We start from the raw sequence: 144,179 nt of genomic DNA on the forward strand, positions 1-144,179 counted from the left end.
ACATATTCTAAAATTTAAATATTATAATATTGAAAATTACAAAAAATTCTTGTTGTATTTACAAAAATGATTTAAAATTTCCTCTATAACTTATAAAAATCTATATTATATGAATATACTAACTATAGACATTAGCTCTTATATTTTCGGGAATTCCATTTCCTGTTTTTCCGAGCGCTGTCATAGTTTTTAATTTTTCAGGTCCTACTAATTCCAACATTAATTGACGAGTTAATTCCCTTGGCTTATGTCTATATCGCTTCATTAAAAACAGTTTATTTTCATTTATAAGGATATCCGATCCTTCAAACAATGGCGTCATATTAGATGTCTTTAAGGAATTTTCCATTATCTGTTATAACCAAATAAGTTAATTATAACGAAAACATATTTTAAAATATAGAATACAAATTTTAAATGCAGTACTCACAGAAGATATTACTTCACCATTTTGATTTAAGGACATTTTAGTAAATTTTAATAGTATCTCACAAAAATTGATAACTTCTGGTGTAACTAAAAAAAATTCCGAAAAATTATTATTATGCGCTAAATTTAAATCTTTAAATAATTTAAAATAATTCATTTTTTCTTACTTTTTGCTTTCAGTTCATCGAAGAGCAAATTAATTGATTTCTCATGTTGTGTGGTATTATTTTGAGAATCTTCGTTTGTATTACCTAATATATTAAATTTTTTTGTCATTATTTTAAATTAATTAATTTTTCAAATATTTCACTAATAAAATAATTTCAATAATAAAAATATTTTAAATAATGTGATTAGATAAATTAAAGAAATAAATGATTTAATAGTATAGATTATAAATAAAGATAAATAGCTTAAATCACTCTTTAACAAATTTAAAACTGAGTATAATTCTATAAAAGAATAATTCTTTGGTTTTCCAAACACTATAAAATATGTAATTTTTTAATGTAAATTACCGGAATTTGATAGCTGTTCGGAAGTTGTAGATGATTCGGAAGAAAATTTTGACTTTGTAGACTTTTTGGAGTTTGATGCTAAATTTAAAGTTGCATGTAATTTGGAAGTTGAGGACAATTTTGACGTTAAAGGTGGTGTAGAAGTTAAAACTAATTTTGTTTTTTGGGGCAATTTGAAGCTTAATGACGATTTTGAATTTGAAGTCGATTTGAAAGTTGAATTTAATGCGGAAATTGAGGTCAATTTCGATGTTAAATTAAATTCAGTAGTTGAAGGCGATTCAGTAGTTGAAGGCGATTCAGTGGTTGAAGGCGATTCAATAGTTGAAGGCGATTCAGTAGTTGAAGACGATTCAATAATTGAAGGCGATTCAATAGTAAAAGGTGATTCAGTTGATGAAGGCGATTCAGAAGTTGAAGGTGATTTGGAAGTTGAACGTAACACAGAAGTTGTAGGCAATATCGATGTTGAAGGAGATTCTACAATTGAGAACATTTTGGAGATTTGTTTTTCATCAGTCTTATTCATCTTAACATTCTTTTTTCTCTTCAGTGCTAAATGAGCTTCGTCCCTTTTCATTTGATTTTCTAATTCTAATTTTTCTTTATTCTTCACACTCACACTTTTATTAGCGGTTTTCTTATCTGCATCCTCTGTAAAATTTTGAAAGATTTAATATAATTCTTCCACAAAGATTTTATATATCTATAAATTGGATAAAAGTTAAAAGAAAATAATATATTTAACAACCGCAAATTAATGAAAAATTAGAAATTTCTTTTTGTATAATTTTATTCGTTTGGGCTCTCATTCTCTTTTTCAGTGCTAAATGAACCTTGTCACTTTCACATTGACTTTTTAATTTTTTATCATTAATTTTTGTTATTTCTTCAGCTTTTGTTTGTTTACTATATTTTATATTATTGACACCATCACTTTGAACATCATTTATACAATCAAAATTAGTAGTTTCATCATGTTTATTATCTATACAAAATATATGGAAATAGTAGTAAAGATATAATATAAAAATTCTGAAAAATGTCATTTACAATTTACAATTTACTTTTAAAAAATTAAATATTCTCTAAAATTTTAATTACTTTTATTTTCGTGGAAATGTAAAAAAATTAAAATTTTAAATTTACATTAAAATTAAAAAATGTAAGTGTACATATTTAGAAAAAGTATTAAATTTAATTAACATTTAACTATTAAGTGAATATTGTTACTTCTATTTGTTTTCATTAATTTGCAAATTCTTATTTGCAAATGCATCGTTAAATTTATATTCCAATTTATTTAAAAATCCTTTTAGAAACACATAGAGTTAAAACATATTTATGTATTATTTAATTTACCACAAATTGGGTGCAGTGATGAAATTTTTTTTTCTAAAACTGATTTTGTTTGCTCTCTCATCTTCGTTTTTAATTTTAATTGAGCCTTCTCCTTCGTGGATTGAGTTTTTACTTTTCTGACATTTCTATTTTTCTTCTGTTCAGTCGTGGTCCCGTCTCTATTTACATTTCTGCTCATTTTTTCTAAAAAGTCTTTTGACTCTAAAATAGGTACATGAAAATTATAAATATTTTATTTACAAAATTAAAAACTCTATTTAAAATTATGTATTATTTTTTTCTACAGACTGTAGAAATAAGTAAGAGTGTTGCTATTATTTTTATAAGAATAATAATAATATTAATAATAATAATAATAAATTAAGAAAAATGTATATATATATGCTCCCGCAATGGGTAAAAAAGCCAAAAGAAGTAACGATAATGGAGAAAACTAAGATCGCAAAATAAATAAATGAGGGAGAAATATTTAAAAAATTAATAAAAAAAAGTTAAACTAAAAAGTAAATTGCAAATTATAAATGAAATTTTGCAGAAGTGAATAAAAAAAAAATAATAATAATAATAATAATAATAATAATAATAATAATAATAATAAAATAATAATAATATTAATAGAAATATTAACAATAATAATAATGAAATAATCATAATATTAATAAAAATATTAACAATAATAATAATAACAACAATGATAATAATACATTATTTGTAAATAATATAAAAATATATTATAAAATAACAGTAATAAGTTTTTTATAAAAAATAATATTATTTTAGTGACAATTGTAAATAAACATTATTATTGTTTACCACTCCTTTGAAGAAGAGTTGCTTTAAAAACTCCTTTTTTCGGATAGTCAATATCAAATATTTCTCCCTCATTTATTTCTTTTGCGCTTTCAGTTTCCTCCATTACTGTCACTTCATTTGGCTTTTTTACCCATTGCACGAGCATATACATTTTTGTTTCCATTATGTCAAAGTGAAGCTGCCTATATTTCAATGCTGTCAAATCTCGTTCACGAAACTTCGTTGTCAAGGGCAACGTAACATATAGACTTACATATGTTTTTTAAAAATCAAACTGCCTTTGTTTCGCCGCTAATTTCATCAAGTCAATGTCAAATTAAATCGAATCGAATTTTTTTGAAATTTCAATTTGCATTAATAAAGTCAATTTGTAATCTTTTGCTTTAAAATGCCACGAGTTCGAGATTTTGAATTATTTAGCAGAAAAACGCAATTGCGAATTGCCAACGATTTAACCGAAGATTCAGATTTTTCAGATTTTTCTAATTCAGTAAGTGTATGTAAAATTTTGAGAGCCAAATCCATGTTTTCCTGTTTTTAGAAATTAAGCGGTGATTTTTTATATTTAGACTGATGGTATTGGAGATAATGAAGCCTCAATAAGCGATAATTCTAATGTGAATATTCATAGTGACGAAAGCGAGATAACTGACGAAGGTATAAGATATATAGAAAACATTTTGATTATTCTATTAATTTTTATGAAACCAACGTTTGTTCGACGAAAAATATAATACGTAACAATTTCAATTTCCCCGCCTCAGATCCAATTTTTTTTTTCACTTTTACAAAAAATACTAATGTCCGGAATTATTAGAAATTATTTTCAAGTGGAACCAGGTCGGGGAGGGCAACGATTTTTACATTCTTTTCATCACGGATTTTTCGAAAATTCAGAAATTTCAAAACAATTTCTATTTCGCCACCTCAGATCCAATTTTTTTTCCACATTTATTAAAAATACTAATGTCAGGAATCATAAGAAATTATTTTCAAGTGGAACCAGGTCGGGGAGGGCAATGATTTTGATTTTTTGTCACGGATTTTTCGAAAATTTAGAAATTTTGAAACAATTTCTATTTCCCCACCTCAGAACCAATTTTTTTTCCACATTTATTATAGATACTAATATTACAAGTCATTAGAAATTATTTTCAAGTGGAACAAGGTCGGGGAGGGCAACGATTTTGACATTTTTGTTGTCACTGATTTTTCGAAAATTCAGAAATTTCGAAACAATTTCTATTTCCCCGCCTCAGATCCAATTTTTTTTTTCACTTTTACAAAAAATACTAATGTCCGGAATTATTAGAAATTATTTTCAAGTGGAACCAGGTCGGGGAGGGCAACGATTTTTACATTCTTTTCATCACGGATTTTTCGAAAATTCAGAAATTTCAAAACAATTTCTATTTCGCCACCTCAGATCCAATTTTTTTTCCACATTTATTAAAAATACTAATGTCAGGAATCATAAGAAATTATTTTCAAGTGGAACCAGGTCGGGGAGGGCAATGATTTTGATTTTTTGTCACGGATTTTTCGAAAATTTAGAAATTTTGAAACAATTTCTATTTCCCCGCCTCAGAACCAATTTTTTTTCCACATTTATTATAGATACTAATATTACAAGTCATTAGAAATTATTTTCAAGTGGAACAAGGTCGGGGAGGGCAACGATTTTGACATTTTTGTTGTCACTGATTTTTCGAAAATTCAGAAATTTCGAAACAATTTCTATTTCCCCGCCTCAGATCCAATTTTTTTTCTACATTTATTAAAAATACTAATGTCAGGAATCATAAGAAATTATTTTCAACTGGAACCAGGTCGGGGAGGGCAATGATTTTGATTTTTTGTCGCGGATTTTTCGAAAAATCCGTGCCAAAAATCAAAATCGTTGTCCTCCCCGACCTGGTTCCACTTGAAAATAATTTCTAATGACTTCTAATATTAGTATCTATAATAAATGTGGAAAAAAAATTGGATCTGAGGCGGGGAAATTTTTACGTATTATATTTTTCGTCGAACAAACGTTGGTAACTTCAGTTTCATTAATTTTTTCACAAATCTCAACAAACATTTTTATCAATTTTTAAAATTAAAGATTAGCACACTTTAACGATTTAAATTGTGATTGGTTTAAAACTTTACAGGTAATTTTTCTAAATTTATAAGTACATACTCTTAATTTATATTATCATTTGAAGTACATACCGTAACGAAACTTTATCCGCTACGATAACATTTAAAATATTAAATGTTACTTCAATGTAACCAAAAAATATTTCTGGATTTTTGTTAAAGTACACATTTAATTTATTAAATTAACATGTAAAATATATATGAAAAAATAAAAAATTATTCAACGTTAGCCGCACAGCACAAGATCTAGTGGAATCTGCACAATCTTCCTTTGTAAGTTTTAAAGAAGCTTCCTAGAAGCTCAAAATATGAGTCTAGAAAAAGCTACCTCTACACTTTCAAAGAAGGATTGGAAAGCTTCCCGGTATCCTCCAGGAAGATCTTGTGCTGTGTGAGTACCAATCACAATTTATTTTTGTTCTAATACAATTGACTAATTCAGTTCTCAATAAAAATACTCATTTTCTGAAAAATTTCTTTTATTAGGTTGGGATTATGAAGAAGTCGATTTAGATACTGAAATTGATTCGTCACAAGCAAGTAGTACTGATTATGATTCGAATAATGATGCTAATGAAACTGATGTAGATCTTGATAGTAACTCCGAGGCTAGCACTGATGGTGAAAATCCAAATGAATTTGAAGATAATAATGATATCGAAGATGATGATGATTTGCCACTATACGAGGGATCTCCAATTACTATAGGAGAAAGCATTTTAAGCATTCTTGCTCTAGTTTTAAAATTTTCCTTATCAGGCGTAGTTCTTGCGGGTATTCTACAACTAATTGCTTTGCATTGTCCCGAACCCAATTTTTGTAGAACTAGCTTGTACACATTTAAACAATATTTTGAGAATTTGCACACACCCGTTACGAGACATTATTATTGTCCAATTTGTTTAATTTTCCTTGATCAACAGGTTAGGCAATGTCCTCAATGTTTGGAAACAATAGATTCTAATTATTTCTTATCAATTTCTGTTAAAGATCAAATTCAAGCTCTTTATTTAAGAAGAGGTTTTCGAGATAAATTGAATTACCGATTTAATCGTGAAAAATTAGATCCGAATAATATTGAGGATATTTATGATGGGAGTGTATATAGGGATTTAAGTAAGCCTGGTGGATTTTTGGCAAACAGAAATAACATATCCTTGTCCTGGTACACTGACGGAGTGAAGGGTTTTAAAACATCGAAGTTTTCATTTTGGCCCTTTTATTTAATTATTAACGAACTGCCATATGAAGAAAGATTCAAAAAGGAAAATTTAATTTTAGCTGGTATGTGGTTTGGCGATGAAAAACCGTTTCCAAACTTATTTTTATCTCCTTTATATGACGAAATGCGCCAATTACATAACGGCATTGATGTGCGATTGTCAAATGATGAAGTGATACGTGTGAAGGGAATGATTATTTGTGGCTCCTGCGATCTTCCGGCAAAGGCGTTATTTCTAAACATGAAACAATATAATGGAAAATTTGGGTGTCACAGATGTTTGCAAGAAGGACAGAGATTGGGAAACCGGCAAGTGTATCCGTATAAAAAGAATGTTCTTCTGCGGAACGAAGATGAAACGTTAGAGCATGCTGAAAGTTTAAGTTTTGGAGTAAAAGGTCGAACCATATTGTCTAATTTAGTATATAAGTGGATAACAACTACATCACTCGACGCAATGCACATGGTTTTTATTGGTGTATTTAAATCATTGATGACTTTTTGGTTTGATCCTAATTTTGCTGGAAAACGTTATTCTATTCTCGAAACTGTGACTGTCGTGGATCAAAGAATTAAATCTCTCCTTCCACCAAACTTCATTCAAAGACGTTTACTATCAATAAAAAATAACATTAAACTTTGGAAAGCATCTATGTACAAAACGTTTTTCTTCTATTACTCTCTTCCAATTTTAGAAGATTTATTATCTGCCGATTACTTTGAACATTTACAATTACTAGTAGGTGCAATATACTTACTTTGTCAACCAAGCATTTCTCAAGAAATGTTAGACAATGCTACTCGAATGCTCAATGAATTTGTTTCTAGGTTTGCATACCTCTATGATTTGGAAAATATGACATGCAATGTTCATTCTCTTCTGCATTTACCTATGGTTGTTAAACTGTTGGGTCCACTGTTTGTTTATAATTGTTTTACTTTCGAAAATATTAACGGTATTCTGAAAAATTTAATTCATGGAAGCAAGTGCGCTCAGCTTCAAATGTATTTTGGTGCCTCCTTATTTATTAATACATTTACTTTACATAAGGAAATGCTAAATGTGGAAAGTAAATCTTATGCATTTTGTAAAAAGTTTTTATCTCCTACCAAGCAAATGAAACTGAGGCCTATAGGTGATTCTTTGTTTATAGTTGGTGGGCTCTCTAAAGTGCGCATCGACAATGAACTTTTAATGGGACTTATTGATCAAGGAATCGTAGCTACAAAGCATGTTATTTTTAAGAAATTATTAAAAAACAAGATATTATTTACTTCCGAAATATATACCAGGGCCAAATGTACAAATTCAAGTTTTGTAAAATATATTGATAATAATATATTCAAATTCGGAAGAATACACTTTTTTTTGAAAGTTGCGTATTGTGAATGTAGAAATGATTGTCAATGTCCAGCAAATTACTTCGTAGTTATAAAAAAAATTATAACAAATCTCGCTTACCCCTTGACTGTCTTACCAGAAATTGGCTTGAATTTTATACACCGAATCGAAAGTATTTCGAATGAAACTGATGTTTTAGATTTAAATTGTTTAAAAACTGTATGCTTTGAAAGTGAAATTATGCGAGAAAATGGACATATTGTACGGTATATTGCAGAACCTGTTAATACAATCGAAAACGAATAAGCTATTTAGATAATTATGAATTATTTTTGAAGAAGATAACAAAAAATATGATTATAGTTCAGTTTCAAAAAAGTGTCTTTCTTTTCTTATTTATGTTACATTAAAATTGGTCTTTAATAAAATTTGCTACTACTATACTACTAAAGTTTTCTCAAATTTTGTGTAATTTTAAACCCTTAGAAAAAAAATAACTTACTTTTCTAATTTTTTCACTTCATTTCAAAATTAAGAATTAATTAATGCATTCATTAATTAATTGTAAAAAATTTTAAGAATTTTTCTACTACTTATTATACTACAAATAAAATTTGAAATTTATAATTCCTTCTGAATACTAAATTTAAAATTTCATTATAAAAACGATTACAAAATTTTATACTATTTTATAGAAACTACAAGAAATTTATTTCTTCAAAATTATGTTTTCAGTAATCACCGAAAAAATTGGAAACGTTCAGTAAAATCCGACCCTATGATTAAATCTACTCTATAAATTTGAATATGTGAAAATTCACAAATTTGTAAGTTATAAGTCGCTCTCTCGTTCAATAAGTGCATATACATTTATAATAAGTGGAATTTCACTGTAAAAAATTCATTTATTCATAGGTGTACATGCACTTATTGATGGAAAAGACGACTTATAACGTATATTAAGTGTAATTTCACATATTCAGATTTAGAGAGTATTATTTTAAAAAGTCCCATACTTTGCCCATAGTTTGGCACAAGTAGCGGCGAAATTCCATCGACTGTTTCATTCTTGACTCATAGTATGGCACAACTTGCGGCGAAATTTCATCGAATGTTGGACTTATAGACAGCCAAACTTTAACTATGGGATTTGGACAAAACCCATAGTTGAGCCACTGCACATTAATCTTGGGTGAAATCTTAAAAAAACTTCATCCATAGTTATCCCATACTTTCTATTTCCACGCGGGAAAATTAGAAAAGGATACATCAGATCGCCAATGCATCAAATATTATTTTGCTGACTTGCAAATCTGCCGCAATATGTATCTTTTTATACATAATTTGGGACTGAAAAGATTCAAAAATGTGATGCAAAGCTATGACGAAGACGGTATCAGTATAAGAGATCACAAGCTTACAAATAAAGCCTCTACAAATAAAAACGTCATCACAGAAGCCGATAAACAAAATATTGTTGCCTTTTTGAAATCTTACGCATCGCGCGTGGCAATTCCTTTGCCGGGTCGACTACCCCAGTTTAGGAATTACGAGAAAGTCGTAAAATTGCCATCGTGTGATACCAAGGCAGCAATGTATCGGAAGTTTTTAGAAGCAGCTAAAGATGATGAGAACATTCGAGAAGTTGCGCATTCGACATTTTTTGATATTTGGCAAACTTATTGTCCCTACATCATGACGATGAAACCAGCAACAGATCTTTGCGATGTTTGTCGCAAAAATCATTTGCAGTTGACAAATATGCAGAAATTAAGTGTTGAAGAGCAGGGACAGATTATAAAAATGTCAACCGATCATTTGGAAGAAGCGAAAGGGCAAAGAGATTTCTATAATTTTTACCGTCAAAAAGCCAAATCGGAATCCGAATCTAAACTCCTTGTCCTGTCATTCGATTATGCGCAAAATGTGAGTTATCCTAGCAGCCCACAGCAAGTTGGTGTATCTTATTTTAAATCAAATCGAAAATGCAGTTTGTTCGGGATAAATAATGAAGGAAATAGTGTGCAAACGAATATCACCATCGACGAAGAAGATCAGACGGGAAAGGGTGCCAACGCAGTTATCAGTATGTTGCATTACCTTTTAAGTATTAAACAAACTGAGAATCTCGTTTTCTTTGCTGATAACTGCGTTGGACAAAACAAAAACAATGCTATTTTGCAATATCTCCTTTGGAGGATTGTAAAAAAGCTGAATAAAAGCATTTCACTGAACTTTCTTTTAACGGGTCACACCAAATTTTCGCCGGATCGCAATTTTGGAATTATTAAATCCAAGTATTCAAAATCTGTTGTCGATTGTTACGAAGACTTATTAGAAGTCGTACAGTCTTCTTCACCAAATAATTTTAATGTTGCGATTCCTAGTAAACATCCATCTACAAACATCCGTCATGTCGAGTGGACTGAATGGGATTCTTATTTGGCGCAATTTTTTTAAAAAGTTCCAGGTTTAACAAGCTATCATCATTTTATTTTTTGCGAAGACGGGAGCATTAAAGCGAAAAAATTTGCCAACTCTGATGAAGTCGAAGTACATAAGCAAATAGTATTTAATGAAAAGAATGCTTCGCCTTTGAAAATGATTGAACCACAAGGATTGTCAACGCAAAGAGCTTGGTACTTGTTCGAGGAAGTTCGTCCCCTTTGTACTGAAGAAGAATCTAAAGATCTCTTAGCTCCAAAACCAAATGTGCCGAAACCAAAGAAAACTAAAAAATAACCAAAGTGAAAGTAAGAATTTATTTCAGAGATTTAGCGCAAAAGGCAAAGCTTTATTAATTATCAAAAATGTATGATAATAAGTTGAACTCATTACAATTAGTTCGAAATAAGACGACAATTTCGAATATCTCGTATCAAAATTATAGGGCGAATTATTGTTTTTTCTAGTCTTGAAAAACAGTGTTAATTTTCTCTTTTATTTTATATTAAATTGTTTAATTAAATATTAATTTTTAATAGTAATTTTAAAAAATGTATGATAATAAGTTGAACTTATTACAATTAATACGAAATGAGACTATCATTTTAAATATCTCGAATGAAAAATGAAATTGAAAAGCGAATTATTCTTTTTTCTAGTCTTGAAAAAAGTGTTAATTTCCTCTTTTATTTTATGTTAAATTGTTTAACTAAATTTTAATTTTTAATAGTAATTATAAAAAATGTATGATAATAAGATGAACTTATTACAATTAATACGAAATGAGACGACAATTTTGAATATCTCGTATCAAAATTGAAAAGCGAATTATTGTTTTTCTAGTATTAAGAAACCGTGTTAATTTTCTCTTTCATTTTATTTAAAATTGTTTAATTTAGTTTCAATTTTTATAATAATTATAAAAAATGGATGATAATGAGTTGATATTATTACAATTAGTTCAAAATGAGACGATCATTTTAAATTATATCTCGAATCGAAATTGTAGAGCGAATTATTGTTTTTTCTAGTCTTAAAAAACAGTGTTAATTTTCTCTTTTATTTTATTTTAAATTGTTTAATTAAATTTTAATTTTTAATAGTAATTATAAAAAAGTATGATAATAAGTTGAATTTATTACAATTAATTCGAAATGAGAAAACAATTTTAAATATCTCGTATCAAAATTGAAAAGCGAATTATTGTTTTTCTAGTCTTGAGAAACCGTGTTAATTTTCTCTTTCTTTTTGTTTAAAATTGTTAAATTAAATTATAATTTTTATAATAATTACAAAAGAAATGTGTGATAATAAGTTAAACTTGTTGTTATTAGCTCCAAAATGAGACGACAATTTTGAATATCTCGTATGAAAATTAAAAAGCGAATTATTGTTTTTCTAGTATGAAGTATTTTTATTTTTATAATTATTATAAAAAATGGATGATAATGAGTTGATATTATTGCAATTAATTCGAAATGAGACGATCATTTTAAATATTTCGACTGAAAATTGTAGAGCGAATTATTGTTTTTTCTAGTCTTAAAAAACAGTGTTAATTTTCTCTTTTATTTTATTTTAAATTGTTTAATTAAATATTAATTTTTAATAGTAATTTTAAAAAATGTATGATAATAAGTTGAACTTATTACAATTAATACGAAATGAGACTATCATTTTAAATATCTCGAATGAAAAATGAAATTGAAAAGCGAATTATTGTTTTTTCTAGTCTTGAAAAAAGTGTTAATTTCCTCTTTTATTTTATTTTAAATTGTTTAACTAAATTTTAATTTTTAATAGTAATTATAAAAAATGTATGATAATAAGTTGAACTTATTACAATTAATACGAAATGAGACGACAATTTTGAATATCTCGTATCAAAATTGAAAAGCGAATTATTGTTTTTCTAGTATTAAGAAACCGTGTTAATTTTCTCTTTTATTTTATTTAAAATTGTTTAATTTAGTTTTAATTTTTATAATAATTATAAAAAATGGATGATAATGAGTTGATATTATTACAATTAGTTCGAAATAAGACGACAATTTTGAATATATCGTGTCTAAATTGTAGGGCGAATTATTGTTTTTCTTTTCTTGAGAAACCGTGTTAATTTTCTTTTTCAATTTATTTAGAATTGTTAAATTTAATTTTTATAGTAATTATAAAAAATTGATCATAATGATTTGATATTATTGCAATTAATTCGAAATGAGACGATCATTTTAAATATTTCGACTGAAAATTGTAAAGCGAATTATTGTTTTTTCTAGTCTTGAAAAACATTGTTAAATTTTCTCTTTAATTGTCATAATTTTTTTTCAAGCCATTTTTCGAGCATAATAATAATTTAATTGTTACTATTTAAATGCATAATTGAGAATCCTTACAGTTTTTGTTTCTGTAAACTTATGCGATTTGGAAGAGCAAAAAGTAATTTGCTTTCTTCTTAAAAATTTTCCAATAATATATTATTTAAAAAATGTTTCATACTGTAAATAAAAACATACTATATACAAAATATTGCATTAATCTACCATCAAAAATGCGTCATTTTATTTAAATAACAAATTATTAAAAATAAAAAATGTTACAATTACAAATATTTGACACTTACGGGATTAAAAATTAGTTTTAAAAGACTGTTTACCTTTCATTAATATTTTTAAATTTATAACATAATAAAAATAATAATAAATTTATAATTCTCTGTTTTATTAGGGTTTACTATTTTCCTTTGTTATGTCAATAAACTCGAAAAGAAAAAAGAAGTATTGAATAGTTTGCTTATGATGGATTTTTAGGTTAGATTTCAGACAGTGAAAAAAGAGACAAGGAAAGGTATAGCAGAAGGCACATCAGCGCACGATCCAACGAAGTACGAAGGTACACGAAGCGAGCGCAACTCACGTATACGACAAGTATTAGTGGTAGTGAGGTGGTGGGGATGGTTTTCATGAGCAGAAAAATCTGACGCGAAAAACAATAAATTTGCTCATGTTTAAAGCTTTATAACACAAAAAGTATATGTCATAGAATTTTTTTAATTTTTGCATGTGAAAGAGCAACTCACAATCTATAAATTGGCATTAAAAACTCAAAATCCATATTTTGTCACGTTAGGTCCCTTTCACCGTGAAGCGTCACATATTAATTTTTAAACAAATTTTGTTGTATGCTATATATGAAGACAATCAAATTGACAGATTAACAGTACACATTTAATACTTTAATTATTAAATAAACAACTGCATATTGTCCGGATTCTGATAAATTGCAGGTAGTTTCTCTTCCTCTGTACATTTTCAAGTTTTTATAATCACAATTATTCACAGTCAAAGAAAAATAGTAAGGCGCCATCTCGTTGTGTAGTTGAAAGTAAAATATTCTGTTGTCGATAATTCTACTGTAAGACACTAACACACTTACACTTCTTTATTGATTATTGTTTCGTTTATGACACCACTCACATTTTTTCATTATTATTACAAAAAAGTGCTTATTGGTAATTTTATTGCATAAACAGCAACTATATATTATTATTGTATAAGTGTATAACTCTTTAACAAGTAAGCACATTAATTTTACACTTTTTTAAAATAAGTTTTCAAACGATATTTAATCAAATCTTGACTGACAACTTTTTATTTAATTATTTTTACATTAAAAACAAACTAATCTATTAATTTTAATGTATACAAATGTTCCTATGAACCTCTTTTTCAATGTTTTGTGTTTAAATGTAAAATATTTATTGTTTTCTATAGTTTTATTAACAAAACCGTGAAAGTCCGCAAAAATTCCGTGAGTTCAGAGAATTCTCACGGGAACCAGTCCGCTAGGGAGGATGATTGAAAATTACAATACATTTCATATAGTATGGAAAATTTGTTTTGAGTAAAATTTAAATTTCCATAAGGATAGTACTGTGAGTTTAAGAAAAGTTTAACATTGAGAAGATTACAGGCATCTAATAAATTTGCATACCTTCCTTAATCTTCTTTTCGATTTGTTTGAAAACCAAGAATAACATATCGAGGTTTTTCAACTTGTGTTGAAGTTTTTACAGTCCACACATGCTTTTGAGTGACAGAAATCATAGGATACTCATACAAATCCCATGATCTAAAACTCATTGTTATAAGTAAGTCTTTTTCAATGAATTTCAATAATTCAATTTTTTATCGATCATTTACCATTAAATATGGAATTACCAATTCAATTTTATTAATTATAATTCTAAATTCTTCACGCTCAGCTGCTCCAATGTTTACTACAGAATTTAGATCAGTACGAGATCTTGTTAAAATAAGTTCATGTTTTGCATTTATAACAATCTTTCGATAGTCTTCAGCAAAACCAATAATAATACTTAGTGGAATATTTACATTAAAATATCCAGCATAATTTGTTACTCTACTATCATCATCATAAGGTAGATAACTAGCATTTTAGAGTAAATCATTTGATTAGGTGTTTGAGAAATTATATTTTTCATTGTGGTTGTAATACCAACATTTTTAAAGCGATCAATTTCAACACCATTTAATTCAGAACGAATCTCATTAAACAGGTAGGAAATACCATTGCTAATTAACTTTGTATTAGTTACAAGCGTATTGTTTGGCTTAACAATTCTGCCAGTGACGTGTAGAGTACTTTTAGAGGAAAGAATGTACAAGTCTTGATGTTGAACTGCAATTCGAATCTCGTCACTGTTATTGAATGCTGATGACACGTATGGTTGATGTGTATGAATCTCATAGTGTGCCACAGAATTATCAAATTTAACTGGACTTAGAATGTTTAAAATTTCTTCCATTTTTGTTACAACAACAAATAAAAAGTATGTGAAAAATCAATTTTTTCCCTTGTTTTCTTGAAAAACTCTTAGTCCGAGCTGCTTCAGAAATAGTATGTTCTGAGATGTAAGTCTCTTGCGAACTGATTGAGGAATAAATGACTTCTGACATGACAACTCTTTTATATAGCTTCCACCAGTTTTTCTATGAAATACAATTCCCATTACGTTGATTTAACGTGTAATCGAATTGTTATAGTTTCACCTCTAAAATTTATTAAATCCCTGTCTTGATCAACGATTCTTATTTAAATATTATGTATTGTCTTCACGGCGATTGGAAGATAAATGACGTGAGTTGGAACTTCCACAATCTTATATCCAGCTGGTACAATTAGAAAAAAATTCGTGAATTGTGTGTACCTTTTTATTATTTATGTATGCACTAGTAGTAATGTTACATTCTATTCTTATAGCATTTACCTTAAGAATGGCTACTGGTACATCTGACGTATAAGGCTTATTAGCTGTCAATATTCGTGGAGTAAATTCTAATAATTCACCAATTGAATCGTTTTGTTTAAAACTCACTTCAAGGCTGCTTGTTATTTCACTACGTAAAGTATTATTGTTAGGTTTGATTCTTACAATTTCAGACCCATTTTCAATAGAGTTTTGAATATATTTTTCAATATCTTCAATTTCATAACTGCCAGGGGGTATAGTAATCACTTTATTACCAATATAAAATTTATTTTTACCTTGATCAATATTAGGAATTGAATTGAAGGTTAGTAATTCAACTAAATCAAGTACATAATTTTTATTAGATAATAATTCTATCTGAGGAAAATATTCTGCCTCCAGGGTAGATGAATTGCCTGAGATAGTCAGAGTAAAGGATTCTTCCATGTTGATGACTTTTTATTAACCGATTAGGTAGAATGACTTACAATCACTTATAATTATAGAATATATTTTTTAGTAATTTCAAGCTGTCCACATAAGAATTTTAGACATAAATGAGCACAATTAAAGCTATTATAATCTTGATAATTTTGATGATTATACTGTATTAAAGGTTACAACCTAAATAATTGACAAGTTCATAGGGTGGCTGAAGATTACCAAAACTATCAAAGTATACTGTTTTATTATTAACTTTTTTATATGCAACCCAATGAGTTCCAGAACCATCTTTATCATCTAAATTAATAATGGCTGATTCATTTTTTCGAGGACCTCTTAAAGGTAGTTCATTTCGCATAAAAACTCCTCGAAAATGAGAAATTTTCATTTCTTTAGCATATTTAAGTAAATCTATATTAGTAAGTGTTCGTTAAAGTATCTTTAAAATTTTTTTTCTGCAACATTTTCTAATACCTTGTTCTTTAACATATGGTTTTAAATGAAGTCCCAACCCTTGTCGCTATGGTTTTAAATGTAAACCTTTACCAAATGAAACTGCTTCTATGGTTCTATTATGACGCTAAGATGCCTTCAACTGCTCTTTTGCTGCACTTGCATCATTAACAGCTTTTGCTACACCAGCAGCTCCCCCAGTAAGTGCTCCAAGTGCACTTAGCCCAGAAAAATTTGGAATTAATGGTAACAGACCACCAACTTTTGATGGCACAGGTAGAATACGAGGTGTTAAAACTTTTTCTCTACCACCTGCATTCCTTACAGCTTTTCGAGGTGTTTCAATAGCTGACTTTATTGTTGATCGAGCATCATTACCAGGAATTATTGATTTTCTTGCAGCATCCACAATTTTCCTAAGATTTACTCGTTTTTTTGATTTTGTCTTCTTCTTTACTCCCATTCCAAATTTTGATTTTGCTTTCATAGCGTATGTTATCGCGTAAGCTGCAGCTCTTTCACTATATCGTGCGTTTGGTGCAAATACACGTTGCCACGCTTTGTCAGCCAATACTCTATCAGCAGCGTTTCTTTCTTCAACGTTTTTTCGATTTTTCGAGTAAGCAATATCGTGCTCTTTACAAGCGGTGTCTAATGGATTAACACCTGGATCACCTCGGTCTAGACGTTTTGCTAACTTTGTGCCTGGTCCACAATATTGATAACCTGGCAAATGTAATTCAAATGACAACTTGTTTATAAGTTTAGTAATTAAACCTTTTTCTCGATAGTGATGGTATATAATCATACCTTACTCTGTGAAAGTTAAAATTAGAATGACTTGTAAGCTATATAAGCGCTGTATTTATACCTTTAGCAGCAGTCCAAATCAGGATGCGGTTTAAGGAACAACTTCACAAGCTGACAGTCGTCAATCTAGACTCGACTGTTGAACAACAAGACAAGAAAGTAAAGCGTCATGGTAGTTTGTTTTCCGGTAGTATTCGAGCTATTTTTTGTAGATCATCAAATTGTGGAAAGACAAATGTACTGCTTTCTTTAATTTTACATCCTAATGGTCTTAGATTTGATAATATTTACTTGTACTCAAAGTCTCTACACCAGTCAAGTATAAATTCGTAGAAAAAGTTGTAAGTAATGTTGAAGGAGTAGAGTATTTACCATTTAGTGAGCATGAAGAAGTCATTTCTCCTAAAGATGCAAAACGGAATTCAATATTTATATTTGATGATATTGCTTGCGAGAAGCAAGATAATGTAAGGGCATTTTTTGCATGGGTAAACATGTTGATGTTGATTCTTTTTATTCTTGTCAAACATATGCCCGCATTCCTAAACATTTGGTACGTGATAATGTTAATTTACTAGTTCTTTTTCGTCAAGATGAGAAAAATTTAAGGCATGTTTATGATGACCACGTTAATACTGACAGGACATTTAATAAATTTCGAGAACTATGTTCAACATGTTGGAATTCAGACAAGTATGGATTTGTAGTAATTGATAAGGATTCTGATTTAAATGATGGAAGATATAGAAAAGGATTTGATACCTTTGTAACACTATAAATATAAGATCATTCCTAAAATATTGTTAGTTCAATATGAAACCTTGTAATAATAACATGTTTCATAAAGAAAAAGATTATCTTCATCAAATTGCTAAAGCTAGTGAGGCAATTAGGCGAAAACATCGTATGTTAAAATTAGGAAAAGAAGAAGCTGAAAATGTGTTGAATGAAACTTTCAAACCGATAATTCAACCCTTACAAAAAATTATTAACTTGACAAACAGTGAACATAAAAATGTCAAGATTAAAAATGTTAAGATTGAAAAGAAAGAGCAGAAGGAGGATGATAGCATAAACTATGAAAGTGAAACTGAAAAATCTCCAGATGATGATAAAATAAGTAATAAATTTCTATACTTATTAAATCATAATAGAAAGCAATGTTTAGATTCAACATACGGCATACGTAAGCTAAGTGATGGATCACTTATGATTGGTGATTCACCAATAACTCTTGAAGATCAGTTTGTTAGAATTGGTGAAAAACGATATCTTCAAACACCTGAATTACTTGAACTTTTATTCAAAAGTAAACCTACCAGATCGTTTATAAGTGAAGCTGATGAAGTGAACCATAAAGAGATTCTTATTGCTACTAATGCACACAAAAAGAAGTACAGTTCCTCTGAATCTATACGTACAGATAAGAGTTACAAGTATTTGAATTTTATATCTTAATTCTTCCCTCGAAAACCTACCAAACAGCCATCTGTAAGCGGTAGTTCATTATCTAAATTTATGACTACAAACATAAATTTTCAACGAGAATATATCTATTGGGATGATTCGAATGAGTTGGTTGACCGTCTTAGACTATTAATAGCTTCTCAAGCTGCTGGAAATCCTAGTCACAATAATGAAATCATGTATATCATTGAGGAACTACGTGAAGCTAAAATTATATATTAAGATGTGTTTTAGCAAATATCATTCATTTCAACAATGAGCATTGATGTGTTCGGACATCCTCTCAATCAAAGAGGAACAGCAAGACGAGGGCCTCCTGGAGTTGGTTTAAACTCAATTCTCAAGGTAACTTTGACGTTGAAGGAAGAAAACTCTGTAATCTTGCTAACGGTGAAGAAGAAAACGACGCTGTCAATTTAAAACTTGTACGACATGTGATAAAAAACGAAGTGCGTTTATTCTATGAAGCTAGTGCCTCACTTAGATCAGAGGTGGAAAATAACTTAATAACTGAAGCGTTTCTTTATGTTTTCGGGGTCGCTCTACAAGATTCCATGCTCAGATTTTAAATTTATCGCATAGAAAATTAAATATGGCGAATTTTGTGCACCAAATTGCGAAAAAAATGAAATTTTTTTTTAAAAATAATTATTTCTTACTGAAAACATTTTTTTCAAATGAATACAAGTGTCACAAATTGGCACAAACTTATTAAACTTTCAAAATATGCAATAGCGGAAACAAAAAAAAACAAAATGGCGGCTTCAAAATGGCGCTAATTTGAGAAAAAATTAATTAATTTTTTTTATAGTGCACCGATTCAGGCAATAGCTATGAAATATAATAGAACTTAGTGTTTATATGTTTTTGAGGTCTCTCATCACGAATATGTACTCGGATTTTCAAAATTCAAAATGGCGGATCCAATATGGCCGACGAACATTGTAAAAATTCACTCTATTCGCTTGAACTTTGTTACTCAGGGGTTTTTGGGGTCGCTGATTATGAATCTGCTATTGGATTTTCATAATACAAAATGGCGGATCCAATATGGCCGACAAAAATTATTTAAATTTACTAGATTCGCTTGAAACTTGTTACTCAGGGGTTTTTGGGGTCGCTGATTATGAATCTGCTATTGGATTTTTAAAATACAAAATGGCGGATCCAATATAGCCGATAAAAATTGTTTAAATCAATTCTAGTCGCTTGGAATTTGTAAAATGATGACCATCTATTTGCCGTCAGAATAAGGCAAAATACAAATCAAATCCCTCAGAAGTACACAACGAAAAAATTGTAGGTCTAAATCTAATTGGCTTAGATAAATTGTTTCAACACTATCTTAGCATAAGACTTAATATTGCAAAACTTATAACCTGACATTGTTAATGAAACAATTTGAGATGACAGCTAAGGAGTAGTTGACCAATATTATCGAATTTTAGCTTTAATATCATTAGAATAATTTAGAGAGTTGGTAAACGTCTTATTCTGACGGCAAATAGATGGTCATCATTTTACAAATTCCAAGCGACTAGAATTGATTTAAACAATTTTTATCGGCTATATTGGATCCGCCATTTTGTATTTTAAAAATCCAATAGCAGATTCATAATCAGCGACCCCAAAAACCCCTGAGTAACAAGTTTCAAGCGAATCTAGTAAATTTAAATAATTTTTGTCGGCCATATTGGATCCGCCATTTTGTATTATAAAAATCCAATAGCAGATTCTAACACAGGTCAACAAAAAAAGACTTACTTTTTTTTATGAGATAGCGGAATGGTTTCCTATGTATTTTTGGACGCTGAACACGATCCCGACTTTCAAATTTGCCCATCACGTCAGGATTTTGAGAAAAGTGTGGGTAAAGACCCCAAAAACGCTTTTTTGAGGATTTTCAACATTTCTTTTCTCTTTAACCTGACGTGCTAGAGACTTCCACAAGGTCTTAAATTAAAGCTTGTAATGTGCACTACAAGACCTATATCCATAAAATAAAAAAAATTAACATTTTTTTCAAAAAATGGGGTTGAAGACACCAAAAATTTGTGTTTTTGGATTGCTTTAATAGACTTCTTGCAATCGCTTGGATTCGCTTGAAAATGGGTACTTAGGGTTTTTGGGGTCGCTGATTACGAATCCAATATTTGTTTGCAAAAATTTAAAACGGCGAAACCAAGATGCAGATGTAAGAATTAAGAATTGCTTGGATTCGCTTGAAAATTGTTATTTCAGGGTTTTTGAGGTCGCTGATTACGAATCCGCCATTTTTAATTTTTGCAAACTAATATCAGATTCGTAATCAGCGACCCCAAAAACCTCAAGTAACCATTTTCATGCGAATCCAAGCAATTGCAAAAAGTCTATTAAAGCAATCCAAAAACACAAATTTTTGGTGTCTTCAGTCCCATTTTTTGAAAAAAATTTTTATTTTTTTTTATTTTATGGATATTGGTCTTTTAGTGCACATTACAAGCTTTAATTTAAGACCTTGTGGAAGTCTCTAGCACGTCAGGTTAAAGAGAAAATAAATGTTGAAATTCCTCAAAAAAGCGTTTTTGGGGTCTTTACCCCCACTTTTCTCAAAATCCTGACGTGATGGGCAATTTTGGAAGTCGGGATCGTGTTCAGCGTCCAAAAATACATAGGAAAACATTCCGCTATCTCATAAAAAAAAGTAAGTCTTTTTTTGTTGACCTGTGTAATCAGCGACCCCAAAAACCCTTGAGTAACAAAGTTCAAGCGAATAGAGTGAATATTTACAATGTTCGTCAGCCATATTGGATCCGCCATTTTGAATATTGAAAATCCGATTGCAGATTCACAATCAGCGACCTCAAAAACCCCTGAGTAACAAAATTCAAGCGAATCGAGTAAATTTTTAAAATTTTCGTCGGCCATATTGGATCCGCCATTTTGAATTTTGAAAATCCGAGTACATATTCGTGATGAGAGACCTCAAAAACATATAAACACTAAGTTCTATTACATTTCATAGCTATTGCCTGAATCGGTGCACTATAAAAAAAATTAATTAATTTTTTCTCATATTAGCGCCATTTTAAAGCCGCCATTTTGTTTTTTTTTGTTTCCGCTATTGCATATTTTGAAAGTTTAATAAGTTTGTGCCAATTTGTGACACTTGTATTCATTTGAAAAAAATGTTTTCAGTAAGAAATAATTATTTTTAAAAAAAAATTTCATTTTTTTCGCAATTTGGTGCACAAAATTCGCCATATTTAATTTTCTATGCGATAAATTTAAAATCTGAGCATGGAATCTTGTAGAGCAACCCCGAAAACATAAAGAAACGCTTCAGTTATTTTTAGGGAGCATGTTTAATATATAAAATTATATCTTAAATTAAACACATAATTTCAAAGGTTTCAGGCGTTAATGGGTTAAGTGCTCTCGAGAATGAACAACAAAAAATTAATAGTAGTGAATGAACTTCATACTCAGGCTAGAATAAATTATCCTCGACGCGACGGCGAGTTGAAATGCGTGATATTGATGAGACATGGTAAGCAGATTTAGTAGAAATGATACCTTATTCAAGAATAAATAAAGGTTTCAAGTATTTATTAACAGTTATAGACATATTTTCGAAATATGATTGGGCTGTTCCAGTAAAGAGTAAAAATAGAAAAGATGTTTCTCATGCACTGCAATCTATTGTAACGTTGATTTTTAAATAATCACGTTATAAAGACCCAGATTGAGTTTTCGCCGAAACTTATCCAAGTAATTCACAGTTTATTAGTATAAATTAAACGTGGCAGCCAGAATCGAACTCAACATTTTTCTTTATTATTATTTTTGAATTGTATAGAATCAAAATGATACTGAAAGGTTGAGTTGTACAAAGATCAGATTAATTATTTGAATAGAATTCCACACGTTCTGGTTGACTATAAAACACGAATTTATTTATTATCATTTAATTATCAACCAACCGAAAATAGGCCAATAATTTATGTTAATCGGCACGAATCTAATGTCAACCGGCAATCACCTGTCACAGAGGTTGGGACCGTTATCATGCTGCAGGGGCGAACCCATATTGCGCATGACCTATATGCGGGCCAGAAGCAGGAAGCCAAGTAACCTAATTTCGACAGTTCGTGCCTGGCCGCCGATAGACTTTAACGGTGACACTACGGTTCAACCGAAAGTTCAGTAAAAATTAGAATATGGATTACCAGGCTTTGTTGGCCAGAATCAAAGGTTAGTGTCCAGTTTCCATCTTCCTCGTTGTTCTGGAGATAATACCGGTGTACGGTGTGACCGAGGAATAACGTTGAGACGAGCGACCGCATGGCAAGCCGATAGAACGCCGCCATTTTCGGTCGACCGACGAGTATCACCGGCGTGTGGAAGTTCTCATTCTCTCGCAAGTTTTATCTTGTTGAAAATAAAAGTGATTGATTTAATTGTTAATTGAATTTCTCGAGTCAAATTTATTTTATTTAAGTGTCAATTCATTGTGTCTGTCTCTCTCTTCTGTGTGCGGTACTCACGCCTGAGTTTTGTAAAATCTAAAGTCAACTTCGTAAAGATGAAATAGTGAGCTCGGTTTGAGCTAGTCCGGGAAAGTTCCTATTTTGTTTCTGCTATCGTGATCCGGGTAGTTCACCTACCTGGCGCCGGGGAAGTTCCCTAAAACGGATCATCGATGGTGTATTATAAATTCGGAGTGTGGAATTTATAATTCGGTAACCGGAAAACCGGTGATCGCCATTTTTGTAACGATTGATGGGTAAAACCCGTAAGTAAAGGTAAATATCGTTACAACAGTGGCGCCCAACTCAAGGGCCGTGACAGACGAGAGAGACGAGAGAAGGATTTTCAGTATAGTTGTGTAGGGAGAAAAACAGATGAGAACCTTCACTGCTGGTGAGTAATTGAATTTTCTTTTCATTATAAAATTATTTTCTTTTTCGATCTGACAGGTGCTAATTATTTTTACTTCTGGGGAAAATTTGAAAATTTATTTTTATAATAATTTTGTAAATTGATGCTTTGAAAATTGTTTTTGTTGTATATTTTTTTCAGCATGAAAGAAGATTTTTTTTTAGTACCTGCAGTATCCCCTACCACCTTCGAGAAAAATAGAAAAAAAATTTTTTTTTAAATAAGAGTATTTTAATAAGAGTATTTTGAAAAATTACCAAAAATTATTTTTGAAACTAATTAAATATTTTATTGGGTTTTTCGAAGACTGAGGTAAAGAAATAATTTTGTAAATAGTTAAATAATGTGGAAAAGAATTTTTCTTTTTTTTTACAAAAGGAGATAAATAAACAGGCGCGAACTCAAGAAAAAGCCCCTTGAAATTTTTTTTTCGTTAATCGGAAAAATTACCCGGTAAGATTGGGAATTTAAGTAATTTTAGAAATAATCCCCAATCAATTAAAAATTTAGTGAATTGAAGAGAAAATATTTCTCAACGTACAGTAACTAAATTTAGAAAAAGAAAATTACCGGAAATTTTCGGAAATTTATGGAAATTTTGGAAATTTTCGAAGATTTATAGAAAGCGAGGACATTATTTTTTTTTTGGAAATTTAAGGAAACGTAGAAAAATTTTCAAAAATAGTTAGGGAAAATAGAAATAGGTAATTTTACTTTATTCGGAAAATTACCCGGTAAGATTGGAAATTTAAGAAATTTTGAAACAATTCCCAATCAAAATTTAAAAAAAAATTTTTTTTTAGTGAATTGAGAAAGAAAATATTTCTTTACCGAAAGTAACTAAATTTAAAGTCAGGAAAGTTACCTAAATTCGGAGGAAGTTTACCGGTAATTTATGAAGTTTTGTAGTACTTCAGGTGAATTGGAAAAATATAGTTTTTGTGAAAGTAGGAAAGTTTCTTTGCCGACCTTAACTATATTTTCAAGCGGGAAATTTACTTGAAATTTTAGGAAAGTTATGAAATTTAAGAAACTTACCAATAATTCACCCTCAAAAATAACACAATTTACGGAAATTACGGAAAATTTTCGGAAACCGAGTAGGGATTAGCGGTAATTTCCGAAGAAATTTTAGAAATTTTTCGGTAATTTGTGAAATTTAAGAAAGAAACCGATAACTTTTCCCCACAAACAGATAAATTGGTAAAAACACCAGTAAACAACCAGAGACCGAATAGGAAACAACGGTAATTTTTGGAAATTTAAAGAAATTTCCAGGAATTTATAGAAATTTGGGAAATTTTTGAAAATTATAGAATTTCTTGTTGAATTTTATAGTAAATCAATAGAAAGAGTAATAATTTTCCTAAAATAACGGATTATTACGGGTATTACCGAGAATAAATAAGAAAAAAATTTTTCTTTTTCTTGATTTAATTTTTCTTAAAATTTTTTTTTTGTGTGTTGTTCCTTCCGTTCAACCCTAATTAAAGAAAGAGCAGGAAAGATTAGTGGGGACATCAGAAAAATAACCAAAGACCGAATAGGTAATTAACGGTAATTTTCGGAAATTTATAGAAATTTTTGGAAATTTATGGAAATATTGGAAATTTCGGAAAATTATAGTAAATAAATATAATAAAAATTAAAATACCGATAAATTACGAAAAATTTAGCTTTGGGAGTAATAATTTTCCCAGAACAGCGGAGTATTACAAATATTACCGAAGATAAATAAGAAAAAAATTTTTTTTTACTTATTTAATCTTTCTTAAATTTGACTAGTCTTAATTAAGGGAAAATTATTCATAAATAAAAATAAAGATATTTTGTTTGCCAACCGTTTCTTTTTTTTCTTGTCCTTTATTGACCAAAAGAAAAAAAAAAAAAAAATGGCAGACTCAGAAAGAACAGACCCAACCCAACCCGAACTAGGAGCAGGGGGGGGGGAAATAAATCAGAGGCCACAAAACACACAAGAGATACAGACCCAAAGGGAGGAAAATTCGGAAGAGACGAATAGATTCGGACTAATAGATGAACTTGCCGAACAGGTCCAAGCGTTTCAGGAGATGAAAAATCAACTCCATAAGAACGGGTGTAATACGTCAGGTACGTTCGAAGAGGTACAATCGCGACTCCAACGGTTAATTGCACGCATGCAGGGCAATATCGAAGTTCCGTGGTACGATAGCGACGAGGCGTTCACAATACCGACGACTGTAGTACCGACCTCCACCCCCATTACACTGGGTTCAGCAAAATTCATGGGTCTACCGACAACACCGGTGACCTCGGATTCCTCAAACACGTTTACAGATAGCACTAACGGAATCGAAAGACGGTTTAGACCACAACATTTCCAGAGTAACTTTCCCCCACCGAATTCAAATTTCGCTAATGTCAACACGCGTCGCGGACACGCGGAAAATAGGGAAAACCGAACAGATAAGGGAGTCAATGCTGAAATCCAAGAATTGCGTGAATCGATACTCGCAATGCAACAACAAATGACAACGTTAATGTCGATAGTACAAAGACAGACAAAACAACCAGTCACAATAACAAGTACATGTCCCACATGTTACACAACGACAGCGGTAACAACACAATCCGAACCAGTATACCAGCCGGCTAATTACCAACACACACAGAATTATAGGTACACCCACACAGACAATAGAATCAACTCAACAGCGCCACCTATAATTCCAACCACGACGGTTTGTAATCCGGATCCGCGTTTCACAGGATTGAGTTGGAGCCAACACTTAGAGTGTATACCACCTCCACCGACCACAAATTACTATACAGGATATAGACCATCCCCTCCACAACCATACGGACAAACGATAACGGAATCCGACAGACCGAGACAAGTTCCATACTATCCAACAAATAGTATGTTTCCCCAAACGAACCCAACCTTCGCGACAGCGGAAAGACATACCGTAGGCGGATATGACCAACAACAAAACACTCTCGACCCACATTACGTAAATAGACCGTCCAATCCTTTTTCGGAACAAAACAGACCGTGGGAACAGGAAAACACGTACTGGCAAAGACAGAGTAGCATGTATAAAAAACCGAGAGATGTCGCGAGAACTGTCGAGAGTTGGAAGATAAAGTTCAATGGGCAAAGAGGGTCAAGCGTAGACAATTTTTTGTGGCGGGTAGAAGAGGGAAGGGCCGCGTCATTCATGACCGATCAGGAATTACTAGTAGCAATGCCCTTCCTCCTTACCGAGATGGCAGCACATTGGTATCGCCAAAATAGGCAAAGATGGAATACGTGGGAGGAGTGTAAAAGGCAATTCCAAATTCGGTTTGGAGACTCCCGATACCAAGACCGTTTAGAAGAGCAGATTCTCTCTAGAAGACAGGGACCCGGAGAATCGGCAATAGATTACTTGACATGTATGTACGGACTATACGAACTGTCGACGAGACCAATTGACATGACGACACAGATGGACCGGATACATGCAAACCTTAGGGCTGAGTACCGTAGAGCAATCCGTAGACACGAGTTTTACGATTTTAACGGTCTGGCGGATTTAGCTACCGAATACGAACGAGTAACCGCAATTACGGATGACGACACACCCCCACCCCCACCTGAGAAATCGCTCATTCCGGAATACGCGTTTCGAGGGCAGGTTGGGGCAAGTCAGAAACCGTCAAACATTGCGGCGCTCAAATCGGAAACGGAGCAAATACCGAGACCAGTAAATACGGAAGACCCGCAAACGAATGCGGAAAAACTATGCGAGTTTTGGCCAAAGACAATGGATGCATTGGTGGCAGCTCTGGTGGGCAGTAAAAGGTTTTCCTCACCAGACAACCAACAATCTTCCAAACAGTCGGGAAATTCCAAATGGAATAAGGAAAAGAATTCCCAATCGAACAAAAACGCGAGTAATTCGACGTCAATAGACAACGCCGCGAAAAATTCGAACTCCCAATCAGACAAAGAAGCGGAAAAAGAACCTAAAGAAGTCGAATGCTGGAACTGTCACGAAACCGGCCACTTCCAATCAGGTTGCGCAAAAAAACGTCGTAATAATTATTGCAGACGGTGCGGTAAGGACGGCGTGACCACTAAAACCTGCGAAGGGTGTCCGGGAAACGCGAAAAAGGAGGAGAAGTAAAGGTCAACTCCTCCTCCTCCGAAAACGTAGAGACCTCAACAAAAGTAATCGAAACAACCGTGGAACAATCCAAACCCGCAGTAATAGAAAATGATCAGAAATCCACGGAGGGCGTTAACAAAAAGTCGAAAAAACGGAAAGCCACCCGACAGTATGAGGCCGACCAAACTGTTTTGTTAAACGACCGCGTTGAGAGTCACAATGGTACAGATCCATGGAAAAGTAACCAGGCAATCATGGCACTGTTAAAAGCGGATATAGAACCCAGAGTAGAATCCGAACAAAAACCGTTGCGCTTAGAAATTAGGGAACCGCCAGCGGAAGACAAAGGCTTCAGTTTACGGGTATTCACGAACATAAGAATAGGCAATACCCCTAACGTGCAGGCTTTAATAGACAATGGTGCATCGCGCACAGTGTTAGGCGATATCGGAATAGCAATCGCCGAAAGATATAAAGCAGATTTACAACCAGCAACCGAGAAAGCGGTCATGACGGCCGACGGTACGGTACGTCCGGTAAAAGCTGTTTGTTACCTCCCAATAGAAGTAGATCGGGTATCTCGCATGATGAAAGTGTTAATAGTTCCAGGAATGGGTGAACAAGTTTTCCTGGGAGTAGACTTTATTCACACTTTCGGCGTGATACACGATGGCAGCCAACGAAAATGGTATATGGCTGACTATCCAGATTCTATACACTGGTATACCGAAGAGGGGGTAGAAGCAATCACGGTACAGGACGAGAACGTCGTGCCCGATTCAGAAAAAGTATGCGGGTTAGTAATAATTACCGACGAAGAACGCGAAGACTTAAAACATTTCGTTTCAGGCCTTCTTAGAATTATTCCAGACGATCTACCAGCGACAGATCGAACCGAACACGTGATCGATGTCGGGGATCATTCGGCAATAAAACAGCGCTATTATAGGGTTTCCCCGAAAGTTTTAGAAGCCATGCACGCAGAGATATTGAGAATGTTAGCGGAAGGTATCATAGAACCCTCAAAAAGCGGTTGGTCCAGCCCTATAGTAATGGTCAAAAAGGCAGACGGTACCTACCGCCTATGCATAGATTTTCGGAAATTAAACCGTGTAGCGAAAACCGACGCGTATCCATTGCCGAAAATGGATATGATTTTGGAGAAACTTCGAGCTGCGAAATACATCACGACACTAGATCTAAAATGGGGGTATCACCAAATTCCCCTATCACAGAAAAGTAGAGAACTCACAGCATTTACCGTCCCCGGTATGGGTCTATTTCAGTTCAAACGTATGCCGTTTGGACTCTCAGGAGCTCCAGCGACATTCCAGAGACTAATAGACTCCCTCATAGGGCCGGAAATGGAACCGTTTGTCTACGCGTATTTAGACGACATCGTGATTGTCACCGAAACACTCGAAGACCATAAGAAGTGGTTAAAAATCGTGATTAACCGACTACAAGAAGCGAACCTTACGATTAATCCGGAAAAGAGTAAATTCGGAGTAACATCCGCCCGATATTTAGGATTTATCGTAAATCACGAAGGCTTACAAGTTGACCCGGAAAAAGTAGAACCGATCACAAAGTACCCCGAGCCAAAAACGATCAAACAACTTCGACGCTTTCTCGGAATGGCATCGTGGTACCGACACTTTATCCCCCAGCTTTCAACCTTAGCCGAACCACTAAACAAACTGTTACGCACCAACATCCCGTGGGAATGGGGCGAAGCCCAACAAAACGCGTTCGAAGAACTCAAAGAACTGATCGCGACCGCGCCAACCCTAACATATCCTGATTTTACGTTACCGTTCGAGCTGCACACCGACGCGAGTGATTTCGGTATAGGTGCAGTTCTTACTCAGCGTCAAAATGGAGAAAACCGGGCCATCGCGTACGCGAGCCGAACGCTCACGGGAGCAGAACGGAAATACTCCGTCACCGAGAGAGAATGCCTTGCGGTAATTTGGGCAGTAAAGAAATTCCGCCATTACCTCGAAGGGTTTTATTTTACTGTCATCACTGACCACAGTTCACTACGTTGGCTGCACAATTTGCATAATCCAACGGGTCGGCTGGCTCGGTGGGCGCTTGATCTCCTTGAATACGATTTTGAGGTAGTGCATCGGAAAGGATCTGAACACCTTGTCCCGATGCGCTCTCAAGAATGTATGAAGAGGAGATGGCGCTGCCAATAGCTGCCTTGACACCGTTTGAAGATCCATGGTATTGCCGGCGTGTGAGGGAAGTTAATGAAACCCCGAGAAAGTTTCATGGCTGGAAAGTAACAGACGGTAAACTCTACCGATACCGCCCAAATCCGTTAATCGACTCGGTAATGGACGATATAGATGCTTGGAAATTAGTGATACCCGCTGAGCAAAGACAAGAAGTCTTTAACGAGATTCATCACGAACCCCAAGCAGCTCACCTCGGAATTGAAAAAACGTACCGTCGAGCAACATCACTCTACTATTGTCCAGGAATGTACCGCGACATTAAAACCTGGGTCAGCACGTGCGATACTTGTCAAAAGATCAAACCCGACCAACGACCCGCGGCAGGTTTAATGGGTAGAAGAATTATCCAGAAGCCATGGTCAGTCGTAGCCACTGATGTGATGGGCCCCTGGCCCAAAAGCACATTAGGCTACCAATATCTTGTAATCTTCGAAGATTTGTACACGCGATGGATAGAATTAGCTCCAATGCGCAAAGCTAACGCCGAAACAATAATCAAAGCGTTCGAAGACCTAATTTTAAACCGATGGGGGGCACCCCAAGTTTTGGTATCGGACAACGGAACCGAGTATGTTAATCAGGCATTTGAAGGGTTAACGGAAGCGTATGGGATAAAACATTCATTTACCCCGGTATACCACCCACAGGCGGACCCTGTGGAACGAGTGAACCGAGTGGTGAAAACAATGATATCGGCATACGTTTCTAAAGACCACAGAAAATGGGACGTCTATCTTAAAGACCTAAGATTCGCATACAACACGGCAGTGCATGGAAGTACAGGCGTCAGTCCGGCATACCTGAACCTGGGTAGAGAACCCAAACCGTACAACAACCTTCGCGACCGAACGGAAGAGACCGAAGTTGACCTTACACCCGAGAACGAAAACGAATGGTTAGAGCGGATAGAAAAGTTAAAAGAATTACAGGATTTAGTCTCCTTACAAATGGACAACGCGTTCAACAGACAGAAAGTACAATATGACAAAAGACGCAGACACGCTACATTTGTCATAGGAGATAAAGTCATGTGTAAAAAGCTAATAACCTCATCCGCTAGCAAAAAAATAACACGAGCGTTCGGTGGGAAAAATCAGGGACCTTTCACAATAGTACAAATTTTAGGACCTTCGGTTTATGAAATAGCAACAGAAGAGGGTAGGTCTTTGGGAAAGTACCCAGTTAAACTTTTGATCCCCTATAGGAATTCTAAGTAGAGGGGGGTAGAAGGTAAAATCGGAAACTATACCTTCTTGAGATAAGTTTTTTTTTTTTTTTTTTTTTGTTTGTTTTATGATGTAATTATTCATTATGATTATGTAAATAGTAGCTTAAAGTGATTAGTAAAACAATATCGACACGGAATTGGTGATGGTATTAGAAAAATAATAGATTAGTCAGAAGAACCAAACGAAAAATTGTTTTACCCTACTTACAGAAGAAGAAGAGAAATTGCGGCGAGAAGCAGACCGGAAGCGAGAAATAGCCATCGAAATTGAAAGACTCCTCAAACAAGCGGAAACGACGACATTAGAAGCCACACCGAGAAGAGAGCCACGAGCGATAGCCAATGTACGACCGCTACGGTTGACAGACGTCTATTTACCCGAAGGATGGCTTCCAGCTGGGGTAACAGGACCGAGTGCAACCACCAGACAAGACCATCTATCTCAGATTGCAAACCACATTGAACGGATCCACGAATCGGGGAGGGAAGTACGGCCAAACTCGCAACCGCTAAACAGAATCGGTACGGTTCAAACCGAAGAGAATGAGAGAAGAATCGCTATAGCAAGAGGAGCTATCCCACGCACTACGCCACCGGTGAACAGAATCGGCACGGTTCAAACCGAAGGAAACGGGAGAGGAACCCATACACCCGGAGGAACTACACGACACAGTTCTCAACCGAGAGGCAACGACGCCACCGCTCAAACCGAGGAGTCCGCTTCGGAAGAAGTAATTTTCCACCGCAGGATGGGCGAATCCTGGAAGGAATTCCGATTACGCTCAGGGGTACACCGCCCCCCTAAATATATTCGGGAACAAGAGAGCAAATCGAGGCGAGAGACCCCAGCGGAGAGAGGAAAGAGGGAAGCAAGACAGGATAAAGCAAAAGCCCAACAAGATGCAATCCAGAAAGAGATCGACAAAAAGAGACAAATGGAGGTTGACATAGCATGGGCAGCCAGACAAAAATGGCTAACCCAGGCTAAACAAGAGAGGATGAGACAAGAGCAAGAGGATAGAACTCGTCTACGACAAGAAGCAACTGACATGGCCACCCAAATCTACGATGAGGTGATCTATGCCGTATGGAAAGAACATGAGAAGAAACTCTGCGAACTTCTCAACGGTATTCCACTCCTCACCGAAACTGCCAGTCGTAGGATGAGATGTGAGAAGTGCCAACAACGGGGTCATAACAAGGGCGACTGCCCTACCCAGACCGAAAATACGGAAGATTAGGGGACCAATGTTGACAATATCATTTAGCTTTTCGTTCTTTTCACACCACCAATATTGAAGATAATATTTAGTTTTTTTCGTTATATTTTTTTTCTCTCTTGAATCCACCAATTTGGTTGTTATTGTTACGCCCTTAGCTTAGAGCAATTGTTTTCGATAACCTTCGATTGATAGCACATAGATCATTTGTTTTTTTTTGTTATTCGGAAATTTTTAGTTTCACGTTAGTAACCTGTATTAATCACATTAATCGAATTCAATTGAGCCAAAGGAATAAAATTTGATTAAAGTACTTATTAAATTTCAAACTTAAAGTCAATCACTTCATTTTGTTCGCCAACCCACTAACTATCCTTTTACCGGAACTTGGAGAAACCTAATAAAACTAGATGTAACTAAATGGGACCGGAGGACATCGAATCCTAACTACAGGTAGGCAGAAAGGACACTGCAGGTAATAAGGTGATAAGTTTCTTTTTTATGTTTGGTTTCAAAGCATCAATTACCTAATCGTAGATTTGGGTGGCCATGTCAGTTGCTTCTTGTCGTAGACGAGTTCTATCCTCTTGCTCTTGTCTCATCCTCTCTTGTTTAGCCTGGGTTAGCCATTTTTGTCTGGCTGCCCATGCTATGTCAACCTCCATTTGTCTCTTTTTGTCGATCTCTTTCTGGATTGCATCTTGTTGGGCTTTTGCTTTATCCTGTCTTGCTTCCCTCTTTCCTCTCTCCGCTGGGGTCTCTCGCCTCGATTTGCTCTCTTGTTCCCGAATATATTTAGGGGGGCGGTGTACCCCTGAGCGTAATCGGAATTCCTTCCAGGATTCGCCCATCCTGCGGTGGAAAATTACTTCTTCCGAAGCGGACTCCTCGGTTTGAGCGGTGGCGTCGTTGCCTCTCGGTTGAGAACTGTGTCGTGTAGTTCCTCAATCGACCACAAATTACTATACGGGATATAGACCATCCCCTCCACAACCATACGGACAAACGATAACAGAATCCGACAGACCGAGACAAGTTCCATACTATGCAACAAATAGTATGTTTCCCCAAACGAACCCAACCTTCGCGACAGCGGAAAGACATACCGTAGGCGGATATGACCAACAACAAAACACGACAGAAAATAGACAAAATACTCTCGACTCACATTACGTAAATAGACCGTCCAATCCTTTTTCGGAACAAAACAGACCGTGGGAACAGGAAAACATGTATTGGCAAAGACAGAGTAGCATGTATAAAAAACCGAGAGATGTCGCGAGAACTGTCGAGAGTTGGAAGGTAAAGTTCAATGGGCAAAGAGGGTCAAGCGTAGACAATTTTTTGTGGCGGGTAGAAGAGGGAAGGGCCGCGTCATTCATGACCGATCAGGAATTACTAGTAGCAATGCCCTTCCTCCTTACCGAGATGGCAGCACATTGGTATCGCCAAAATAGGCAAAGATGGAATACGTGGGAGGAGTGTAAAAGGCAATTCCAAATCCGGTTTGGAGACTCCCGATACCAAGACCGTTTAGAAGAGCAGATTCTCTCTAGAAGACAGGGACCCGGAGAATCGGCAATAGATTACCTGACATGTATGTACGGACTATACGAACTGTCGACTAGACCAATTGACATGACAACACAGATGGACCGGATACATGCAAACCTTAGGGCCGAATACCGTAGAGCAATCCGTAGACACGAGTTTTACGATTTTAACGGTCTGGCGGATTTAGCTACCGAATACGAACGAGTAACCGCAATTACGGATGACGACACACCCCCACCCCCACCTGAGAAATCGCTTATTCCGGAATACGCGTTTCGAGGGCAGGTTGGGGCAAGTCAGAAACCGTCAAACATTGCGGCGCTAAAATCGGAAACGGAGCAAATACCGAGACCAATAAATACGGAAGACCCGCAAACGAATGCGGAAAAACTATGCGAGTTTTGGCCAAAGACAATGGATGCATTTGTGGCAGCTCTGGTGGGCAGTAAAAGGTTTTCCTCACCAGACAACCAACAATCTTCCAAACAGTCGGGAAATTCCAGATGGAATAAGGAAAAGAATTCCCAATCGAACAAAAACGCGAGTAATTCGACGTCAAAAGACAACGCCGCGAAAAATTCCAACTCTCAATCGGACAACGAAACGAAAAAAGACCCGAAAGATATTGTTTGTTGGAATTGTAAAGGAACCGATCACTTTCAAACAGGTTGCGCTTCGTCACGTCGTAGTGACTATTGTAGACGGTGTGGTAAAGACGGTGTTACCACCAAAACCTGCGAAGGGTGTCCGGGAAACGCGAAAAAGGAGGAGAAGTAAAGGTCAACTCCTCCTCCTCCGAAAACGTAGAGACCTCAACAAAAGTAATCGAAACAACCGTGGAACAATCCAAACCCGCAGTAATAGAAAATGATCAGAAATCCACGGAGGGCGTTAACAAAAAGTCGAAAAAACGGAAAGCCACCCGACAGTATGAGGCCGACCAAACTGTTTTGTTAAACGACCGCGTTGAGAGTCACAATGGTACAGATCCATGGAAAAGTAATCAGGCAATCATGGCACTGTTAAAAGCGGATATAGAACCTAGGGTAGAATCCGAACAAAAACCGTTGCGCTTAGAAATTAGGGAACCGCCAGCGGAAGACAAAGGCTTCAGTTTACGGGTATTCACGAATATAAGAATAGGCAATACCCCCAATGTACAAGCCTTAATAGACAATGGTGCATCACGCACAGTGTTAGGCGATATCGGAATAGCAATCGCCGAAAGATATAAAGCAGATTTACAACCAGCAACCGAGAAAGCGGTCATGACGGCCGACGGTACGGTGCGTCCGGTAAAAGCTGTTTGTTACCTCCCAATAGAAGTAGATCGGGTATCTCGCATGATGAAAGTGTTAATAGTTCCAGGAATGGGTGAACAAGTTTTCCTGGGAGTAGACTTTATTCACACTTTCGGCGTGATACACGATGGCAGCCAACGAAAATGGTATATGGCTGACTATCCAGATTCTATACACTGGTATACCGAAGAGGGGGTAGAAGCAATCACGGTACAGGACGAGAACGTCGTGCCCGATTCAGAAAAAGTATGCGGGTTAGTAATAATTACCGACGAAGAACGCGAAGACTTAAAACATTTCGTTTCAGGCCTTCTTAGAATTATTCCAGACGATCTACCAGCGACAGATCGAACCGAACACGTGATCGATGTCGGGGATCATTCGGCAATAAAACAGCGCTATTATAGGGTTTCCCCGAAAGTTTTAGAAGCTATGCACGCAGAGATATTGAGAATGTTAGCGGAAGGTATCATAGAACCCTCAAAAAGCGGTTGGTCCAGCCCTATAGTAATGGTCAAAAAGGCAGACGGTACCTACCGCCTATGCATAGATTTTCGGAAATTAAACCGTGTAGCGAAAACCGACGCGTATCCATTGCCGAAAATGGATATGATTTTGGAGAAACTTCGAGCTGCGAAATACATCACGACACTAGATCTAAAATGGGGGTATCACCAAATTCCCCTATCACAGAAAAGTAGAGAACTCACAGCATTTACTGTCCCCGGTATGGGTCTATTTCAGTTTAAACGTATGCCGTTTGGACTCTCAGGAGCTCCAGCGACATTCCAGAGACTAATAGACTCCCTCATAGGGCCGGAAATGGAACCGTTTGTCTACGCGTATTTAGACGACATCGTGATTGTCACCGAAACACTCGAAGACCATAAGAAGTGGTTAAAAATCGTGATTAACCGACTACAAGAAGCGAACCTTACGATTAATCCGGAAAAGAGTAAATTCGGAGTAACATCCGCCCGATATTTAGGATTTATCGTAAATCACGAAGGCTTACAAGTTGACCCGGAAAAAGTAGAACCGATCACAAAGTACCCCGAGCCAAAAACGATCAAACAACTTCGACGCTTTCTCGGAATGGCATCGTGGTACCGACACTTTATCCCCCAGCTTTCAACCTTAGCCGAACCACTAAACAAACTGTTACGCACCAACATCCCGTGGGAATGGGGCGAAGCCCAACAAAACGCGTTCGAAGAACTCAAAGAACTGATCGCGACCGCGCCAACCCTAACATATCCTGATTTTACGTTACCGTTCGAGCTGCACACCGACGCGAGTGATTTCGGTATAGGTGCAGTTCTTACTCAGCGTCAAAATGGAGAAAACCGGGCCATCGCGTACGCGAGCCGAACGCTCACGGGAGCAGAACGGAAATACTCCGTCACCGAGAGAGAATGCCTTGCGGTAATTTGGGCAGTAAAGAAATTTCGCCATTACCTCGAAGGGTTTCATTTTACTGTCATCACTGACCACAGTTCACTACGTTGGCTGCACAATTTGCATAATCCAACGGGTCGGCTGGCTCGGTGGGCGCTTGATCTCCTTGAATACGATTTTGAGGTGGTGCATCGGAAAGGATCTGAACACCTTGTCCCGGATGCGCTCTCAAGAATGTACGAAGAGGAGATGGCGCTGCCAATAGCTGCCTTGACACCGTTTGAAGATCCATGGTATTGCCGGCGTGTGAGGGAAGTTAATGAAACCCCGAGAAAGTTTCATAGCTGGAAAGTAACAGACGGTAAACTCTACCGATACCGCCCAAATCCGTTAATCGACTCGGTAATGGACGATATAGATGCTTGGAAATTAGTGATACCCGCTGAGTAAAGACAAGAAGTCTTTAACGAGATTCATCACGAACCCCAAGCAGCTCACCTCGGAATTGAAAAAACGTACCGTCGAGCAACATCACTCTACTATTGGCCAGGAATGTACCGCGACATTAAAACCTGGGTCAGCACGTGCGATACTTGTCAAAAGATCAAACCCGACCAACGACCCGCAGCAGGTTTAATGGGTAGAAGAATTATCCAGAAGCCATGGTCAGTCGTAGCCACTGATGTGATGGGCCCCTGGCCCAAAAGCACATTAGGCTACCAATACCTCGTAATCTTCGAAGATTTGTACACGCGATGGATAGAATTAGCTCCAATGCGCAAAGCTAACGCCGAAACAATAATCAAAGCGTTCGAAGACCTAATTTTAAACCGATGGGGGGCACCCCAAGTTTTGGTATCGGACAACGGAACCGAGTATGTTAATCAGGCATTTGAAGGGTTAACGGAAGCGTATGGGATAAAACATTCATTTACCCCGGTATACCACCCACAGGCGGACCCTGTGGAACGAGTGAACCGAGTGGTGAAAACAATGATATCGGCATACGTTTCTAAAGACCACAGAAAATGGGACGTCTATCTTAAAGACCTAAGATTTGCATACAACACGGCAGTACACGGAAGTACAGGCGTTAGTCCGGCATACCTTAACCTGGGTAGAGAACCCAAACCGTACAACAACCTTCGCGACCGAACGGAAGAGACCGAAGTAGACCTTACACCCGAGAACGAAAACGAATGGTTAGAGCGGATAGAAAAGTTAAAAGAATTACAGGATTTAGTCTCCTTACAAATGGACAACGCGTTTAACAGACAAAAAGTACAATATGACAAAAGACGCAGACACGCTACATTTGTCATAGGAGATAAAGTCATGTGTAAAAAGCTAATAACCTCATCCGCTAGCAAAAAAATAACACGAGCGTTCGGTGGTAAAAATCAGGGACCTTTCACAATAGTACAAATTTTAGGACCTTCGGTTTATGAAATAGCAACAGAAGAGGGTAGGTCTTTGGGAAAGTACCCAGTTAAACTCCTGATCCCTTATAGGAATTCTAAGTAGAGGGGGGGGGGGTAGAAGGTAAATTCGAGAAATATTATACCTTCTTGATTTTTTTTTACTGTATTATGAGCATGTAAATAATGGTTTAGAGTAATTAGTTAAACAATATCGACATCAAATCGGTGGTGGAATCTTAAAAAGTAGGAAAAACAAAGTTTAGTTAGGAAACACATTCTGGTTACAGAGGAAGAAGAGGCACATCGGAGAGAAGCCGACCGAAAGAGAGACATCGTCACACAAATCGAACGACTCATCGGGGAGCTAAGTCTACCGAATACCGTAGCCGCCAATAACACTAATCCCCAAGAGAAATTATTTATTTTAGTTTGAATTTGTTATTGTTCATTTTTCAGAGAATTTTATTTAGTTTAGCGTTAAGGGTCAATCATTAGCCACCCTTTATAATAACAATAACACACACGATAATATTTCTGTTGATGTTGTTTAATGGTTAAGAATGCTGCAAATAATTAATTTAGTTTGTTTTTTTTTGCCCGTCTTTCTTCAGAGATATATATATTTTTTTTTATTATTAATAAGTCAAATTGTTTAATGGGCTAAAATTTTCTTAGTTAACGTCCCAACCTAAATATTTGTAATATGATACGGACTTGGAATAAAGAATCTTACTTTTCAATTTAGATAAGTTAATGATTATTATTTTTCATTGTTTGTTGGTCAACCTATCAACTCACCTCGGTCATCGGGAAACCTGCTAATATATTCGCTCAAAAGACGAATCCGGAGACAATGGTTCAAAGAAAGAGAAAAGGTAGGTAGACAGGACACTGTAGGTAATAAGGCAATGATTATGGGACAGTACTAATTTTCAAAGCATTACATATCCTGTCAGATCGATAAAGAGTTAAGGGTTACTTAAGGTTTCTTTATCAACAATAACAACTCCAGATAACGAGTAGGGTACATTCTGGTCATCAACCTAATATATTTGGAGATATGTTTCGGCTAGCCCAGGGGGAGTTGTAACGTTGATTTAGAATAATCACGTTATAAGAAACCAAATTGGATCCGCCGAAACTTATCTAATTAATTCTCGATATTATTATAGAGTAAATACGGTAGCCAGAATCGAACTCAACATTTTATTCCATTATTGTATCTTTGAATTGTATAGAATTGATATAATATTCAAATGTAAAATTTATCAAAGAAATAATATTCAAATGTTGAGTTGTAAAAGAATCAAATTGTTTATTTGATAGAGAATTCCACACGTTCTGGTTGATTATAAAATACTAATTTATGTATTGTTATTTAATCATCAACCGACCGAAAAGGCATCAACAATCTATAATAATCGGCATGAATCTACTGTCAACCGGCAATCACCTGTCACAGACGTTGGGACTATTGTCATGCTGCAGGGGCGAACCCATATTGCGCATGACCTATATACGGGACCGATGCAGGAAGCCGAGTAACCTATTTTCGACAGTTCGTGCCTGGCCGCCGATAGACTTTAACGGTGACACTACGGTTCAACCGAAAGTTCAGTAAAAATTAGAATATGGATTACCAGGCTTTGTTGGCCAGAATCAAAGGTTAGTGTCCAGTTTCCATCTTCCTCGTTGTTCTGGAGATAATACCGGTGTACGGTGTGACCGAGGAATAACGTTGAGACGAGCGACCGCATGGCAAGCCGATAGAACGCCGCCATTTTCGGTCGACCGACGAGTATCACCGGCGTGTGGAAGTTCTCATTCTCTCGCAAGTTTTATCTTGTTGAAAATAAAAGTGATTGATTTAATTGTTAATTGAATTTCTCGAGTCAAATTTATTTTATTTAAGTGTCAATTCATTGTGTCTGTCTCTCTCTTCTGTGTGCGGTACTCACGCCTGAGTTTTGTAAAATATAAAGTCAACTTCGTAAAGATGAAATAGTGAGCTCGGTTTGAGCTAGTCCGGGAAAGTTCCTATTTTGTTTCTGCTATCGTGATCCGGGTAGTTCACCTACCTGGCGCCGGGGAAGTTCCCTAAAACGGATCATCGATGGTGTATTATAAATTCGGAGTGTGGAATTTATAATTCGGTAACCGGAAAACCGGTGATCGCCATTTTTGTAACGATTGATGGGTAAAACCCGTAAGTAAAGGTAAATATCGTTACAACAGTGGCGCCCAACGTGGGGCGATAAGTTTCTTTTTTATGTTTGGTTTCAAAGCATCAATTACCTAATCGGATCGACAAAGGTTTAAGTTTTCTTTTGTTTTTTTTAAAGGGTTTCTCAATTAGTAATAACAATTCTCGATGGCAGGTAAGAGGTATTCTGGCTGCAAACCCAATGAAATTGAGGGATATGTTTCGGCTAAGCCCAGGGGAGTTGTAACGTTGATTTTTAAATAATCACGTTATAAAGACCCAGATTGAGTTTTCGCCGAAACTTATCCAAGTAATTCACAGTTTATTAGTATAAATTAAACGTGGCAGCCAGAATCGAACTCAACATTTTTCTTTATTATTATTTTTGAATTGTATAGAATCAAAATGATACTGAAAGGTTGAGTTGTACAAAGATCAGATTAATTATTTGAATAGAATTCCACACGTTCTGGTTGACTATAAAACACGAATTTATTTATTATCATTTAATTATCAACCAACCGAAAATAGGCCAATAATTTATGTTAATCGGCACGAATCTAATGTCAACCGGCAATCACCTGTCACAGAGGTTGGGACCGTTATCATGCTGCAGGGGCGAACCCATATTGCGCATGACCTATATGCGGGCCAGAAGCAGGAAGCCAAGTAACCTAATTTCGACAGTTCGTGCCTGGCCGCCGATAGACTTTAACGGTGACACTACGGTTCAACCGAAAGTTCAGTAAAAATTAGAATATGGATTACCAGGCTTTGTTGGCCAGAATCAAAGGTTAGTGTCCAGTTTCCATCTTCCTCGTTGTTCTGGAGATAATACCGGTGTACGGTGTGACCGAGGAATAACGTTGAGACGAGCGACCGCATGGCAAGCCGATAGAACGCCGCCATTTTCGGTCGACCGACGAGTATCACCGGCGTGTGGAAGTTCTCATTCTCTCGCAAGTTTTATCTTGTTGAAAATAAAAGTGATTGATTTAATTGTTAATTGAATTTCTCGAGTCAAATTTATTTTATTTAAGTGTCAATTCATTGTGTCTGTCTCTCTCTTCTGTGTGCGGTACTCACGCCTGAGTTTTGTAAAATCTAAAGTCAACTTCGTAAAGATGAAATAGTGAGCTCGGTTTGAGCTAGTCCGGGAAAGTTCCTATTTTGTTTCTGCTATCGTGATCCGGGTAGTTCACCTACCTGGCGCCGGGGAAGTTCCCTAAAACGGATCATCGATGGTGTATTATAAATTCGGAGTGTGGAATTTATAATTCGGTAACCGGAAAACCGGTGATCGCCATTTTTGTAACGATTGATGGGTAAAACCCGTAAGTAAAGGTAAATATCGTTACACTATATTTGCTAAAAAACGCATCCAAAATAACTTGCATAGTGCATAATTAATTGTTATTAATCATAAAATTCAGAAAAAGTTTATAAATAAAGTTGGTACTGCAGTGGGAAGGGAGAGAAGTTACACAATGATCATACTGCTGTCGTCTCGAGAATTTTGCCTCCCGCTCAGAGCTAAAAACAGGATAAAATCCCGCAAACCACGGCAGAGTGTCGGTACTTCCCGGTAACAAATACCGTTTGTCGTCTTGCGGACTTAAAGCTACTTTTACCTGTTTTACAGTCTCAAGGTTGTGTAGTCGTGATCTTATATTATACTGTGTTCGAGTTTGAATGTCGAAATCTCGCAGACATTTTACATAATCATCAAAGTGAATCGATTTTTTCACAACGCCGGATTTAATGCTTTTGGCTTTTTTAATAAAGTCTTTATTTTCAACCCGTACGCTGTACATCTTACTCCGCAAGCCAACAAATTCGGTAACGATCTTGCCGTTACATTCGTCTTTCATTAGACCGATAATCTTTTTGTTGGCTTGCGGAATGCCGTACACGTTGTTTGCGGAATAGTCTGACGTATCAAACTTTTGGATGTTATTTTTCATATCTTCGTATATATTTTTACATTTGATTTCGTAGATTAGACTGTCTGTATCGGTATACATCAGTTTACAATTGTCGCCGTATTTTTTTAACATATACCCGTAGTGAAAATCGTAGATTAACGTCTTGGATACGTCAAGCACACTTAACCCCACGTAGATCGGTTGGTTGAATAGTACCTCGGTTTTACGCAGTTCATGGCAACCAGATTTTCGTCGAATATCGCTCGACTATGGAAGTTGGGTCGAGAAATAAGGGCTTCAGCTCCATAGCGGCCAAACCATTAGGTGACAAGCTTAATGTCGACATCTTTACGGAAATTTTCCATTGTTTTGCCGTACACAGCGTTGTTCATGAGCTTGAACAAATTTTTCTCGAACTCATTCTTGGCGTTGGTTCGCATCATCGTATTATAGTCGATGTATGGTTTAAACCATGTTGATTGCTTAAACTGTAAGACACGGTGGATTTTTACAAGTTTAATGCCATTAGCAACAACTTGTTTCAACGTTCGGTAGTGGATAACATATTTTTCTTTGGGTTGGAGAGTTGTTAATAATTTCTCCTGTCTCGAGAGGGGGGGTTTCGCATTTTCTGCGCAAAATGGCATGTCTTTGTGGGTTTCGTGAATACTTTTAGGATACTCCAAGTCAACTTCGAGTATGTATCCAACAGGTGAATCGTCAGATACATTAAAATTAAAAGAGTCGTCGACATTTTCAATCCATTTGAAGCCGCCATAAAGGAGCGCTTGAGCCATTTCCCAGCCATATAAATTGTTGGCATCAAAGTACCAGATATAGCTTGTATCTTTGCTATCATCGAAATTTTCCATATATGGATTATTCGCTTTTGTATATCGGTTGCAGCATTAACTTATACCACCTCTAATACCAGACTCAACAAACATAATCATATCGATATCGGTTATAAGTTGCAATGAATCGAAATTTGACCTCACTCCCCTTGATATGTTTAGTAAAAGAGATATACTTCTCTTTGTTAATGAGGAGGAGGTCAATTTTTCCTTCAAAGCTCGTCGAGATCGCGTGAATTATAAAATGGGCATCATAGCCACTTAAGTTGTGGAACACCACGGGAATTGTCTGACAGTCTTAGTAGTTCAGATTGCATGATTCATGGGCAGCACCCCTATATTTGCCAGTAAGGTGACAGTGATCGCGGACTTTCTTCTCGCTTGCCGGTATTTTCTCATGACAAATGTGACATATTGTCGCTCGCTTAAAATCATTGATTTCTTGAGGAGTTAAGGCATTCATTGGTATCGGATTTTTAAAAACATTATCAATTTTTTTAGATAATTGCCCTAATTCCTCAGTAAACCATTTTGCAGGGTCAGATTCATTTTTCGGACACGGCACATATTTACATAATGATTTATCGTAGCTACATTTTGTATAATAGCCGATGCTTAACAATTTGTGGCGCTGGAATACTTCGGTTTTACTTAAATTGTCTACATCTTCATCTGCGGGAAGAAGTAGACTTTCGCAGTCGGCGTATATTACATACGGTACTTTCTCTTTATTGTTATAATTTTTAAATATGATCAGACTCATATCAGGCGTCGGTAATTTAATTTTACACTCATTCATTTTTTTACAATTTTCAATGTGTGCGTTCAATCTATCTACAGATAAAAAGTAGTGTAAACAGCGGTCACAGATATGTTTTCGATGTGCCTTCTTCGATAATTGTTTAGACACTAGGCGTGACAGATCCTTAATCCATACATAATGGAAGTTTATAAAATTATCGTCGTCATAAAATACAGTATTATCATCACTTTCATCCACATACATGTCGTCAACATACAAGAGATTTACATGCTTATCTCTTTTTTCCGCAGTGAGATGGAGAGGGTGTACCGTAAAGTTACCGTAGCTCTTTGATAGACCGTACACATTAATCGAAACATCATTAAGCTTTTAAAATTTCGGGATATTTTTAAGCGTCACTGGAAAATCTATACCATAAAAATTCAATTCATCTTTAAATTTTTTACATTCTCATCACATAAGAAAGTATTAGTTTTGGTCGAAAATTGACTTTTGCTAATTTCATGAAATCTCGACGTTTTAAGGGCCCCCTGAACCCGAAAAATATGGTCTGGCGAGTTCGCCTGTCTGTGTGTCTGTCTGTCTGTATGTATGTATTAGGGTGTCCGTTATTTCCCAAGTTAGCTATTTTCATTTGGGTATCGTCAAAATCGTTTCTTTTTGACCTAAAAACAATTCTAGAAATTAGAAAAAAATTTTACAATGCTGTTTAACCCATTTAATTAACATGGGGTTTTTGCACTTTTTAGAAAATAATTTTTATTTCGTTTATAATACTCTTTGACTTACCAACAATGCTTGATTTTGCTTCTATTATGATTCCTTTAGATAGAGAAATTTTCATATTATCGCGAAAAATTTATAACACAAGTTTTAAAAAGTCAATTTCATTTTTATTGATTTTTCTGATTATTTTGCTAAATCTACTCATTAATTAATTTTTATTCGGTATTTCATTGAAAGTTTCTTGTTTTATGCATACAATTGGAACATAATAATAATTTCAATTCATAAACTATACAAGAATCACACAGTAGACTGAATCCATTTCAAATCAGGCATGTCGACTAACTTCACGTTATAAAAAAAAATTGTTTTGCTTGTCATTTTTTTTCTTTTGAGTATAATTTAATTTTCTTTCTTGAGTCTTGTAAATGGTCTTGTCTTCTTCAGAACCCAGTTTGAAATTTAAAAAAATATTTAAAATTATAAAAATAGGGGATGATTTTCTGAAAATAAATAAGATGAATTTTTTCAAAAACAGCACCTTTTTTGTTATCAAATTTTTACTACAAATTCTTAAAATAATTATTAACATTTCCTATGAATTTCAAGCGGGCTAAATCATTCTTTCAATCAAGAGAATTTTTTTAAATATTTATTTTTGCAAAATTTCAAATTGATAACTTGCATTTTTAAAAACAAATGAATCGTTATAACATTGCTGACGTGATCGTTAACAATTTGAAAATTTGTAAAAATAAATTTTTCAAAAAAAAATTCTCCTGATTGCCAGAATGGTATAGCCTGCTTGAAATTAATAGGAAATGTTCATAAGTATTTTAAGAATTTGTAGTAAAAATTGGATAACAAAAAAGGTGGTGTTTTTGAGAAAATTGATCTTATTTGTTTTCAGAAAATCATCACCTATTTTTAAAATTTTAAATATTTTTTCAAATTTCAAACTAGATTCTGAAGAAGACAAGACCATTTACAAGACTCAAGAAAGAAAATTAAATTATACACAAAAGAAAAAAAAATGACAAGCAAAACAAATTTTTTTTCTATAACGTGAAGTTAGTCGACATGCCTGATTTGAAATGGATTCAGTCTACTGTGTGATTCTTGGATAGTTTATGAATTGAAATTATTGTTATGTTCCAAATGGATGCATAAAACAAGAAACTTTCAATGAAATACCGAATAAAAATTAATTAATAAGTAGATTTAGCAAAATAATCAGAAAAATCAATAAAAATGAAATTGACTTTTTAAAACTTGTGTAATAAATTTTTCGCGATAATATTAAAATTTTCTCTATCTAAAGGAATCATAATAGAAGCAAAATCAAGCATTGTTGGTTAGCCAAAGAGTATTATAAACGAAATAAAATTTATTTTCTAAAAAGTGCAAAAATCCTATGTTAATTAAATAGGGAAAGTATTGTTATTTAGGCAGGGTTAAACGGCATTGTAAACATTTTTTCTAGTTTCTAGAATTGTTTTTAGGTCAAAAAGAAACGATTTTGACGATACCCAAATGAAAATAGCTAACTTGGGAAATAACGGACACCCTTGTATGTATGTATGTCCGTCTGTAGACCAAAATGTTGTTCCCACGATAACTGTTTAAAAACTTATCGGATCGTTTTTAAATTCAACACACTTAAAGTTAGTGTAAAAATGAAGGCTAAGTTCGTTAACCAGCCATTTTCGTTGAAAACTACAAAAACTACACTAGTTTCAAAATTTTGAAAATTCAATTTTTTCACATTTCAATGCTATTAACTTTATATTCTTTTAGATTAGGAAAATACAAACAACTTTTCTTTATAACATTTTTTCATAAAAACTCAATTTTCGAAGTTATAGTCTCTTAAATGGTAAAAAAAACTAAAAAAATCCCAAAATAACACTGAAAATCTAATTTTTGAAAGGAATAAAAGTCAGTTAATTGATTTTGACATATCCTCACCCTAAAATACTCGAAAAACATACTTATACCGTCAGCAAGGCATAACCATGGGAAAAACAGTTGTCAAATATTTTCAAATTTATAGATTCTGTTCCAAAGAAAAAAAACCCTGGCTTAACACAAAAATATATTCAGCAAGGCCAAGCCATGGTCAAAGCAGCTGCAATATTTTCGCATTTTTTAAGATTCTGTTCCATGGCAAAACCCTGGCAACATCACTTTTAAAATATTTGATAGTTAAGAAAATGTCTTCCATGACTGAACCCTGGCTGGAAACAAAAATCGTACTATTTATTCGTTTAATCGAAAATCTAAAAAATAGGTAAAAAAGAAAAAAGTAGCTTTGATTTTTTTTATCAAATAACTTTTATTTAGTGCACGATTAGTTTGTTGAAACTGTTTTTTATTTTTTAACATATTAACAACAAAATTTTGCTTAAAGCATATTATTTATTCTTATTTCTAAACTTGAAACCATTTTTTTTTAATTTTATATATCTTCAACTTTTCTTTTTTTGGCAACTGTTGACTTTGAATCTGAATCTGGTTCACTGTTTAAAAAATATTTTATGAGCCCAGTAATGTTATGATATAGTTTTTTAGAAGATTAGACAATAATTAATATAAGTTAGGTATATTGTACTTTTTTGATAAGAAGTTACTTTAAAGATTAATAAAATTTTGAATTTTTAAATGGTTTTCTAATAATGTAATGACAAATTTAAAAGTTTATCTAATTTTAATAAATATCCATAATAAAGGTTAAGATGTAAATTGATAAATATTAAGTACTCTGTTAAATTTTCGAATTAAGTGTTGGAGATTTCAATTATTTCTTTTCTAAATATTGAATCTAAATTTTTTTACTAAACGCAAAATACCTAATATCTTCCTCATCTTGACTTTGAGAATCATTGTCTTTATGATCATTAATTTCTGGATTTCTCAATTCGTATTCTTCGTCATCACTTAGATCTGTTTTATTCTTCTGTTTATCATTACCCTGATCATTTTTATTGCCTTTACGAATTTTCTTTTCTTTTTCATCATCTTTCTGTTTTTTTGGGTTGCGTAATGTGCAGCACTGGTTATTAATTGTATCCACAAATTTTTCGTACAAAAAGCCCTTTGCTTTATCTTTAACATAGTCTAAATAATATTTAAAATTGTGAGTCAATATTATACTTAACAGAATTACTGAATTTTTCAAAGAATTTAATTTTAGATTAAGTTAAATAAAAATAAATTTAAATTTAATTAATTAAAAATAGCAAGTTATTTAAAAAATACGCACTGTAAACAGCATTCCTTATCTGCTCAGGTACAGCTTTTCCAGTTTTTCCTTTTCTTCCAAAGCCAAGAGCAGTCATTGATTTGAGCTCTTCTCGCCCTACCAATTCAATTAATAAGCGACGAACCATTTCTTCCGGCCTTTTTTTGAATCGTGAAAATTCCACCTCTTTCGATTTACTAAATTCAAGTGCGCCATTTTTTACCATCACTGATCTTGACGTTGAAACAATATTGTTTGAGGATGACGGAATCAAAAACTATATTTTCATATAAATTTAATAAAAATTGGATTAATTGTCATACTTTTTAAAAATTACTGAACCTTTTCCCTAAGGTTCAGTAATTTTTAAAATGTAAGACACTTTTAAACGCTAAAATAAATTTTGAATAGAAAAAAGAATGTCTTTACCAAAGACTAATCTTGGCTTCAAAATCATCTTTGTTTCTGGAAAGTCAGATGCTTTTAACACTAATAACACATTATAGGATTTCATAACCAAAAACGTCCTAAATTAAGACGTTTTTGGTGTCTAAGACACTAAAAACGTCTCAAAATAAAACACCTCTTTTTGTAGTGAAAACCTATATTTTTTACTATATGTACTACTTTTAAAAATTAAATTTTCTACTATTAAAACTCCAGCTTGTAAACCAAGGTTATATCTTGCATAAAGACATGCCTAAGCTGACAAAATAAAATTGTAAAATGTAACTAACTGGATTAATTGCAGATTCATTTCCATTTTATTTTGCTTGAGCATATACTGCAAGCTGCTGCAGGAACGCAGCAATTTCAGGAGTTACTAGAAAATAAATAATGTTTCTAGCTGAATTTAATAAATATTTAAGAATAATTTTGTCATAAATAAGGTCCAATTACTTAATATTAATCGATGAGTGTTATAATAGTGTAAAAATGTTTGCAACAGTTCACTTTAAATTTGGCATCTTTAAAAAACAAATTCTAACCTGTTGGAAAACATAGATTTTCAGCTTCTGATACATTATTAATTTGACTATTTGAATTCTTCATAGTTAAATTTTCATGTAGTTGAGAACTTTCTTGATTTTTCACTGATTCAGCGTCAATTAAATCAGAATTTTCATCTTAAAAGGAATTTTTTCAGTTTTTAATTAACTAAATTAATTAATTAACTAAACATATTAAAAAAATGTTTAATTTTCTTTTCGTAATATTTAACAAAGTCCAAAAAGAATTTGTCATAACTATTACACTTTCTTTACAATAAAAGTTAAAAAAACTTTGTTTTTTACCAATTCCGCACCACAAAGTCCTTATAATAGTAAATGTATCGTTTTTTGAAGTATAAGGAAAGTATTGTTGAAAGTTCTCAAAGTATTATAAAAAAGTTTGTTTTTCAGTGAAGTCTCAACTTTTTAATAAATTTTTTTTTTAATTTTTGGTAAAAAAATTCCATTTTATAAAGAAATCCCGGTCTTTTAAAACAAAAGTTATTTTTAACTCTCAAAGCACTTACAGGGACTGTGTGATACTGTTTCTAAATTTAAGTTTAAATTTAAAACAGAAGTAAGTTAGTTTATAATAAGTTAGTTTGTAAGTCAGTAAGTAAGTTATTTAGTTAATATTATTTTAACAAATCATACTTGGTTTTGATTTGAAATACAATTAAATTTATAGTAAAAAATAACACCAAAATAGATCATTTTAATCTTTTCTAGGGTTAATTTAATCCACTCCTCTTTTTAACACCTGCCAATTTACTGTGTTTATATTTACATTTTTTTCTGACTTTACTGTAATATTTATATTTTAATATTTTACCTCCTGATATTATATTCTTCTGAATTTCAGATCCATTAATATTATGAATTTCGTCTTCTGAACTGTCGCTTTCATAGTTTCGCGAAATATTCTTTTTGATGGTTGATGGATTCTTAGCATTTGCAATTCTTTTTGAATTTTTACCTTCAATTGTCATTAGAAAACATTTCTATTAAATACTATTCTCAAATTATATTATATTCATTATTACTAGTAATTAATTATGTTAATAAATAATTATTTTCTGATTCTACTATTTAGTAATATTACCCCCTTCCTTGTCTCCTTTGTTCAATTTCTTCAAATCTGATATTGAGGTTTCATCAAAAGGTTGATTGTTTATATCGGTTTGAACTGTGTTTCTCTTCTTTTTTTTATTATTCTTGTTTTCGGAAGGATTAAGTTTTCTCGGTGAGGCCAAAGAATTTGAGCTGGAAGGCTTAATTTTCGGGAGTCTTTTATCTGCTGAGATGTTTTTAAAATTATTTTAACTTACGAGTCAAAGAAGAAATAATTGTGAAAATCAGATTACCCAGAAAAAATTGAATCAATTAAATTTAAAAGAACATTTCTAATTTTAATTTACAAAAAAATTAGGAGAAATTAAAATTGAAGGGAAAAGTATTTCGAGAAACTTTTGCTTTGTCTAACAATGTTTTTTCTTTTTGATTGAAAGTTACTTTTATTTATATTTATTCACATTTATTTTATTTATCTTTACTTTATTTTTCATACATTAATTTATTTATTCATTTATTTACTTACTTACTCATTTATTTGATTATTTCTTTCTTTCTTATCAAAAATTTAATTAAAGAATACTTTCAAATTAATTTCTGTTTATTATTTCAATAAGATTTTGCCTTGTCTAATATTTTTTTATTAAAAGTTAATTTTATTTATATTTATTTACCTTATTTTATTTTGTATACTATACTGTTATTTATTTACTTATTGATTTATTATATTTATTAAGCTTATTTTATTTTTTTATAAATTTATTTACTCATTTATTAGTTTATTTCTTTCTTTCTAAAAAAATCTCATTTTTTCAATAAAAATATTAGATTATGCAGAAAAAATTAAATTAATTACATTAAAAGGTAAAAATTTATGATTATAATTTAGGGTAATGTCACATTGAGTGGACCGCCACTTTGAGTGGACCACCTGAGCTTTTAAGTTATCTGACAGCGGAAATATGAAATAAATAAAACGAATAGCAGCACCGCACTTAGAAACCGTAAGAAATTAAGTTCCGCGATAAACATGTACGTTATTGTTTGATGTAACGCATTTTTAAGAATACAAACCAAAAAAGAAGTCACTCTTACAATGAGTAAAGTGATTCAGAAGTGTAAAAGTAATGTAAAATTTAAGTTTTAAAAGGTAACTTATTTTTTTCCTACTACTTTGGACATTGAAATTGATTGTCTTAGTTTAATTAAGTGATAATTTTGAGTAAAAAAAAATTGTGGTGGCTGCCATAAAAAGTTGTATTTCACTATGAGTGGACCACTGTTTATAACCGTGAGAGGAGCCTGTTTTTTATATTTTTAATGTCAGTTTACCATTTTTAAGGAAATAAATTAACAATAAATTGGTTTGAAACTATGTTTTATGTTCTTTATTAATTTTTTTGTGATATTGATGTGATATGTGCCAAAATTATTAAAAGTGGTTTCACTTGTAAACATTGCGACACAATCATGGTCTGAAGCTGCATAAGCATAAATTTTGTTTTAATATATCAGAAATATTAAATAAATTAAAGAAATTAGAATAACTTTTACAATTTTTTAGGAGTGGTCCACTCAAGGTTACACTTTTTTCATTCCTTAAAAATTAGCTATTTTTTTAAAGTCAATTGTTTTTTCCAAATAAAAATAAAACAAAGCTATTATGGTGTAAACACTTACCTTGGGATCTAAACTAAAGCATGGAATAGAAACCTCCGATTAATTTGCTTTCATAAAGAATTTTTTCGAAAAAAAGCTTAGACGGTCCACTCAAGGTGACATTACCCTACAACTAAATTTATAGAAATTAAAATTAAAGAGCAAAGTATTTCAACAAAAACTTTTGATGTATCAGTTTAATGTGTTTTTCTTTTTGATTAGAAGTTAATTTTATTTATATTTATTTTATACTTTTAATTATTTATTTATTCATATTCATTTATTTACTCGTTTATTTGTTTATCTCTTTCTTTGTTAAAAAGATTTCATTACGTAATGAATATTTTCAAATTAATTTATAGTTATTATTTCTACCAATTGGTGATACTAATATTTTTTTTATTCTGCTTCTATTATTTAGTAATATTACCCTCCCGAGTCGAACTTTTAGACCTGCTTACCTCCTGGTAAGTATAATTTAACCCTAACCTGCACCTAACAAACCCTTGGTGTTTTTTTCCTCCTGCGTAAGTTCTATTTAACTCTGACAACTCCTTTTCAAGTCCTAATTGAACCTAAAACCCTGTATTGCTTCTACCACATTCTTACGCAATAGGAAATGTTACGCGCGGTACAAGATATTCAACTTATTATTGTTTTGCAAATTACAAAATTTTTTATTTTGAAAATTTCACGAAAGAATTCAATTATTTTCTAAAATTTTAATAAATCCTTCGAAAAAATTCAATTATTTTTATAAATAGTAAAATTCTTCCGAAGAATTCAATTAATTTTATAAATAGTAAAATTCTTTGCAGGAATTCCATTATTTTTAAAACAATTTTAATTGAATTCCTTAGATGAATTCAAATATTTTAAAATATTTTCATAAATTGCAATTATTTTCTTAAACTTTAATAAATTCTTCGAAATAATTCAACTATTTTTATAAATACTAAAACTCTTTGCAAGAATTAAATAATTATTAACCCAATTAAAATAAAATTAAACGAAAGAATTTAATTATTTTCAAAAATTCCCATAAAATTTAGTTTCAACAAGAATTTAAAATTTTTGAAAAACAATTTAATTATTCTCAAAATATTTAAAAAAAATTCTATATAAGAATTAAATTACTAGCTCAATAAAATTTTTGAATATATTCGTCAAAAGAATTGAAATAATTCTATTATTTTCGAAAAGTAATTAAAATTCTTATGATGAATTCAATTATTTTGAATATACTTAATTTTAATAAAATTCTTTAAAGAAATTCAATTATTTTCGAAACAACTTTAATTGAATTTTTCGAAAAAATTTCATGATTTTTAAATATTTCTATAAAATTCTTCATAAACAATTTAATTATTTCTTAAAATTTTAATAAATTCTTCGCAAGAAATCACTTATTTTCAATACAATTTTAATAAAATTCTTCTTCATAAAATTCAATTGCTTTCGAAATTTTCAATTAAAATTATTAAAGAAACTCCATTAGTTTAAAAAAAAATTTAATTAGGATTTTTAAAAATATTAATAAAATTCTTTGCGAGAATTTAGTTATTTTTCTAAATAAAGAAATTCTTTGAAGGAATATTCTATTATTATCAAATTTTTTGATAAAATTCTTTGCAACAATTCGAAGATTTTCAATACATTAATTTTAAAATTGAAAATATTTGAAAAGAAAAATTAAAAAAAGATTAAGAAACCAAAATGTAAACAACAATTAACTTCAAACTGCGAATAGGTTACCGAAACATGTACTTTTTTATTATTAATTTATAAATATTATTTTTAACTGAAATGTTTTGCCATTTTTTTTTAAATAATAAAAATATTAATTTATGAATGTTTAAAGGTTATTATTATTAAACAATTTATTTATTTGCTGTAGTGTATTAGTGTCAATTAATGCTTTATTGAATCACTCAACAAGTCACTGAAAATAGAGCGTCTGTGTTCAGTTAGGTTCCGTAGCATAGTGGTTAGGGCGTTAGTTTCGTAGTCCGTAGTTCGTAGGTCGTAGGTTCAAGTCTCGCGTGCGTTAGATTTTATTTATTTCGTAGGTTTGCGTTTATTCCGATTTTTCTGTATTGTATAGGTATAAGTATGCAATTTAATGATTATATACACCGTTAAATAATTTAATTAACAAATATTAAATTAAAATTTTTTTTTATATATATAAATGGATATGTATTAATCCCCACATATATACTAACATTATTTATGAATTCGCTATTGGTCACGATTAAATTAAAAAAAAAGTAAAAATCATTAAATAATAATGTCATTTATTAATAATTAAAGTTATTATAAAAATTAGTTAAAAATGATCTCAAATATGCTATGAGCAGTTTTTCCAGGGTTTTTGGAGAGGAAAGAATTCTGTAAGTAAGGGTCAAGCAGTATTTAATAAGGATCTAGGAACACCTGCTTTCCCCCTTTTACCATCTAAATTTGTCGCTAACCAGGGGTTTGCAGGAGGTAATCAGAGTTAAGGGGCCGTACACATAATACGTCACGCGGCTAGGGGGAGGGAGGGGGTCTGAGAATTGTGACTAAGTGTGACATGGGGGAGGGGGGGGGTGAACTCATGTGTTACGTCACGATCTTTTAAATTCAAAGATAATAAGAAATTATATGTGACAATGTCACTTTTTCTAAATAAAACAAGTTAAAATTGGTTTGAACTATTTAATATCTATTATGTATCTGTTTAAGGGGTAACATCACCCAGAGCCTATACAAAATATGGTCTATTTCAATTAATTATTTAAAGAAAACGGTCAAGTACAATGTTGCTAGGTTTTCTCCAACGTTAAACACATGGGTTAAACTTAATTTAAAAATAAAACAAAAAAAAATTTTTTCAAAATGGCGCCTTTACACATCCAACAGTGAAAAAATTGTAAAAAAAACTGGCCGGAAGGATTTCTCCAACATTTTTTGACGGATTCAATTAAAATTTAGACTGTAGCTTTAAAACAACATTCTTTATCGAAGTACATAGGATTTTTTAGATCGGTTAATGCGTTTCCGTTTTATAACCATTTTTACCTTGATTTTTTAACAAAAAATAACATTTTTGTCATCGAAGTCATACCATTTTGCGAAAAATTGATATTTTTAAAATATCCTATGTACTTTTCTAGTAAATGTCATCCTCTTTCATAATTCGTTTGAATTTTTTGCCTAGGTGCTTATGGAACGTAGAAAAGCTTCCGGCTGCAGAGGTTGTTTTAAAAAACGTGATCTACGTTGAACTGTTGTGAAGGCGCCATTTTGAAAACAAAAAATTTTTTTTTATTTTTAAATTAAGTTTAATTCATGTGTTTAACGTTGCAGAAAACCTAGCAATATTGTACTGAACCGTTTTCTTAAAATAATTAATTGAAATAGACCGTATTTTGTATAGGCTCTGGGTGATGTTACCCCTTAACATCTATTGGCATATTATTTATAATATGATAAATAATATCCCGTGTAGAAATATCCCTATTATGGCCATATTAGGGAATGAAACACACGGCCCGACCTGGGCCAGATCGGGGCGACGATCAAATGTGGATTTCCTGATCAGGGCCATATCAGGCCGTGTGTTTCATTCCCTAATATGGAAGGCCCGATGAGTCCCTGATCCGGACCATAGCGAAATTTCTACACGGGATATTCTCTTAATTTGAATCAGTTAAAAATCATGGTTTTAACTGTCAATCAGCAGTGACTGACTTTTTGCTTCTGAATCAGTTAAAAATAACTGAAAAATTATCCACAAAACACCGAAATTTTTCTAAATATTGTATATTAAAGATTTGCTTGCATAAGTTAAAAAATTTACTTGCAAAGTTTATTTTAAAATTGTGTAATGATTTAAATTTCTCACTCCAATAAATGTCTATCGTCAAATTTTCTTAAAAATATAGCTTGAAACTTTCCTGAACATTTGAATTGCATTTTCGACTATACTTTCGTGAAAATCTTCCTGAAAATATAACTTAAATTTTCGGAAAAGTTTCCCGCTAAACATTTATTGAAGTGGGATATTTAAATCTTTACACAATTTTAACTAAACTTTGCATTTAAATATTTCGAAGCTTGCGAGTAAATCTTTAGTAAATTTTTAGGAAAGTTTCGGTGCTATGTAGGTAGTTAAACGTGACTAATTGAATCAATCAAAAACAATTGTATTGAAACATCAGTTATTTTCAACTAATTGTCAGAAAAAAATATTACTATTTGAATTAGTGACTGATTTTTTGCTTCTAAATCCGATATTCTTAACTGATTCAATAATTTAGAGTGTAGGATATAATATATAATGTCCAATGTATAAAATTTACAGTGAAATTTACGTGTGTGACGTGACGTAGGGGGGAGGGGGGGTTCAAGATTTGTGACGAAGTGTGACATAGGGGGAGGGAGGGGTTAAAAGTGGTCAAAAATCGTGTGACGTATTATGTGTACGGCCCCTAACTTACAATGCAAATAAACTCTGCTTTCATTCTATTACATCCTTACAAACCCTCAGTTTTAAGGAGGTAAACAGGTCTAAAAGTTCGACTCGGGATATGTCAACTAAAAAAACAACGTTTTCTAGAAACTCAATAGAGTTGTAAACCGTAGGTAAAGCAGGCGTCATAAAAATATGCGAACAAATTTCTTAAGATGACCCTTTTTTAGGCAGAGCAATAAAATCACATCTGCCTGCAAAATTCGTTATATCCTTTTTCTCATGAAAAAGGCACGTTTTGGAAATCCCACATTTGGCACTTTTTTCTGATAAATAAATATGAATTGATTTCATTTATAATTTCTACAATAATTAAAATAATTATTGTAATTAAATTAATGTTACATATTTTGATATTAATGTATTAACTTCTATTCCAAATTATACATTAGCAATTAATATCAAAACAACTACTTTATTTCTTATTGTTATTAACTAACAAATGTTGAATGTGTATATATGCATGTGTGATGTGCAGATGTATATATGCACATGAGTATGTTTACATATTAGAAATTATGTATATATTATATTATCTTCATGTTATATTCTTTATGTAAATTATAATTAGAGACCTACACTTTGTGCGAAGCGCATAATCGCATAATTTTCAAAAATTGAAAGAAAGTTTAAAGTTTTACGTATTATAATGTTTATGAATAAAATAAAATAAATTTAACGTCTCTTCAAAACGCATAATTTTTTTTCATCGCACAATTTTTGAATTCTCGCATAATTGTGCATAATTATATTTTTTGTGCAAGAAATATAAAAATATTTCACAGTCTAAATCTGCATTAATGAAATATCTGTTTATAAATACGTTTTATCATAAATTTATGAATAAAATTAATCATCCATAATTAAAAGGGCAATCCTAGTTGTAATTTTCAAAAAATCGGTTTTTCTTTTCTTGTATTTTTTCTAAGTTTACCCACACAACACCGAAAATTTCCTAAATATTTACTAAAAATTTACTTGCAAGCTTGGAAGTATTTACTTGCAAAGTTTAGTGAAAATTCTGCAAAGATTTAAATGTCCCACTTCAATAAATGTTGAGCTAACTTTGCAAGTAAATTCTTCGAAGTTTGCAAGTAAATCTTTAATAAATTTTTAGAAAAGTTTCGGTACTGTGTGGGTAGGGTCTCAGACATATGTTTGTGAAATAATAAGTTGATATTTTAAAAATTGAGTGAGATAGAAAGCTTTAAAGATCTGAAGTAAGGTTCAGTTAAGTCTGGCTTCCTGTAGCCCGGAACAAAATTTCGTCTAATGAAAGAGTATGATAAAATTTTAAACTCGTTTTTCTTAAAACAGCATTTTGCAAATCGGTGATCGCACTATTTCTTAAAAACTACTGCACTGAATCTCCGATTTTTCTTGAGTTTAGTGTGCTTTTTTAATACATAAAAATCTACTCCTCACCTCAATAGAATGATTTCTTTTTTTAAGAAAGGGGTCGTCCATAAAGCATGTGATATTTGAAGGGGGGGTCCATAAAATATCATGCTTCATATTAATCATTAATGGAAAAAGTATCAAGATGGGGGGGATAAACAAAGTTTCGGAAATTAAGTATGCTTTAAGGATGACCCCAAACAATATCTTTTTACAGCTGAGAACCCACAGCATTTTTTTATCTTTTACTTTAACTAAATTTGTTTGAATTTTGTATTTCTGAGAAACCAGCTCCTTGTTACCGTGGTCATCGCAAAACATATTTCTTATGATGACCTTTACTCTATATTTATAGAGAATATTAACATTAACTTTATTTAAAAATAAATATAAAAAAAAATTATAAAATTATTAAAATATAAATAAATAAATTTATAAATTAAAATTAATTAATTTTTATTAATTAATTTTTTTTTATTTAATTTATATTTTTTTTAAATTAAAAATTTGCTATTTAAGGTAAAAGTACCAATTATGGGACGCTGTTTAAGCTAAACTAAATTTCTATGATAAATTTCTTGGAATCGGGAGTGTTAATATGAATAATTAGGGTATAGATTGAAAGATTGATATGTTATGAATAATATTTAGACCCTAAAATGGTTATTTTTCATGAAATAAAAATAATATTAATTAAATTATAAAACTCTGCACTGCACTAATTATGGGACTATGATTTCTGTATGTACGGGTGTCCTATAATGAATGTTCCTATTATGAGACATTTATTTAATTCAATAAGTAATTAGAATTCTATTGACTTATCCTAATAATTTGAATATTAATTATAAAGAATAAAATACAATAAACAAATTCTGGTTTAAAAAATAATTATAAAACTAATTTTTCTGGTAGAAAATTAATGCGAAAAAACTGAAAATATTTGAGGTTATGTTTGCTGTATATTTCCTGTGTGTCTCATAATAGGGATAGCAAATAATAAGTGCACCTAATGTGGGACGGTAGTCTGACGAAAAACTTGGCTTACCTTAATTTAAAAGCTAAAATGCAAATAAACATTTCTTATTAAATTAAATGCTATACACAAATAATTATTCTTTTAACGTGTAAAATTTTTTGAAATAAGTAGAAATTTCCTATGACCAATTTTAATTGCATTTATTTTATTTTTTGTAATACTGTCTCATAATAGGGACAAAATTGTAAATTGTCCCATAATTGGGACCTTTACCTTATTGCTTTTTGGACTTTTTGTCAGCCTTCTCTGCAGTAGAAAATTTGTCCTATTGGGGCCATGTTAATAAAAATTAATTCTCAATTGACTGAGTTTGTACCACAGCGAAATATTTTTTGGCAAGGAATCAGTATATTTTAGCTTAATTGCTTTAAAAGATATTATTAATGGAATTTTTTTATATATAATAAGAAACAGGAACCAGAATGCAAATAATGTACAATAATTGTAGACGACAGCGAGCCATTTGCGCGCAACAACGCCCGGAGCGCGAAGCGCGACGTGCGTAATAATCGTCGGAGCGCGACGACCGACATTTGCGCGCCCCGAGGCGCGCTGAAACTATCGAGCGAAGCGCGGACGAGGATGTGTCCGCCCGAAGGGCGGGCAGATTTTTATTAAAATGAATTAACACTGCTGTTTTAAGTAAGAAAAATCAAGTTTTTATTAGATGAATATTGTTTTTTAATGATTTACAATAGGAAGTTGAATTTTCTTGATAAATAACCATGTAAATAAATATTAATTAACTTTTGTTTTGAAAAGTTGTAAGCAACGTCACAGCTGTTGTTGATGCGGAATTTTGTGTGAAAAAAATCCATTATGAACGTTATTCGTCTAAATTAAACAAAACCAAATAAAGATTTATTAGGGATTTAAATTATCAAACAATAAATTACAACTGCATATTTTGTTTACAAAAAATTTACTTGCTTTATGTTGAAGGGTTGTCATACATTTATAGGTTATGTACACAATTACATCTACTACTTTTCGAAAAATAACTTATACTTATGAATATACAAATAATAAAATGCATATTAAATATCCCCATTAAACATTTTTATTCAAATTATATAAATATTAATCAATAATTTATCATTATACTTATACAATTTCACACAAAATTCCGCATCAACAGCTGTGACGTTGCTGACAACTTTTCAAAACAAAAGTTAATTAATATTTATTTACATTGTTATTTATCAAGAAAATTCATCTTCCTATTGTAAATCATTAAAAAACAATATTCATCTAATAAAAACTTGATTTTTCTTACTTAAAACAGTGTTAATTCATTTTAATAAAATATAAATTTTTAAATTCCCGCTAGAAACAGTTTTTCCATTATATCGGAAAAGCGAAGTGTGAACGCGATTTTGACTTTTTCGGTAAATTTTTTTTCTACCGACCGTCGTAAAAATGTACCCTCACTCATTCTTCTTCTTCTTCTTCTTAAATGACTTTAGGCTTTGCCAACTGTCAGAACAAACACTTAGAAGAATAAGAGTTAAGAATTAAAAGTTTCCATGAAATTGGTTAATGTGAAAAAAAATGGCGTCAAACGCGATTCGGTAAACTATATAAATCTATGGCGGTTGATGAACACGTGTTGGGAGGTAAAAATGTGAATTAAATGTTTATACTATTGCAAATATGAGTTTAAGTTAAAAAAAAGTCTGTTTAGAATCATTTCCTCCGAATACTTGAAGTTAGACACTTTAAAATTACAAATAAGTCAAAATTAGAGAACTATAGACATTGTGAGGTGAATCCTCACTTAAATTAGTGCTTGAGAACTGTACTTGGGAACGGTCAAAACCGAATTCCCCCTCACTCATTCATTTACATATTTGGATAATAAAGGTGCTTGTACACTTCCCAATTTTTGGGCGAGCTGCGAATTTTCACGGTTGTGAAAACCCACGTCACTAAATATGATTGGCTCTGACAAAAGTTAATTTTCACGCAGCTTTTTGCAGGGCCAATCATATTTAGTGAAGTGAAGTTTCACGACAGTGAAAATTCGCTGCTCGCCCAAAAATTTGAAAGTGTGCAAGCGCCTTTAATCACCCAAAAAAAGAACAATTAAATTGTATCAGTTTTCGACGTTTATCAACACTTATGAACTAACTTATTGTGAACGCTCCCGAATATCTCAGAACGAGAAAGAGCTAAAGGCCTCAATTTTTTTTAAATTGTAGGTCTCCCCGGCGGACATAAAATGACAGTATTTTCAGCCCGATTCATAAAGTTTAACTATATTTTTTTGCATTTTTCATTTTGAAAAAAACGTTTTTTGGCCATAACTTAAAAAAATGTTAGGACACCTATAAACGTTTTCTTTAGTTTTGTATAGAGTTTTTTCAGACGCATCTTTTGAGTCTTCATTGAACATTTTTTGTACATATTAGCTAGAGATATTAAAGTTTTAAAAATCTAAATTTTTCAAAAATAATACTTTTTTGAAAATTTTGTTGAAAAATGTAAAAGAAACTTGAAAAGTATCATTACCAACTTGTAGAGCATTAAAAACGCTTTGATTGACCTATTTTTGAACCTGATTCGATCAGAAATTACGAAATTATTGATATTTTAAAATAATCAAAAATTGTCGAAAACATAATTTTCTAAATTTTTTTAATTTAAAACTTTTACTTAATTATTTAACTATTATAATCATCTTATAGAACAATTAAAAATATATTGATTGGACCAAGATTTAATCATTTTTAACCTTTTTATAAAAAGTAACTTATATTTCAATTATTATTATTTCTATGAGGAAGCAAAATGTTTATGAAATGAACACCAAAATTATAAAAATGTACAACTTGGTAGCGGTTTTGAAAATAATCTTGTCTGTTCATAATTATAATTGAAATTTTAATTAATTCAATTTTATTAAAATGTAGGGGAGAGTGGTCCTAAGTTGGCCACCTACACGGAAAGAAAAAGTCCGTCAATCATTAATAGACTAGTATATTACTTTGAGACGGGACACAAAATCATTGAATGGATAACATACTTTGAGTCACAATCAGTGACGAGTTGCTTGCTAAAATTTAGAAAACTGTCATCAATATATAAAACTCGTTCACTAAAATTTAGAAAACTGTCTATTAAATTTTCGATGACTATCAAAAGCATTCAAAAAATTCAACTTCTTTCAGAATTATCCCTAATTTTAGACACTATTTGGTACAGAATGAACAAATTTTTTTCGTTGCACAGTTCCGATATTTTATTTACACTCTTAGACGCTTTAGACCAACACATTTTCCAACACATTTTCGCACTTATAATAACTACACGTAGAAACGCACACTTATAACACTTTAAGTTTAGAAGCAAACTGTTCTTATATATAACCAAATAACAAAATTTTTCACAACTTGTGAGAAATGATTTTGCACTAATAACTACTTTTTAATTAGCGAGAAATATAAAAGAAAATATATTTTCATCGAGGTCAATTTCTAGACGCAATTCAACTGCAAATTGTTAGTTAAGTTAAATATTCACATTACACATAATAGTATATAGGGATATGTATAGCAGACAGCAAAAACACATGGACTATAGAGAAACCGGAAGAAATGCGCATCGGTACACTGCGCAACAATGCGCTAGTGAAGAGCGCCGATTTAGAATACGAGTCAACTAACGTTTCACAAACTTTCACTAATGATTCGTAAACATTCAAACAGCCATTGATAACAATTCAGCATTAAATCTAAAACAATTGGTCACATACTGGCATTCTAATCAATCCATGACTCGTTTTCAATCGTTAAGTAAAGTTAAGTAACCATCAACGGAAAAAGTGTCCCGTCTCAAAGTAATATACTAATCCATTAATGGTTGACGGACTTTTTCTTTCCGTGTATGCGTTTCTTAAATATGTGTTTCTACGTAATTGAAAAGTCAACTTAGGACCGCTATTTTTAAAATGTTCAAAATGCAACTTTTCACTATTTATTGTATTAAGACTACTAAAAGCTATTCTATAACGTTCTAAATACCACAAAATTATAGGAAAACGATTCTTTAAAAGAATTTAATTATTTTTAATAGAATGTAAAGAACTTTCAATTATTTCAAAAATTTTCAATTATTTGTTTATAATAATCCAATTATCTTCTTGAAACAATAGAGTTGAAAAATTTCAAAAATCTTATTTTTCAGAATTTTCAAAAAAAAACTTCTCGAAAAGTCAAGTTTATTAAAAAATTTAAAGTTTGTATCTTTTTTTAAATTAACTAATACACTGCAAAAAGAGGTGTCTTATTGGAGACATTTTTGGTGTCTTAGACACCAAAAGCGTCTTGGTTTAAGACATTTTTGGTGTCTAAGACACCAAAAACGTCTCCACCCAAGACACCTCTTTTTGCAGTGTAAATATTTTAATTATTAATCTTTGCACTAAGAAACATGAATACATTAGAATGTGACTCTTTATAAAATTCAATTATTTATTAATTATTATTAAATTAAAATACTTTGAAAATTCGATTTGTTAAAAAGTTTTTAATGAAATTCTTTAACAAATTTAATTATTTTCAGTTGAATTTCACAAAATTTCTACTAATTCGATAATTTTTTTTAAATTTATTTACAATTTTGAATCAGTAACTGATTTTTTACTATCAAATTAATTATTTTTAACAAATTTAAATTAAGAGAACAGTATAAATATCTATTTCTAAAAATTTTAATAAAAAGCGATTTTTTAAACACAAATTAAAATAAAAAAATTCTTAATTTAGCATAAAATTCCTGGCTTATTCCCGGTTACTAGACATCCTGATATTAGAATTCGTGGTAGTTTCAGAGCTCGGATCGTCTTTAAGACTTAAAAAAGTCGCTTTAGTCGCATAAATTTACAACAGAAGGTCACGAAAAGTCGCATAAAATTTCCGAAAAAGTCGGAAAAAAGTCGCATGAAATTTTAGAAAAAAAACGACAAAAAGGAAACACGAATTGTCAAAATTGTAAAAAAATTACATTTCTCGACAACATAATATACTTTAATATCAAACAATCCGGAATAAAATTTAATAAAATTCAAAGCAAAATTTTAATTACGTATTTTTAACATTTTTTTTTAAATTCTCTTTAAAATGTCAATTATTTTTGTAAATAATAAAATTCTTATCCGAAATTCAATTATTTAAAAAAAAATTTTAATAAAATTCTTGTCAAAATTTCAATTATCTTTATAAGTAATAAAATTCTTCTCTGAAATTCAATCATTTTCAAAAGTAAAAAAGTTCTTCGCAAAAATTCAATTAAATTCAAAAATTTTTTAAAAATTTTTAATCAAAATTTTATAAATAATAGAATTCATCATAAAAATTTAATTATTTTCAAAAGTTCTAATAAAATTCTTTGCAAAATTCAATTATTTTCAAAAGTAAGAAAATACTTGTCAGAAATTAAATTATTTTCAAAAATGTTTTTTAAATTCTTCTCAAAATTTCAATTATGTTTATAAATATTAAAATTCTTCTGCAAAATTCAATTACTTTTAAACATTTTTAAAAAAAAATCTGTTCAAAATTTCAATTATCTTTGTGAATAATAAAATTCTTTTCTGAAATTCAATTATTTGCAAAGAATTTTAATAAAATTCTTGTCAAAATTTCAATTATCTTTATAAATAATAAAATTAATACTAGAAATTCAATTATTTTCAAAAGTAAACTAAATTCTTCGCAGAAATTCAATTATTTTCAAAAAATTTTTTTTAAATTTCTCGTTAAAATTTTTATTATTTTCATAAATAATAAAATTTATCCTGGAAATTTAATTATTTTCAAAAGTTCTAAGAAAATTCTTTGCAAAATTCAATTATCTTCAAAAGTAAGAAAATTCTTCGTAGAATTTCAATTAATTAAAAATTTTTTTTTAATTCTCCTTAAAATTTCAATTATTTTTATAAATATCAAAATTCTTCTGCAAAATTCAATTACTTTTAAACATTTTTAAAAAAATCTGTTCAAAATTTCAATTATCTTTATAAATAATAAATTTCATCCTAGAAATTCAATTATTTTCAATTTTTTTTTAAATTTCTCGTCAAAATTTTAATTGCCTTCACAAATAATAAAATTCATCCTGGAAATTTAATTATTTACAAAAGTTTGGATAAAAGTCGTGCAAAATTCAATTATCTTCAAAAGTAAGAATATTCTTCGCAGAAATTCAATTATTTTCAAAATTTTTTTTAAATTCTCCTCACAATTTCAATTATCTTTATTCTTTATTATCTTTATTCTTTATTATTATCTTTATTATCTTTATAAATATCAAACTTCTTCTGCAAAATTCAATTACTTTTACACATTTAAAAAAAAATCTGTTCTTAATTTCAATTAGCTTTATAAATAATGAAATTCTGCTCTGAAATTCAATTATTTGCAAAGAATTTTAATTAAATTCTTCTTGAATTTCAATTATTTGCAAAGAATTTTAATAAAATTCATGTCAAAATTTCAATTATCTATATGAATAACATGAAGACATCGATTGCTCCGAGTCAAAGACTCGGAGTGATCGTTTTCTTCATGTTTTATAACAATTTTTTATTTGTTGTTTAATTTAAAAAAGGTTTGAATTTGAATCTTTTGAAGAATTTTAATTCCTATGGAAAAATAATAATTAAATATTTATTTAAAAAAGAAGTTATAGATGTTTTTGAAAGATTTCAAAGAAATTTGTAAATAAATGTAACAGAACATTTTTTTAACTCAAACTTTTTCCTTTAAATTTAAAAAAATTTTTTTAATTTCATTCGCATTTTACTAAAAAAATCTTGAAAAAGTCGATTAGTCGCATTTTTCACAAAAAAGTCGAAAAATGGTCACATTTCCTTAGAAAAGTCGAAAAAAGTCGAAAAAGTCGCACAATCCGAGCCCTGTAGTTTTATAGTTTATGAGGTAAACATAAAAGAAAAAAAGACACAAAAAAGCAGTCACTTTTAGCTGATTTTCCGGCGCGACTTCTTATCCCATATAGATGATTTACTAGAATATTTGCGAGATATTATTTTATTTCTCAAAACATCACTTTAGTATAATTTTAGCTCTAAAAAATAATTGTAAGACAGAATGCTTATAGGTAAATAATGTCTTATTAAGTAATGAATCATTAATAAAATTTTAAGTAAAAATACTTTTTAAACAACATAAGTCTTAATTGAAAGAATTTTTTAGAATAAGAATAATAATTAAACAAAAATATCTTTAAAACTAAAATAGATTTGAACGATATTTTATAGAAAAAGATTACAATTTGTAAAAAAATTTGTTAAGCAAATATTTAAAGTCTCAAATTCTTTGTTTAATAGAATATTTATGTGCCAATCTTTTAATTTTCAAAAAATCTTATTTATTGGAATATATGTTTAAATAAACTTTTATTAATACAATGTATTATTTAGAAAAAATGAATATGAAAAAATGTATAATTTAATTAACTCTTGTATGACAAAAATTTTTCTTAGGCAAATGGTAATTTTATAGAATGTTAATTAAAAAGAATATTAATTTACAAGAAATGAAAGTGAAACGAATTCTAATTTAATAGAATACTTAAATGTCTGAATTATAATTTGGCAGCATGTCAATTCGATCGATTTTATATTTGTAAGAAATTCAATTTGACATAATATCAATTTATAAGAAACACTTTTTCGTAGAATTTTAATTTATCAGAATTGTAATTTTGTAGAATATTAATATTGCCAAATCTAATTTTAGTAGAAATCTGCTTTATCAGAATGATCAAATGTTCGAATCTTTAAAATTTCTAATTTCATTTTTACCTACAATCAATGTGACATAAATATTTGGCGCAAATTTAAAAATTGACCAATCAGAAATTAAATTTTTAAAATTTGCGCCAAATATTTATGTCACATTGATTTTGGGTAGAAATGAAATTAGAAATTTTGGGGATTCGAACATTTGATCATTCTGATAAAGCAGATTTCTACTAAAATTAGATTTGGCAATATTAATATTCTACAAAATTACAATTCTGATAAATTAAAATTCTACGAAAAAGTGTTTCTTATAAATTGATGTTATGTCAAATTGAATTTCTTACAAATATAAAATCGATCGAATTGACATGCTGCCAAATTATAATTCAGACATTTAAGTATTCTATTAAAGTAGAATTCGTTTCACTTTCATTTCTTGTAAATTAATATTCTTTTTAATTAACATTCTATAAAATTACCATTTGCCTAAGAAAAATTTTTGTCATACAAGAGTTAATTAAATTATACATTTTTTCATATATCATTTTTTCTAAATACATTGTATTAATAATAGTTTATTTAAACATATATTCCAATAAATAAGATTTTTTGAAAATTGAAAGATTGGCACATAAATATTCTATTAAACAAAGAATTTGAGACTTTAAATATTTGCTTAACAAATTTTTTTACAAATTGTAATCTTTTTCTATAAAATATCGTTCAAATCTATTTTAGTTTTAAAGATATTTTTGTTTAATTATTATTCTTATTCTAAAAAATTCTTTCAATTAAGACTTATGTTGTTTAAAAAGTATTTTTACTTAAAATTTTATTAATGATTCATTACTTAATAAGACATTATTTACCTATAAGCATTCTGTCTTACAATTATTTTTTAGAGCTAAAATTATACTAAAGTGATGTTTTGAGAAATAAAATAATATCTCGCAAATATTCTAGTAAATCATCTATATGGGATAAGAAGTCGCGCCGATTTTCCTGACTTTTTCCTAAATTCCCTGATTTCCCTAAAAGAAACAGAAAAAAAATTATATTTCTATGAGATAAAAAAAGAGGGAATTCTCCAGATTAAGTGGAATTAACTTTTTTAATTATATATTCTATTCCAGTTATCTTTTTACTGGAATTTATAAAGAAAAACTTTATAATATGAAGTTTGTGTGAATTATTTTTTTGCTAATTATAATAAAAATTTCGATAATTTTGATGATTCATTATTCTTTTAATAAATGTTTTAAAAAACGAGATAAAATATTGATAAAATTATTTGTTGTACCTATTTTTTTTGAGATAATATTTATCAGCCGATTACAAAATATTGAATTTTCATGACAAAGAATATGTATACTTGGACAAATTCGTAAGTCTTACATGTATATTATACATATAGATGAATACATATATCTAAACATAACCTGTTGAGCGTCTATATGTGATGATGACGCTCTTCCACTCCCGGCTTCTAAATAATCTCTTGGGGTTTTGAACCAACCAACGAATAACGAAACCAGTGACTGTCAGTATAAGCCAGTGCGACGACCAGAGTATTCAACGTATTCAGTGTGCCTTGTTGCCTTGTGCTAGTATCAACTTGTTTTCGCGAGCAGTGTGTTTATTTTTTTTGCGACTTGATAATAAAAAAAAAATTGTGAAAATGGCAATGAATTGTGGAATGGAGTGTATAAAATATCTTCTTTTTGTATTTAACTTCATTTTTGCAGTAAGTAGTTATCTTCTTCATTATTTTAAACCTACGCCACTTATTTCTTACCTGTTGTTTTGTAATAAAGCATCAAAGCAAATAGGCGTCGGTTTTTTCACAACGAAGGACATTTATGGCTTCTTTTATAAAGAGGGGCGTCATCACATTCACACATTATTTTTATATTTATTTATTATTTTTAAATATAATTTTTATTTGAAATGAATTTTTTTAAACTTCTTATAGAAATGTATTCATAGAAATGTATTCGTTTCATTTCATTAATTATATTGTTTGTGTATATAAAAAAAAGTATGTCAATTTAGCATTATTTAAAATTAAATATTTTCACAAAGTGATTTGTAATTATAAATTAATACGAGCTTCTCAGTCCCGAATTCTTTAACTTGATTTGCTCATGATCGCACGCTTAAATACCAGTCATTTAGCAGTGAAAGTCACTAGGCCGCTGCTGTAACTTGACTGATATTAGTTCGTGCGTCAGCGCGCAAATAAAGTTATTGCATTCTGACTCTGAATATATCTATTTATTTTTACCAAAGCAACAAATAAAAAACAAGCAATTTGATTTTTAAAAACCTTTTTCAAATGAGTTTCACCTACTTCTGTTTAAAAGATTATTTTAAAATCTGGTAAGGTACTTTACTCAGAAAATTGACAGTATTTTTCCTCTTGACATATAATTAAAAATGATCGCGTGATATAAAACACTTTGTTTATAATATTAATATCTTTTCCTTCTTTGTTAATTGTACTTTACATAAGTCAAATAATAGAGTCATAATATTTATAATAGAGTATAAAGTTTGTGTATATGATATTTTTCTTCTTCGCTGAGTTGGTCAGGCAAAATTTTATTCATTCGCACATTTATAAAGAGAAACCTACTTATTTTATTGATTTTTCTCCCATAAGCTTATGTTCACACAAGTTTAGTAATTTTATTCTTTTAATAACAAGTATACCTAAAAATATTTATACTCGTATTTTTTAAGATCATATCTTTACTGGAATATAGAGTGCGTCCACTTGAAATTTAAAAAAATTAATATCAATTGAAATTTTTTTCCAATAAGTAAAATATCATTTACTAGAAATCTATAAAATTATACTGTATAATTCAGTATATGTGTCATATTAATTAAAATAATGTGTTGTAGCTTAATAAAAATAAAACAATTTTACACTGCAAAAAATTTATTTAGATGAAAGAAAATGTATAATTGATCCAATTAAACAATTAGTTGTATATTATCCATTAAATCTACATTTGAAGAAAAAAATATTTACTTGACCCAAATATTTTATTTTATCGTATCAAATAAATAGTGATTTGCGTCAAATTCAAATTATTTAAAATAAAAAATTTTATAATTAGAATGAAAAATAATAATTTAATAATGTATATTTATTTTAAATAAACACTTGTTAGCATGAAAAAAGTATTTTTTTTAAATTGAAAAACTTTTTTTAAACCATGTATTTGAGCATTCGTATTTAACATGAATTATTAAATTAATAAAATATTATTAATAATTATATAATAATAATAATAATAATAATAATAATAATAATAATAATAATAATAATAATAATTATTATTATTATTATTACTATTATTATTAGGTATATTATTATTATATTATAATTAATAAAATATATTATAATATAATTAATTGTTAATAAAAAATTATTTAACTCAAGTGGACGTATTTCTTCAATCAAATATTTAAATAGTATATTTAAAACGGTTGATTGGTATTCAGGCAATATTTCATTAAAAGTTGAGTATTATTATAATATTTTTTTATTTTATAATTGTATATATTTTTGTTAAATAATACTGATTAAAAACAAACAATTTTTCAATGACATTGTATTTTGATATTAATTACACTGATTTTTTTTAAAAGATTAACTTATTTTCATAAATGTATTAAAAAATGATTAAATCTTGATCTAAGAATAATATTTCATAAATATATTAAAAAATGATTAAATCTTGGTCCAATCAATATATTTTTAATTATTCTATAAGATGATTATAATAGTTACAAATAATTAAGTAAAAGTTTGTAATTAAAAAAATTTAGAAAATTATGTTTTCGACAATTTTTGATTATTTTAAAATACCAATTAATTTCGTAATTTCCGCTGATCGATTCGATCAGGTTCAAAAATAGGTCAATCAAAGCGTTTTTTAATGCTCTACAAGTTGGTTGTGAGACTTTTAAAATTACTTAGGATACATTTTTTTAACAAAATTTTCAAAAAAGTCTTATTTTTCAAAATTTTAGATTTTTATAATTTTAGTATCTCCGGCTATAATATGGACGAAAAATGTTCAATGAGGGCTCAAAGGATGCGCCTGAAAAAACTCTGCAAAATTTAAAGTCTGCTCCAAATAAGAAATTAATAAAAAAAAAATATATGTATTCAAAAATTAATTACATTGAAAAATGTAAAAAATCTCTAAGAAATTATTGCTGTGCATTATTACAATTGTATAACAAGATACCATGAAACGTAATTTTTCAAAATTTCTAATTTTTAAATTGTCAAAAACATTTTAATTTTAAAACGCAGAGTTCAAAAACAGGTCGATCGATTAGTTATTATTGAAGCGTCTATTGAATAGACACAAAGTATTAAAACTTAAATGAAGATTTAATGACAAAAAATTACTTTTTTCAAAAAAACATTAGAACGATAATTAAAAGCATTAAAATAGGTTATATAAAATAAAATACTTAAAAATTATTCTATATTTAATTTTATATTTAATACTTAGAACCTTTTATCCTATAAAACTAAAATTTTCATGCTGTACTTATTTTTTAAATTTAAAGTAAAGCTGAGATAATTACTGTTTGTATTTACCATACCTGTTTCTAAATTAAAATTCTCTAGAGAATTAACAATTTTTTTTACAAAGGGTTCATGTTCATAACGTTATGAATAATTACGATATGAGATCATATATATGCTTGCAAAGAAAGGTCATAGACTCGGTCCACATATAAATGACCCCATTTTTGTTCTATACAATAACAATTGTACTTTTACATTAAATATCCAATAATTCCTCATAAATGATGCTTTTTTATGTAGAGTATTCTGTTTTTAATAAAATTAATTTAAAAATTTGTATAATAAAAAATTCAAATTATGCTGAATTTTCTCCAGTCAAAATTTAAACCTCTTATTTTTTTGTGTATATTTATTTTCCTTATTTTGACACTGATATTGTGATATATTTATACCTTTTCTAATTATAATATATAGATTATAAAGATTAAAAATTTATATAAAAAATAAGATTTTTTGACTTTTTATTTTTCGTAACAGTATTATTGAAACAGAGTTCAAAAATCAATATACTTGTAGCTCAACAAACCAATAAAAAAACAATTATAATCATGATAAAAAATACATTTTTATTTAAATTTTGAAAAATTAATTAAATTTGAGCCTCTTCTATACTTACGACCTGCGGACTTAAACTTAACTATACATGGGACAAATTTTAAATTTTTGATATATAATTGTCTCTCAATCAGGATTCAAAGATACGTTTATACGAACAATAAAGTTCAAGTAAATTACTGTTTTAATAATTTTATAAATTTTTAACTGTAAAAAGTAAATAAACTGTTTATATTGGTTTTACAAGGTAAAAAAAGGTTTTACAAGGTTGAAAAATATTATACTTTCTTCCAAAACAATTACAAATATTTTTATTGAATAATGCCTTGGAGCATTTTAATCCCCTCCGGTTGGATAGATGCCCAAATGCAGACCTTTAATATTTTTATTCTGATCAACTGAGTATTGATTGCAACTATCTGTTTGTCACATATATGTTAAAAATAAAGAGTACAAGTGTTAAAAAAATCGAATAGACACTCGAAAATATTAATAATTTTGAAAAGATGTTATCCTATAATACGAGCTATAATATCACCCAACTCTTTTAATTTGAATAATTTTATTTCCACTAATGATAAATCAGTGGTGAACTCCTCGTCAGAGGAGAGATTTAGAAAAAATATTATTAATAATAATACCTATCGTTCACATAAACATTTAACCTATTATTCTTCAATCTGTAAGTGAGTCATTAAAAACACTAAAAATTTAAAGTCGTTCGCGTTTCTATATACATATACATAAAGAGGTCAATATTCTTATATTATATTTATTTTTAGAAGCACATAATTTAATAAGGTTGTAAATTGTTCTTTTTCTCATAAACAAAATGCTCATTCTAAAAAACTAGAATTGCATAACTGCTAAAAATCACTAAATGAAAAAATCATCAAAACTTTCTGTTACTGATAAATTGATGTAAAACTCTTTTTGAACTGTAACTATTTAGTTTTAATTAAGGAGAACATATTAATTCTGCATGTAATGCATTCTTCACTATTAGAAGAATTTATTACGAGTTTGGTCGATTTTGTAACATGAAAACATTTTACACATTAAAAGTTAAAAAATACCAAGTGTAACAAATAAAACTTAGAAAATTTGACTTTTTAAGTTATAAATGATTTTTTAATTCACAAGAAGAAGAAAAAGAGTATAAAACTTATGATTTTATAAACTTTTTTGGATCAAAAAGTCATCAAAATGATACTAATGACAAGACAAAAATTAAATAGTATTATTAAAGCGGTTTAAAGTATATTTTTCGCGTCGATTTGTTTTTGTCAGATTTTTTTCAAACTTCACTTGATTATTCCTTAGATATTTATCTTCAAAATAAGGTATATTTAAATAAACTCTACCATCTCTAAGTCCCAAAAATTTAAATCTTTCTATATTTTACATAGTACGGAATAGGAATACCATGCGTATTGATTACAGATTTTTAATTTTTGCACCTGTACTAATCGTCAGATTTTGAAAGAAAAGTAAAGTTTTATTTATTAAACTAAAATTAACTTTTATGAAAAAAATGAAAATTTTTTACCATACTATTTAAAAGATATTTGATGGGAAACTTAAAAAATTATTGAAATATTTGCTGTAAGCGAGAGGCGAATTCGTAAACGTGGCAACAGTGTTTGTTAAAAACTACAGTTCGCGTCTATTAATTTTGGCGCGAAATTTTAAATAAAGAAAGAGGACGCCATATATCAAAACTTGCGACGTTGCCACGATCGTTTTACATGCGTGAATCTATGAATACACATTGAGACCTTCATTGTGTGAAACTGTACGTAAGCAAAAGTTTTTCGGAAACTCCCATTCATAATCGTTTCATAAATAACAATCATAGGATACAAACTTTTGAAAGTGCATGACCAGTTGCGCGAGAAACTCGAAATAGTGAGAAAACACAGGGCTATAGCGATAGAGTTGAAGAGCGGTCAAAATACTATATGTACTCAGGTGTGTCCTACTACCGAACAATGCCAAAGGGTCGTTATACCACGTGGGTAAATTTTTATCACTTTTTGACCCCCCCCCCTTCCATAACTGTCCACGTGGACATGATTTGGTGAGAAATTAATATTTTTAATATGAAAACTTATATAAGTTTTTTTACTTTATGATCGTAAATTATTTTATATTTAATAAAAAAATATTTACAGTATTTTAAAATTCCTTAAAGTTTTGTACTACTGCTTCGTCGGCGTAAAAAAAGTACACCGAAAAAAATGCCTAGGACCCGTATACCAGGAATTGACTAGGTTTCCTAGTTACGAGAGGAGCCAACTATAGAATCCTGGTCAAAGTAATAAGATTCAAGCATAGTTAAAGTGACCAGGAAAATTAGTCGATATAATCAGGAAAAAATAGTCAAATTGACTAGGAGAATAATATTAGATTTACACTGTGTATCATAATTATTTGAAATTGCTAATCAAATTCTTATTATCAAATAAAAGAGAAAAACTAATTAAAAGAAAAAAATTAATTATTGTATTTGAACATATTTATATTTGACTTTGTATTTATATTCCTTGGAATTAATTTAAACTTATGAAATAAATATTTGACGCAGGGGGGACGCGAACACCTGAACCTAACGAATACGCACTTTGAAACCCGGAACGATAACCACTACACTAAACACAACTTGGTATTTTAATTTTTTAATAGACACTAGATTTTCGAGTCAAAATACAATACTTAATCAGATGATGTTTTATACATTTCGAGTACACAATTTTATACACTTGTTAAAAACTATTTATTTTTAATTATTTATGACATTCAAATGAAAATAAATTTAAATACACAAATTATTGCAAAGGTAAATTTTCAAACACGCGATTAAAATAGTAAAAATGTTGTCACCACGTGCGTAAAAATTTCGACGATTTATATTGAAACCTAACCAAAAAAGTCGGAAAGAATTGACTTATATAATTAAATAGTTTACTTTCTAAATCATGGACTATCTATATTTCCAGAGGTTCCGAGAAACCGGCAATTTTGATGTATGTAAGAACTCCATTTTATGTACAAAAAATAGACGCGAGTAATGATAAAAAATCGTTTTACGAAATCACGATAAATGACGCGAAAGATATAGAGGTAAACACTGTCAGAACAGAAGCAGACGCGTGCGCATTATGGAAATAGGCAAAATTACTAAAATCCTAGTCAATTTGACTAGGATTTGCAGGGTTGTTTTTGCCAGGCTTGAATTTGTTGAATCAACCTAGCGATACTAACCATAATGATTAGGAATACTTATTACTTTTACTAGATTAAGATTAACTATAGAGTCATAGCAGTTAATAATACCATCGAGATTTTTTTCGGTGTATCTTCAGTTAACACCAAAATTTTATTTTGTATTTCCCTGACCTTTCACTGATTTCTAACTTCAATTTTTATTCAAAACTGGAATAATTTTGTTAAATAAATATTTAAATATACTTATTATTTGTTTTTTCATTTAAAACCTTTTTAAATGTAATAATTTCTAAAAATTATAACATATATTTTAAGTCTTATAAAAGTCGCATAAAATTTCCGAAAAAGTAAAAAAAAAGTCGCATGAAATCTTAAGAAAAATCAAAAAAACGACAAAAAGAAAACACAAAATTGAGCACCTGGATCGTAGAAGGGCACGTAAACTTTTCTCGGCCGAAATCGAAATCCCCTGGACACTCAAAATTCAACTTCTGAATTTAGACATTTTAAATATACATCTTTATAGAAAATTTCATTGCGCATATTTTTTTCTTATGAAATTTTTTTGTATCTATTACCGTTTTCGAAATATTTGAGAAAAATTGATTTTTTGAAAACTGCAAATTTAATGACATTTTTCACTTCAACTCGCGATAATTCAGATGATTTTGAATATTTTTCAATGTACCAAAAAAGAAAATACGTCTAAAGATATTCCACGAATGATAAAAAAGGAAAAAAATTATTTTTTTTATAAACAAAATTGTTATTAATTTTTTTTTTTATTAATGTAAAAAACATAAAATACAATCTTCTCGACTCTCGTTTAACGGGCGAATTTTAAGTAACAAAGAACTTTCAGTGAGAAAGTTGTTCATTATGGACCAAAGAAGTTTTCTGGAAAATCACAGGGTTAATAATTAATTAGTGTTGAAATGGTGAATGTTTAAAGTTGATACCGTCCGAACGTGTGGCACGCGCGATGGCCATAACCTATGAAACGACACTCCCAAGCCTCCCAAGCACCTGTTACGAGTGACGCGTGCTACACATTCGGACGGTATCAACTTTAAACATTCACCATTTCAACACTAATAAATTATTAACCCTGTGATTTTCCAGAAAACTTCTTTGGTCCATAATGAACAACTTTCTCACTGAAAGTTCTCTGTTACTTAAAATTCGCCCGTTAAACGAGAGCCGAGAAGATTGTATTTTATGTTTTTTACATTAATAAAGAAAAAAATTAATAACAATTTTGTTTATAAAGAAAATAATTTTTTTCCTTTTTTATCATTCGTAGAATATCTTTAGACGTATTTTCTTTTTTGGTACATTGAAAAATATTTAAAATCATCTGAATTATCGCGAGTTGAAGTGAAAAATGTCATTAAATTTGCAGTTTTCAAAAAATCAATTTTTCTCAAATATTTCGAAAACGGTTATAGATACAAAAAAATTTCATAAGAAAAAAAGATGCGCAATGAAATTTTCTATAAGGATGTGTATTTAAAATATTAAAATTCAGAAATTGAATTTTAAGTGTCTAGGGGACTTCGATTTCGGCCGAGAAAAATTTACGTGCCCTTCTACGATCCAGGTGCTCAATTGTCAAAATTGTAAAAAAATCACATTTCTCAACAACAGATACATTAATATCAAACAATCCGGAATAAAATTTTAAAAAATTTAATAAAATTCATAGCAAAATTTTAATCATGTATTATTTTAACATTTTTTTAAAATTCTCTTTAAAATGTCAATTATTTTTATAAATAATAAAATTCTTCTACGAAATTCCATTACATATTTAAAAAAAATTTTCAATTAATAAAATTCATCATAAAAATTTAATTATTTTCAAAAGTTCTGATAAAATTCTTTGCAAAATTCAATTATCTTAAAAAGTAAGAAAATTCTTTAAAGAAATTCAATTATTTTAAAATTAAAAAAAAAAAAAATTCTCCTCAAAATTTCAAATATTTTTTTAAATATCAAAATTCTTCTGCAAAATTCAATTTCTTTTAAACATTTAAAAAAAAATCTGTTCAAAATTTTAATTATCTTTGTGAATAATAAAATTCAATTATTTGCAAAGAATTTTAATAAAATTCATCCTAGAAATTCAATTATTTTCAAAAGTAATAAAATTCTTGGCAGAAATTAAATTATTTTTAAAATTTCAATTATTTTTATAAATATCAAAATTCAATTACTTTTAAACATTTTTAAAACAATCTGTTCAAAATTTCAATTATGTATCTTTGAGAGGAATAAAATTCTTCTCTGAAATTCAATTATTTGCAAAAATTTTAAATAAAATTCTTAAAAAAAGTTAAATTATCTTTATAAATAATAAAATTCATTCTAGAAATTCAATTATGTTCAAAAGTAATAAAATTCATCCTAGAAATTCAATTATTTTTAATTTTTTTTAAATTTCTCGTCAAAATTTTAATTCTTTTCATAAATAATAAAATTCATCCTGGAAATTTATTTATTTTCAAAAGTTCTGTTAAAATTTTTTGCAAAATTAAATTATTTTCTAATTTTTTTTTAAATTCTCCTCAAAATTTCAATTATCTTTGTAAATATCAAAATTCTTCTGCAAAATTCAATTACTTACTAATGTTTTATAAATTTGTTCCCAATAATTCATATATTTTCATAAAAAATAATTTAAAAAATTTTTTTATAAAGTCTTATATAATATTAATATAAAATATAATGATTGTATCACTCGGTCATCTTTAATTATTATAAAACATGAAGACATCGATTGCTCCGAGTCGAAGACTCGGAGTGATCGATTTCTTCATGTTTTATAACAATTTTTTATAAGTTGTTTAATTTCAAATAGGTTTGAATTTGAATCTTTTGAAAAATTTTAATTCCTTTGGAAAAATAATAATGAAATATTTATTTAAAAAAGAAATTATTTATGTTTTTGAAAAATTTGAAAAAGTCGCACAATCCGAACCCTGTAATATTACCCCCCCTTTCTTCTTAAAATCTTTCAAAAGTTGATTTTCAAAAATTGTAAAAAAAAACTGTTACAATCAGCAAATTTATATGAGGCATTCCATGTCAAGTGATCCAGGTGTCTTACGGTGTAATGCTTATTTCGATAATTTTTTACTCTTAAACTATTAAACATAAAAATTTGGCAAGGTACATTTTGGAAAGGTTTTTTCATGCTCTTTCGATTGAAAATAAGCATTTAAAAAAAAAAAAATTTTTTGACCCAAAAAAATCAAAATTAAAAATAAATTTTAATTTTTTTGGAAAAAAGGTCCCATTTTTTTTTTTTTTTTTTTTTTTTAACGAAAGCTGAGGTTTTTTCCTAAAAGGACATATAAATGAAAAAGTGGGACAAGAATGTTTAAACATTGAAAAACAGAGGTTTCTACTCTCTAAACCCGGTTTTTAGCTCTGTTTACGAGAAAATTCATTTTTTCAATGTTTAAACATTCTTGTCCCACTTTTTCATTTATATGTCCTTTTAGGAAAAAACCTCAGCTTTCGTTTAAAAAAAAAAAAAAAAAAAAAATGGGACCTTTTTTCCAAAAAATTAAAATTTATTTTTAATTTTGATTTTTTTGGGTCAAAAAAATTTTTTTTTTTTAAATGCTTATTTTCAATCGAAAGAGCATGAAAAAACCTTTCCAAAATGTACCTTGCCAAATTTTTATGTTTAATAGTTTAAGAGTAAAAAATTATCGAAATAAGCATTGTACTGAAAAACCCAAAAATTTAACCCCCTCCCCCTCGGAAAATATTGGACTAGGTAAAAAAATATTTTCACGAAAAATTACTATCTATTAGTACTACAAAAGCCCCAAGTTTTGCTACGATTGGAGAAAAATTTTTCTCCACCCGGATCACTTGACATGGAATGCCTCATATACATCCCCACCTGTATTGCTTCATATTCGACATGAGCTGCAAAATTTTTTAGCAATTTAGTCTTATTCCTACCTAGTAACTGTATTATTACTTTTGATAATAAATTGTCACTCACAGAAATGATATAAAAGTGAAGTGTCATTTTAATAAATTAGATCAAAATGAATTATTTTGAATTTAATTTTTTAGTTATACATGTATATATTTTTAAAATTTTATTATCGTCAAAAAATTATTTAAAAATATAATTTTGAAAGTTTGTCTATAGTTATTTTTATCACTATAAAAATTGAAATGAGATGCATTTTATACTAAAAATATGGTATTTTGTTGCAATATTTGGAAGGAAAGTCGAAAATGAAGCAATTTTTTTAAAACAGTCGAAAAAGTCATAATATCCAAAGCTTGTACTATTAAAAATAATTCTTTGACAACAAATCTCTTTAAAATTAAATAAAACAGTGGTGCAAAATTTGAAAGTGGCGGGGTAAACAAAAATATAAAAGATTTTTTACTGGGTCAATGTGAACTTTGATCCCCCTCAAATAACCGATTAATTGACTATTATCAATCAAATATTTAATTGAATTAAATAATATATATTTATTGGAGTCAATTAAATGGCATTTGCTTAAAATACTGAAATTATTGGTTCAAATACCATTTAATTGACTGCAATAAATGTTATTTGATTCAAGTAAACATTTATTTGTAATAATCAATTAATTGGTTATTTGAATCAAATACATTTTTTTCAGTGTATTATTTAAAAAAAAATTTCTTATCATTGAAATGTTGAGAAATTTTTCTTTTAAAACCCACTAATAGTAAATAAAGTTGGGTTTTTTTAAATAGCAGGAATAATTATTTAAAAATTCCCTTCATTGGCAGTTTATGATAGGAATCGTTTTCAAATTGAATGCATCAAACATTGTTGATGAATAATAATTGATAAGAGAGTATAAATTTACATTTCCTTTTTATTAATTTTTTCCTCCATCTTTAAAAAATTTTCTCTAAATAATTGTTTTAAAATATTCCTTAAGAAATTTTATTGTAGGATACCTCGATTTTAATTGAAAGTCAATTTTTGTTATCATGATTGTCACGAACAGTATACTAATGCTACCTACATGCGAGGTAGCTATTATATTTTCTATAAATAATTGTGTGTAGAGTTTAAAATATAATTATAACACTGTATATTCATAATTCTAAAAAATGATAAAGGTAATGAAATATGAAAGTGTTTATATTGAATTAAGTATATGCGCCTTAATATTTCTCAAATACTATTTTAGTAACATTACAGTGATCTTACTGTGATAACAAAATATCCGCTGGAAGGTAAGCATGGAATGTAAAAATGAAAACTATAATAAAAATCTTTTTGAATAATTGAAATTTTCTAAAATTGAATTGAAAATAATTAATTTTTTCATGAATATTGTTCCAATTTTTGAAAATCAAATTTTGAAGAATTTTAATTGCAAATTAAAAATGAAAATTAGCTTCCAATTTTTTTAAAATACAATACTTTCAGTATTTTCAATATTACATATTTCCGAAAATTCAAATACACACAAAAAATAATATATTAGAATTATTTTTAACATTTTTGAAAAAAATCATGTTTAAAATTTCTAATTAAAATTTATCAAAAATTTAATTAGTTTTTTAAAATTATACAAAAATTCTTTTAAGAAATTCAATTATTTTCAAGAAATGGCATTACAATGTTTTTAAAAACCAATTCTTAGAAGTGTTTTATCATAATTTTTTAAGAATCAATCATCTTCGAACAAAGATTAAAATTTTTTAAAATTTACTTTTTTCGATTTCATCAAATTTAGGAGGAAGTATGTTCATATTATTTACAATTAATTTTTTTTCAAAAATTTAATTATTTTTAAAAGATTTTGCCAAATTTCAATTGTTTGGGAATTTTTCAATTGTATATAATGAAAAAAACTAAGCCAATTTAATACTCAAAAACTACAATAACTCTTCTTTACTTCGTGACAGAATTAAACCTCAAAGTAATGAACTAATTCAGTTGCAATAAAGAAACTGAAAAATAATGAAGGTTATATTATTTATAGAATTTTTTTAAATGATAAACTTTTATTTATCTTAGTTGCAGCTTATAAAATAATTTTTGTCCTTAGGCTCTCTAGTAAGCTTGGCGTACTGGTTAGCGTATTAGATTTCGGTGCGTCAGGTTCCCAGTGGGCAGGAAATGCATTATCATTTCTAAAACTTCTAATGTTCTGAAAACATTAAAAATAATTTTATTTTTTAAATTCTTGATTGTTTTCTAGTTACACTAAAAAATTGTTATTTATTTTTTGAATTACCATTTTTTAATTATTTATAAATAGTAAAAATTAAAATTTTGAGTCTACAAGGAATTTTCCGGAATTGTTATTACCATTAATCTTTTTAAGAGGAAAAAACATTGATTGAAAGGATATGAATAGAATAAAATACAATGCAAGTAATTATTAGTAGTTTGTTAAGAGTTCAGAAATGAAAGAGAATTGTACGTGTGTCATCTTTTAGAAGATGACGTCATTCGTCCTGCTTTTTCTTTTTTCATTGAAACGATTTATTTTACGAAAAAAAAAGAATAAAAATTACTATAAAACATTTATTTCGTTATCAGAATTTTATCGTTAATAGATATTAACGAAATAATAAAAATTTTCTATATAATTGTTAAAAAAGACTTTAACTGCTTAGTGTCAATAATGAGTCACTGTGTTGTTATTCTTGAAACTGAGTTAGTTTCACTTTTAAACTCAACAATTTCCAGAGCATTAGCTCACGTCACTGAAATAAGCGATTCGTAATAATAAAACTTAACTCTTCCATTCTGTATATATATACATATATATATAGAAAAAATGATGTGCCTTGGATTGCTGAATCATTTTACCGGATTCTCCTGAAATCTTGTAGTCTTATTTCAGTTATCAGCAGTATATAAAGTCAGATTCAAAAGTTACTGAAAAAATCTACTTCCATATGTATAGGGCAAAATTTATTCAAGTGTATCAATTTGAATAATTTAATTATTCAAGTTAATACACTTGAATAATTTTGCCCCATACATATAAGAGTAAGAAAATTAAAAAATAATATCAACCTTGAGGTTAATAGACAGGTTTCCGGAACAGTAGATTTTTGAAAGTTTTTTACTATTATACAACAGATTTCAATAAAGTTTTGACCTCTAAGTTTTTGAAAGGTTCTTTTTTTGCTCTTTTCAGTGATGTATAACTTCTTACATACATACTTTTTTAAATAAAATTAGCAATTTTAAAAAAAATTGAATTTAAAAATTTTTTATTTTTTATAAAAATAAAAAATATGAATTGGAATATATAGATTATTACTATTATAACCACAATAATATATTCTGAGACAGAAGATTCACGAAATGCTAAAAAAAATTAAATTTTTAGAATTCATAAAAAAATTCAGAATTTAAAAAAAAAATTTTTTTTTAATTTTATAAAATTTCAATTTTTAATAAATTAAATTAGAAATTTAAAAAACTTAGATTTTTGCAAATTATTAATAATTCAAATTCTTCTTGAAATTAGTTAAATTTGTCAATATATATTTAATTAATTATTAAAATTAATAGATTTATAGAAACATTTTTAGTTAAAAGCATTTTAAAGAATTAAATTTTGGAGAAGTTACAAATGATTGCAGAAATTCAATTATATTTTCAAAAATAATAAAATTCTTTTTATAAAAGTTCAATTATGTTCAAAATTAAAAAAAAAATTCTCGTAAAATCACAATTATCTTTATAAATAACAAAACTCTTCTCTAAAATTCAATTATTTTTAAAAGTTTCCTGATTTCAATGATTTTCATTATCTACTATTTTAATAAATTTCCTAAAAAAATTCAATTTTTTAGTAAAATTGTACTTAAACATTTTCAAATTATTTTCATAAGCTTAATAAAAATTGCACAGGAATTCAATTATTATTAACAAATTTTTTATAAATTTCTTCTCAATAATTCAAATAATTGCGTAAATAATAAATTTTTTTTATGAATTCAAAATTATTTTTATAAATAATAAATTTGTTTTAAGAATTCAATTATTTTCATAAATAATAAAGATCATAGCAGAATTTTAATTATTTTTAGTACAATTTTAATCGAACTCCTGGAAAAATGTAATTATTCTTATAAAAATTTGATCAAAATTCGTCAAAAGAATTCAATTATTTAAAAATTTTTTGATAACATTTTTTATAAGAATTAAATTAAAAAAAACATTTAGTTATTCAAAAAAATAATTTACTTTTGTATTTAAATAATTGAATAATTTTCAAAAAGTTTCAAATTAAAATATTTGAAAATCTGAATTTTCTATACTTTTTAACTAACAATTTTGAAGAATTAATTTTTTTGAGAAAGTTTAATTAAATTATTTTTAAAAATAGTTTGAAGTTACATGGAAGTTTCATGGAAATTTTTGCAAATATGGGATTTTTTCCAATTTATCAGAAATCCTATATTTTAATAAGGAAATTTTTCTAAACGTTTGAGAGAATTGTTCCAATCTTTTTGAATTTTTTCCAGGCTATTTCATGAGAATGTTTCTAAATTCATAGGAAGTTTTCAATAATTTTTTAGAAAAATTCCCTTATATATGTTAGTAAATTTTTTTTTGAATAATTAGTGGAATTTGCTTCCTAAATTTTTTTGGGAAAATTTCCAAAATTTTTCTTGCAGTGTATTTAATTGAAGAATTTCCGAATAATCGAAATTTCGTAAAATTGAATTTTAAACAAATGTATTTGAAAATTCTCAAAGAATTTTTTTCAAAAATTATTAAAAATAGTTGATTTAGAGCAGAATTTTAGTTAAAAATTCTAGAAAATAATAATTGAATTGAAATTATAAAAATAATTTTTAAAAAGCTACAGTAACAATATTCTTAATATAAAGTAATGATAATACTTTTATAAGTTAATTTCAAAAAGGTTTGAATTTGACATTTTTAAAAATCTTAATTCCTGTGGAAAAATAATAATAATTAAATATTTATTTAAAAAGGAACAGTTCGTGAATAAATTAAAAGTTGCTTTTAAAAATGTACAGTACTATCTTCTAAAATTTAAGTTCATAATTGTATTTTGATTAACGAAAATTTAATTTTTCCAGATTTGTGGATTGGCGTTGCTTACAGTTGGCGCAATTTTCTACATTAAAATCTACGATGTTTCTTCACGGTTAGATGAAGGTTTTCCACCTGCAATTCCTATTTTCTTACTTGTTATTGGTGCAATAATTTTTGTTATTGCCTTCTTTGGATGCTGTGGAGCTATTCGTGACAGTCATTGCATGGTCGTTACTGTAAGAACTTATTTGAATACTACTTTTTTGTATTTATTTTGCTTATCGTTACATTAAACTATCATCCCACTTGGCGAAAAACAATGTTCATTTTTTAAAAAACTTAGTTTTAAAAAAAAATTTAATAATTAAAGTTTCTCTGAAATTAGTTACATTCTTTCATACATATTTAATTAATTATTAAAAATGATGGATTTATAGAAGAATTTTAGTAAAAAAACACTAAAAGAATTGAATTTTGAAAAAGTTACAAATATAATTCCAGAAATTCGATTATTTTCAAAAGAAACAAAATTCTTCACAAAAATTCAATAATGTTAAAAAATTATTAAAAATTCTCGTCAAAATTTCAAGTATCTTTATAAATAATAAAATTCTTCTCCAAAATTCAATTATTTTTAAAAATTTTAATAAAATTCTTGGGAAAATTTTAATTACAGGCAAACCTCGCTACGGCGGAAAGCAATTAAACGATTCCGCCGTAGAGAGGTTCATTAAAATGCTATTAGTGAGTGAACGTTCAGGGATGTATCAACCATTTTAAATCATATGGTCTTTAAATATGAAATAGAAGTTATGATAATTTATTAATAACCTTATTTAAAAATATTTATTAAAAATCATTGAATTCTTGCAAAGAATTTTAGAATAATTGAATTCCTTCGCAGAATTTTATTATTTATGAAATTAATCGAATTCTCGCGACGAATTTAATTAAAATTTATAAAAATCTTAATTAAATTCTTTTGAAGAATATCTTTAAACTTTTTTAAAATAATGGAGTTTCTTTAATAGTTATAATTGAAAATTTTGAAAGTAATTGAATTATACAAAGAATTTTTTCAACTTTTTAAAATAATCGTGTCTGTTAATAATTTTAAATATTTGATTTTTAAAGTTTATTAAAATTGTATTGAAAATAATTGAATTCCTCAGGAGAATTTTATTATTTATAAAAAGTTATTTAATTTTTGCGATGAATTTTAAATATCATTATTTATTAAGAAATTACTTTGATTTGTTATTCTATTTATTTTATTATTGTTCATGTTTATTTTTTATAATATATAAAATATGTCACAAAATAAACAAAAATTATAAATCAATTATAAATTAAATAATTTAAATAAAAAAACATCCATATAAAATTGGAAGAGAAGCAGGCGCAAAACGCCTACATCTAGGGTTTCGTTGCATTTAAAAAGAAAATCCTGTTTTGGTTATCATAAACCATTGTGGTTAAGACTGACTGACTGATTTGGGATCTATAGTGCCCCAAATTTGGGATCTATAGTGCCCCAAATTTGGGATCTATAATGCCCCAAATTTGGGATCTATAGTGCCCCAAATTACGACGGACAGACGGACGGACGGACGCCAAAGTGAAACTATAAGGCTTTCGGCCATGGGCCACGAAACCCTAAAAATTACAATTCGAAACTTTTCGGCCCTGAATTTCATGGCACTCACACAGTCACAACTCTCACTGATAGAATCCCTTCTATTTCTACCTGGCGAGTTTCCGCCGTATAGAAGTCCGCCGTAGCGAGGTTTGCCTGTATTTTCAAAAATTTTCCTCAATTTAATGATTTTCAATATCTACTATTTTAATAAAATTTTTCAAAAGAATTCAATTATTAGAAAAAAAAATCTTAATAAAATTCTAAGCAAACATTTAATTATTTCCATAAATAATAAATATTGCACAGGAATTCAATTATTAACAAATTTTTTTATAAATTTCTTCTCAATAATTCAAATATTTTCATAAATAAAATTTTTACATGGATTCCATTGTTAAAATTAGTTGAATTTTTTAATATTGTATTTATTATTATTTTCAAAATTTTAACGCAATTCTTAGATAGAAATCAATTATCTAGATAAATATCAAAATTCTTCCCAGAAATTCAATTATTATTTTTAAGAATTTTATTAAAATTCTTTGCAAAATTCAATTATTTTCATAAATAACAATATTAATCACGAGAACAAAATTATTTTCAAGAGTTAGAAAATTCTTTTCAGAAGAAATGATTTCAAATATTTACAAATTTTTTCGCAATAATTCAATTATTTTTATAAATAATAAAACTTATTGCAGGATTTTAATTATTTTTGATACAATTTTAATCGAATTCCCTGAAAAATGTGATTATTCTTTAAAATTTTATTAAAATTCGTCAAAACAATTCAATTATTTAAATATTTGTTGATAAACTTCTTTATGAGAATTCAATTTTCACAAAAATTCAATTATTCAATAAATTATTTATTTTTGAATTTTTGTAGAATTTTCTAATAAAAATTGATTTAAAAATGAATTTCCGAATAATCGATTTATTATTTATTAAAATAATTGAATTCTTGCAACGAATTTTATTACATTTTTTTTTAAATAATTGAATTATTTGAGAAATTTTACTACTTGTAAAAATAATTGAAATCTTGCGAAGGATTTTATTAGAATTTTTTTAAATAATTAAATTTTTTTGAAAAATTTTATAATAATCTAAATTATTATAAAACATGAAGAAATCGATCATTCCGAGTCTTCGACTCGGAGTGATCGATTTCTTCATGTTTTGGATTTAGTTTTGTTGAACCATATATTTAATATTTCTTTTTGTTCAACATTATTTATTAAAGTGCCACTATCATTATTTATGTCTTGAATCCAAATTTCAAATTTTTTTGTTTAAAGATATTGAATTTTAATAAACAAAAAAATTGCTTATAAAAATATATCAAAAACTACTTTACCCATGAAATTTTGAGTTGAAAAAAATTCTACTTATGCTTTAAGCCTTTCTGAATAATATTTCGCAAAGAAAAAAAAATAGGATTGAGAAGTATAGTTCCAATAATAATTTTTTGATACAGCGTGCGAAATAATTCACACGTAATACAGACATACGCATGCGCTGCGATATTATTTTCTCTTAGAGGGTTATTATCTGAATTCTTTTGTTCTCTGCGAATGCACATAAATGTATTACGTGTGCATTATTTCAAACACAGTATCAAAAAATTTTTATTTTATGTTCTTCTCAATCCTTGACATTTTTTTCTCTTCGGAATATTATTCAAAAAAGTTTAAAGAATAAGTAGAATTTTTTTCAACTCGAAATTTCATGTGTAACGTGTTTTTTTTACACATTTCTTATAAATAAACAATTTTTTTGCGTAATAGAATTCGAAACCTATAAAAAAAGAAAATTTAATTTAAAATTTGAATTCAAGACAAAAATAATGCTAGTTGAATAATTGAAATTGTTTATAACAAGAGCAAAATAATTTGTTTTGTAAAAACAATTATTTTTTATTTTTTCTTGTTAGGTTTCTCTTCGACTCGCATCTCAAATTTATTATAGTGAATTATTTTGCCAGGTTTTGAAACCTAATTTAAATTTTTAAAACCTGATTAATGGATAAAATTTCTTTTCCAGTTTGCAGTATTTTTACTTACTATTCTTGTGATTCAAGTCGCCATTGCCGTTTACGTTTACATACAAAAAATAGACGAAACAAAAATTGAAACAGCATTTAAGAAGGAAATCTTTGATAAGTATTATTCGGATTCTAAAGCCAAGGAAATCGTCGATACTATGCAATCTACAGTAAGTTGTTTTGATTTCCTAAATGGAAGTCTACATTTTTTTGTAATTGACTCAAATATCAGAATAGCATCTTCTGCAACTTTGTGAAAATTTATTAAAGATTTAAGTTTAAATTTTGGAATATAGTATTGCAAAGCTAAATAAAGATTGTGTATAGAAATAAAAATGACCGTAAATATGAGAAAATAATTAAAGCAAAAGTTGACTAAACATTAAATAAAATATTCGTTAATTGTTTAGCGAAGGTTTAATTTAAGTGTTCAGTCAACTTTTGTGTTAAATATTTTCTCAAATGCAGAAATTTTTATATTTACACAAACACAAACCTTTAATAAATTTTTAATAAATTTGGGTGTGCACTGTTGTTAATTGGTTATTTTCTCAAAACCTATAGAAGATTTCACTCTGATTTTTACGTTTATTTTAGAAAAAAGGTATTTTATTTATAGTATTGGATTTTGTTGAAACTTGTTACTCAGGGATTTTTGGGGTCGCTGATTACGAATCTGAAGTCAGATTTTCAAAATTTTGAAAATTCAAAATGGCGGATCCAATATGGAGGACATTTTTTTCAAAATTGCTCAAATTTACATAAAAATTTGTTACTCGAGAGTTTTTAAGGTCACTGATTAGGAATCTAATGTCAGGTTTAAAAAATTCAAAATGCTGACCCCGAAAACCCCAAATAATAAGTTTCAAATGAATTTGAGCAGATGTGAAAAAAAATGTTCACCATTTTGAATTTTGAAAACTTTAAAAATCTGACTTTAGATTCGTAATCAGCGAACTTGAAAAACCCTGAGTAAGTAGTTTTAAATAGAGAAAAATTTGAAAAATTAGATTTCGCTGTTTTCTTATAAATATTTTTATCTATTGTTTATGATAATTATAATCTTACTACGTAATTTATTAGTTTGTTAATTGTAGCAGCGGTCATTCGGATTAGAAAGAAATTTACTGCTAATTAATTGGTTGACTTTTATAACAATAACATAAATTTTTCTAAGTGGGACATAAGTGTCCCGGAGTCATGAAAGGGTTAAAAAATATTTAAAAACCATACTATTTACTGGAAAATAAAAAAAATTATTGCAATTTGTAAAGGATGAATCAATTTCTATTATCTCTCAAAATTAAATCAACAGAGTGGGCCTTTTTTATGCAGACGTACACACAAAGATTTTCACTAGCATTGACAAGATTTTAGTAAAATCTTACTGTTTGACTAGTATACTTCACAAATTTTTTCTCATTCGTTAATTTTGTTTTAGCTCAATTGTTGTGGTATCACAAGCTCAAATGATTATTCCAATATGGGTCGTCCAATTCCTGGGTCTTGTTGTGGAATTGATCTTAATGAAACATGCACTGGAACTAACAAAGTTTATAATGCAGGATGCAGTAAAAAAGTTTCAGAGCTATTAAGGTCTGGATTGAAAACTCTGGGAGGTGTTGCTGTTGGTGTTGCTGTTGTGGAGGTAAAGTTTTCCGTTTTATTGTACAATAAAATACTATGTTTTCTTAAAATATTCTTAATTCTTTTCATAAGTAAGCGAGACCGAGGTGAGCTTTTAAATTTTCTGAAATATTCTCTTCAGAGTCATTCGGAGTTTCTAAGATATTTTTTTAACCTGTTGTGCTAGAGACTTTCATGAAGTTTTGAATTAACACTTAAAATGTGCACTTTCTGTCATCTACCCTCAGAATCTGAAATTTAGCGTTCAAAAAAGTTAACTACCCACAGTTTTTAATGGATTTCTATGTTCTTTTATTTTAAATACTAAGAAATAAATTTTAAATTACTTTTTTGAATTTATGTTGTTATTTTCATGCAAACAACAAAATAATGTCAACTTTAATAATTTCCGTTGTTGCTTGAGGTAACATTACTCTAGAGGCAGAAAAAGTAACTATTTTTGAACTTTATACGATTTCGAATTGAAAATTACAGATATTTACAATTTTCAGAATTCTTAAAAACATAATGATTCTTACAAGGTAATCTAATAATGTATGATAATAATGATATTTACAATATTTATAAAAAGAAACTCTCTATAAGGAAGCAAAGCATTTTTAAAATAAATACAAAAATTTCTGGCTGATTCTATCTCAATTCATGCAGGGCGAATAGGTTAAAATCAAGTTAAAGGTAATTTTTCTTGTTCTTTAGGACAAATAAAGAGACACGTATTTTTTTATTTAGCGAAAAAAAATTTTTTAGCTGAATTATAAGTGTTTCAAAATTTTAAGACATATCGTGATTTTATAGCTGAACAGCTGACAAATTATTTTCAAATCTTTCTAATTTTTGCGAAAATAAATATTTTTTAATTTTTTTTTCTTGATTTTAGTAGTGTTTTTGATACTTTTTCTTTGCAAACTTGAAAATTTGAAAAATTTGGAAAATTAACAAAATGGCGGCCATTTTCCGAAAAATCAAAAAAGTCCATTTTCTCAAAAACATCATTTTTTATTTTTCTTAAAATTTTTGTGTGATTACCATATGAAGAAAGGAATTAATTTTAAAAGGTTTCATGTCCGCTAAAACTGTTTGGAAGTCGCAATAATTTTTTTCAGAAAATAACCAATCTCATTATTTTGAGTAATGTATCGACATATATATATTTTGCATGTTTATGTTTTTCGATGATTAGTATTGTTTTTGGTACCTACTTTTTATTTGCAAACTTGAAAATTTTGAAAATTAACAAAATGGCGGCCATTTTTCAAAAAATCGAAAACTAAAAATACTAAAAATAATTGAATAAAAATATTCATTTGGAGGTTTTTGGGGTCGCTGAGTTAGAATATTTGGTTAAAATTTTATAATTCAAAATGTCGACCAAAAAAATTTAACGGTCGCCATTTTGTTAATTTTAAAAATTTTTAAGTTTGCAAATAAAAAGTACCAAAAACACTACTAATAATCGAAAAACATATAAACATGCAATAAATATATATATGCCGATAGATTTATACTCGTATCAACTCTCTAAAACTGAATCAGTTAAATTTGACTGAGAATCACTGACTCTATTGTCTATTCTCGCGATTTGAATCAGTCAAATTTCACTGAAGATCAGTTAAAAATGATTGAAATTTTTGTCATTTTTCACTGATAAGCCAATTAAAGAATAACTGAAATTTTTAATATCAGTTAAAAATAACTGAAATTTCAGTTATTTTTAACTGATTTTCAGTGAAATTCCACTGATTCAAATCGCGAGAATAGAGTCACTGATTCTCAGTCAAATTTCACTGCTTTTCAGTGGAATTTCACTGATTCAGATTTAGAGAGAAAATAAAGAGATTTTTTATTTTCTGAAAAAATTATTGCGACTTCCAAACAGTTTTAGGATACATGAAACCTTTTAAAATTAGTTCCTTCTTCATCTAGTAATCACACAAAAATTTTAAGAAAAATAAAAAATGATGTTTATGAGAAAATGGACTTTTTTGATTTTTCGGAAAATGGCCGCCATTTTGTTAATTTTCAAAATTTTTCAAATTTTCAAGTTTGCAAAGAAAAAGTATCAAAAACACTACTAAAATCAAGAAAAAAAATTGAAAAATATTTATTTTTGCAAAAACTAGAAAGATTTGAAAATAATTTGTCAGCTGTTTAGCTCTAAAATCACGATATGTCCTAAAATTTTCAAACACTCATAACTCAGCTAAAAAATTTTTTTTCGCTAAATAAAAAAATACGTGTCTCTTTATTTGTCTTAAAAAACAAGAAAAATTACCTTTAACTTGATTTAGAATTTTTAACCTATTCGCTCTACATGAATTGAAATAGAATCAGCCTTCTATACTCTTTTTCTGTCTTTTATTTGATTCTATTTTTCTTTAATTAAATTCTTTGAGAATATAACATGACCTCTTTTTATTTCAGTTACTTGGAATTATCTTCTCCCTGTGCCTGGCTAATGCAATACGTAATGATGAGCGCAGAGGATATAGAGTTTAAGAAGCAACCATTAACTGTTAAATTTCTAACGAGAAATTATTAACAGGCTAATCCGTCTATATCAATTCACTTTGTCGTGTTAAAAATTTATATTTTGAAAGACAACAGAATTGTTATTAAAAGTATTCGATTTATAATTTGAAAAGAAAATTTTTTATCTCCATCAGAATAATATTTCTGTGCCTTGGGATTTTTGTAAAAGATGTACCTGTTTATCGCCGAATAGAGATACTCCATACAAAACGAAATGTAAAATCAACAGCAATTGTTTTGCATCTGAAGATTATTAAATTGTAATAAGATAAGAAAGGTCTGAAACGTAATTGTCTTTTAAATTTTATATAAGATTTTAATTATTATCAAGGGATTACGATTACAAATTTTACGTTTATTGTAATTTTGTACAAATTGATTATTTGCAAATCAAAAAAAGTTTACAATTGTGCTGCGCACAAAAGTGTCTCGAATTTAATAAATAAATTTATTCAAGTAATTTAAAAATCAATTTTTATTATATCATTTGCAGAAATCAATTATAATACACTTAATAATATAATAAAACTCTTTTAACTAAGTCTGCAAATTTTTTTGTTACAAAAATGATAGTAATTAAGGTTATAAATTTATTATATATAAATTATATAGTGCAGAAGCCAGAGTAATTTCAAATGTGTATACGTTGAAAAGAGTACATGCAATGTGTCTTTATGTGTTGCACGTACATCGTATATTTTAACATGTTTAAACTTATAAATGTCTTTGTACGTCTTAATAAAATTATTTTTCCGAAGCGAAGTGAATTATTCTCTACGATGAGTATTGCAGTTTATCGATATGTTACAATTAATTAGTATTTTTAATTTTCGACCATAAAAGTAATTTTGATTAATTATTAACCAACCGCTGTTTGATTGGTGTATGGTCCTTCAGACGAATTTCGTGTTTCATTAAGGGAGTACATCCCTTACTTTATTTAAATAGGGCTTTTTCTTTTTCCAGTTTATTTTTTTTTCATTTTTTTTTAATCAAGAATTTTTTTTCATATATTCAAGAATTTTAAACCAGGAGATCCTACTTCACAGATTTCGATCCAAAGAAGTTTTCAACTATAGTTGGATGTCTGGGTTATTTACTAGTAAAGAAAAAATTTAGTTTTTTCAGTAGGTTTATTTCAATTAACATAGACTGATCACAGTGGTCTTCAAGCACTTTTAGGTTTACCTAAAATGAGCCAAAATTGTGCTAAAGCAGTTTTATCTGGAATCGTCCCAAGATTCCAAATTTTCATTTCCGAAAATCGTAGCTGATTCTTTTTTCGAAAAAAACATAATATATGGACAATTCCACGTGAGATTTTAGTCGACCTCTTAAAATCGTACAAAAATATTTTTTTTCTATTCTGTATCGAAAAAAAACAGATACGTATTTTTTTATTTTTGTTTAATTGTCTAAATTTTCTAGTTATGAATTTTCGAAATTTTGGACTTGTAATTGTAGACCTAGTAAGTCATATTTTTGTGAAAATTAAATCCCCATCAGTAACTTTTATTTTGGGACTCGTTTACTATCCTCCAGATGATAAATTTTTGGAGATTTTTGACAATTTGGGGTTAATTTTAAATTCTATTGCTGAGAACTACTTCAATTTACCATTAATTGTGGGAGGAGATTTTAATTGCAGAATCGCATCGTTAAATCAAGTTGACCCGTCATATTTTAGTCAACCGTATTTTTTTAGTCCCGAAAGATCCTCTCATGATTGCCGTACTAGTTTTAAGGGAAAATGTCTGGTGGAGTTGCTTGAGTCCTGCAATTTGATAGTTTTAAATGGCCGTTCTGTCAGTGACACTCCGGCAAATTTTTCATTTGTGGGTGCACAGGGAATGAGTGTCGTGGATTTGGTATGGTGTTCGCACAGTGGAATATCCTTGTTTCGTGACCTCAAGGTCTTAAACCTCCCTTCTCTATCAGATCATCTTCCAATAGTTCTGTTTTTTAACTCCTCAGACATGACAGTTGAAACAAAGAACACAAATATAAATAATAAGAGACTATTTTTTGATGAAAATAAAGTAGAGCAATTTAACTCTTTGATGGCATGGAGAGGGGAGGTGGGATACTTGGACCAAGATGTGGATGGTATGAACGACACGCTCACCTCCAGTATAGTTTCGGTCGCTGACGAGCTTGGCATGTTACGGTGTATTTCAAATTTAAAAAAAAAATTGAACGAAAACCTTGGATGGATAATGATTGTAATTTAGCTAAAAAACAAGTCTCGTTAGCGATAAAATGTGCAAAAGCAAATGCTTTCTCCAAAGAATCAAAGTGTGAGTTGTTGCATGCAAAGTCAGTCTTAAGAAATGTGTTAAAAGTTAAAAAAGAGAATTATCAAAAATCAATAATTAATAGAATCGCTTGCTGTAAACAGCAAAACCAGTTTTGGTCTGTGGTTAATTCAGTTAGAGTGCGCTCTTGTCAAAAATCACGTATTGACTTAACCACTTGGCAGGGCTTTCTTCAGTCATTTTTTGTTGTAAACTCTACAATTTCGCCGATAAGCAATTTGTTTTTAAATATAAATCACCCTATTCTGGATAGCTGTATCACTGTTGAAGAAATAATTCGAAGCATTTTAAATTGTAAAAGTGGAAAGACCCCCGGAATCGATGGAATCGGTTATGAATTTTATAAGCAGCTTCCGCAAAACTGGCTTTTGTATTTGGAACGATTTTTTAATAAAATTTATGATAAAGAGTCAGTTCCTCAGGATTGGGGTAAATTAGTAACTACTATGTTATTTAAAAAGGGGGATGCGGGGTTGCCGGAAAATTACAGACAGATAACATTGATCAACACAATTGCTAAAATATTCACACAGGTTATCTGTAGTCGTTTGGTTGCGTGGGCTGATGATTTAAAATTAATACCGGAATCGCAATCAGGCTTCAGAAAAGGCCGAAGCTGCCTGGATAATCTTTTTTCCTTGCACGCTGCTATACAATTGCACTTAAATAAACCGGGGACCGCTGTATTTGCCACTTTCATCGATTTTAAGGGGGCCTTTCCATCAGTAAACCACAATCTCTTATGGATTAAATTGCATAGGTTGGGTTTAAGTTCTAAATTAATTAGAATTATTAAAAGTTTTTATGAGTTTTCTTTTACATGCATTAAGACCCAGGAAGGTTACACTGAATATGTCAAGGTCACTTCGGGGGTCCTACAAGGCGAAGTGCTAAGCCCACATCTGTTCAATCTCTTCATTTGTGATATGGAAAAATATTTATTGGAGAATGATTGTAGGGGTATTTCTGTTTCGAGTGAGAATGAGATAATCGATTTTGGCTATGCTGATGATTTTGTATATCTTTCAGATTCACCGCTCGAAGTGAATAGAAAATTAAAAGCCTTACATTCATACTGTCACGAAAACTGCCTCATTGTTAATGTGAAAAAATCAAATATTGTTATTTTTGCTAATTCAGGGAGGGCATCTGCAAAAAAATTTAAGTCGTTTAAATTTGGAAAAGAGACTATTGAGGTGGTGAGACAATACACCTACTTGGGCATACCTTTTTCGGACACGGGTTCTTTTCTTCCTGCTGCTAATAAGGCAATGGATGCTGCAAATTCAGCAGTGGGAGGAATTATGAGCATAATTTACCGCACGGAGGCTGACTCTTGGGCCTCTTACGAGAAACTTTTTCAAAGTCTCTCGGTTAGTATTTTGCGCTATGGGATTGAGGTGTGGGGCCCCTACCATCTAAATGACATCGAAAAAGTTCAGCTTTCTTTTTTTAAGAGGCTTCTCTTGTTGCCAAATAATACTTCGAATTACGCAGTCAGATTGGAGACGGGCTCTCTTCGTCTTTCGTATGGTGTTCTCTCGAATACACTGAACTGGATTTGTAAAATTTCAAAGATGGACACTTCAAGGTATCCCAGACAGTGTTTCGAGGGACTAATGCGACTTGCGATTAGGAGGCCGGAATATCGATCTAACTGGCTGCTGCAGTTGGAGGACGCCTTTGATATGAATAGCTTGAATGTCGGTCAAACACCCTTATCCCTGGACCTCATCGCGAAGAATAAAGATATTATCCTGGAGAAATATAAACTTTCTTTAAGAGCTCTTGATTTGGAGAGACTTTCGAGGTCCAAGAGTCTTTTAATATATCCCTATCTCTCTATTAGCCGGGGCCCGCAACCTTATTTGATTTCACGATTTCATTTACAAACAAAAAGAATTTTTTCACAGATAAGATTATTAAACAAATATGTTTGTAGGATATGTCTGGGAAAGGTTGTGTACAGGTTTGGTGATAGCAAGGACTGTTCTTTCTGCCATCAAGAAGACGAGAGTCTTTTTCACATTCTTTCTAATTGCCCGGCTTGTACTCATTTGTGTGCGGCTGCCTTCCCTGAAATTTGCTCTAGTTCTGACCCAGTGGAAAGATGGCTTGCAATCTTGAATTCTTCGGAAACAAAAACGGTCAAATCTTTTGTAAAATTAATTAGCCAACTGTTACACGAGCGATATAATCATGGATTGTTAGAGAATTAAGATGTTGTATCGCTTATATTTACTTATTTTGGTTACTAATTTTGTTATGATTGTAATTGTATTGTATGTAATATATATGTATGTAATTGTATGTGTAAAACTTAGTTGCAGTCTCTTGCGATAGCGATTCTCCGCTTGTACTCATGTAACGAGATAGACAAGTGTAAATAAATACTAAATACTAAATACTAATTGTAGACCTATATTCAGTAGCTTATAAGTCCGAAAATATTGAGTTTAGGAAAAAGTTGCCAAAGAATGAAAGTTTTAGTTTTCTTTCGACTTTTAAAAAATGTAAACAAAAAATTAAAAAAAATTTTTTTTTATAAACAAATTAATTTTTTTTAACTTTGGGCCGGATTTTTTTTATTTTTTTGAAATTTATTTATTTCTTATAATATAGAGAAGATTTTCCGAAAAATCCCGATATGGGCCTGATGTGTTAAATAAGTTTTAAAACATTTTCAAAAATCACTTGCAAACATCACAGTGAGATTTTTTTACAATTAACTTTTTAAAACTGTCTACAGCGTAGACCGTTTAATTTAAAACAAAGAACACTCAAATAGATTAAAAATTATACGCTGTAGACAGTTTTAAAAAGTTAATTGTAAAAAAATCCCACTGTAATGCCTGCATGTGATTTTTGAAAATGTTTTAAAACTTATTTAACACATCAGGCCCATTTCGGGACTTTTTGGAAAATCTCCTCTATATTATAAGGTATAAATAAATTTAAAAAAAAATAAAAAAAGATTCGGCTCAAAGTTAAAATAATTCATTTGTTTATAAAAAAATAAAAATATTTTAATAAAAAATTTTTTTAAAAAATTAAAAAAAAATTTTTTTTAATAAATAAATTTAAAAAAATTATTTGTTTACATTTCTTAAAAGTCGAAAGAAAACTAAAACTTTCATTCTTTGACAACTTTTTCTTAAACTTAATATTTTCAAACTTATAAGCTACTGAATATAGGTCTACAATTACAAGTCCAAAATTTTGAAAATTCATATCTTGAAAATTTGGACAATTAAACAAAAATAAAAAACAGATATATATATCTATTTTTTTCGATACAGAATAGAAAAAAAATATTTTTGGCCGATTTTAAGAGGTCGACTAAAATCTCACGTGGAATTGCCCATATATTAGGTTTTTTTCGAAAAAAGAATCAGCTACGATTTTCGGAAATGAAAATTTGGAATCTTGGGACGATTCTAGATAAAACTGCGTTAGCACAATTTTGACTCATTTTAGGTTAACCTAAAAGTGCTTGAAGACCACCGTGTGATAAGGGGAGGAAAACGAGAATTTTTTGTTTCACTATAGTTCTTCCTTTCAAAATTAGTGCCCCAGCAGCACGTAGTAGTAGTAGTTGAGTTAACATTAGCACTATACTGCTTTCTCTGTGTATACCCGGCCATGACCAGGTGTTTGAGTGAAGAGAGCTTTATGTATTAAGCTCGTATCATATCTGGGCACGAAGTATACTCGAGCCAGGGATGACCATGTTATGCGTAGATTTAAGTATAAAAAGCGCGGGAGAAGAGTAAATTTTGAATATTTTTTTAATGTTTGTTTTATTTAAGATAAGTTATGAATCAAATTGTAATATTAGCTAGTTTTAAGAAACGAAAAACATGAGAAACGATTCTGGGAGAGGGGTTTGTTAGGAATTGTACACTACTAAAGGGAGGAGGACATTTTAAAGCTCTTGTTTGTGCTTTTAGTAAATTAGGACGAAATAAATTAAATCTAGGACACGACCAAAGCACATGGTCAAGGTCCTCTTCTATACCAAGAAAATTAGGACAATCGCCGGAGGTAATATAATTTTTTCTTGCCAAACTGGCACCAATATTATAATGATTGCTTCTTGCTCTGCAAATAGAGACGATCCAGGCTCTTCGTGCAACAAAATTCGCAAACCAAGGTTTTTTTCTGGGTTTATAGTAGTTTTGAGTATATAAGGCACCCTTATTTTTTCCTACTTCGCGAAAGTATGAAAGACAGCTTTCATCCAGCTGTTTGCGCGCAAGAGTGAAAAAGTCTGAAAATGGGAGTGCAGAATTAAGAATTGCAGAATTAATTGATGCATCTTTAGCTGCTTGATCAGCTTTTTCATTACCATCGATACCTTTTTCTCCTGGAATCCAGGCCAAAGTTGTTGGGCAATTTAAGTTTGTCAATACTCTCAATCGGTTTCGAATTGCTAGGATTATATGAGATTTAATTTTATAAGTATTTTTAGAGGCAATATTTTTCAAAACACTGAGAGAGTCTGAAAAATAACTGTATTGGGAAGATTATTAGCGATTATGTATTCTAAAGAAAATAAAATAGCAAATGCTTCGAGAGTAAAAATAGAAGCAAAATTTGAGAGTTTATATTGAGAAGTTAAGTTTAAAGAGGGACAAATAAACGCGCAACCAGCCAGATAATCCTTATCTGTTTTGGAGCCATCTGTGAAAAAGAAAGTATGATTAGGGAAGTCTCTATTTGCAAGATCAGAAAATGAGATAGAAGGATTTGGTGAGGATTGAAGTGAAGTACCCCAATCAAGGATAACTTGTGGGATAAACACATGGTCCTCGTAACGGAATTCGTAATATAAGGGTCTAATTCCTTACTTCTGATAAGGTCGCTGAACATTTTCGATTTTTCATAAGCAATTAAAAGAGGATAATTATATTTTACATTGGAGTTGTCAGTAAGTCGTGAAAGAGTTGAAAGTTTGTTTGGTAGTAAATGATTTGAGTTTGAGTAAAGTTTCATAAAGTACTTTTTTGAAAGGAAATTGAATCTCGATCTCAAAGGTGGTTCACAGCACTCTGCTAACAGAACATTAATAGGAGTGCTGTTTCTGTAACCTACAGCTAGTCTTAAGAATTGATTTCGGATTTTTTCTAAACGAGAAAAGTTTTTGTGTGATTTGAAATTTGAAGCATGTGAGTAGTAATCTATTTGACTTCTAAAAAGAGAGTCATAAATTTGAACAAGGACATACGGGTCTGCACCCCACCATGTGCCTCTTAGAACTTTAAAAATATTTAAGATCTTCCTACCTTTGTCACACAAATAATTAAAATGAATATCGGAAGATGCTGATTGGTGAAATTGAACTCCGAGATAAGTAGCTGAAGGAGATGGTTTAATAATGGATCCATTTAAAGAGAGCGATAGAGAAGGATCATTCATATCAATCCCTTTATTGCTAAAGATAATAAACTGAGTTTTAGCCGGACAAATATCCAGACCTTTGTCAGACAAAAAGTTGGACACATTCTCGAGACAAACTTGGAGGGAGGTGATTATTTGATTGATGTTGGGGGAACGACAGGTGACGGACAGATCGTCTGCGAACTCTAATAAAATACAATCTGCCGGTATGTGGAAATTAAGTTCTCTAGTGTATATCGCGAAGTTTATTGGACTAAGGATACTTCCTTGTGGAAGGCCAGTAGTGCTTGTTCTGGGTCCAATTATTTCTCCATTAATTTTAAAGAATATATTTTTGCTCTTGACGGAATTCTAAATAAATTTAGCAATATTTTCAGGAATTCCTATTGTACGTAGGTCTTCCATAAGAATATTGGGAATAACACTAGGAAAAGCCCCTTTAATGTCAAGGAATAATGCACCTGTAAATTCTTGTTGAGCAAGACCTGTATAAATTTCTGTGGAAAGTAGTGCCAGATTGTCTGTGCAGGATTTGTTTTTTCTAAAGCCGAATTGATAGGGACTAAGAATGTGATTGCGTTCAATAAACCAAATTAGTCTATTGTAAATTAATTTCTCTGCAATTTTAAAAAGGCAAGAAGCCAGTGAAATAGGTCGGAATTTTCCAGGCGAAGATTTTGGAAGAAAGATAACGAGATAATTGTTCCACGAAGTAGGAAAGTAACCACCAGAAATAATTCTATTAAATATTGAAAGAAGAACTGGGAAAATATCTTTAGGGATGTGCTGAATAATATTAAAGTCAATTTTGTCTAGGCCGGGTGATGATTTAGTTTTGGAAGATTTAATTGCAATTGATAGTTCTGTTAATGTAAAAGGGGCTTCTAAGAAAGGTTCGTGATTGAAGTTATCTGGAAAGTTATCATAACAAACAGTAGGGGGACATGTTTCGTCCACTAAGGAATGAAGTTTTTCTATTACTGCCCTGTCTGCTGAACAAGAGGATGACATAGGTTAGGAGTAACGATTTTTAAAACATTTAATCACTGACCAGATTCTTGTAAGTGGAGTATGCCTATCGAGAGTGTTACAAAAGTCTCTGAAAGACTGACGTCTACTTTCGCTCAGGGTACGTTTGACAATGGCTTCCGCTTTTTTAAGTTTAATATAATTTTCATAGTTAGGTGTTCTTCTGTAAGTAGATAATGCCGTTTTTCTAGATTTAACAGCATCATCACACTTGTTATTCCACCAAGGTGCCGGAACGTAAGGTTTTTTAGTTGTTCTAGGATTTCGAGATATGGTATGTGAAGGTTTCTTTTGAGGACAAGCAATGTTCACTGATGCGTCAATGAGCTCTACTAATTGATTATAATCAGGGATTGGATTTTGGGTGTTTAATTCGTTAGAATTTGCATTCACAGACGTGCAAAGATCTGCAGAAAAGAGAGGCCAATTAATTGTCTTGAGGTTATATTTATGTGAAGAAGAAGGTGAAATCTGTATTCTAATGCCTAGGGAAGTAAAGATTAGGAAATGATCGCTTCCCTTAGAATCATTATGAACGTTCCATGAAGCAACTAAGTATATATTTGCGGAAACAAAAGTAAGATCTAAAGTAGTTCCAGGATTAGGAGGACGTTTCACATGTGTGGGAGCACCATTATTTAAAATAATAAGATCAGTTTCGTCCAATGCATCACACAAGTTATGACCATTGGTGCAATTACAGGAACTGCCCCAAAAAGAGTGATGACTATTCTGCCGTACAAAGTAAAAAAGTCTATAACTACATAATTCATAAAACTGAGAAAATCAAGGAAAACTGAATTTAAAAATTTTTCTTATTTAAGAAACATTATCAATGAAGTAAAGACATTTTCTAACTAAATCGAACACGCTCTTTCTAATTACGTAGTAAAAAAAAGGAATTTCAAACATTGTCAATTAGAAAATTTCATATAATGCTTTTTTTCAAACAAATACAAGATAAAAAGTTGTTAATATTACTTAATGCTTTTTAGTTTTGTAACATTATCCGAGCGCTTATATGTACTGCAAAAAAAAAGTCTTAAACTCTTAACAAATGAAAATCATATGTATATATAGATAAGAAAATATTCTATTTATCAATATTAATTATATAAATATGAAATTCGTATAAAAATTGCGAATTAATAAATGTTTAATTCATAATTACAATTTATTTGTTTAATAAATTAAATTAATGATTTATTTAATAATCAATTAATTAAATATAAATTGTTAACAATTTTAAAATGATATGTATTTCATAATATTTAATTGCATTAAATTAAATTCAAATAATTTATTATTTTTTAGCTAAACAATTAAAATTGAAACAGTAAGATATAATATATTTAGATCAATTAAAATTCGAACTTTATGTATATTTAAATTTTATTGGTCGTCTTTTTAAATTATAACATTCCATTACATTTTGTGTTTATTAAAAATGATTGAAGAACAATATAATAATGTCGGAATACAAATGCTCAATAGAAATTTAAATTTACAATTCTTATTGATCGTCGTCATAAGATGTTGTTAAATCTGAAACATTCGATACTTTTAATTTATGCCAGAAAAAGCGTCTATTTGGCGGCATTAAAGGCAAAAGTTTCTCCACGATATCATTCTTTTTTGCCTCAGGGATTCCTCGAAAATCATTTTTTACGTCAGTTGGTGGGAAACCTGATTTTAAGATTTTTGTCTGTAAAAAATCGAACTGAGGTAAGTCGGAGTTTTCCTCGTAGAATAAATTATAAATTATTTTATGATTTCCTCGATTAAATCTGACTTGTTTGATGTCATGAAGGTAAGGTCGGTTTACTTTATTCTTTAACTTTTGAGCAGATTTATGATCGATCCACAAACTGAAATCATAAGGTGTCATAGATTTCACAATTACGTTTCCTGAATTGGCATTTCCCACTGCATCTTCGAAATCAGTAAAATCATAAATTTTTCCTTTCTTTTTCATAGAGTTTTCAACCTGGTGATGAAAAGCATCAGCGGACATAAAAGTATGACCACTTTCAAAATAATTAAGTTCAATAGATTCAGCTTCAATTTCCTCAGAATTTACAAGGTACACAAGAAAAGAAAATAAACACCAGTTTTTATTTTGAGCTGCACAATTATCTAACCATAGTGTAAGATGCTTTTTGTCCCGATTTTTCAAGAAAAAACTGTGAAAAGCACTGATGATGTCTTCTTTTTTTCGGCCTGAGACTGCTTCATGCCAAATTACAGCTATTGGTTTTCGCATATTTTGCTGAGATCCCAAGGGAACGAAACTTTGATTGAAGGCAACAATTCTTCGAGTAAATAATGCAACTTTATATTCTTCCATTTTTGGTAGCATTATAACTTTTTGCAAATCAACGGAAAAGTACCCATTTTCTGATGAACTGTAAGCTTTTTCGACGTGATTTTGATATTTTTGACGAGCTTGAATTGCATTTTTATTAGGACTTGACCATTTATTGCAATCTTCACAGTTTGGGTTTAAATTTTCTTTATTGTGGTTAGGATTATGAAGTCTGAATTTTTCGCATTCTTCGCACTCCTCATGGCCTAATTTTGTGAAGGAAATATTCATTTTGGCTACGACCAATCGGTAACTTTCGTATGAAATTTCGTGTTGAGGATATTTTTGCAGGAAGTCATTGTGCATATTTGTAATTGTTAATTCGGATGATAAATAACGCCTGTTAGGCGCATGAGCGCGACGATAATGCGAAACACAAGGGTGGTAACTTTCAATATGAGCTTCAATTAAATTCTTAATTTCTCCTGACGAAGTACTTTTTGCATGACCTCGATTTTCAACCGCTGACGGAATTAAAGTAATAGGATCCACAGAAGACAACGCATTTTTAATCATTTTATCATTTCCTTCTTTAAAACCCAGCATCGATGAAAAAAATAATTTGCAAACTTGTCGTTTATTGCCTTCATCATCTTCAACGTGATAAGAATAATGATTCTGTCTTTGACGGGTTGCATTTTCGTATCGTCGTTTAACATCTGAAACTGTCACGTGATTTGTTATAAATAATCGTCTTTCAAACATTCCTAAATTCCAAAATACATTGTTAAATTTTTCACGAGTTGCATGAGATGTATGTTCATTACATTTCAATCGGAAATTTTTACAAGTCTCAAGAACAGGATGTTTTTCGCAAAGTTTTTTGACTTTTGATGATTCCTCGTCAGTTTTGTCCTTTTCATTTTTCTTTCTCTTTTTCGTAATTTTAATATCTTCAATACTCGTATTTACAGTCTTACTTCCGGAACATAAATTTGTCGTCTGAATATTTTCTTTTGAAAAACTGTCGTCATTTTCTGCACTCACAAAAGGTTGCCTTTCTAATCTGTCTTGCTCTTCGTTTGTAACAATTAATGAATTTTCACTAACAACTGTACTATTACTGTTTTTTGACAAATCGAGTATTTGCGATGAATTATTATCTGAAGTAGTTTCTACTTGAATCATTGGTGAAATTAGTTTCGATAAACTTTGATTTTCATTTCCTATTTCTTTTAATTCATAATGGTTCGACGGAATATTTAGGCTATAATCGTAATAATTTTCTTGAACTGAAACAGGATGCAACACAGGCACAGTATTATAAGGAGCCATATTTCCAAACTCAATTGGTTGTTGATTAAACGCAGTTAGTTGTTCGTTAAACGCAGTTGGTTGTTGGTTAAACGCAGTTGGTTGTTGGTGAAACACAGTTGATTGTTGATTAAACATAGTTGGCTGTTGGCTAAACACAGTTGGTTGTTGGTTAAACACAAATGAGTTGAATTGGTTTTCTTCTATTGCCGATTCATTGTGATTGAGATTCCCGTAAAGACTATAATTATTGAGATTCATATTCCAATGGTCTGAAATATAAAAAGCATTTTTTTAATTAAGATTATGCTTTTATTTTTTATCATATTTTTTAATTTATAATTTATTTAATTTCAATTTATGAATTTTAAATAATTTTTAAAAAAAAATTTTAAATAATTTAAAATATTTTATTTATTTATTTATTTATTTTTTATTTATTTTATTTATTTTTTAAATAATTTTAAAAATTTTAAAATTTTTATTTTTTTTTATTTATTTTTTTTATTTTAAATTATTTCCGTATTTATTTATTTAAAAATAAATTTACATATATATAAATAAATATTAAAATAAATATTTATATTTATTTATATTTATTTCTAATGAAATTAATTTACTACAAAATTTCTTACTAAATTTGTTTTAGAAAAAATTCTTTTAAATTTATAATTTATTATTATGTCATTTAATTAGGTTTCTTTATTGCAATTACTCTTGCTTTAAGTTAGGTTATATTAAAATCAAGTTTGAAGTTTTTCTAACAATTAAGAAATATATTTATTTTAAAATGACTATAATTAAGTATTGTAATTAAATATACTGATTTCTTCTTACCTTCATTAAAATTCATCGTTATTCATTAATTGTCAATCTCGAATATAACTATAAACACATTTCGATAATATATAAACAAATGTCAAAATTGTTGATAGGAAACCATTTTGTTTTATTTATCATTCGATATCTCGAATTAAATTATGCGAGATATTTGTTATTAATGCTTTTTTGTTTGCAAATATGAACTTCACTCGAATTATTTACAAAGTGAGAAAGCCCTAATAGCATGATGCTTTTTTATATTGAAACAAACTACGGTTCTCGGATGATTTTACTTAATGAAAAAGACTTAACGGCTTTTAATACATTTTTTCTTAGAATGTTATATATATATTCCTATGTATTTTTATCGGGATTACAAATTATTTGACAGTTAAGGCTTTTTAGTAATAATATTCTAACCTTTTCCAATCTTTAAAATGTAATTTCAGAAAAAGTAATAAGATTATTACATTTTTATCACGTGTAATAGACGCAAAAAATTTTAACGAATCTATTAATATAAAAAACTCATTTTTTATAAAAATGTCAGTTAAAGACTTTTTTCCTTTGTACGGCAGTATTAAAATCACCTCCAATCAGGACAGATTTAAAATTTGAATTTTTAACGGAGTCAAAGAAAAGTTTCCAATAATTAGCAGGAGTTTGTTTGCCAGGGACTCTGTAGACCGAAATTAAAAGTATTTCTCCCGAAGAGGAGTTTACTGAGACAGCAAGTGTCTCAAGGACATCCTCCTTAGAAAATATGTTTTGGATTCTAGAAAATATTATGTTTTTGCGAATGGCGATAGCTAGACCGCCACCTTTATTTAATGTTCTATCTGATCTAATAATGTTATATTGTTTAAGGGAATTAAGGTTATCTCTTTTATTATATTTTAAGAATGTTTCACAGAGAATAAGGATGTCGAATTTATGAGATAGTCTTAGTAACTCGGGTGTCTTATTGTTGACACCCCGACAGTTCCATTGCATGACATTTAGATTACTTAGATTGGCCATTAACGGAAGGACCAGAATCGAAAAGGGACCGTAAACTTTCAATGATTTCAGAAAGTTTATCCTGTTTTTGTTTTACTATATCCGGAGAGGAGGTAGAAGAAATTTGTGCGACCTGGTTATTGAGCCAGGTAAGGAATGTTGAAAGAGGATCTACATTTGGAGGTGACAAAGTAGTGGAAGATGAGGAAAAATCTGATGGTGATGGAGCAGACAAGGCAGAGCCATTAGAAAAGATGTTATCACTCCTTCCATTGTTCCAGTGAGTTGCATAGAAAGAGTTGTTAACAGATCTTTTACGCGATTGTGTTGGCTTTTGATGTAGGCTGAGTGACGCATTTTTTGAGCTTCTAGAATGATGGGAGGTAACATTTGTTGCTTCCGAGAAAAGATATCGAGAGGCGTTTTGAGACGTGCTAAAAGTGGGAGTAGGAGCCTCACCTAATTCGGGGAAGTCAGAAAAATTGAACGCTTGTTTAGAAGTTTGGTGATTGGATGGTCGGAGAATTGATTTGGCTTCGTTGAAAGAAGTTTTATGAATCGTGGCATAGGCGCGGACTTTCTTTTGAAAAATAAATTCTGGACATTCTTTCGAGGAGCTCATATGTTTTCCGTGACAGTTAAGGCACTCAGGTGTACCTTTAGGACCTGTGCAAATGTTGTTGATGTCGTGAATGACCTCCAATGTGCAGGATTGACAACGAGGTTTTGATCTGCAGAATATGGCAATATGTCCAAATCTGCTACATTTTGAGCACATTCGTGGATCGGGGATATAAGGGCGAATCTGACTTGATCCCTTGTAAATCGCTACTCTTTGCGAAAGAATTGTGCCTGAAAAAGTGAGGAGCACGGTTGTGGTTGGTACATATTTGACAGAATTATCTTTTTCGTCAAGCGTTTTTCTGTTCATACGACGGGCGTTAATGATTTTTATGTCTCTCACATGAGGACCTACAATTTCAGTATTTGCAAGGATTTCATCAATTGTAATGTCCACAGGAACATTACTCATGACACCTTGGCAAGACACAAAGTTAGCAGGGACTATAGCAATTAGTCCTTTTGTTGAAAGCGATTTATCTTTAAGAAGTTGATTGGCAGCTTTGCCTGAATTTAATACGACTCTAACTTTACCAAAACCGCTACGGTTAATATCGACAATCTTACCCGGAAAAGTGGAGTGTAAAATGCGACCTATCGACATGTTATTTAGGTCTTTTTTAGCATCAGGTGATTTTGGATCGCGTTGGATAAAGATAGTGCAATTAGATTTCAAGGAATTGTCATAGTAAGGGGGAGATTTTGTTTGTGTGTCACTTTGGTTGTCTCCAGAAGGTGTAGTTGTTTTCGTTTTTTGTTTATCAACTGTTTGTTTTGGGATGTGTGTGTCAGAGTGTTGGTCATTGTGACTGTGATTGTGATGTTGTCTCTTTGATTCTGGATTTAGGTCTTCTTGACTTGAAGAAAACGAATTCTGGATACTCAGGAGGCTTTCTGCTGCAGAAACCACCTCCATTTGTTCCGTTTGAGGGAAAGGGGGGGATTAAACACCCCTCCCGTGTCGAAACTCATGTTTAATGAATCGGAGAATAAACCTCCATTTAATAGGCTTTTGTGCCACGACAGAAAAAATAAATATTTTTAATAGTAGGAAAGAGAAAGAAAAAAAAACGATACTTAAATATAGCAAGATGGCCGTGCTGGACAACGAGGTGACGCGCTCCTCAGCGCCGAGGAAATCGGCGATTGTGCCAAAAGCACCGAAGTACCGAGGGTCTTTTCAATGAACAAGTATTACTTTAAATGTAGACGATAAACTATATGCGTTTTAGTTTGTGAACGCTGATAATGTTACTTATCCGCGAAAAACTTTAATATTATACACAGACACGATGTCTAAACGTGACTCCTCCATGAAGAGCTAGACGATTAGCTGTCTTCGGGTCGATGAACGATGATACGGCTCTTGTGTCGACTGGCGCAGAGAATGTGACATCTTCGCATTTGCAGACGAAAGATTGCTTGCATATTTTAGTAAAGCGTGTCTTACGTTAAAAAATAATTTTTTGTAAATTTCATTAGCTTCAAATTGCAAAACATTTTAATAAATTTACTAGTATTTATAGAAGCAATTTTATATTATTTATATGATTTTCAATAATTATTATTACATTTTAAATTGCAATAAAATATTACCTACTCATTAATATTTAAACTGTAAAATAATTTTAAAATACTGTAAAAATTTAATGTAAATAAAAATGTTTAAATTATTTAAGGATAATATACCTTAAATTAGATTTTACTTCTATACCTACAATAGCTTTTAAGTATGGTATTTAAAAATAATAATTACTTAAACTTTGACATTCCTTAAATTATATAAAATTTCATGTATTTCTTTTGTTCAGTTTTTAACGTCAAATTATATTATTAAATAAATTATATATTAAGTTTTATTTATTTCTAAAACAATAATATTTCAATAAGGTTACAAAAATGTTGCATTAGAGTAGAACGGGGTGAAAAAGCCACATTTTACTTTTGACTCTATAAAATCTGAATTTAAAATGTTTTTCTCATATTTCCAATTGGCATTGAAAGTTTAGTTATTAAGCTTGAATATTCTTGACAGAAATATTTTTTATCTCATGAAAGGACTAAGTTATAAGAGTTTTACGAAAGCACTGCAACTGGCTTTTTTGTACCACCTGGTGGAGGAAAAAGCCACCTCGCGATTTTAGCAAAATATGTTATTAATTTTGGTATTTTTACAGTTTTCTTTTATTTATATGACAAATAATCTTATTTTAAAAATATTTTAATAAATTTTAAAGAGCTTTTAGCAAGGAAAATTTGAATATTATGTTAAGTTTACCTGTTTCCTAGTGGGCAAAAAACCATCATTGTTTTAAGAACGTTCCAAAAACGTTTTTAGAACGTTTCATGTCTGCAAAATAATATTCCAAAAACGTTCCATTTCTTTTAAAACGTTTTGGAACCATATAACGTTTTTGGGACGTTATTTAGCAGACATGAAACGTTCTAAAAACGTTTTTGGAACGTTTTTAAAACAATGATGGTTTTTTGCCTACCCACATAACACAACATTTCGCCTGAAGTTCGCAAGGAGTTCGCACTGCGAACTTCAGGCGAGAACTAAATGTCCGCCCTTTTGCGAGTTCACAGAGCGAATTCTCTATGTCTTGGCCATTAGATGTCTTTAAGGTGTCTAAAAGACGTTTTTTCATTCAACATTTGAAAATAGAAAAATTTTCATAAATAGAAAATATTATTTTCTAAGTTCAACTTGGACTTAGAAATTTATGAATGTGAAATTCATTGGAATTTTTCTAAGTTAAATTCATTTCATTGACAAGTTAGATCGTTAACTTTGTAGAGGTTCATATCTGTCTTGAACGGCTGAGGTGCTTAAGGCGCAGTGTTTCAAGCCCAAGGTATCCGAGTTCGATCCCAGCTTCGTAGGAATTTTTTCATTATTTCTCCACATTTTAGAAAAAATAAAATTAAACTTAAAATAAATTTTCTGTATCCCTTTGCCGAAAGTACTGTCTTCCCGGTCTGATATGGCTCCGGGAATAGCGACTTTTGTGGCCGGCTCGACAGACCCAACGAGCGCTCTGATTGGTTACAAGAATTTCAACACACGTACATGTTAGCATAGCAACCACACAAACACGTTACTTACAGAGCTCACGTTTTGAAAACAACTGACAGTCATCAAAATAATGCATGAAATTTCTTATTTTCTTTTATTTATTATTATTATATTTTGTATATTATTAAATATTTATTTGTAAAGAAAATTTCTTGTTTACTATTTTTTAAATTTTACTTCCAATTATTTTTTACTTATAATTTTTTTTCATGCCCGCCCCGACCAGCTAAGTCTCGGCTTCGCCTCGACTTTGCAAAAGTCGGGCGGGCAACTTATTCAGCTATTTTATTATTCAAACAATAATTATTTAACGTACTTTCGGCTGGGGATACAGAAAAATTGTATACGACACACGGCCAGAAATTTGGATAACCTAGCGAGCGTGATATATAAAGCCTCGGCCTTATATATCACGCCGGCCAGGAAATCCAACTTTCTGGCCTAGTATCGTAATATACTATTAATACAATATTACTGAATTTCAACTTAGAAAATGTTATAAAAGAAATGTTTATTTAAGATCTGAAGAAATGTAAAAAGGACGTCCAAAAGACGTCTTTTAGACGTCCCTTTTATGTCTTTTAGACGTCCAAAAGACGTCTTTGAGACGTACTTTAGACGTCCTTTTTTATGTCTTTTGGACCAGACATAGAACGTCTTTTAGTTGTCTTTTTGATGACTCAGAGACATTGCCATCATTGTCCCCGAATCGTCCGCGGACAAAAAGGGACGTCTTTAAGACGTCTTTTAGACGTCTCTGTGCCCACTGGGATGTGTGTATTTTTTTATTAATGTCTTGTTTTTAATCCTAAATAGACAAAATTTTAAGAAATACTCTTGTGGACACATTTTTATAATAATAAATAAAAAGAAGTAGAAAGTAGAAATGAAAAATGAAGAATGAGTATGTACAAAAGAGTAAAGTTAAAGGAGGAGAGAAAAGAGAACAGTAATAATTATATTGTCATTAATTAATGTTGATTGGTATAGATAATAACACTAGCACTTTTCACTTTTTACACAGTGTTTTCACTTTTTAAAAAAAAATTTATATATGTGGGTGAAACAGTTCTATATAGCTCGTTTCAGCTTAATGTTTTTTTCTTTTAGCTCTTCTTCTGATATCCGCCAGATGTTTGCTGTCTTCGGGTAACCACCAGAATTTTTTTGTATTGAGTCTATCCGTGTTGTTGTAGTCTTTAAATGGTATTGTTGTGTTGTAAACACTTTTGTTGTTATTTATTTCGTGAAATGTCGATGGTAGTTTCTTGTTTTTTCTGTGACGTGAGTAGTGGTATATTATCGGTATGTTGTTTTCGTCCTGTATCATCCTAAGGTAGTCGAGTTGAATAAAGCATTATATGGGTATGTAGCCGTTCTGTAGGTATTGTTTCCAGTTGATTGGTATTGCCGCTAAGTTGTTGATGAATTTATTGTTAATATTGTTGATTTTGGAAAAGAAAGATCTAGTAAGGGGTATAATGAAGTTGTCTATTCTTGGGATGTTTGCGGTGTTGTAGAGTTCGTAATTGCTGTGGTACTTGAAGAATGCACTATATGCTGATCTGTGCATTGAGAGACATGTTCGGAGACATCTTCTTTCAAATGCTCTCAGTAGTTCTATTAGTGAGGCACTGGAGTTCCATAGTATTGGCGCAGCATATGTGGCTATTGGCCTCACTAATAATAGGTAGCAGATGATTTTTGCTCTTGTCGATAGTTGTTTCTGGTAGAAAATGTTTCCATAATTTTTAAAGGTGGATATTGCTTTATTTAGTTGCGTTATGGTGTGGTTGTCGAATCTCATTAGTTCGTCTATGTTTATTCCTAAGTATTTGACTACTTTTTTTGTGTTGGATTGTTATAGGAACGTTGGTGTCAGGATGATTCATTGTGATTTTAAATTCTTTTATCTTTCTTCTTCCAGTTTCGGAAAATGTCGCCACCGTGCGACGAAACAAGATGGTTTTACATTTCTGTGGGTTGATTCGTAGGTTCCATGTTTTGTAGTAATTGTTCATGTTGTCTGTTAGTTCTTGAAGTTTGTTTTGTATTTTCGTGATTTTTTTATCGCCCACGTATATGATTTTATCATCTGCGTAGGTGATTGAGTATGTGTCGTTGTTTTCATTGAGTGAGAAAATACTGTGTGTGTCACTGGTGTATATGTTGTATAAGATTGCTGAGTTCACTGTGCCTTGTTGGAGACCTTCGATGATTTGAAATGTGATGTCCGAGATATTTGGTTCATTATTGGTGATGAATTTCTTGTCGTGAATCATATCACGAATTGTGAGAATGAGATGTGTAGGGAAATTTTTTTTGACTAGTTTGAATAAAAGTCCGTTGAGCCAAACAGAATCAAAGACTTTCTCAATATCGATCAATATATAGCACCAACAGCTTTTTTTTATTTAAGCGGTAAAAAATGTCATTAATTAGTTTACTGCAAGCATGTAAACTGGAATGCTTTCGACGGAAACCAAATTGGTTGTTTGGTATTGTATCATTTTCAATGCAAACAATGTTAATGGCGTTGTTTATGACACATTCGTATACTTTGCTGATACTTGGAGTTAAACTTATTGGTCGATAGTCTGCTGGTTCTTTAAGACTTTTTTCTTTTTTTGGTATTGGCACTATTTTTGCAGTTTTCCAGGCTACAGGATAGTAGTGATGGTTAAGTGCATTATTAAATAGGATTGTGTATTGTGTTATTGTAGAGTGAGGTAGGTGTCTGAGTACCAATAGTGGTATATTGTCAAGACCGTAAGAAGTTTTTTTAGGAAGATTTCGGAATATTTTAGTCAATTTTGTTTGGGTGGTAAAATAAGTGTTATTTAGGTTTTCTGTTGTAGGTTCGTATGCAGGGTTGGTGTCTGAAAAATTGACTAGTGTTTTGTTGTTATTTCGTATGTCGTTATAATCTCTGTGTATTTTATTAGCAACATTGTCAACAATTTCTTTAAGCCTGGTGCCATTATTTAAGTATCTTGGTGCATTAATTGTTGCATAGTGTGCACCTATTACGTTAAGTTTATTTCGCGGTTCTGTAATGATTATTTTATTTGTGTTATTATCGATATCAGTGTTTGTAATGTTTGCTTTTTGTAAGAGTGGTGAGTTTGGGTCAATGTGTAAATCTTCAATTACAATGGGTGCACGTTTTCTTAGAATTCTGTTTATATTTGGGAAGAATTCGTTAGGATCGTGGACATTTATTGTTTTCATTAGGTTTTCCCATTTTTTGGTGGTAGATTTGAAGTATTGATATTTGAGTTTACTGTTTATTTCTTTTATGTTTTTTTTGGTGTTTTTTATTTCTAGAATATTTCTAGAACTTTGATTTTTTTAAGATTATGTAGTTTAATAATTAGGTAGGATTTTTCTTTATGTAGAGTAATTATTTTATGGTTTAGGTATCTTGCCATATTATTAATGCGTTTTCTGTTTGGGACTGTTTTATTTATGGCATTGAGAATTATACCGTTGAGTGATATGAGGTGATCATCAATTTCTTAAATAGTTAGGTTTCTGTTATGTGGAATTTGCTCTTTAGATTGTTTCATGATAGTTATTTGGAATTTGTTCCAATCTGTACCTCTGTAGAGTTTTATGTCTGTATGTGTTTGTTGTGGTAATGGGTCTTTTAAGCAAATATCTATTGATATTGCTTTGTGGTCACTGTCGTAAGGTAAGGTATTTAGTTTTGAGTTGGTAAGATTGTCGATAGTTAATCTGGTATCAGTGAGACATATGTCAAAAAAAGATCAGGTTCCAAAAGTTGGTGTTATAGGTGTTAATAATTTTGTTTTGATTGTGATTCCCTCATTATTTAGCCATTAATTTAAGTAAAGTCCTATTTGATTGCAGTTGGAGTCACCCCATTCTGTGTGTCGCGAGTTCAGATCTCCAGCTATTATGAAATAGTTGTTAGGGGAGGTAAGGTTAAGTTTATCACAAAGCTCGTTTAGTTCTGTAATAAATTTAAAGTAATTACTGTTAGTGGCATATGCACTTATTATAAATAGGTCAAAACAACCAACCTAACCAACTGAGCTAAATGACCAACTTCTGAAACAAAAAAAAATCTTTCTCTTAAGTTACATGTGATTTTATTGCTTGACAGAAGAAAGGCAGATTAATTTAAAAATCTTTCTTTACATGTCTTGTATAATTGAAATATTTTCATTAATATTGCAAATGATATTTTTAAATACAAATTTTAAGTATTTAGTATTCAAATAAGACTAATAAAATAAACAAGTTAAATACGATGAAAATAAAAATTGTTGTACATTTTTTTGAAAAATAAATGTATTAACCTTGATTTGCCAAAGACAATTTTTATCAATGTTATTAAAATAATCAATTATTTTCCATTTCTTTTAAAAAGGGAAGAAATTTAATTGCTTTCATTTACTAATTACAATTTTTTATTTAGAAACAGAAACCTTGAAAATTATTTTCATTTTTTTTAAATAATATAGATAATTGTAGGTATTAAAACGATATGACAGTGTTATACTTTTTAAAAACCTGGAATACCTGGAAAAACCATGGAAAATCGGGGAAAAATTATAAAGTACCTGGAAAAAAATTTTCTATCAAAATTATATTAATACTAGCTGTCGTACCCGTCTTCTACGGGTTTTAGTTTCTACCAATATATTTAACAGTACCTACGTCTAGCACACTGGACAACCGGAAAACAGCCGATAATTTAATTTGACCGGAAAAAATAATAATTAGTTATCATTAACTATTTCATTAGGAAAATGTTACTATTTGAATCAGTGACTAACGTTCCTTTCTTAAAAACGAGGTGCGTAAGATCGACTAACTTCAAGTGTAGAACTTTTTCTTGATTGGCTATTTTTTCAAAAATTCTTTATTTCTTTATTTTGATTGGATAAAATTCAAAATCCTTTATTTTGATTGGATATAATCGAGACGACATTACTTACTGATGTCAAAGCAGCTAACTTCAAGTGTAGAACTTTTTCCTCATTGGCTAATTTTTGGCTGATTTTATAATGAGTGTTCCTCATTGGCTGAATTTTATAATGATGGTGACCTCACACCCCTCACACTTTTAAATTTTCGTTTTAATAATAAAATATATTCAATTTTATGATTCATTTTAGACGCTTCAAAATTGTTGCGCGCGCATCTTTTTTTCCAAACAATTGTTTGTTCGCTACGTAACCTCACCTCAGTGTGAAACGCATAGTTTTTTTTGATTGGTATGAAAAATTACAAAATATTACAAGTGTCAGCAACTGTCAGCCATTTGCAAAGTGTGACAAGTGTATCGTTTCGATAAGAAGTATTGGCTGTTATTTGCTGAGTGATTTTTTTCTGAATGTGTTTATTGATTGTGAATTTTGTGGTTTGGTTTTTTTGTACATTTGAAAAAAGTTGCAATTCTTTTGTACATTTGAAAAAAGTTAAAGTACATTGCATACGTTACGTACGTAAGTATTAAAATTAAAATACATGTAAATACAAATTAAATTTTTTGTTAATATTATTTGTATATATATTTATTAGGAAGAGTTTGTAAATATAATGTGTGCATTATTTAATTTATTAATTTAAAGGATTTAATTAATTTTATTAATTAAAGTTAAAGGTTAAAGTTAAATACATTAATTTAATTAAAGTTAGAGTTTTAAAGTTAAAGTTTAAAGGATACATTAATTTAATTAAAGTTAAGGTTTAAAGGAATACAGGACATTTGCCTGTTATTTTGATTTCTAAATGTAGAATATTGATTTTTTAAATTCTGATGTTTGTACATAATTATATTATACTGGTAATAATTATTATTTAATATTGATTAATATTTGTTTTTTAAATCTTAATTATTGATTTTTTAACATTTTGTTTTTTAAAATTTTGGTAGTTAGTTATTATTTTGGAAAAAACTTTATGAATATTAAAGATGTACTAAAAATAACATGTGATTACGAGATACCAGATACTTGATAAACAGAGATTTAGTCAAGAGGTACTAGATTAACAGATACTCTATTAACAGATACTAGATTAACAGATACTAAACAGATACAAAACAGATACAAAACAGAAAAATTTACCAAAAATATACTTATATTTAATAATATTAATAATATTAATAGATGAAGATACATTCTTTACATTCTTAATAATCTTCAATAAGAAAGGATAAGATAAAAATTCCAGTTACTGTTAAATGTCACAATAGTAACATTATTTACATGTGTTCTGAATTAATCAATTTTATGAAAAACTATTTTTTAGAAGCGATATCTTTTCAATAAATTGAAAGAAATCATGTCGAACAAAGAAGGAACTGTAAATTTAAGTGTTACAGATTTTAATATTATACTTACTGAAGGAGGAATGTTAAATGATACTCATATTGATGAATTCGAAAAATTATTGAGAAGGGAATCAAATTCTGCTTTTAGCATGCAAAGCACTTTGTATTTTTATACGCTTGAATTTATTAGTCCGATTGAAAAAGGTAAAAAGCATATTCAAATACTTTTTAGTGGACCTATCAAGAAAGGTCATTGGATTTACACTTATTATGATGGAATGAGACTTTATATTTATGATAGTCTTAATGAAGGATGTTTAAATGAAGATCAAAGGAAATATTTAAGTATATATCCTTTTAAACCTCCAGTAGTTTTCACAACTGTTGATCAACAACCAAACAATAGTCTTACTTGTGGAATATATGCAATAGCATTCGCAACATCGATATTTTTTAATATTATGCCCCACTCTGTCAATTACTATTATTATAACATGAGAAATCATTTAATGTTAATGTTCAAAAACAATCGTTTAAGTAAATTTCCGTCAGTAAGGTCGACTAATATTAGAACTATGACTGTTGAATGTAATTGGGAGTGTCTTCTTAGGAATCGAGCTAGAGAAAAAATTTTCCAAAATGAAGAAAATAAAATTGTTGACAATAATTTATCATCGTTGAATTCAACCAGCAATGTTTGTAAAAAAAATTTTGTTGATATTTGTTTAGAAGATTTGCCTTTAATTCCAGCAAATGATGTTAATAATATTTCTATTGATTCAAGCAATGGAATGAAAGATACAAGATTAATAATAACTGAGAAGTAAGGAGAAAAAAGAGCTATGGTTCATTTTCCTGAAGAAGAGGAAAAATATAAAATCATAAAACGTCAAAAAAAGCTGCTTATCAAAAAAAATATCGACAAAAAAAGCGAGAAATAATAAAATTGTTCGCTCTGAATCATTGGATTCTAATGAATTCATTACTGCAGAGCAAACTTTAAATACGAGGCCCCAAAGCACATCTACAGCTTTATCATCAGCAGAAGAAAATATTTCTACTTCTAAAGTTAAAACGTCAATTCGTGACAGAAATGTTGCTTACAAGCGCACCTCTCGACAAAATAAACATACTTCTGTTCAAAAACAAAATCAGTCTGATATTATTTCAAAGTCACATATAGAGATGGGTTATTGTAATGAAATGAACATTACACGTGATCATTCTTATGTAAAACTTTGTGAACATAAAGTTAACAGTGAATTATTTATAAAATCAAAAACTAATGATGACTGTAATGATTCAAGAAATGTTACAAAATATACTAATTTAAAAAATGAAAATCAAGTAAAAAAAAGATCAATAATACGTTCTTTAGAGGAAGAAGAACAACATCAAGTCATGAAACTTTAAAAGAAAGCTGCTTATCAAAGAAAGTTTCTACAAAAAAAACAAGAGAATAATAGAATTCTTAACCCTCAATCACTTCAAACAAAGGACAGTATTATTACAGTGTCAAAATCAAATATAAATTCAGAAAAATCCTCTACAACTGTTACTACATCTTTGGCAAAAGATAATGTAACTGTTAGAGCAAATTTTGCAAATACTAATATTTCCGGTCGTCAAAAAAATGTAGCTTATCAAAAAACTCATAGCCAAAAAGACGGGATTCTGCACAGAATCAAAATTTCTCTGACAGTATTTCAGTCTCGCATATAGAAGAACATTTTGCTGGTGCGATGAACATTTCATGTGAGCATTGTAATGCTAAACATTTCCAAGCAGAAAGAGTATCTAATAAAAAAAATTCATTTCATGATTGTTGTAAACATGGCAAAGTCATTCTTGAAGATCTACCTGCTCCTCCACTCATATTACAAAATTTATTTGATGGCACCCACGAATTATCTGGGCATTTTCTTCATAACATACGACCTTACAATAATTCATTTGGTTTTGCTTCTTTCAACGCTAACTTAGTTAATTTTAACAATAGACGACCAGGACCATATTGTTTCAAAATACATGGTCAGGTTTATTATCAAATGAATACATCTTTGTATGCAGAAAGGAACGATACTCCTTCATTTGGACAATTATTTATTGTTCATCAAAACGAAGCTTCCGAAATTTGTTGTAAGAATAATGTTCAATTAAACCGAGATATTGTTGATGGAATTGATACAGCCCTTCGGGACTGTAACCTATTTGCACAGTCCTACCGTATGATGCATGAAGAAATTAAAAAAGCAATGACTGAAAATAATGCAGAAATTGAGCCTGAGATGCAATTATTATTTTCATTAAAGCCTGTGATGGATAGTAGACGTTATAATTTACAAAGTGTCAATGAAGTTGCAGCAATTTTTACTACAACTGCTGATGGTGATATTCCAGAATCATATGTTACCGTATATAATAAGAATACAAAAAGTTTACAATATATAAGTTCTATGAATCCCAATGTTAAGCCATGGATATATCCTTTATTTTATCCACATGGAACAAGAGGTTGGGGCAAAAATCTGACCTGCGCTAATACAAATAAACGTGTATCAAGAGCTGCATACATCAGGCATAGAATGGCTTCTAGGGACAACAATGTATTTTTAAAGGGTGATAGATTATTTCAGTAATGGATTGTCGACAGTTATGTGAAAATTGAAAAAGATAGGATAAATTTCTGTCGAAATAATCAAAAGAAACTTCGTGCAGATACTTACGAAGGTCTAATTGATCATTTACAAAGAAGAGCTGATGATTCGAACAATGAAGTTGGGAAAATTGTAATACTTCCATCATCTTTCACAGGTTCTCCGAGAAATATGTTACAGCATTACCAAGATGCAATGGCTATTGTGAGAAAATTTGGTAAACCTGATCTTTTTATTACGATGACGTGTAATCCAAACTGGCGTGAAATTAAGGAAAATTTATTACCTAACCAAACTGCCTCTGACAGACCAGATATTGTATCGCGTGTTTTTACCATAAAAAAAGATAAACTTATTAATACTATTGTAAAGGAACAATTATTTGGCGAAGTGATTACTTATGTGTATGTCATTGAATATCAAAAACGTGGATTGCCGCATATGCATTTATTAGTGACTTTGAAACAAAATTATAAAATAACAACACCCGAGATTGTAGACAAATATATTTCGGCAGAAATTCCAAGTCAATCAGAAAATGTTATACTTCATGACATCGTTATGAAAAATATGATTCATGGCCCATGTGGAAATTGGTGTAAAGATAATAATAGTAAATGTTTGAAAGGTTTCCCAAAGCAATTCTGTTCTGAGACAATAATGGATGAAAACGGATACGCAACGTATCGCCGCCTTAATACAGGACAATACGATCGCCTAAATGGAGGAACTACAGATAATCAATACGTTGTTCCATACAATCCTACATTACTTCAGTTATTTAATTGTCATATTAATGTAGAAGTAGTTTCAAGTATTAAATCCGTAAAATATTTGTATAAATATATCTTTAAGGGACATGATTCTGCTGTAGTAATTACCGATAGTAGTAATAATACAAGTTCTTTAGAATATGATGAAGTAAAAAACTTTATTGAAACTCGATATGTTAGTCCTGTTGAAGCATGTGATAGAATATTTGGTAGACCATTACAGAGTAAAAGTCATTCTATTCTCCGATTACCTGTTCATTTAATTAATCGGCATACTGTAACCATTAGTGAAGAAGCAAATGATGATGCTATAAATGAAGCTTTACAGAATCGAACTATGTTATTAGAATACTTCGATTTAAATAGGCGTGATCCACAAGCTAGACAATATATATATGCAGAAATTCCTTGTTATTATGTTTTTAAGAAAGAACGTGGTGAAAATACATTAAAATGGGTGAAGCGTAAAGGGTCATTTAATGTCATTGGACGGATGTATTCAATTTCGCCCAGTCAATCAAAACTGTTTCATCTTAGATTACTTTTAATAGTAGTTAAAGGCGCTACAAGTTATGATCATCTGCGAACTGTCAACAATATTGTACATGACACTTTTCATAGTGCATGTTTAGCATTAGGCCTTATTGAAGATGATGAAGAATGGGAACGTGCTTTGACAGAAGGAGAAGTATGGATGATGCCACAACAATTAAGACGTTTATTTGTGCGTATTTTAATTTATTGCCATCCAGTTCATCCAAACGAACTTTGGGAAAAGTTTAAAGAGGCTATGTCTGAAGATTATCAGAAAAATTATCCATCTAATGAAGCTCATAAAAGAGCATATAATGATATAATTAACTTTCTGTTGCATGAAGGATCAAATATTCGCAATTTTTTTTTGAAATGATACAGTTAAATGAAATAAGTATTGAAACAGAAAATCAAACGAACAACAAAATGTCATTACAACAACATAAAGAGATTGGTGAAATGCAATATGTGAAACTGAATTCCAAACAGAAGGATATTGTTGATGAAGTATTAAATGTAGTTATCCAAGATAAAAGAATACCATCTTCTTCATGTTATTACATTGATGGACTAGGTGTATCCGGAAAAACTTTTGTTTATACAACTTTATACCATTTGTTAAGAAGTAAAGGAAAAAGTGTTTGTACTATGGCATTAACAGGCATTGCCGCAATATTACTTCCCCGTGGTAAAACTGTACATAAAACATTTGGGATGCCTGTTCCATTGTTCTATGACTCTACATCAAATATTAAAAGTCAATCTAAGGAAGCTACATTTTTGAAAGAGGTTGATGTCTTTATTTGGGATGAAGCTCCAATGGCGCCAAGATATGCTATGGAATTAATTGATAGAACATTACGCGATTTTATGAATGTTGATATGCCATTTGGTGGAAAAACTATGCTTTTGGGTGGTGATTTTAGACAATTATTGCCTGTTAAAGTTAATGCTACTAGAAGCGAATTAGTTAATTTATCTATTAAATCTAGCACATTATGGAGTCATTTTAAGGTGATATCATTAACAGAAAATATGAGAACTTTACCTGGTGAAAAAGAATTTTCAGAATATTTATTATCAGTTGGAAATGGTACTTTAAATGATAATGATAATAATATACTAGCACCAGAGCAATGTGTAGAAAATGGTGATATCATTCATAAAATATTTGGAGAATTAATTATCAATAATAAATACGATGATTTAGCAAAAGTCGCAATATTGTCAGCGCGAAATGTTGATGTTGATGAAATTAACAACAAGGTGCTCGAACTGTTTGATAATAAAAGTGAGCGAATTTATACAAGTGTTGATAGTACCGAAAATTGTGATAATGGAAGTATAAATGATGCTATTTTACCAGAGTATTTGAATACTTTAAATCCATCAAATTTCCCGCCTTATGAATTACGATTAAGAGCCAATTGTATTGTCATGCTACTTCGAAATCTTAGTATTAATGAAGGTTTATGTAATGGAATGCAGGTATTCGAACTATCAAACAATCTGCTACGTTGTCGTATTTTAACAGGTGATAATCTTGGGAATCATTAATTATATATTTAGGAAATCAAAGACCTAATTTTCTAATTAAGAATTATGTTTACACTGAATTATTGAAATAAAAGTAAATATTTTTTCTATAAAAATGTCTGAGTCGTTATATATTTTTTTTCTTAAAAAAGGAGTGTGTCTCAGTATGGCTGTCTTTACGCGTAAGACTTTTTTCGACGCTTGTTATTGGTAAATTACGTCATTTTTTTGTAATAAGATTCACACGTAAGATTTCTTTACACGTTTCTTTCTTATCAATTGGTCAAAGACGTTTTAATTTCCTAATTTCAAATAATAGTTCAAACTTCAGATAATTAAGACACTTATTTGTACGTATTTTAATGTACTGCCAACCAGTTCATCCAAATGAACTTTGAAAAAAGTTTAAAGATAATATTTCTCAAGATTATTAACGAAATTTTGCATCCCATGAATCTTATAGAAAAGCATATATTGAAATAAATTATTTTTTTCGAAATGACGGAGTACTTACATTTTTTGTATAATATTTACAGAAACCACACTTATATTTCTTTTTTATAGCAAAAGTAGGAACGATTTTAAGAAACAAAAGTAAATTTTTAATTTAATATCCTCTGTTTATGGCTTTCTTTGACAGTAGAGATGTTTTTTTGCTAGCTAAGTGAAAAATAGTTAAAAATTGTTTATTTAGTAACGTTTTTCTTTCATCACTATTTTTTAAAATATAAATTTACTATGGAAGATTTTAAATGTTACAAAATTTAATTAACAAATAGATTACTTTGATTATAAAAAGGTTTTCTATAACTTCATCGTACAAAACTTTTTATAAAATGTGCCATTCTTGAAATATACGCTTTTCTTTAAGCAAAGAAAAGTGTTGTTTTTTTTATCAAAACCATAAACTTTAGAAATGATACATTTAGAAACAGATAAAGACAGAACTAAAAGTGTAAAGGTATAAAAAATTGTTTTACGAACAACATAGGCTATTATTTTATTAAATTGAATAATATTTAAAAATTCCTATTATCAGAAACTGTCACTCAAATTGATACCTTAACAAACAAAAGACTGTAATTTAAAGAATAAAAATGCAAGAGAAAAAACGCGCGCGCGGCAGCGCGCGATCGTTCTCGTTTATTATTAAATTAGTTATTTTGAACCTATTCAAATGCAAAGATCAAAATATTTGTTAATTTTTTGTACTTTATAGTTAATGTATTAAAAATTAATTCAAAATTTCCACCAATTTTTGGAGTTTTAGTAGAGATTAATTTGAACTAATTGTATAATTATTATAATTATTACATCAATAAAAATTAAAGTAAAAAGCAATTTTTTAAAAAGCGAATTAATGTAATCAAACTTTTTTAAATTTGATAATAAAATTCCCGGCTTATTCCCAGTTTTTCCCGGTCAAATTAAATTTCTGGATATTTCCCTTTTTCAGGATTAGTACAGAAACCCTGTTAAATGTATTACTGTAAATAAAAACCCGTACGCCGTCCACCATTTGTAGCTTTATTTATGGTTAAAATCAAGTAAATTTAAATTTGATGAGAATAGATGCACTTGAAAAAATTTGGACAAAGATAGAAAAACAACGTGAATTTTGTTAAACGAAAATAATAGACACCCAGCTTAACTTTTGTCTTTACATTGCTCAAAAGAGATTAGAGAGAGATCTCTTTTAATGTTAGACTAGAGATCTAACATTAAAAAAAAAATTTTTGACAACAAAAAATCAAAATTAAAAATAAATTTTAATTTAAATGTGTAATATTTATTTTGATACTTTTTAACTCTTAATCAATTAAACGTAAAAATTTGTCCAGATACAGTTTTGAAAGGTTTTTTTATGCTCTTTCGAGTGGAAATAAGCATTTTGACAAAAAAAATTTTTTGACCTAAAAAAATCAAAATTAAAAATAAATTTTAATTTAAATGTGCAATGTTTATTTTAATAATTTTTTACTCTTAAACAATTAAACGTAAAAATTTTGCCAAGTATAGTTTTGAAAGGTTTTTTCATGCTCTTTCTTTTTTTTTTTTCTTTTTGCATTAAAATAATTTTTTTAACCTAAAAAAATTAAAATTAAATTTTAATTTAAATGTGCAATGTTTATTTTGATAATTTTTTACTCTTAAACAATTAAACGTAAAAAAATTATAGTTATTTTTTGTTAATTGTATAGCAAATTTTAATTTTTTGATAACGATAACAAGATTCGGCATTTTCTTACTTAGGTCTTCTTACAATTAATAAATTTCTATTGTTTCTTTATTTAATTCATTCCACGTAAGGAAAACGATTTGTATAGAAATAATTAACAAAATTACGCATTTGTTAATTAATTTTATTCAGTTTCTAAATTGTATTGTGTTCTAAATTGTTTTTTAAAATGATGCAAAAATTTGTTATTATAAATTTTTTTTAAAGAAACCATACTACTCAGGGAGTATTGAAAATATGTTTTGAGCCCTGGAAAGCCTAGAAAAGTTATCGAATTTTATCGAACGAAAATCATAGCAACCCTGTTATTATTAAAAAATATAAATTATGCACATTTATTAAACATTTTTCCCTAAATGTTTTTAGTTTTACTAAAACTTTAAAAATTTTAGTCCTGATTGATGTGGTTTTGACCCTAAAAACTATTTTAATTGTGGTGTCCATATTTAAATTTTTTTCACCCTTCTTTTGGAAATTTTTTCGTAAAATAAAATATTAACTTTTATAAGTATATTTTTTGCATTTATTCTCACCGCGATTTTTTTTACTTTATTATTTGGGTCCCCTAAAGAAATTCTTAAAGGTATTTGCTAAATATCTTTAGTAAGATTTTTTATATTTGTTGTTAAAGCCAAAAACCCACCCTGGGGCGAAAAGTTAAATGTATTTTTACATGTTGTTAATTTTTTTTTATTTTTCGTTTTTTTGGGTTTATTTGTTTAAAAATGATTTATTTGACATTAGGCAAGTAATATGTCAAAAAAACAAAACCGTTCACGTGAAATAAACAAAAATTTTTTTTAATTTTATTTTTTAACTTTATACTGAACTATTCTAAAGCTTTTGTTAAATAAACACAGATCTTTTATTAACTAAATTACTTGTCTACGTATTCTTTAACTTATCTACTACTTAACACCTATCAGAAAATAGTTTTAGAAGGCTAAGAACATAGAATTTAACATTTTGCCATTGCCATTTAATTTTTCGCCCCAGCATGGCGTGAAAAGTTAAAAAAAACAAATTTTCAAAAGAGGACAAAACTTGTATTTTATGCGAAAATATCAGAAACTTTTTTATTAAAAGTTGTAGGGAACAAGTTGCCCTACAATACTGATATATAAATATTTGCATCTAACCGGATTTATTATTTAAAAAAATTATTTATGCAAAATTTTACTTTTCGCCTCAGTCTCCCCTACTTTATACTTTTTCCCTGTTTTTTCCATGGTTTTCCAGGTTTCCAGAAAGTGTAGCAACACTGTTATAACGTTTTAATACAATTCTCTATATTATTTTAAAAAAATTGAAAAAATTTTCATGGTTTCTGTTTCCTAATAAAAAATTGTAATTAGTAAATCAAAGGAATTAAATTTTTTTCCGTTTTTAAATAAATTTAAAATAATTGATTATTTTAATAACATTGATAAAAATTGTCTTTGGCGAATCAAGGTTATTACATTTTTTATTTTCATCATATTTAACTTGTTTATTTTATCAGTCTTATTTGAATACTAAATACTTAAATTTTTTTTTTAAAAACATCATTCGCAATAATAATGAAAATATTTTAATTATACGAGATATGCAAAAAAAGATTTTTAAATTAACCTGCCTTTCTTGTGTCAACCAATAAAATCACATGTAACTTAAGAGAAAGATTTTTTTTGTGTCAGTATAGTTGGTTGTTTAGCTCAGTTAGTTAGCTTGGTTGTTTTGTCTTCGTTTCCATCCGTCAATCCCGCTTTCAATCCCCAGTCCCTCCAAATTGTTTTTCACAATAAAAAAAACCTTCTCTAAAATTTATAACTTCCCAAACTTAATTAGAGAAATAATAAAATAAGCAAAATAAATTTTTTTCTTTTATTATAATATTATTTTTAATATTTAATAAATATTTGTCTTATTTTTTTGAGCAAAGGGCTTAGGGGGTTAAGTGTGCAAAAACTGCCCCCGCACAGTGGGGCTAAATGTAGTAATAGGCGTCGAAATTCTGTAACCACGTCAATTTTTAATGAAAATGAATGCACTTTGGTGGCATGAAGCTTCAAGTTTTACAGAATTTGAAACCCTTGCCGCATTTCCAAAATTCAAAATGGCGTCTGTGCTGTAAGTGCCTAAATTTGGTTATTTTCGTATTTTTTTAAAGTTATGAACATTGAAACTGAAACAACTTGCACAAATAAATTCTAGAAATGTTGCTAAAGGTATATTTTGAGACTGCGGCCTATACTCGTTAAGAATCTGCATTGCAACTTTCAAAATTCAAAATGGCCGATCCAATATGGACGATCAATCGACAAAAATCCTTATAAATGCATATTAAAAGGAATTATTTTCATGAAAGTCTATGCTCCAAGGTTATTTTCGCCGCTGATTACGAATCTGAGGTCAGATTTTCAAAATTCAAAATGGCCGATCCAATATGGCGGTCGAAATTATGAAAAATTAGTCAAATCATTCTGATAGGGGAGAGTGAGGCAAAGGCGCTAGGTTTACATTTATCGATGTATATTTTTTAAATTAAGCAATTAATTTATGCGGTCTTTGTTTTTCATTATTCTAAAACTAATCAAGAAGAAATTTTAATAGTTGTTATTTAGTATATTGTAATTATAAATACATTATATAATGAAATTTGAAAACAATGCAAAAAATGCCTTTGCCCCACACGCTGGGGCAGCGACGTTTTCGATTACATTTCTAAAAGAAAGCATTTATAAGCCTTAAAAAAATTAACAAGTGATATTTATTAGTATAATATTTACGAAACATAAGGTTAACAACATATTATTAAAAGAATTAAACTATTTTAAAAAAATAAAAACTTTTAGTGATTTTAACCTTATATTGTGAATTAATACATAGAAAATTCGAATATTCAATTGTTTTTAACCAAATTATGTTGAATATTGCCTTTGCCCCACCACGGTGAGCTTGGATTGACTTGAACCCAAAAGTCCGCCCACCTTACCGTTTTCTTTTGGAATGACTTTGGTTATGTCTTCTGATTATTTTAAGACCAAAATGAAAATATTTGGTGGAAGGAAACTAAAATTATATTGATTTTTTTGCTTTTTTGTTGGTTATTCTGTGTTATTTTTTTTTAAAAGATTAAACTAAATTTTTTATGCAAAAGATATAGTTTGTATAAATTTTTTTTAAAAAAGTAGTTTTTTTAATCTACTGCGCATGCGTTTTGAAATATCTCGAAAATTGCAACGGCATTGGATTCTTTGGAAAATTTCCCATCGACTTGTACTTTTCCGAATTTTTTTTAGGCCAAAATTGACATTTTTTCAAGCAAAAATGGATTTTTTAATTTTAGTTTTTAAAAATGTCACTTTTCATGAAATTGAAGATTGTGAGTGATCTTTATGAGATACGCACTTAAAATTTTGGCTAGATCACAATTTTTGAAGGTAGAATACGCCTAAAAACTTTGAGACAAATCGATAACTTGTCACGTACAACTGTTTGATTTACCCGTGGAATCCCCCATGAAAATTACAGAATTTTGATTATTTGAATCTTTGTTTCCTTGATTACTTATAATTGTTTATTTTCGCTTTTGTTTTTTAACATGCCAGTGATCCATAGTTTTTCAGATAAGTTTTTGTATTAATTAAAATGCGAAAGGCAGGAACACATAATAAAAATCGTTCAAAAGTTTGATTATTGTGTTTTGGAAGGTCAAAAATTATTATGCGAGTGCAAGGAAAGTTAAATAATTACTTTGAGAAGATGTATGACTACAACTCTTGTGATAAAAGGTTACCTAATACTTTGTGCACGAATTGTCAAATAAAACTATGTAAAGTCAAAAGTGGTAGAGAAATCAATCTCAAATTATAATTTTCTTCTATTCTTAAACCACTCAACAAAATTAATACTCGTTTGAACAGCAAAGCTTTGAGTCTCTGTTATGTTTGCCAACATGTAAGGAATTCTGTACCCATAAATATTCGATCTTCGAGTTCAAAAATTGTTACTTCCAAGGGATTTCTTACAGATATAACAAAAAAAGCAATTTCAGGTATGATATTTTATAACTTTTGTGTAAATTTATTACTTTCTACATCTGTACACCTGACTTCCGAAACTCTTTAAAATTTTCATTAAAATCTAATTTTTAGGAAAAATCAATACTTTTTCAGAAAAACGTTGCTATTACTGTTTTTCATCAATTGGCAAATGATACTGATAGCATTAGAACTAATTGTTTCTTTAACTATTATGTACTTGAATTCTGTTCAAAAGTACAAACCGGCCTCAGATTTTATAGTTAGCAATTGAGTCTGTATATTCTGACTTTAGAACCATTTGAAAAAAGTATAAAGTTTCCAATGATCTTTCGGATTATCCAAACCGACTCTTAAGAGCTGTATGTGAATACAATAATTTACATATCCTATGATACAGGATATAGGAATTTGAAAAAAATAATTTTACAAATAATAGGCTCAAAAGTCAAAAGTTTGATTTTTCCATTAAATATAAACTTCAACGAGTCATATTAAAACGTTTAACAGTTTTACATAAGATTTAATGTACTCTAATTCATATGTGGGTGATTTTATTGTTAAAAGGAATAATAGACAAGCTAATTTAAGAAAACTGAGAAAAATCCGTCTTTTCCCCTCAATTTTCAACAAATTTAATAATTTTAAATGTTTAAATATATTATATATTGTAGAGGGTGCTTTATTGATGCCAAAATATTTTTTTTGCATAAAAACAATTTAGATTAACCTTTTTAAAAAAATAAATAACACAAAATAACCAACAAAAAAGGAAAAAATCAATATAATTTTAGTTTCCTTCCACCAATTATTTTCATTTTAGTCTTAAAATAATCCGAAGACATTACCAAAGTCATTCCAAAAGAAAACGGTAAGGTGGGCGGACTTTTGGGTTGAAGTCAATCCAAGCTCACCGTGCTAACTTTCATGTTTATTAATATTATTAACAATATTTGATTAATTATAAATAATTTATTAATAAAGGTAAGTAAAATTATTACTCAAAATTATAATAAGCGTTTCAAATTCAAATTGAATTTCGCGCTATCTAAAATGCGTTCACGATTTTTATCGAATCGAGATGCTGACAGTTCTGAAAGAATGAAACACTCTCATTGGTTGATTCTATTGTGGAAAAAATTATCAAACTTTGACAGTGAAAATTATATATAAAAAGGTTTTTGTTTTAAATTATAATTATAAGTTTCATATAAAATTATTATAATTAATAATATGAACATTAATTGAATATTTACTTAAATATGCTTCATAAATATATGCTTTGTACTTTCCTCTTTTTTCTACTATTTTAATATATGGCGCGAATTTTAAACTTTTATATTAATCTGCGGGTTAATTTTATCTAAATATATATACTTATAAAATAAATTCATAAATGTTATATGATAGAACTATTTATTAACATATTATTCTCATTAATTTTAAAGAGTCACATATTGTAATTTAAAAAAATAAAAAATTATCATAAAAGTGGACAATTTTTTGAATGAGCCATCCCTGAGCCGACATATTCCAATCTAACCTAACCTTATGATAATAACCGTATGATAATTCTCGAACGCGTAAATTGTCGAACGGTTATTATCGCATGCGAGACTGAAACTTTATTCTCGACAACCCTTCGATATAGGCTACGTGATAATTTCCGTGCACGATATTTCAACAGTGTTGCCGTTGTTTTCAAGTAAATATCATCCAATAAGAATTGCTTTAGAGGGGAAATGTAAATAGTAAACAACTATAAAGAATAATTGGGGAGAGAAGGAAGAAAAATAATATCAATAATAATAATATTAATTAATTGTTATAAAAAATGTCACCAAAGAAAGTAAGATGTGCATATACTAATGAGGAACAGAAAAAATTACTTATAGGTAAGTATTATTTTATTTAAAGTATATAAAGTAAAATAAAAAATAATTAATCAAAGAGTTCTGTTGTGTTAGAAAAAATATTTGGTGTGGAAGAAATCTCAAATTATTATTATCCATTATTAGTACAGATTTTTAATTTATTTAATGAAATGTTAATTTATTTTCCTTTATAAAGTATGCGTTCACGTAACCTCAAACTAAAAAATCTTTTTTTATTTTGTTTTTTAGTCATAGGTATTGAATATGTTTATACAATAAAAGTTTCATTTTTAAATAATAATGTACCAGACAAAATTAATATAAACTACTACCAAAGTTTTTTAAAAAGATGTTTTTATTTTTTAATGAAATGTTAATTTATTTTCCTTTATAAAGTATGCGTTCACGTAACCTCAAACTAAAAAATCTTTTTCAATTGAAATGAAACTATTAAAAATACTATGTACATGTAATCATGTTATAAAATATTTTCTATTCTTGAAAAATATCTAGAGTTTGTGGGCAGAAATCCTGATTTGCAGAGCGGAAAGTTTTCCAACACTTTTACTACGAAAGATGCTCAAAAATGTTGGGAAGAAATAGCAACAGAATTGAATAAAGTTCCGGGCGCAGAGAAAGAATGGAAACAATGGAGAAAGGTATTTGCACTTTTAATTAACAAATTTTTTCATAATATATTACACTATATATAATATTACACTATAATATATTACACTATTAGGCGTGGCAAGATATGCGATATGCAGCCAAGGCAAAGAATAGTGCAATAAAAAAGTCCGCTAAACAAACAGGAGGTGGACCACCTACAAGTCAAATATTGACTGATACTGATCAAAATGTTTTATCATTAATATGCTCGACAGTATTAGATGGGCACGCAAATGTGCATGAACCAGATGCTGTATTTGTATGTGAACATTATTTTATTGAACTGAAAATATTAGAGTAGGATAAAAGTATTAATGTTTGATACTTTTGTTTTCGCAGATGTGGAACGATGATCCCTCAGAAGAATTGGAATATTTGGAGGAGGAAAAAGAAAGCGTCATAGCAACTCTAAGACCGGAATTGCTCGAAGAACCAATTCCATCAACGTCTTTTAATGCCAAAGAAAATATACAAACTGTAGGACCACCATGCACTTCTAACTCCCTTTCTCAGATTGCAAATAAAAAAACTTTAAAACAAACGTCTGCTGCTAAGAGGTACGACACATCAATTAAACAAACAGAAAAGTTAGTTGATGTTACTCGAGACGATTGTGAATCGAGAAAACTTTATTACATTGAAAAAATTAACTTTTATAAGCAAAAACTTGTGCTTAAAGAAAGAATTGTAGTTGCAAAAGAAAAAAACGTAGTTGCCAAAGAAAGGCTGTGTTCAGCATTAGAAGGAATTTTAAAGAAATATGAATCTCAATAACTTTTATTTTTGTTACTTATCAATATATTTTAATAATGTTAGTATATATTATATAACTATATAAATATATTTTATACAGATTTAATTAATTATATCATTAAATTTTAAGAAAAAATGAGATTCAAGATTTACCAAAGAGTACAATTTGTTAAATAAGTATAGTTTAGTTAAATAATATCTTTAACCAAAACTATTACACACATTCCAAATTATATTAAAATAATTGAATATTCTGAACTCTATGAAAATAGAATTATGCTTTCGCATACTTTCAGTATGTGTTTATGTTAAGTACAACACAAGTTTTTTTAATGCACTTTAAACCATAGTTTTTACTTGAAAAAATAGAAAAATTTCAACAATTATTTCTCTCTGTGTAAAAAAATGCTTATATAAAATACTCATTACATTAGGATTAAATATTTTACTTTGTTTCTTCTTAACTTTAATCATTAATAATACACGGAGAAAAATAGTTTTTGAAATTTTTGGAACTGATTTACAAATGTGATGTACATACAAATTAAGAAAACTTGTTGATTTTTGATTTCAAGTTTGTACTTGAAAAAATAGAAAAATTTCAACAATTATTTCTCTCTGTGTAAAAAAATGCTTATATAAAATACTCATTACATTAGGATTATATATTTTACTTTGTTTCTTCTTAACTTTAATCATTAATAATACACGGAGAAAAATAGTTTTTGAAATTTTTGGAACTGATTTACAAATGTGATATACATACAAATTAAGAAAACTTGTTGATTTTTTATTTCAAGTTTGTACTTGAAAAAATAGAAAAATTTCAACAATTATTTCTCTCTGTGTAAAAAAATGCTTATATAAAATACTCATTACATTAGGATTAAATATTTTACTTTGTTTCTTCTTAACTTTAATCATTAATAATACACGGAGAAAAATAGTTTTTGAAATTTTTGGAACTGATTTACAAATGTGATATACATACAAATTAAGAAAACTTGTTGATTAATAAAAAAGTTTCTGATGAAATAAATAAATGTACAGTATTTCAAAATAGTGTGAACAAAATATGTTTAAGTACAATCATACCAAGATATCTTGTACATCAAAAGTTATTTTAACAACTATTTAATCAAAAACTATTTTTCTCCGTGATATTTATTAAGTATTTAGAACTAAAAGTCTGAATAATTTTAAAATTATTTGTTTTTTAGTCATAGGTATTGAATATGTTTATACAATAAAAGTTTAATTTTTAAATAATGTACCAGGCAAAATTAAAATAAACTACTACCAAAGTTTTTTAAAAAGATGTTTTTATTTAAAAAATATATCATTTGCTATGAAAAAAATCTTCTAATTAAAATGTTTCGCGCTCTTCGTCCAGCCGTTAAATCCACGTTTCTGTTTGCAACATCAATTGCGTCTCTTTCACCATTCCTTTCATTTTCATCATACATGCCAAAGTCTATATCAATTGGATCATTATTATTTACAGGCAGGGGTACATTATTATCAATACACATATTGTGTAATACTGTACACGCATTGATGATTTTTGAACATTTGTCAGGCTTATAATGCAAAACTCTATGCTTCATCAGGCATCGAAATCTCATTTTTAAAACACCATTGCATCGCTCAATAAGTACTCTAGTACTCTTTTGTCGGTCATTATAATTTATCATAGGTAGGTTTTGTTGCATTCCAAGTACAGGAGTCATCATCCAAGGTCTTTGCGCATAACCAGAGTCACCTACGTAAACATAAATGATATAATTCATTATAACCTTATTAACGTTTAATTTTTAAACTATTTTTAATGTTGTCAGTAGACAAAAATTTATAGTAAGAGTACAATACCTAACAAAAAATATGAATGTCCTCGGTTGTGAATTTCTTGCATAATAGGCAAGATGTTACTATTATTCCAAATATAAGAATCATGAGTACTTCCAGGATATCTTGCGTTTACATTCATAATTCTTAAATGTGGATCACATATCTAAAAGTAACAGTATATATCATAAAAATTTCAGAATTGCGTTCTACATTATTCTAACATTTTTAATATTACATTCTTACCAATTGAACATTAATGGAATGATATTGTTTCCTGTTGACGTATATGTGCTCAGGATAAACATTATCTTGAATCAATGGCGGATAAATGTCTACATGCGTACAATCTATGCATCCAATTGCCCCAGGAAAACGATGCGTTTCCCAGAATCTATTAAATAAATTTTAATAGTTTATTAAAATCAAACTTGCTAAAATAATGGTCATACTCTAATAAATTATACTCTATTAACTTACTTATTACGAATTTCTTGCAATTCGTTTAAAGTACTTGGAAAATGTACCCAATTGTTAAAAACTTCGGGTAGATTTAAAATATTACTAACATTAGTAATACATCTGCTGACGGATGATTGACTTATAGCCATATTGACATTATTCGCTATACAATTCTGATAGCTCCCAGCTACATAAAAACGCAATGCTGTTAAAACCTATAAACAAATAATTTTTCTGTTAAGCATTTCAATTATATTACTAAACAAAAGATTGTTTTTAAAAATTGTAATTTTTAATTACTTGTGTACAAGGATCTAATGCAGATGCCCTTAAGCCTCCTCTTGAATTTGTTTCCACAGTGTCTATGACTGTATCTACTAATTCTTTTTTTAATCTAAACTGTTTTATAAACTTTCGATCTGTTAATTCAAAAGCATCTTGTCTCTCGTGAAATTGCCTTTCATTAAAGTCAACCACATTTTCTAGCTGATCAGCGATATGTAATTGAATAGCATTTCGCAATGCCATATCCATTATTGAAAATCTGAAAAAAAGATTTCTTTTAATTTCTCTAACCATGTAGTTATTTTGATATCAACTTCATTTGCGAAACCATAAATTGAATGCTTTTATTTAATAAAGAGAATGATTGAGTAATAATGATTTTCAAAACAGTTCTTATAACCTAACATTTAAACCTTTAAAAAGGTTCATATTTTAGGTTATATATATAAAATAAAGTTTTAAATCATTTTCTTTTTGGTCTCTAATAAATCGTAATATTGTTTACAAATTAAATCCATTTTATTAACTAAAAAACAAAGGACTTTAAAACAAGCCAATTATTATTGCAAAAGTATAAAAATATCAATTAACAATTCACTTATTCCAAAGTTATACTACTTCATTAACGTTAACGTAAATATTAATTTAATTTTACAATTATATATACAATAATTATAATTGTATTATATTTATTATAATTATACATACCTTTAAAGCACTTTTAATAAAATATCATTAAAAAATGTTGAAACACATGTACCTACAATATTATTATTTCGAAGGCGACTTTACATTTCGAATGCCAAAATCCACACGAGATGAACCATTCGACAATTCTCGCATACGATATGAAATCTCGCATGCGACAATCGTTCGAGAATAGCTTTCTCCATCTCGCATGGTATGTCGCATGCGACATCTAGGGTCATCGATTCGAGAATACGGCCCCAGTAGACAAAATTATGGTAATTATAATAATTATATACGATATATTTATATTTCAGAGTAATCACTATTAATATTTATTCACAGGAACCAAACAATATTAAAGTATACTGATACTGCAGAAAAGAAAATTGTAAATATCGAAGGATGGTTAGAAACGTGGTACGTACATTTTCCCTCGTATAGAACAATACATGGTTTAAATTTAATAGCAATTTTTATTCTGTCAATTGTTTGTCAATTAACCTAAAAGTGTCAAAAATTGTGTTTTAGTGCATAAAGTAGAATAGTAAAGTGGTTTTAATTTAATAGCAATTTTTATTCTGTCAATTGTTTGTCAATTAACCTAAAAGTGTCAAAAATTGTGTTTTAGTGCATAAAGTAGAATAGTAAAGTGGTTTTAATTTAATAGCAATTTTTATTCTGTCAATTGTTTGTCAATTAACCTAAAAGTGTCAAAAATTGTGTTTTAGTGCATAAAGTAGAATAGTAAAGTGGTTTTAATTTAATAGCAATTTTTATTCTGTCAATTGTTTGTCAATTAACCTAAAAGTGTCAAAAATTGTGTTTTAGTGCATAAAGTAGAATAGTAAAGTGGTTTTAATTTAATAGCAATTTTTATTCTGTCAATTGTTTGTCAATTAACCTAAAAGTGTCAAAAATTGTGTTTTAGTGCATAAAGTAGAATAGTAAAGTGGTTTTAATTTAAGAGAAATTTGTTTCCGTCAATTGTTTGTCAATTAACCTAAAAGTGTCAAAAATTGTGTTTTAGTGTATAAAGTAGAATAGTAAAGTGGTTTTAATTTAAGAGAAATTTGTTTCCGTTAATTGCCAAACAGTTAACCTAAAAGTGTCAAAAATTGTGTTTTAGTGCATAAAGTAGAATAGTAAAGTGGTTTTAATTTAAGAGAAATTTGTTTCCGTTAATTGCCAAACAGTTAACCTAAAAGTGTCAAAAATTGTGTTTTAGTGCATAAAGTAGAATAGTAAAGTGGTTTTAATTTAAGAGAAATTTGTTTCCGTTAATTGCCAAACAGTTAACCTAAAAGTGTCAAAAATTGTGTTTTAGTGCATAAAGTAGAATAGTAAAGTGGTTTTAATTTAAGAGAAATTTGTTTCCGTTAATTGCCAAACAGTTAACCTAAAAGTGTCAAAAATTGTGTTTTAGTGCATAAAGTAGAATAGTAAAGTGGTTTTAATTTAAGAGAAATTTGTTTCCGTTAATTGCCAAACAGTTAACCTAAAAGTGTCAAAAATTGTGTTTTAGTGCATAAAGTAGAATAGTAAAGTGGTTTTAATTTAAGAGAAATTTGTTTCCGTTAATTGCCAAACAGTTAACCTAAAAGTGTCAAAAATTGTGTTTTAGTGCACAACAACCTGTTGTAGAACAACCTGCTGTACAACAACTTGTTCTACAACAGCCGATTGTGCAAGCTGAACCATTGTGGATTCGTCGTAGAACGAATCCACAAATGGCATCATCTCGACCAACCGGATTTTGCTCACAGCCTACTCCACATATAATTCCAGATTTCGAGGATTCTGAAAAATATGCAGTAAAATTAAAACGTCGAGTGGCACATATTAAAAATTCTCCAGTGCCACCACCTCGAGCTCCCATTCCACCACCTCGAGCTCCAGTGCCACCACCTCGAGCTCCCATTCCACCACCTCGCGCTCCCATTCCACCACCTCGAGCTCCAGTGCCACCACCTCGAGCTGCTTCTTCAAGAAGATCAATTCTGATTCCTCCTCAACAACTAAAAGGAACTGCACGCCAGCGTTTACGCAAGTCCCTCAAAATGTTGAAATAAATTTATCTTTTTCCTCAATTTTTAAAATTATTATTTCAACATTTTATTCAAATCTTTTATTATACTTTCGCTTTTTTTGTTTGCATTTTGAATGGAACGCTTCACAATTTTATTCTTTTATATTTTCTGCATGTTTTTTTTTCATTTTATAAATTTCGTTTGAAATGTCATGCTATATGTTGTTTTGTTTATTTCATATTTTAAATATGTATGTAAATACATATTTAAATGATATTTTACATTCATTTTTTTTCTGGAAAACTTACATATGTAAAAAAAATTTTTTGTTCTTATATATATATATATAAAGATATATATCTTTATTTGTACATATGTATATTTTCATTATATCATATAATATATATTTAATTATTCTTTTGTAATTGACTTTCGTTTTATTTTCACATGGTTTGAAATTTAGTTTAGTTGCATGAGTTTTCTTTATAACAATTTTGTTTTATACTTAAACCTATTTTTACATTGATTAAATAATAATAATAATAATATGTGTAATTAATTGATTCAATCTAACTTTGGCTTAACATCAAATTAACTATAATTTAGCTTTAATTCTATTTAATATTGATTTAATTCTAATTTAAAATTGATTTCACATCAGTTTCACTTTGATTTAATATTATTTTAATTGTTTATATTACAACATATTAATATTATTATTGCTTACTTCTAATTATGTCTAACTTAATTCTAACTTGAGGGTATTTAATTAAATACAGTGTCAATAACATTTCATAGATTTATTATATTCAATATACAATATTTACACTTGTTTTATTTTAAATTCAATATGGTTGTATGGACCACCAATATATTTCAGCCGTAATTGTCCAGAACTAATGGCTTCTTGCATCTGATCCAAGCATATAGAGTCATCAGTGAACATTGGTACAAATCTTGAAGGTAGGAATGTATTGAACTTTTTATCCACCTCAACGACGACCTTGACTCCATACCTGGTGTTGACAACCTGGATCTTTGTTATAGGATACTTATGTCCAGGAGTCAGCTCGGAAAGCGGCTTCGTAGGCAGGAAAGCATCCATGCGACCAATGGCGTTGATTTTGGTTAGATCCATCTTTTCTTAGAGATAATACTTTGTGAAGTTACAAAACAGAATGAGCTTTACAGCTCAAGGTGCCTCTATTTATACCCAAATATCACGCATTACCCCCACCATTAATTCTGCACATGCGCATTACCCCCACCACTAATTCTACGCATGCGCAATAGCGTTTTATGTTTGTAAAATACCCCCACTTTTTATTATTGAGCCACGCCCACTTTGTGACGTCATAAGACAAGTTTAAACTAGTTTTAACATGTATAATAGTTTTATACATGTGTAATAAAGATAATAGGATAGGGAAGGGTTAATTAAAGTAAACATTAATAGACATTTAATACATTTATTCATTATATAGGAAATTTTCACAATCATTATAAAAATCTTTCAATGTACAATCATTGTCAACTTCATCATTATTTTCTATATTATTTCGTAGTACATTCGATGGTTGTATCAACCAATTTCGTAGATTACATACATTTTTCACAGCACAGTTGCTGAAGCTACGTGTGTGATTTGTACATGTAGATGAACTATCTACACTTAATCTTTTTAGCGACGGACATTTAAAATCATCTAAATTAAACACATTTAATGTATATTTTTCTAACCATTTTTGTTTTTCTAAACCTTTTACATAAACAGTAGGTGTACCTATTAATACTTCTTTTATTATAGGTTGTAATTCTTCATAAGTTACGTCACCAGCAGCCCAATCGATACCATGATAATTATTTGTAAGCCATCGATTCTCACATTTGTATCTTGCAGGCAATCGACTCCAGGCATATGGCGGCTCGAAGAGGTAGACCAATGGATAAGCATCTTGTTGAAGTGGTAGAATCGCCAACTCTTTGATGACAAACTCGTTGTAAGGTCTTTTGAAGCATTGAATATCTACGACGTACGCCATGGTATCTGAAATAGAATAATGGCTCAAGCCTTAAAGAGACGCTCTCTTTATAGACTTTCCCCCACCACTCCAAATACCCCCACTACCGATGTCGTCTATGATTGGTCATTATTTCCACACTTCACGTTACTTTTTTAACAACGCCGCTGATTGGTGTATACTGTATAATGCGGTCGTGAATTATAAGGCAATATGCAGCTGTATTGGCTGGAAAATTTTCATTTGCTTCAAATTCCAATCGCACATCTACAGATGCTTGTTTTAGAAATTCGTTTTGTTTTGAGCAATGAATAACAGCCAATGGTGCATAATCTTTAAAGTTATTTCTAGTTAATAAAGGTTCAGATTCTTTTCCATAGTAGGATGGTTGAAAATTACAATACATATCATATAGTATGGAAAATTTGTTTTGAGTAAAATTTAAATTTAAATTTCCATAAGGATAGTACTGTGAGTTTAAGAAAAGTTTAACATTGAGAAGATTACAGGCATCAAATAAATTTGCATACCTTCCTTGATCTTCATTTCGATTTGTTTGAAAACCAAGAATAACATATCGAGGTTTTTCAACTTGTGTTGAAGTTTTTACAGTCCACACGTGCTTTTGAGTGGCAGCAATCATAGGATACTCATACAAATCCCATGATCTAAAACTCATTGTTATAAGTGAGTCTTTTTCAATGAATTTCAATAATTCAATTTTTTGGCGATCATTTACCATTAAATATGGAATCAACCATTCAACTTTATTAATTATAATTTTAAATTCTTCACGCTCAGCTGCTCCAATGTTTACTACAGCATTGAGATCAGTACGAGATCTTGTTTAAATAAGTTCATGTTTTGCATTTACAACAATCTTTCGATAGTCTTCAGCAAAACCAATAATCATACTTAGTGGAATATTTACATCAAAATATCCAGCATCATTTGTTACTCTACTATCATCATCATAAGGTAGATAACCAGCATTTTCAGAGTAAATCATTTGATTAGGTGTTTGAGAAATTACATTTTTCATTGTGGTTGTAATACCAACATTTTTAGAGCGATCAATTTCAACACCATTTAATTCATAACGAATCTCATTAAACAGGTAGGAAATACCATTGCTAATTAACTTTGTATTAGTTACAAGCGTATTGTTTGGCTTAACAATTCAGCCAGTGACGTGTAGAGTACTTTTAGAGGGAAGAATGTACAAGTCTTGATGTTGAACTGCAATTCGAATCTCGTCACTGTTATTAAATGCTGATGACACGTATGGTTGATGTGCATGAATCTCATAGTGTGCCACAGAATTATCAAATTTAACTGGACTTAGAATGTTTAAAATTTCTTCCATTTTTGTTACAACAACAAATAAAAAGTATGTGAAAAATCAATTTTTTCCCTTGTTTTCTTGATAAACTCTTAGGCCGAGCTGCTTCAGAAATAGTATGTTCTGAGATGTTAGTCTCTTGCGAACTGATTGAGGAATGAATGACTTCTGACATGGCAACTCTTTTATATAGCTTCCACCAGTTTTTCTATGAAATACAGTTCCCATTACGTTGATTTAACGTGTAATCGAATTGTTATAGTTTCACCTCTAAAATTTATTAAATCTCCGTCTTGATCAACGATTCTTACTTGAATATTATGTATTGTCTTCACGGCGATTGGAAGGTAAATGACGTGGGATGGAACTTCCACAATCTTATATCCAGCTGGAACACTTGGAAAAAATTCGTGAATTGTGTGTACCTTTTTATTATTTATGTATGCACCAGTAGTAATGTTACATTCAATTCTGATAGCATTTACCTTAAGAATAGCTACTGGTACATCTGACGTATGAGGCTTATTAGCTGTCAATATTCGTGGAGTAAATCCTAATAATTTACCAATTGAATCGTTTTGTTCAAAACTCACTTCAAGGCTGCTTGTTATTTCACTACGTAAAGTATTATTGTTAGGTTTAATTCTTACAATTTCAGATCCATTTTCAATAGAGTTTTGAATATATTTTTCAATATCTTCAATTTCATAGCTTCCAGGGGGTATAGTAATCACTTTATCACCAATATAAAATTTATTTTTACCTTGATTAATATTAGGAATTGAATTGAAGGTTAGTAATTCAACTAAGCCAAGTACATAATTTTTATTAGATAATAATTCTATCGGAGGAAAATATTCTGCCTCCAGGACAGATGAATTGCCTGAGATAGTCAGAGTAAAAGATTCTTCCATGTTGATGACTTTTTATAAACTGATTAGCTGGAATGACTTACAATCACTTATATAGAATATATTTTTTAGTAATTTCAAGCTGTCCACATAAGAATTTTAGACATAAATGACCACAATTAAAGCTATTATAATCTTGATAATTTTGATGATTATACTGTATTAAAGCATTGTAACCTAAGTAATTGACAAGTTCATAGGGTGGTTGAAGATTACCAAATCTATCAAAGTATACTGCTTTATTATTAACTTTTTTATATGCAACCCAATGAGTTCCAGAACCATCTTTATCATCTAAATTAATAATGGCTGATTCGTTTTTTCGAGGACCTCTTATAGGTAATTCATTTCGCATGAAAACACCTCGAAAATGAGGAATTTTCATTTCTTTAGCATATTTAAGTAAATCTAGATCAGTAAGTGCTTGCTGAGGTAGCTTTAAACTTTTTTTTCGTACATTGTCTCTTAATACCTTGTCCTTTAACGTATGGTTTCAAATGAAGTCCCAAACCTTGTCGGTATGGTTTTAAATGTAGACCTTTACCAAGTGCAACTGCTTCTAACTCTCTATTGTGACGCTGAGCTTCCTTCAACTGCCCTTTTGCTGCACTTGCATCATTAACAGCTTTTGCTACACCAGCAGCTCCCCCAGTAAGCGCTCCAAGTGCACTTAGACCAGCAAAAATGGGAATCAATGGTAACAGACCACCAACTTTTGATGGGACAGGTAGAATACGAGGTGTTAAAACTTTTTCTCTACCACCTGCTTTCCTTACAGCTTTTCAAGCTGTTTCAATAGCTGACTTTATTGTTGATCGAGCTTCATTACCAGGAATTATTGATTTTCTTGCAGCATCAACAATTTTTCTAAGATTTACTCGTTTTTTTGATTTTATCTTCTTTACTCGTTTCTTTGACTTTGTCTTCTTCTTTAAACCCATTCCAAATTTTGATTTTGCTTTCATAGCGTTTGTTATTGCGTAAGCTGCAGCTCTTTCACTATATTGTGCGTCTGGAGCAAATACACGTTGCCACGCTTTGTCAGCTAATACTCTATCAGCAGAGTTTCTTTCTTCAACGTTTTCTCGATTTTTCGAGTAAGCAATATCGTGCTCTTTACAAGCGGCGTCTAATGGATTAACACCTGGATCACCTCTATCTAGACGTTTTGCTAACTTTGTGCCTGGTCCACAATATTGATAACCTGGCAAATGTAATTCAAATGGTAACTTGTTTATAAGTTTATTAATTAAACCTTTTCCTCGAGAGCGATGATGTATAATCATACCTTACTCTGTGAAAGTTAAAATTAGAATGACTTGTGAGCTATATAAGCGCTGTATTTATACCTTTAGCGGCAGTCTAAATCAGGATACGGTTCAAGGAACAACTTCACAAGCTGCCAGTCGTCAATCTAGACTCGATTGTTGAACAACAAGAGAAGACAGTGAAGCGTCATAGTAGCTTGTTATCAGGTAGTATTCGAGCTATTTTTTGTGGACCATCAAATTGTGGAAAGACAAATGTACTCCTTTCTTTAATTTTACATCCTAATGGTCTTAGATTTGATAATATTTACTTATACTCAAAGTCTTTACATCAACCCAAGTATAAATTCTTGGAACAAGTTGTAAGTAATGTTGAAGGAGTAGAGTATTTACCATTTAGTGAGCATGAAGAAGTCATTACTCCTAAAGATGCAAAACGGAATTCAATATTTATATTTGATGATATTGCTTGTGAGAAGCAAGATAATGTATGGGCATTTTTTTGCATGGGTAGACATGTTGATGTTGATTCTTTTTATCTTTGTCAAACATATGCCCGCGTTCCTAAACATTTAGTACGTGATAATGTTAATTTACTAGTTCTTTTTCGTCAAGATGAGAAAAATTTAAGGCATGTTTATGATGATCATGTTAATACTGACATGACATTTAATCAATTTCGAGAACTATGTTCAACATGTTGGAATTCAGACAAATATGGATTTGTAGTAATTGATAAGGATTCTGATTTAAATGATGGAAGGTATAGAAATGGATTTGATAGCTTTGTAACACTATAAATATAAGATCATTCCTAAAACATTGTTAGTTCAATATGAAACCTTGTAATAATAACATGTTTCATAAAGAAAAAGAATATCTTTATCAAATTGCTAAAGCTAGTGAGGCAATTAGGCGAAAACATCGTATGTTAAAATTAGGAAAAGAAGAAGCTGAAAATGTGCTGACTGAAACTTTTAAACCGATAGTTCAACCCTTACAAAAAATTATTAACTTGACAGACACTGAATATGAAAATGTTAAGGTTGAAAAGAAAGAGCAGAAGATAGATGATAGCATAAACTATGAAAGTGAAACTGAAAAATCTCCAGATTGTAACGATTGTTAATTTCATGGGTGCGGATTAGCTCGTCGAACCAGAGTTCGTTAAAAATATAGGAAGTTAAATAAGTAGTGCAATTCGGGAATTTAAATTTGACTATGGTTTATTAAGTGATAAAAAGACGTGAAAAATACATATTGTACGGAAAACGAAAGATACGGAACGTGGACGTAAAATTACGGGCGAAAACTAATAAACAGCGTTCGAAAAACGGATTACGGTACATTACGGGCGACGATTACGACGAAAAACGTAGCGTGTGAAACACGTACTTTGAGAGGTTAATTCCATCTCATGGCGGTTATTCCGACCGTTGTCTCCGGGTAATACCTCGGAGAGAGAGAGTCTTGGTGGTGATTCCAACCATCTCCGGGTGATCCCTCAGAGAGTGACTCCAGGCGGTAATACCGGCCGTCGTCTCCGCTGGCTCGCTGCCGCGCGCCAGCTTATATACCTGTACGAGGTGCGGCGACGCGTGCGCACTTCGTAGAGGACGAACTACAGTGCCGTAACAAAAATATTTCACCCCTGCTCTTAAAATAAATTTCTAAATTCAAAATAAATACGGTGATCGTCACACCCCTCTTTCGTGTAGAAAGAAAACTCACATGTGAGTTTTCTGTCGCAAAAAAAAAACACAAATCGAAATGAACTATTGGGTGTAACGCGTAAGAAACCGAATGACGTACAATTAACTGGGCGGAAAACGTAACACTAGACCTAAAGCGAACAATTATAAAGTATCGGTTTCGTAACTCAAAATCGCGAACGTAGAATAAAAACACAAACGTAAAACATGAACGTATGAATCGTAGATCGAAGTAACACTACACACTGACTCGAAAATCGATTAAATATTATAAATCATAAAGTTTTTAGAAACACGATAGATTTCACTAAACACTTTTCGAAGTCGGATCAAACTTACGAGTGGAGACTGCTGGTGATCTTGGGATGAACGTTATCAAATCGTGATACGTTGTTCTTGACTCCAGAGGATCCTCGTTAAACTTGATGATGTCGTATCGTAATGTAAGATTGGAAAATGTAAAAGACGAAATCCGAAAACTGATTGCGTAAAACTTAGCCGTTGACATCTGAGTGTAACCATAAATCTTCTGAACAGGAAAACGTAACTGGACAGTGACTGGCAACAAAACGGATGACAGGAACTTTGGTGACGTACGTGACACTTTGACTGATAAATCCAATTCACTGTTGTTTACTAAAAGTGAATTGATTTCCATCGGGCTCTTGACTTGACACTGAATGTAAAACTGGATAAAACTTTTAGACTGGATACTTTTACTTTGGCTTGACGTAATTGAATTGAACACT

The 144,179-nt window shown here is 29.9% G+C and overlaps 8 protein-coding genes across 9 annotated transcripts in view; 3 read left to right on the forward strand and 5 right to left on the reverse strand.

The window, feature by feature from the left end:
- LOC122501817 (histone-lysine N-methyltransferase, H3 lysine-79 specific-like) overlaps nucleotides 1-3,811 on the reverse strand; it is a 4,230-nt gene extending 419 nt beyond the window's left edge. Inside the window, exons 1-7 of the mRNA XM_043611579.1 lie at nucleotides 3,123-3,811; nucleotides 2,310-2,510; nucleotides 948-1,601; nucleotides 597-680; nucleotides 431-516; nucleotides 124-352; nucleotides 1-7 (exon numbers count right to left, since the gene is read on the reverse strand). The exon at nucleotides 1-7 is cut by the window's left edge and continues 419 nt beyond it. Of these exons, the coding sequence (XP_043467514.1) occupies nucleotides 1-7; nucleotides 124-352; nucleotides 431-516; nucleotides 597-680; nucleotides 948-1,601; nucleotides 2,310-2,510; nucleotides 3,123-3,285 (1,424 nt within the window). The 5' untranslated portion in view covers nucleotides 3,286-3,811. The remainder of the gene's footprint in view (nucleotides 8-123; nucleotides 353-430; nucleotides 517-596; nucleotides 681-947; nucleotides 1,602-2,309; nucleotides 2,511-3,122) is intronic.
- An 18,605-nt stretch (nucleotides 3,812-22,416) lies between these two features.
- On the forward strand, nucleotides 22,417-32,493 carry LOC122501852. Its single transcript, XM_043611616.1, has 2 exons — nucleotides 22,417-22,955; nucleotides 31,463-32,493. Exons 1-2 carry the CDS (start codon nucleotides 22,922-22,924, stop codon nucleotides 32,491-32,493), a joined length of 1,065 nt encoding a protein of 354 aa, XP_043467551.1. The 5' UTR covers nucleotides 22,417-22,921.
- A 14,567-nt stretch (nucleotides 32,494-47,060) lies between these two features.
- On the reverse strand, nucleotides 47,061-69,066 carry LOC122501819. 2 transcript variants are annotated; one of them, XM_043611581.1, is made up of 5 exons: nucleotides 68,094-69,066; nucleotides 48,596-48,681; nucleotides 47,880-48,135; nucleotides 47,467-47,734; nucleotides 47,061-47,136 (listed from the first exon to the last, which is right to left on the reverse strand). In XM_043611581.1, the coding sequence occupies exons 3-5, from the start codon at nucleotides 48,082-48,084 to the stop codon at nucleotides 47,076-47,078; spliced, it is 534 nt and encodes a 177-aa protein (XP_043467516.1). In that variant the 5' UTR covers nucleotides 48,085-48,135; nucleotides 48,596-48,681; nucleotides 68,094-69,066; the 3' UTR covers nucleotides 47,061-47,075. The 2 variants fall into 2 exon arrangements, with proteins under 2 accessions (XP_043467516.1, XP_043467517.1); XM_043611582.1 differs by lacking the exon at nucleotides 68,094-69,066 and adding an exon at nucleotides 48,848-48,937.
- LOC122501818 (CD63 antigen) lies at nucleotides 67,819-92,376 on the forward strand. The gene is made up of 5 exons (XM_043611580.1): nucleotides 67,819-68,042; nucleotides 83,802-83,993; nucleotides 87,443-87,613; nucleotides 88,885-89,091; nucleotides 91,512-92,376. Exons 1-5 carry the CDS (start codon nucleotides 67,977-67,979, stop codon nucleotides 91,584-91,586), a joined length of 711 nt encoding a protein of 236 aa, XP_043467515.1. The 5' UTR covers nucleotides 67,819-67,976; the 3' UTR covers nucleotides 91,587-92,376.
- A 13,431-nt stretch (nucleotides 92,377-105,807) lies between these two features.
- LOC122501853 lies at nucleotides 105,808-107,340 on the reverse strand. Its single transcript, XM_043611617.1, has one exon. The coding sequence runs from the start codon at nucleotides 107,338-107,340 to the stop codon at nucleotides 105,808-105,810; it is 1,533 nt and encodes a 510-aa protein (XP_043467552.1).
- Nucleotides 107,341-129,405: 22,065 nt separating this feature from the next.
- LOC122501854 lies at nucleotides 129,406-132,100 on the forward strand. The gene is made up of 5 exons (XM_043611618.1): nucleotides 129,406-129,466; nucleotides 129,959-130,104; nucleotides 130,188-130,373; nucleotides 130,454-130,671; nucleotides 132,088-132,100. Exons 1-5 carry the CDS (start codon nucleotides 129,406-129,408, stop codon nucleotides 132,098-132,100), a joined length of 624 nt encoding a protein of 207 aa, XP_043467553.1.
- Nucleotides 132,101-132,263: 163 nt separating this feature from the next.
- Nucleotides 132,264-133,708, reverse strand: LOC122501855 (putative nuclease HARBI1). The gene is made up of 6 exons (XM_043611619.1): nucleotides 133,475-133,708; nucleotides 133,193-133,389; nucleotides 132,959-133,106; nucleotides 132,737-132,878; nucleotides 132,412-132,629; nucleotides 132,264-132,341 (listed from the first exon to the last, which is right to left on the reverse strand). The coding sequence occupies exons 1-6, from the start codon at nucleotides 133,706-133,708 to the stop codon at nucleotides 132,264-132,266; spliced, it is 1,017 nt and encodes a 338-aa protein (XP_043467554.1).
- Nucleotides 133,709-138,339: 4,631 nt separating this feature from the next.
- LOC122501856 lies at nucleotides 138,340-138,876 on the reverse strand. The gene has a single exon (XM_043611620.1). It carries the CDS (start codon nucleotides 138,874-138,876, stop codon nucleotides 138,340-138,342), a length of 537 nt encoding a protein of 178 aa, XP_043467555.1.
- Between the last annotated feature and the right edge of the window lie 5,303 nt (nucleotides 138,877-144,179).

The sequence above is a fragment of the Leptopilina heterotoma genome, unplaced genomic scaffold (genome assembly GCF_015476425.1).
Source record: "Leptopilina heterotoma isolate Lh14 unplaced genomic scaffold, ASM1547642v1 Lhet_217, whole genome shotgun sequence".
Taxonomy (NCBI): Eukaryota; Metazoa; Arthropoda; class Insecta; order Hymenoptera; family Figitidae; genus Leptopilina; species Leptopilina heterotoma.

Excerpts from the sequence above, each read along its gene's own strand:
- LOC122501818 (XM_043611580.1), top strand. The coding sequence starts at position 67,977 with ATGGCAATGAATTGTGGAATGGAGTGTATAAAATATCTTCTTTTTGTA. Across the intron at positions 68,043-83,801 it reads TATTTAACTTCATTTTTGCA|ATTTGTGGATTGGCGTTGCT; the intron begins GTAAGTAGTTAT and ends TAATTTTTCCAG. Across the intron at positions 87,614-88,884 it reads TCGATACTATGCAATCTACA|CTCAATTGTTGTGGTATCAC; the intron begins GTAAGTTGTTTT and ends ATTTTGTTTTAG.
- LOC122501854 (XM_043611618.1), top strand. The coding sequence starts at position 129,406 with ATGTCACCAAAGAAAGTAAGATGTGCATATACTAATGAGGAACAGAAA. Across the intron at positions 129,467-129,958 it reads ACAGAAAAAATTACTTATAG|AGTTTGTGGGCAGAAATCCT; the intron begins GTAAGTATTATT and ends AAAAATATCTAG. Across the intron at positions 130,105-130,187 it reads AATGGAAACAATGGAGAAAG|GCGTGGCAAGATATGCGATA; the intron begins GTATTTGCACTT and ends TTACACTATTAG.
- LOC122501819 (XM_043611581.1), bottom strand. The coding sequence starts at position 48,084 with ATGGTAAAAAATGGCGCACTTGAATTTAGTAAATCGAAAGAGGTGGAA. Across the intron at positions 47,735-47,879 it reads GATAAGGAATGCTGTTTACA|ACTATGTTAAAGATAAAGCA; the intron begins GTGCGTATTTTT and ends AATATTATTTAG. Across the intron at positions 47,137-47,466 it reads CAAGATGAGGAAGATATTAG|TGAACCAGATTCAGATTCAA; the intron begins GTATTTTGCGTT and ends TTTTTTAAACAG.
- LOC122501856 (XM_043611620.1), bottom strand. The coding sequence starts at position 138,876 with ATGAGTTTTAGATCATGGGATTTGTATGAGTATCCTATGATTGCTGCC.
- LOC122501852 (XM_043611616.1), top strand. The coding sequence starts at position 22,922 with ATGGATTACCAGGCTTTGTTGGCCAGAATCAAAG. Across the intron at positions 22,956-31,462 it reads TTTGTTGGCCAGAATCAAAG|AAGAAGAAGAGAAATTGCGG; the intron begins GTTAGTGTCCAG and ends CCCTACTTACAG.
- LOC122501855 (XM_043611619.1), bottom strand. The coding sequence starts at position 133,708 with ATGGATATGGCATTGCGAAATGCTATTCAATTACATATCGCTGATCAG. Across the intron at positions 133,390-133,474 it reads CATTAGATCCTTGTACACAA|GTTTTAACAGCATTGCGTTT; the intron begins GTAATTAAAAAT and ends ATTTGTTTATAG. Across the intron at positions 133,107-133,192 it reads TTGCAAGAAATTCGTAATAA|ATTCTGGGAAACGCATCGTT; the intron begins GTAAGTTAATAG and ends TTTATTTAATAG.
- LOC122501853 (XM_043611617.1), bottom strand. The coding sequence starts at position 107,340 with ATGGAGGTGGTTTCTGCAGCAGAAAGCCTCCTGAGTATCCAGAATTCG.